Below are 144179 nucleotides of genomic sequence, written 5' to 3'. Positions count from 1 at the left end.
TGGTAGAATTGAGAGGTTCTAGGAATCTAGTTCCTGTTCAAGGATGAAGTTCTTAGTTGATGAATTCAGATTGTAATTCCTATAATCCTTGATGCTTTGTTCTGTTGAATGTATATGTAATATCCTCACTTGCTGAATTAGTTTCCAATAGGCTAAACTAGGTTTAATTACTGTTTATACTGTCATTGTGTGGACAATTACATGCAAGTTTTAAGCTTATGGAACTAAACTGAATATGTATATGCTGTATTTGATTCTATGTGAATATCAATGAAGCAAAGTTTTATCCTGAAAAAAAAAATTAGGTTTAAGGAGATAGTCAACTATGCTATTTTCTGTGTCATGGATAAATATCATCTCACCCACTTTCTATCAATCTAGTCCATTGTGGATGGCCTGCCTTTGTTGACTACCTAGTTTCAATACTTCTCCAAATAGGTTTATGGAGATTTGTTGGGTTACCTCTTAAGGAACTTCATTTAGACATTACTTGTTAGTGCTTGGTGTAGAGAAGATAGCCTATTTGCTATATCTTTGGAGGAGTCCGTATTTGGGGAACTTACCCTTTGGGTTCATTTCCAAAGGATGGAGATTATATTTTTATAGTGTTTTTGGCATTGATATTTTTGGTGGTAACTTGGGATTGATTAGAAATGTACATGTTATCTTTCTGTTTTTTGTGCCATGTTGGGAAGGTGTGAACGCTGAAGACATTATTACTATCAATATAAATACAGTTAGTTCTCTTAGGAAAGACAGGATAATGATCTATTTGTTCAATAGTATATCTGAGTCTCCCTTTAGCCATTACATTGTAATTCCTCTGAGAAAATTTAGGACGCCATATCTCATTTGGGAATGTTTTTAACGATAATTGGATGTCAGGACTCAGTATACATACTGTTGAGATGTGGTCATGTGGCATTGGTGGATTCATATATGAACTATGTCCAGGGTGATTTGGATTTTCAATTATATTACTTATATCGTGGAATGCTTAAACTTCATAGATGAAACCATTGCTGGGTTTGGGATTACTGTTCTAATATGGTCAGAGTGTGTGTTAGAAATCCACTGCCTTGACATTTTGTTACAACTAAGGGGTTGGTGGATTTGTGACAGTGGTTTTCTTTATTGACAAGATGGGGTTGCTTCCCTTTCTGGCCAAAATATATAATTGGATGGGAAGAAAATGGTATAAAAAAATTCTCATGTGGGTTCTAAACCTCTAAGTAATCATGTGGGACCTATGAATTCAAGTATGAGAAAGATTTCTATAGCCAACCATAAACGAGTTTTACCTTTACCATGGCATGATCTGTAGGCCAAGGGGTCTGCATCTACATCCTTGAGACCCCAGAAAATTTCTCAAGGATTTGTCAACTTGCTTAGGTGCCAATGTCTTCATGTTTCTTTGTTCTAACAGTTCGTAATGAGAAGAGGACAAGTATTGCAAGCGGTGTCTGTTTCATCTCATATTTTAATCTTGTTGTCTGTTTTTTCTTTTAGATGAGTCTGACATGGGATTTTTTGAGTATATTCTCTTGGAAACGTTTGTTGTAATATCACTATATTGGAAAATTGAATGTATTGTTTGCATAACTATTTGTTGTTAAATTTACGTAAAGGAAATCTTGACATGCAATAATGAGTGATTTTCTTGTGCAGACAAAGATTCAAGTGGAACAATAGATTTGGAAGAATTGAAGGAGTGCTTCCATGAACTGCAAGTTTCTTTTACAGATGACGAAATAACAGAACTGCACCAGATATGTGATATGGATGAAAGTAAAGGAATTGAGTTCAAGGAGTTTATTGTCTGTCTAAGTCTTCTATATATTCTGTGGGAGCCTACCAATCCTAATTCTTTTTTAAAATTTTGAAAATTGACCCTAAAAAAAAAATCATCGTTCCAGTATATCACTTTTTCATTTTGAAGCTATATTTTGCACAAAAATTTCATAGTAAATTTTGTAGTCACTGCCATTTTTAAAACATGTTCAAAATTGACCCCTAAAAAATAAAATCATCATTCCAGTATACACACTTTTCGTTTTTAGCACTGTTTTTGATGTTTTTTCGGGGTTTTTTGGCCAGAGTTCCCGTTTTGAGTTTATAGTTCCCGTTTCAAAGTTTACATTGTTCATGGATTGAAAACGATGTATAATCTCATATTGTCTCTATTCGCACTGATAATGGAAAAGAATACACTTCAAATGAATTTGAAAACTATCTTCGCCAACATGGGATCAAACATCAAATAATTGTGCCTTATAATCCCCAACAGAACGGAGTAGCTGAAAGAATGAATAGGACAATCTTAAATATGGTGTGCTCCATGATGTTTTTCAAAAATGTAAAATTGATGTTTTGGGTTGATGCAGTTCTATGTGTTGTATATGTAAAGAATAGATGTCCATCTAATGCTATTAGAAACAAGACTCCTTATGAAATGTGGTATGGGCACATTCCTTCAATAAAGCATCTCAGGGTCTTTGGTTCCACATGTTATGCCTTGATACCAAAGGTACATAGAAACAAACTTGGTGCAAGAAGTCATAAGTGTATCTTCCTAGGGTATTCAAACACCTCCAAAGCATACCGTCTCTATGATGAAGTCAATAAAAAGTTTTTTGTATCTATAGATGTAATCTTTCTTGAATCATCCAAAACTGACAATGTTGTTGAGCGACAACTTTATCGCTTGGATAGATTCACAAATGCAAAATCATTTCAAGAATTTGATAATCAGATTCCACATCTTGAAGGGGGGATTCCTATGCTAGATCAACCTATGGAATCTTCTTTTGAAGCACTCTCTCCCCCACATGAAACTCCAACAACGGATGATACTTTGAGTAATGTGATTGACAGAATTGGGAGACTCAATCTTGATTCAGTCCCAACTCAATCAACGGAGCAGCCTGCACCATCTCAGAAAGGTCCCCCAAAGTGGCTGACAAATACACTTGAAAGTGTTCATCCTGATGAGGTTGGAAAGACAGGAACTAGAAATTCAACTCGAAAAATTAGAGGTGATGTAGATGACTCTGATTCACCTGTTGATATGGATGTTTCTTATGATTTTGAATTGAATTTGTTTACAAATTTTGAACCAACTTCCTTCAAAGAAGCTGCTTCTCATGATGAATGGAAAGAAGCAATGCAAAAGGAGTATGATGCCTTGATAAAGAATGACACTTGGAAGCTGGTTGATCCTCCATTGGGAAACAAACCAATTGGCTTCAAGTGGGTCTACAAGAACAAGTATAAAGCTGATGGCTCACTTGACAAGCACAAAGCCAGGCTTGTGGCAAAAGGTTTTGCACAGAAGGAAGGGGTCGATTATGAGGAGACTTTTGCCCCCACAGCAAAATGGGCTACCATCCGGACACTCTTTTCCCTAGCAGCTCAGAACAGTTGGAAAGTCCATCAAATGGATGTAAGAACTGCTTTCTTGAATGGAGATCTAAAAGAGAATGTTTCTATGTCCCAGCCTGAAGGATTTGTTGTAAAAGGACATGAACATAAAGTATGAAAACTTGTGAAATCCTTGTATGGCCTCAAACAAGCATAGCGAGCCTGGTATGAAAAACTAACTGAGCATCTTCTGAAACTCAATTTCAAACATTATGATCTTGATGATGCAACTTTGTTTATCAAGAAGGTTGGAAAAATAGTTGTATATCTTGTGGCATATGTAGATGATCTTTCGATAACAGGGAACAATGAGAGCTACATTGCATCCATAAAGAAGGAATTGAGGAAAGGTTTTGAAATGACTGATTTGGGCTATGTTCATTACTATCTTGGTATTGAAGTAACTCAACATCCGAAGTCCATATTCCTTTCTCAAAAGAAGTACATTGGAGATCTGTTGAATAGATATGGCATGACTGAATGAAATCCTCTAACTACTCCAATGGAACAAAACTTAAAGTTCACATCCATTGAAGGAAAAGAATTTGAGGATGCAACAAAGTATAGACAGCTTGTAGGAAGTCTCAACTAACTAACTACTACCATACCAGACATTTTGTTTGCTGTAGGAATCCTCTCCAGGGTTATGCAAAAGCCTTGTGAGGGACATTGGTCTACTGCAAAAGGAATTCTAAAGGATTTGAAGGGAACTCAATACTTTAGAATCAAGTATACACAGATGGGCGACTTCAGCTTGATTGGATACTCTGATTCAGACGTCGATGGATACAAAGAAACTGGGGTATCTACTTCGGGTTATGCTATGAGTCTTGGATCAGGAGTTGTCTCCTGGAGATCACGCAGACAATCAGTTCCAGCAGATTCCACAACAGAGGTAGAATATGTGGCACCAGCTGAGGCAAGAAAAGAAATTGTGTGGCTCAGGAAAATTCTTGAAGATTTGCAGGTAAAACAAGTACAATCGACTCCACTCATGATTGGCAATAAAGTTGGCCAAGAACCCAAAGTTCCATGATCGAATGAAGCACATCAATACAAAATATCATCTGATTCAACATCATGTTGAGGCCAAAACAATCCATCTTCGTCATTGTTCCACTAATGAGCAAATTGCAGACATCTTCACCAAAGCGCTTGGAAGACAAAAGCTTGAAAAATTCAGAACGATGCTTGGACTCACCAACATCCCTTCAGATTAAGGGGGGGAATGTTGACACCTAATCATAGGGATTGGGTGAACAAATGTAATTAGTGTAATTAATAATAGAGGAAATGGAGAGGCATCGGGAGATGAACTGAACAGTCACTCCCTCTTGTATATAATAATAAACAACCTAAATGAATAATACGATTACATTTGAGGAGTTACCTCCTAGTCTGACAAATTTTTATTTTTACATTTTTCATTTCACGTGGTTTATATCTCACAAAACATATTACTTATTGAACAGTGAAAAAAATGGCCAAAAATAATGAAAAACAAAGAGGTAAACTTTGATGATATATATACAAATCAACTTTTATGAGATAGCATTTGAATAAAACTTATTATACAAATTTATATAGTTAAAATGATATATTTTTATGTCATAAAATATTTTCTCTCTCAAATATACTTTTATCTATTATAATTTTGTTTTAATTTTCTTATATTAGATTATAAAAGTTTTTTATAATGTTCTGATGGTGGTTCCAAAAAATGAATTTCTAGATAATAATAATAATATTATTATTAAATTATAAAAATAAAAGTTATAATGTTAAAATAAAAATTAAAGCAGTTTTATTGAATTTTTTTTCTTTTCTTTTAAGTATAGTTTTATTTGTTTTTCTTTTAAATATAGTTTTATTTGTTTTAATTTTTATTATACTAGATTATTAAATAAATTCTATGCAATTAAAATAAAAAAACAAACTAAATATGGTAGATTATATATTTTTTCCAAATATAATTTTATTGGTTTTAATTTGCTTATATTAAATTATAAAAAGTTTTAAAATCAATGAAAATTTATTGGTGTGCTTTATTGAAGCTCATTCAAATTATTACTTTTTCCACTTAAATTTAATTCTTCCATGTAACATGATAACAAAAATTTAAACTAAGTTACTAATCGATATGAATAATAAAAATGTCCATTACGAGAATTGCCATCTTGGCTTGAAAAGAAAGTCACAATGGGAAACACAGTCGAGATTATCCAAATTAATTTCGAGTTGCTTTGCAGCTGTCAAAACTGAACATCAAATTAGTACAATGAACAATTTGGTTGTCCAAATACACTGTTCCGTTCTGGCCCTTTTAAGGTAAGCCAGAACAGAACCCAACCCCAAAATCTAACCTAATGATACAATTCAAATGAGGATGGGGAAACTCAATTCGTCGAATTCTTCCAACTCGTCAGTCCTGGGAGGATTACATAATGTGCTACACTCGCCCACATTTGAAGAATTACGACACTCGTCATGGTTTGGAGAGTTACATGGTGTAGTCCTTGTATCGTGCTACTCGGAGTTTGCAGTCCTTGAATCGTGTTGTCGTGCGTTCTTCTCTGGTATTGTCTGGAGAATCACCTGCGTTGTCACATAAAAATAAACTGAGTCTAAAGATATCTGAAATGATAAAATAATTTGTTTGATGACTTTGAGTATAAGTTTACGATGTAAGTTCGATAAAAGTTAAAAGAGAGGTACCTCTACACGAATGCGAATTTTCTGGTGTCTGATTTTTCCCAAGTTATTGAATTCCTGTTCGGCGGCCAAAATGTTTGGTGACAGGTTCTCCACACTCCCATCGTTATCTGGGTGCAAACAAATCTTAAATTTAGATTTATATTCCGTCAGATTAAAGCCCAACATCGGAGACCCAAAAAAACATTTACCCAATTTATTTACGAAACTAATACTTGCACAATCTTGAAGCAGAGAATGGCGAGATTCATCAGGATTATAGCAGCCGAGGAGGACTGATATGCAGCAGCCCATAGAACGATTCTCCTCGGTGCTACAACTTTCAGAATTAGAGTTTTCTAATACTGAAAAAAATTCAAGCGAATTATGTTATAACATGAATGAATGAAGCAATGGTTGGGCCTCATGCATAACACACAAATTATATGGAACGGCTATGCCTTGCCAATCCGTTACGATAAATCAGGAGGCTACTGTCAATGAACAATCTGTCGAGTATAGAAACAAAGGCTTCCTGCATCTCTAGCCACCCTTCGGCCATTGACGACACAATGTTGCCCTGGAAGAAGGAATTGGGTGCGTAGGTCTCCTGCTCGAGGCCCAATTGTATGTGAACGTTTACCACAAATTTCAGCGACTCCAGCATCAGATCGCTCTTGCAAATGACGTATTCGGAGAGCTCTGTGTTTATTTTTCGGTCTTTCGTGGGCTTGTAGCAGCTGAAGGCCATCAGGTAAGCGCAGGAGCTCCTCTAGCTGTGAATGTGCCAAACTATTCTCACTGCTAACATAGACATCACAGCCGCAAGTTCCAGAGCCGAAGTAGGGATCGAACAAGAGTGAGCTCACCCTTCCCATGATTCGGCCGAGATATATGAACGATTCTTACAATCCATCTCTGCTTGATGAATTTTTCAATTAGCATACCACCGATATATCTGTGTTCATTTCACATCGTTTCAGAAATTTCGTGGGCAACTTGGGCGCGGAAATAACATTTGAATTTTGAAATTTTGGGCACCCAGGTTGCATTGAATGAGTATAGTACACTGTCTTATCCACCGTGTGACAGGGTGGAACTGAGCAGCCGGGAAAGCTATGGGGCATAGTTGCCGGAAAATCATGGGAGTCCATGCAGCTGTGCTTGCCATGTTCATGCCCATGCGAATGCAGAAATGTATTTCGGTTGACCAAATATACTTATAAGAGTCTTAAATACCCAATAGCATGGGATTTATTGGTTGCCCCAAATTGCTCAATGGGTTCGGATAAACTTGCTTTACAATTTTTCCTAGAGTCAATTTACCAAGTATTATGCCGCTTCATTTACTGGCACCCCACTTCATGTTCAAGGGCTATAATGAGTGTTTCTATTTTGTTTATAGTAATAATTATAATAATAATAATAATATTATTATTATTATTATGTAATAATTTACTAATAATAATTTAATTTTAACACTAACTTTATTTGTGGGAGAGTTTTTTTGATATGACTAGTTATTTGTGGGAGAAGGGTTTTTTTGTTTTGACTAGTTAATTTATGGAGTTTTGGAAGATGCAAATACCAATTTTGATTTGACTAATTAATGTATGGAGTTTTCGAAGATGTAAATACCAAGATCCTTTCGAAGGAGAAAATACAAATTCTTAACGGTTACACTTACACAAATTCTTAACTGTTACTCTTACTTGCTTTCTGCAATTTACGATATTGTTTCGTAAGCCAATAACTTTGTCTTTACAAACATCCAACCTATGCTTGCAACTCTATTCTAATGGAGTTGGTTTCCTTTGTCATCACATAGGCTGGCTTAACACATGTTCGACATGCCTAATTGGTCTAAGTAGATGTTAGTAGGGTATTTTATCCTTTTGCTACTAGTTTGTAGATGTGTTTTATGTACGCTTATTCTCCACACAATCAGTAATTTTTTTTGGGAGATAAAACGCTTTTGTTGACAATTAATATAAACAAATATTTTACTTAGGAATTTTATAAAAACAAATAGCTGCAAACACAGCGACTGCAAGCACCAGCTAAATCCAAAACTGGGCTATTTGCAAACCAAGATGCTTGGATTGGTTGAGTTTGATGCTTTTAATATTCAGCATTAAGTCCAAAAAAGGCCCTCTAAACTAAAATGGGCTCTGTGGGCATGCAGTAGTAATATGATAAGTTCATAACAAAACATAGCAGCAAGTACAATCAACTGCTCCTCATCAAAGAAAACATAATCCTATTATCATCAAACAGCAGTTCGGAGGAGCATAAGATGACAGATCACGATGGTCCTTGGAGGTTGATCCACATCCATCGGCAACAGGTTGAAGGTCAAATTGACAAAATATATATTTGGCATTTTGTCTTCTCATTTTTGAACAAGCGATTTTCATCCATATACAACTTTTATGTTCACCTAATTACTTGGGCCTTTGTCGACAACATATTTTGTTTGACTACTGTTGGTCAACCCCTATGCTTGACTAAATTTTGTATCTCTTGTCATAAATAGGAGCCTCCAAAAATTGCTTGAATTGTTGACAAGACATTATTTGCCCCATTTCATCCATATGTGACAGGTCTTGATTTGGCAGAGGTAGGTCTATAAACGTTTTCAGTAGTGTACTAAAAATGCAGGTTATTTTGCCTGCACCCCTTCAATTTTTTTTTTTTTTCTTCAGTTCTTCGATACACTAAATGGTCCTCAAGTGTACTAAAACAGTTGGTAGCCTTGCTTGGATCTCTTCCTCTTTCTTTTCCAATTAGTCCTTCTTTCTGTACAGTTGTCAAGGGAATGTTGTCTTCCTTGTGCTACATCCAATCTAGCTTGGATGATGGCCTTTGAGATATGGGAGTGTCTGCCTTTGGTGGGTTTGTTGGATTTGGAGGGAGGGATAATGCCAATACCGCAACAGTCGTCGGATGAAGATCTAACCATAGAGCGAAGGAGATAAGGATGTCTTGATCGAGAACCACCTAAAGTCTCAGAGGAAGGAAGGACATTAGGGATAACAAGGGGGGTATCGGAGAAAATGGGAGGGGAGGAACCCAGGGAGCAGGAAAGGGGGGAGTGGACAAATGCAGGTGCGGACATGCAATGTGTAATAGATGCACAGAGACGAGATACATAAATAGAGGCAATAAAAAAAGGGGGAGAAGTGGAAAGATTGCCCAAAGTGATGGTTACCACGGCCGCACGAGATTTGGTGATGTGAGGTGAGGGACAACAGGCAGGTGCCTCTCTCAGACCATGCATCTGTGCAGATGTCTTTGGAGGTGCCCCACAGTGTTTGCAGACCTCTTATTTTGTGATATTGATGGAATGTCCACTGCAATGTGATTAGGCTGAGATACAGAAGCAGAACTGGAAGCAAGTAGTGGGCAATCCTTGTATAGGTGCCCAGTTTTATGGCATCGGCGACATCTGTAGGGAACCCCTTCATAATCGAGAATTTGGATGCAACAGGTGTTCCTCCACTGAATTTGAAGGTTTTCCTCCAAACCTTCACGCATATCCAAATGTACCAAGATACGAGCCATAGCCATATTCCCTGTGACGATATAGGATTTGTCATAGTCGAGATAAGTCCCCAGAGCATTCCCAATACGTTTAAAAATGTCCTCAGACCAGAAATGTAGTGGAAGACCTGGCAGGCGAACCCATATAGGGCCAGCCCCTAGATGCTCACGTTCTGGGTCAAATAGGGGGCTCCATCTCTTAAGTAAGACTAGAGCAAGCTCTATGTGCCAGAACTTGGATAAAACCCAGGGAACATATTCAGGGCGATGGAAATGAAGAGCAAACCATCCTCGCGATAATGTAACCACCGAAGGGAGATCTTCTAGCACTTGGCCCCAAATCTCCAGGATCCATTGTCTGAGGCGAGCGACAGTGTAGGATCGTCCCCGAACCCGGCCAACCAGTACCCTATCAGCAATGTCGAATACATCACCCATTTGTAATATCATTATTTCAAAATATTTATATAATTAATATTATTATTCATTCGAACTTAATATTAGCATTTCATTTTAACTCTGTGAGTGATGATTTGTAACATGTTATGTTATCTATCTTACATAATTTATTATTAGGGGAATATCTTTATGAGGGAAATAAAAATAAGTATGGTTTCTTTTCCATAATGTGTTAGTTTTTATTCCATGATTCATTATAAGGATTGTTATTTACATGTGTTAATAAAGATTGTTTATTCTATAAACAAATCTTTAAGTAAGCTTGTTTTCATGTTCGTCTTAAGTCATTTTATTATTATTTATAGATTTTTTATTGGTATGAAATGTTTATTATTATTTATAGATTTTTTATTGGTATGAAATGAAGTTGGTTTGTAATTTTGTTTATGTATTTATTTATATATAAAGTTTTATGTTAATTATAAGTATTTTATTTTTCAAATAAAGTATTTTTTTTGGTATTTATATAGTATTTTAATTATAATTGTTATTTATTAAAATAATTTTAATTTGTATGTGTTTGTGAGATTAGCTTCTTAAATTATTATTTGAGGATATTTAAGTTGTTAAAATCATTTTAGGATAGCATCTCGCTTGGGTCACATTACCCTCTAATATAACTATATTTTATGTGTTTTTTTTGGATACTGTATAGCATGTACGTGTGTTTGTCACTTGTGGGACTTATCTTGTGAAATTGTGACCTAAGGACATTTAAGCCATCAAAATCATTAGAGGATAGTATGTGGCCTGGGTCACAACACCCCTTAACATGGCTAGATTTTAGGTATCTCCTTTTGGATATCACAAAGTTTCAAACTTGATTTACCATACAAAAAGAGATCCTTCAAAATCAATTACAATAATGAAATATAACATATATTCATATATGTTCATCATATTTATATATCTTTCTAAACATTTAAAAAATAAAATTATCTATAAAATATATACCTATATACACTCCATAGGTCATTTAATAAATAATAAAAATTCCATGCACAAAGAAAAGATTTCATAAAACTCACCATCTAATTAATTTAATAACATTTTTTTTTAAATGGAAACATTTAATAATATATCATAATCAAAACATTTATATAAATTTGATGTTGCAAACCTTTCCCAGCTATTTGTATTAGCAATCAGGAATAACCCATAGGCCCAATTAGCACCAAGACACAGAGCAGGATGTTCACCTCATCTCAATTAGATAAACTTTACATAACTTCAAAACTAATAAAATAGATCAACAATGAATTGGGCCAACTAATATACTTATTCTTTGAACATACATCAAAGGACACCCAACACAACATAAAACATAACAACAGATAAGCCAACCAAGAACATAATTCAACATCATCTTAAAACACTAAGCATTAAATAAAGATGAGCAGTGTAGAAATACTAGAGAGTTTACTCCTCCATGTGTAGACAATTACACAGCCATGCACATTGTGTAGAAATTTCCACTGTAGATCAACATATTATGCAATATACTAAAACACAATACAAGATCTACTTCTACAACACTTTGCGGAAGCTTGATCGAATTGAGCAAGATCAAGAGAACACATATAACTGAGAATGTGAAATCAATCACACATAACACAGAAGAAATAACCCGAGGAAAGCCTCAGCCTAAAACCCCAACTCTGTATTATCATATAAGTGGAAATATAGTCTGGATTACAAAAAGAATCAGCTCACAAGCTATTCTGCTCTCTCTGAAATCCCTCTGCTGCTCATAGACAGTCAAAGGCCTCTCTCAAACCTTCTCCTCTGCCCTCCAAGCCTCCTATTTCTTTTTTGCAATTTTCCTTGGGGTTTAGTGCAGCCACTTGTGTGAATTGGAATCTTCACACACTCACTAACCTCTGATGTAACTGCGCAATCCTGAAGGAGATAAATCCTCATCCATGGATGAGCTTCCTTTATAGGAAAAATTTCATCCAATTGATAGTACATTGTCCCTTCTTTGATCTCAATTGGGTCTTTGTCTGAACTGACATGCATGAGTTATTCATGAGAGAATATTCAATTATCTGAAGTGTAGCAGTTATATGCAAGCATGCATTAACTAACTGAACTCACATTAATTTAAACATACTGTTTAAATCAATCTAACTGGACTTGACTCTGTTAATTGAGCCAACTAATTACAACTCAAATTAGAACTCATACTTATCTCTTTAACTGATGGATAAATTCCTCAATTAATAGAGAAACTGTTGCATGTCCTCACATAGACTTCATGTTTGATTTTTCACAACTAATTAACTCATGGAGAATTAATTAATTTATTTTCAAACAACTGTTAAGTTCAAATTCGAATTTTACTTCTTATGTTTAGTCTAGGGACTGACTAAAATAAGAATCCATCATGAACTTTTAAAAATAACAATTCTATTTTTAGCACTTCCATTTTTCATTCCTTGTTGCTTAATCCAACACTGATACCCAAACTGTTATTTATAGCAGTGCTATTTTTAGCATTTCTTGTTGCTATTTTCAACACATTGCAACATCATCCTGAAATATCCAAAGACTAAAAACAATTGAGTAAAACATGGAAACTAAACATTATATGTTGCTACCAAAAGTAAACCATAATTCAGCCATACACAAAGCTCAAAAAAACTAGCAACACACCCAACACAACATAAAGCATAACAACATTCACGGTCATTGAGCTCCGCCATGAGAGCCTCCAAAGGCTTCTGCAGTTTCTGTAAACGTGCTTGCCATCTGCGGTCAAGCAAGACAACAAGCGCACTGCTGTCAAGCAAGACGATATTGACAAAAATCTTTCCACACGTAAGTCTCCTACTCGACGAAGGAGGGCAAAATTTATGCGATGCGATTCACTACAGTGAATAGTGTTTGTAAATCAAAATCCCATAAAGAAAATTCCTTTGGTGTAATTAAGTTATAATTTAATTAGTTTTTATGACTTTTTAGATTTGGTGATGTTGGGTTCCCATAATAATAGGGATCATAATTTTGAATTGACTATGTTAAGTCTTGTAATATTGTACATACCTTTGCTTTGTTTGCAAATGTTTTCCATATTAAAAAATGAAAAGAGGGTATGTCCTAAAAGAATAATCAAAGGACCAAAAAAAGGAAAGATCACAAAGATATAAAATATGAACCCCACAAAAAGAAACAAAAAAATAAATTTTGAAAGTGTTGCACTTTCAAATGCCACTACTCTTAGTTTACTTTTCTATCGCAAATAAAATTGTGTGCAGCTTGTCCAAAATGCCACAATTCATGATGATCATACAGTTTAATCTTGATTATTCATGCTTTTAAATTTCATGTCATGATAGTTAGTGAATAAAGATCTGACCAAACCATTTAATCTTGGCAGATCATTAGTTAGGTAGAGAATAAAAATGAGCTCATAAGTTTAATCTGAGTCATTGGAAGATATAAGGTTAGAAATAAGTTAGTTTGCTTATCAAAAGAAAATAAAAGGGTTAGCAAGCTCAAATGCATCCAATAAAGCAAATAAAAATGTTAGGATAAATAAAGGGTAGGTATGATACTTTCAAAAGTAATGGAAATCATCATTTGATTTATCTCTTGTCACTAACATCTTTCTAACATTTCCCTTCATCCTGGAAACTCTTTTCCCCTTTGAAAAACCCGTTACCATTATTAAAAAAAATCCTTTTATTTTCTCCTTAACTAACCCCACCTTGTCATAAAAGCACAAAAAAACCCACTTATCCAAAGTTTCAAAGCACGAAATATCCCCCGCTTAATACATTTCCCCACTACATTTCATTTAGCCCCTTCCCACTTGATATATTTCATAACTCATTTTTTAAACCTTCGCCTATATAATACCTAACCCCACCTCATTTGATTGATTTCGCAATACCCATCAACCCTCCAATCATCCTTGATCAGATCCAATGTCCCAAAACCCTTTTCGCACCCCCTGACGTCTGACCTTTAAAACGAAGGGAGAAGTGCGAAATGGGTGGTTTTGTCCACCCCCTCCCCTGCCACGCGGCACCACCAAATCTTATCGCACCCTCTCCTACCCAAACCACTTCGTGCCATGCGATAAACTGTTGCTCCATGTGATAAACCGTCGCGCCATGCGATAAACCACCAAGTTCAAAAATAAATTAAACGCCCCCATTTCGTTTATTTCCATACCCATGCGAAGTTGCAGAAAAGCCAATGAGAACTAGAATTGACGCTGCTGCTATCTAGACCACTTCCACAACTAATTTTCCGGTTTTCTAGGTAATTCTACTACCCGCCTCCATCAGTTAAGCCAGTTAAATAATAAATTGAATCAAAGTAATGGCTTCCCAAAGTGTCCAAACAGTAAACCCTCTGCAGCCACCCCTGTTAAATATCGACCACACTCCTCTAGCAGATAAGGATTTCAAAATCATAGACACAGTCACTAACAACAATTTTTTGGAGCTCCATTGCTGGAGCCATGAAAAATTTGTTGATAAGGCAGATGATATTCATCTGTGGGACTCTAACCTGCCCAAATATACCTTTCCATAGACCTACCAATTCCCTGAACTCATCAAACTGTGCCAAATCAGCTATTTGCCAGATGAGAGAGCCATAGTCACCCCTGCCCAAGAAATCCTATTTACTATCACTACTCAATCTATTAATCAAATGCTACAGATTCAACCACAACCAAAGGGAGTGCCTTTCTCCATTGAAACCCTTACTGAGCTTTACCTAAAGCTAGACTTTCCCAAAAGGTCTCAAATCTTTCAAACCTTCCTCCCTGAATCAGCTCAAATTCCTAATAAAAACCCACCATACTCTGCTGCCATGTTCCCAGAACAAACCAAGAAAATTGTAACCATGTTATCTTGTATTCTAGGATATTTTAATGATGAGCATGTAGATGAATCCATCCTGGGTTTCCTCTCTATCTTTAGCCCAGACTAGCCTCCAGCTATAACTTTCAACTTTGCCCAATTCCTGGCAGACACAATGCATGATCAGCTAGTCAAGCTGCTAGAAGGAGTGTTCAAATACTCCTCAGTTTTGTTCCATATGTTTTTATATTTCCAATCAGAAAGGTTTGCAGTTAGCCTCCAAAAACTGGACACAGAGGGTAATCCCCAATCTGTTGTCTTTTGGACATCCTTGATCAGAAAGGATTCCACATAATCCAACTATAAAGACTTCATTGATTCATTTGTTTATCGAGTTGTCAATATGCTAAGCAGTAACATTCAACCTAGAATCAATGAAGAGATAAAGAAGGTGTTACAGTTGTCAGATCAAAGTAAAACAGGAGACTGATATTTATAGTAGAATCATATAGAGATCAGAGTGTATGGAAGCCAGCTAGTCCCGTACAAGCTTCCCAAATACTTCCCAATGAGGATATTTGCTTTGGAATACATCAAACAAATCTTAAATTCTGACGAGATCCGTTTCCTTTCAGCTAAAAAGAAGACCCAATTCAAACCAAATAGGGACTTTAATATGCAACAATAGAAATGCTGGAAAGGAAGCAGACAATCATTTACAAGGTTTCAAGTTCAACAACAGTTTCAAATGGTCTTATGACCCTTTGGGTGTCATAAGTAAGTTAAGAGTCAAATTCAATTGACCCCTTTCATTCATGAGTAAAAACTAGAAATTGAAAAGTATTCCAACCAGTCAGAGTCGTTGGAAAACACTCTACAGGAGGTGGATAAACAGGTTAATACTAGTTCCACCCTGCATACTCTAGACCTACAGGACATAAATTCAAAAAGGGCTAGAGAAGAAGGACCCTACTCAGCAAAAACTACTTCTGATACTAAATTAAAGCTTGTAAGCAGAAAGAAAACCAAGCTAAATCCAATAATAGAGCAGGAAAAGGCAATTGAAACAGAAGAAGAGATTATTTTTAGGGATGAGGCACTCACAACACACATAGAAGAAGCACCTCTGCCATCATCTTCCAGTATACAAATCATTCAAAATCAAAATAGTGCAGAAGTTTCATCATCTAGCAAACCAATTGAGAAAGAGAAAGATATCATGGAGAAGTACAAAGAGATTAAAATCATAAATGAAGCATTAAAGGTTGCTATATGTACACAATACTAGAAGCAAACTCCCAGTGATCAGAGTAGGTTGCTTTCAGCTTTTGACCTCAAAACAAGGAAGATGCAGATGACCTTCCTACAACCAGAGGTAAAATCTCCAAGAACTTTAGAAGAGTATAAGAAAACAACCTTCGAAAATCATGCGAAGGATGTGCATCCAATCCACCAAATTGAATTTCGTAAACAGGCAGGAGAGATGTTATATTCAACCATGACACATAAAGCTCTAAGTGTCCAGAAATGGAATAATTCTCTTGAAAATATATAGTCATAGTTAAAGTTGGAAAGGGCCTCATCACAAGCAAAAGACAACATGATTAAGTCACTGGAATATTTGGTAATTGAAATTGGCTATAATCTAACTTACATCAAGGCAGTAGAAAAACTCATAAAAAAGAAAAATGAAGACATAGTTGCACTGAAGAAACAGTTAAAGCTACCAACCACTAAGCATCCACAAACCAAGGAGGTTTTGGAGAGAGTTAATCAAAAGGATGAGATGATGAACTTAATCATCCAGTTGACAACTCAACTAAGGGAAATGGAGACAGAAATGGATAAACTTGTACAGGAAAAACAAACTATCATGGAAGCAGTTCCCATTACTGCTATTCCCATAGTATCTACATCAGCACCTATACCAGCATCAGGTCCAACAACTACATCAACAACAGCCTCAACAATACTAACAGCGCATCCCACTGATGAGGCTAGCAAATTGATTCAAGCAATGGAAGATATGTCCATTCAAACAACACAAATTAATAATCTCAAGGAACAAGTAAATAGCTTAGAAGATGAAAAGAAATTAGCAGAAGTAATGCAAAAAGCTGAGAAACAAAAAGCCAATAGATTGAATGACAGAATCCACCAGCTAGAAAAAGAGTTGTCACTAAAAGAGCCTTTGGCCCAAGAAAAGCAACATTTGTGGGCCAATATCATTAACTCTATTAATGACATTTGGCCTTATATACAGGTAATATTTGAGCATAATGATTTGGTGAAGGAAGCTGGTGATGCAATTCAAAAGGTAAAAGCAGATCTTGGAAAGAAATGAGAGGAAGCCTCTAAAATAATCAAATTCCTAAATTCTAAAAACAAGTATGAATTATAAGATCTTGGTATAACTGACATAACATAGACTATTCTAGAAGTGAAGAAAGTTATTTCCCAAATAAATATGATGATACAACTTGAGGAGAAATGTCAAAACATGAAACTTGCAATAAACATGTTTTTTGACAAGTTTGATGTATTGAAACAAAATGGTCTGCCTAATCCTTCAGTAATAAATGATAAACTAATGAGGCATGAAGACTATGATAAAAAGATGAGGGAAGTAGCCAAAGAGACTTCCAACAGTTCATCCATGAAAGGTGTACCCACAGGTAAAGTGTTCCTCCAGACTTTAGAAAACTTCTTTTACCTCCAGCATGAGGTAAATCACCTTTTTGTGAATAAGCCTACATTTGCAAAATATACAGAAGCAGATGAGATTTACCAGAGGATGATGAAAATCAAACTCCTAGATGAAGAAACATGGGGAAAATGGTGTGACTTACTATAAAGGGTGAAAGAAGAAAATCAGATGAAAGACAAGCAAGTGAAAGGAGTAGACATCGTGAAAGAAAAGCAGGTGAAAGAAAATCAGATGAAAGACAAGCAGATGAAAGAAGCAGTCAAGTAACAACAATAAAAAAAATGGACAGATCTCAGTCAGTTAAACAGATGTCACTATCTTTTTGCATAAAGATATTTATTTTCCTTAAATAAATCTTAGTCAGTTAATAGGATATTTTTGTAAAGTTTTGTATAAATAATTCATCATTTGAAGTATCAAGGGTGTGGATTTCTGAATACATTTGTAGCTGACTGATCTATTACCTAAGGGTTATTGTACCAACTTCGAGTTGACAGACAAAACAAGTTATAAAGAGTCTTCTTTATAGGATTCATGTGTTGAGCTATCTCAATGAAGTATAAATTTCAATTGTTCATGTTTTCTTTCTAAGTATTCCATAAACTTTCATGTGTTCTAAAATTGAATGTTATAACATGAGTTTTACTGCAGAATTTTCTTAAACATTACATTCTGCTTTTAATTGTTATACATTTCTATGTTTTCTTCTGATATCTAGTTTAGAGAATTCTTAATTGCCCTTTGATCCCGATTGATTTTCTTCATCCTTCTTCATTATCTAGTTCAAGGAATTATTAATTGCTCCTTGATCCCGATTGAAAAAATCATTTCAACATTCAGCCTTGAGATCTGATATTGCTCACCTATCTTGCCCTGTAACACTTTCTTTATAGTTTGTCATTGTTCTGTTTTCAAATCATATTGACTCCATAGCCCAATGGAAAATGGAAAGCACCTATTCATCTAGATCATTAATTCCACCAACTAACCAAAACCAATCCAATTAAGTAGACATAACTAGCCTAAAATCCATAAAGTAAACAAAGTTAAATCATATAGAGAGAGCCCTCTCTGAGTTTAGGAAGGCTAGATCTTAAGCTCCAAAGTAGGTTTGTAGTTACCTCCGATATTTCTTTTTAATGCATTGAACAACCCCTGGAAATTTCGGAGTGCTAATAGGTGACGTGAAATTTACTATGAGATAAGTGTTTGATGTTTATTATGGATTAATGTTTATTGGTATTTACTGGCTATTTGATTTATATGACTACACTAATTTTACATATACAAAAATAAAATAAAAGACATGTAACATCGTAGTTATTCTTATTTAATAATAAAGATCCAAATGTCAACAAGTATAAATAGTAGGAAGGAATGAAATGATGGTTTTTTTGGTAGGTTTGTTTTGAGGAAACTCGATTGTAGTAATCATCTTTTCTCCATTGGTTAGTTGAGATGATGATGTAGCGTAATTGCATTTAAGTCCAAGTGAGTAAATTTTAAAATAGAAGGGTTGGTTTGTGTGGGGTTTAGTCCCCGCCAAAGGTTTGAAACTTATGGGGAGGGGTTGAGGATGAAAGCCACTTTGGTGGAAATAAACTATCCCAAGGGGTGCTCAAGCTTGAATGAGCTTTGCACAATTCTAGCAATAATATCCCACCGTGGGTTAATCATTATTCTTCCACCAATAAATGGGTTGGCCTCAGCTTAGACTTAGCCTAGTAAAAAAATAGATAAATTTAAAATCAATCATAGTATACACACACGAACACATATATATTTTAAAAGGAACATATAACATTTCATTATAATGACTAGAAATAGGCCAGGTCCCTTACAAAATCTAGTCTTGTTCTATCTACATCTTCCCTCTCCTTACATTGAGCATGGACCTCCTTGCTACCCTTATTATTTACATATATTCTATTGGGGAAACTATAGCTATATATTCTCCAAAAAACTCCTGCATATTATATACAACTGTATTGCATAAATGGAGAATAAAACAAACACAATCAACTACTGCCAGTCTCAGCATCATCACCCGCAGGGTCGCCCACAGACTTGTTCAGTTCCTTTGTTTCAATCTCTTCTTCTTCCTTAACCCTCGCAACAACAACAACATCATCCTCATCTTCTTCCAGAGCCCTCACAACAACCTCCTCGACATTATCAGCATTGATGGCCGATGAATTTCCAACCCTGAACACTTCCTTTAAAATTCCAACTGTGGTTGTCTCCATCTTGATTTCAATATTATCAACCTTCTACTGGACACTCAAAACATCCATGCGTAGGCCTTCCCCCATTTTCTGCATTAGTTCCCAATATTTACCTAGCCTAGATAATTGGGCATAAATGATTGCCATGTTATCGTTCAATTCTTTAACAATTTCCTTAACCAATTGATTGCAATAGCCCTCCACCAGGCTCTCAACTCTTACATGCCTCGCACCATGGCTAGACCCCGAGCTTCCAAGACCAAATCCTCCCCCACTGCCATTTCTTGTAGATGACATTTTTGCAGCAAGACACTTCTGCACGATGAAGTTCTTGTGGTCAACTAACTGGAGCCAACTGAGGTATATAACGACCTGATCGATCCCGACATTCTTCCTGAGCTTGTCTTTCATAAATGCGAAAAAATGCATATTTTTGTCAATTCCTATTCCTTCCATGTTTTCCATCATTCAAAACCAAAATCGAGTAGCGATGGTTCCTTCATCCCTAAGGGAATTAGTTATATTTCAAATTCTGGGGAGAAAACAATGCCTCATCACCAACATGTCCACACACATGAATTGTTGTCCGACGGCGCCACAATTGTGAATTAACTCACCACCTACTGACCTTGCATCCAAGATACAATGAAGGTACATCGGGGGACTATCCTTCTTAACTACCATCGCACTGAGACGCCTTGGAGAGTTGTCCTCCTTAACTGCTTCCTTAATGCTCTGATGACTCGTACCCCCAGTATACAACATTGTCTAGAAGCCTTTGATCAGGGGATGGGACATGATGTAATATGATGGTTTATGCAAATTCGACAGATTCCCAATTAACTCCCGCATTAGCCTAAATGTCTGCCAGATGGTTGTTGGCGCGCAACACGTGGAACAAGTGAACTTTCTCAATTTCTTTTAACATGTATGTGATGCTTACCATGATTGAGGAAGTTTCTTCTTCTAGGTGAGTGGCATTCCCGAGAAACTTAATACATTTTTGGATGATTAGCTTGGAATCTCCCACTATATTCAAAGTTTTGAAACCATTATCCAAGCATATTTTCACTCCTTGCTAAAGTGCAAGAGCCTCAGGTTGATTGTTGGTTGTAAGACCAAGTCCGCATGCGTATTTTACATCTGTATTTTCTTCAAGGTTGATTATTACCCCTCCCGCTCCAGCCTCCCCATTGTATAAATATATTATTATAAATTACAATATATTTAATTATTTTACAAATATTTAAATTAATTATTTATTAAAAAATAAATTAAAAAATATTAAACAATATACATAATAATTAATTAAAGCAATTCTGATCTTTTTTTGGTAAATCGTCACAAAAGATTCCCCATTTTAAAAATATAAAATTAGATATTTGTATTTTCTGCATGTTATCCCAATGTGTAACTTTGTTATTTATATGTAGGTATGATTCGAAATTTGCATTTGATTATTTTTTGCAAAAAAAGACACATGGCATCAATATGATCTTTGTTATAAGATTAATTGCATGAAAACTGTTTAATATAATATTAATAACCATGCCATTGAAATCAATGTTGCATTCAAATTTAACTTATTATGCAATAACGACGCAACAAAAACAAATGAACATTAATAGGTACCAATATCAAAATATCGATATTTATGGTTTTAATTAAACTAATTCTTAATTAAAACTAATTTCTATTTAAATATGAGAGAATATTTATAAATTTATAATCATCTTAGAGAAAAGATAAAATTAATTTAATCTGGAAGTCACCTATACAGAGATAATATTAATCCATTTTGAAAATATTATTCAAATTTGAAGTGACCTGTACGAAGATAATATTAATCAAATATTAATCCAATTTGACAACACATTTAATTGTTTTTATATGTTTAATATGAAATCATGAAGATAATATTAATCAAATATTAATCCAATTTGACAACACATTTAATTATTTTTATATGTTTAATATGAAATCATGCAGAGATATATAATTAATGTAATTCTTTTTTAATTGTAAAGTTATCATACATTAATAAAATTCAAATTAATTAATGCAAATTTTCAATTTTCTTAAAATTATATATATATTTTTACCATATATATTGAATAAAATGAATTTACACGAGTTTTTTAATTATCATGATAGATCTGAAATCAATACTCTAAACATTGAAAATGGCAAAAACCTTTTAAAATTCTCTGGTTGCATTGTATTATATTCATAAGCATGATGAGATTGAAAACGAAATGATACTCTAAATATTGAAAATGGAAAAAAAAAAAAAAAAACTTTTAAATTTTGTTGGTTTCATTGTGTTACATTCATAAGCATGACCAAATTGAAATTGAAACCATGAAGATTGAGAGGATGATTTTCCATTGCCAACATTCTCATATCATGGAAATACCAAATGCATTGTCAAGTATGGTTCCTTTGAATGCCATTAGGTCTTGTGGTGGGAATTTTGTATAATTGAAAAGTATGGGAGGTCTATCAAGAAAATCAGCGATGAACAAATTGGTAATATTGAAGAAATGGACTCGTGCGGCATAATGAAGCTTATGTTGTTGATTGAAACAAGGGAACCAAAGCCATTAAAAGAGGTGGGACATGATTCCAGCGTGAGAAAGAGACATTAAAGCTAACCACAGTAACTAAGGAAGTTGCATTATTTATCAACCAAGAATGCATGCATCTATAGTTGGTCGTGAGAGTCTATTTTTTACACAGAATAACAACTGGTGAAAGAGAATGACCAGATAATGAATGCTCTGCAAGGACACTGATGATGGACAATGGCTGGCGGTACACGAAATAAAGAGTGAATTTATTATCACTACCCAAAAAACATTGTAGGCATTGGGCAAGAGTCAGGAGTCAGCGAATTGTCAACAGATTTAAACACTGGTTCTTGGTTTGGGTAGGAGGCGTACAACAATTTAATTGGTTGATAACTCACTATGAGGTAATGTTCAAACTTCATACCATGTATGTACTTTAGTTATGATTACAAAATAAGAGCCCATGCAAATGAACCAATAACAATTGAAATAAATAACAATAAAAATTAAAAAATAAAAAATTATTTTTATTTTATAAAGTTAACCTTATTCATTATAATTTGATTTTTGGTCAATGGTCAATTAATTTAAATTCAACACACTTACTGAATACGTTATACCTTCGAGCGGCAGGTTAATAAAAAAGTGAGTACTATTTCGAAATAGTGTTTCCAAGATTTTAATTTAATTATCAATTCTTAATAGATGGATGATAGGGATTTAACCTTTATGGTACGTCTATGGAATAAATCTAATAGTAATTAAGATGAAGGAGTTAAATTAATTTCAAAAGTAGTTATATCCTTCTACATTTCTTTATATATATATATATATATATATATATATATATATATATATATATTTTTTTTTTTTTTTTTGTTGAATATGAAATGAGTTGTAGTTTTTTGGGTATGTGGTATTGATCACCCATGATATTGTAAGAAACCACATTTACAAGTTAAGAATATCCTTTGAATTTAATTAAAAAAATAAAAAATAAAATAAAATTAAAATTAAAAATATATAAATATGTTGAATATGAAATGAGTAATAGGTTTTTTGGATATGTGGTATTGATCACCCATGTTATTGTAAGAAACCCCATTTACAAGTTAAGAATCTCTGTGATAGAGTGGAGATAAATCTTCATAGTTAAGAATTGTGGTACATGTCTTTTTAAATGTATATATGTTTGACTCATATATTAAGTCTTTTTATAATATATATATATATATATATATATATATATATATATATATAGAGAGAGAGAGAGAGAGAGAAATTAAGTTATAATATTATCAACTTTTATGACTTTTTAGATTTGGTTATTTGAAATTTACTATGAGATAAGTGTTTGATGTTTGTTATGGATAGATGTTTATTGGTGTTTACGGCCTATTTGATTTATATGGCTACACTAGTTATACATATACAAAAATAAAATACAAGACATGTAACACCATAGTTATTCTTATTTAATAATAAAGATCCAAAAGTCAACGAGTATAAATAGTAGGAAGGAATGAAATGATGGTTTTTTTGCTTGGTTTGTTTTGAGGAAACTCGATTCTAGTAATAATATTTTCTCCATTAGTTAGTTGAGATAGCGATGTAGCGTAATTGCATTTAAGTCCAAGTGAGTAAATTTTAAAATAGATGAGTTGGTTTGTGTGGGGTTTAGTCCCCGCCAAAGGTTTAAACCTTATGGGAAGGGGTTGAGGATGAAAGTCACTTTGGTGGAAATAAACTATCCCAAGGGGTGTCCAAGCTTGAATGAGCTTTGCACAATTCCAGTGATAATATCCCACCATGGGTTAATCGTTCTTCTTCCACCAATAAACGGGTTGGCCTCGGCTTAAACTTAGTCTGGTAAAAAAAAAAAAGATAAATTTAAAATAAATCATTATATATATTTATATATATTATACAAATATTTAAATTAAATAAATATTAAACAGTATAAATAATAATTAATAAAATCAATTCTAATTTTTTTTGGTAAATCAACACAAAATTTTCATTAATAAAAAATGAGTACATGGATATAACTAGCATCATCTGATATAATTTTAAAATTATATTTTTTCCCCAGGAAAAATATTAATTTTATTAATGAAAACAAAATTACTTGTTGTAGATACTTATAAAGCATTCATAAAACAAGTCAAGGCTCGTGATCACAGAGCCAATACAAAAAAACTATTGCGAAATAGGTTACCCTTTCCTCCATTTCTTCTTTTCTACTTTTCGTCATTCTCCTTGAGATGATGTGGTTGTTACAAGAGCTAGTTGATTATCCCTGTCCATTTTCGGAATTTCCTTGTCTGAGTTTGAGCTATCTGAAACGTGTTGACGTTTGTATCCTCCTAGTTCCTTAGACTCGGGTCTCCCCTCCGATTGCGTTGTGGGAATTGGGTTTGTTGATGCTTCATGAGTTGATTCCTTCTTTTCTACATTTTCTTATGGATTTTGGACTTCTTCATTAGTAAGGGGATGCATTTCTTCTTCATCTACTTCATATCTGGCCAAGTGTTGAGGAAATTTCCATCCTTGGGATTGTTTCCCTGTTTTCTTCTTCCTTCGTGGCTCTTTTTTGACTTCTGGACATGTATTTTGAAGATGTCATGTGTCAACATATTCGACATCCGAAAGCCATGTTTTCAAAATCTAGAAATTGTGTCCAACATTGCTTGTTGTGAGTCAGGAGTATGCGATCCAGTAGTACTTTGCTAAGATCCACCTCCACAAAGATTCTGGCGAAGGTGTAGATTCATTCTTCAACTCTTTGTGTATCTATCTTTATGTATTTCCCTAAGAGATTCCCAATGCCTTCTAGTACATTATGATGTAGAAATGAAGTGGGAGATTATACAGTCTAACCCAAATCGGCATTCTTGAAACTACCATTGTATTTGTGTCAAAATCTGGGAACCATGGGGTAACAAACAGTCCCATATAACCCCAAAACCATGGACCTTCTTGCAGAATATATTCTCATTCCTTCGATGATGCAAAATTTACTATGAAAAATCCTTTGGAGCAGAGGTGGATCTCACAGTTTATTGACCAATTTGTGAAGATCCAATGAAAAAGATCCCTTGGCTTGGGCCAAAAACTATTGAATATGCATATAACGACTTCAGCTGTGGAATGTGATTCAACTGTTCCACTATATAGGGGTTGGGAATATTGTGTGACTGTTCTAGATTTGGGGAGGCAACTTGCTTCCCATTTAGAATATATTTGAAAGACGAACCTCCTTGATTCAATGATGGTCCTTTGGGAAGACTCGATCTAGTAACACCCACTGCACCCATTTTGCTTGCTCGATCCAGAAGATCCTCCACGGAGTCATAAATTTAAAAAGATGGTGGATGACAGAGTGACATTGTAATCTTGGAGTTTTAGTTCATGCTACAACGATTTCCTTCCCATATCAAGTTTTGAAGCTGAATCGGATACCTTAGGGTCTGTAGAATATTTTTCTTCAGTTTTTAACCCTTTCAGAGGCCCGCACCTAATGAAGAAAAGATTCCCCATCTAGATTTTTGATAAATATTTGAAAAGATATCTGAGATTCCAGATCCAGAATCCTTTCTTGACCATCATGTGAGTCACTAACCGAATTTGTCTCAAAATACAGATCTGAGAGATCTTGAGTAGGCTACGACATATAGATCAAAATCATAAACAATATCCACTCCTTGGGAGACCTTAGATCGGTGAAAAAGAGCATCTGATCCATCCACCTGCACCACAGATCCAAATCCAAATCTCCCTTTCGACTATTCAATGCCCACAAAGAAGAGATATTCTCCCGATACCACAGATTTGACCATGGATCTACTGCTGGGATCACTCCATAAGGATAATCCACCTCTACATTCACAGTGCATCGACTATCAGATCTGAGTAAGGCCTCACCCGTGGATAGAGAATATATGGAGAGAAAACTCTATTCAAAGTGTTCAGTTGTCCAATATAGATCCAGATCCTGCACAGATATGTGCCTCTCTCGACCTTCTTACTCCATCCTACAAAAAGCTAACCCACAGATCCAACAAAATCACAGCTCCACGACTCCCTTGTTCTTCGTTTGTTTCACTCTGTAAAGCAATCACCTTTCGAACTATAATGGCGCTCAGGGATAACACGACCATTGTTTCTCCTCATGCTCTGTCTTCCACCTGATATAATTTCAAAATTATATATGGATTTCACAAAGCTTATCTATTAAATTTCAACAAGAAAGTTATACATCTCCCACAATATGTGTTATATGAGAAAAACATTAAAGTTTGAGTTGTAAAACCAAGAAAACAATATTTATCATAATATTATAAGATAAGACCAATAAAATGAGCATACTCTAGAAGTAAGGGAAGAGATTCTATTATTATTATATGTAAATGTATTGAATGTAAATTAACAATTCATTTAAAACAATTGTTGCAGGGGTAACTTAGTGACTATCACTCAAGTTAGAAATTATGCTATACGAAAAATTACATAAAACATTATAGCTTACATTGGTCAATGTTAAATTAATAGCGGTTAATAGAAAAATGAATCCTATAGTCTTTTTTTGGCAAGAACTAATAAATTGAAATGTATACACATTTATAAGCTTTGGCAGGACTAAATCTTCATCATGTCCAATATATCACCCTGATCGGGCAAGGAATTGAATCGGTGACTTCACATCAAGTAGCGTCTTAGCAGAGCACCCGATCATCATCTATCCAAGACCCTGTGGACAACTGATGATAAATATATTATTTAACTAAGTATGAATTATATTGAAAGATTTTAATTTTGGATGTTTTTTTTGCAAAGTTTAAGAATAAAAAATCACTACAAAAATTTCTATAAATCATATACATCTATCACAACAATATCCATAAATTATGGGGAAACATCTGTTAGGCAGTAATGCACATGGCATGTCTATTTTGGAAAAAAGATTTCAAGAATTTAAATTTAATTATTAATAAATTATAGATGAATAGTAGGTATTTAACATTTACAAAATATCCACAAAATATGTATGTCGATAGATATGTCTATTTTGAAATAGGGCTTCCACACTTATCAATAATTATTAATTTTGTGGTCGAGATTTACCTTCTATAAATTTGAGAACATGCTAAAATAAGTTTATCGTTTAATTCTTTTTGGTAAGTGAAAAATTAAATTATAAATAAAAAAAATCAATTTAAATAAAAAATATTTATTTTTTATTGTAATGGTTATTTATACCATGTTATATGTTGTTATGCTTACTTTAACTTCTCTTAAGTGCTCTTCACAAATATGTTTTGGATATGAAAGAGCTCAATTTGTACACTAATGATTGGACAATGAAAATAATAGGAAAAATGACTTTCCATCTCACTCAACATTCAAATCCAATATCTAAGAAATCACTTCCAATGCAGTGAAATGGGTTTGTGTTTAAGTAGTGGGTAAAATAGCATAGATTCACACTTGGGTAGTTAATTTGTCCTCCTTTAGAAAGTTGACAAACCTGGATGATGACAATGTCTTACTCTAGCATTTGCATATTAGCATAGAAGATGTGGAAGATGGGCACAAGAGTGCAGAACATCCAAATCATGTCACACCACATTGCCCTCCCAAGTCACATATATACATGCAAAGAGCACGAGACAACAAAAAGGAAAGAGATCACTGTTGGGATGAGCGAAACTTTGAATTCGAACCAATGGTGAAAAGTTTGGGTTTCGAATTTTTAGTTTCAAAGTTATAATTAGTTTATGGTGTTAAATAATTAATACATAGATAAGTTAATTTTGTATAATTTAAATTATTGCGAGGTTAAATTGTTTTGTTCTTTAGCTTAAATCACCAATTATAATATGTTTATGATATATTTATTCAGATAGAATCAATTTTTTTTAATAAATTATGATGTATGCTAACTTGACATTGTGATGTAAAGAAATTAAAATTCAGTATGAATAACCTTTTAAAAATAAAAAGAAGTAGTCCGAGATATACAATATGATGTTTATTAATTTATATGTATCACAAAAAAAATATAGTTTTAAGGATTAGTTTAATTAGTACAATTATATGTTTATTAATTTATATGTATCACATAAAAAAGTTTTAAGGATTAGTTTAGTTAATTTAAAGCTAGACGTGAAGTTTTGTGATATTGTTGTTAGTTGTTGTTGATCATGGTTTGACTTTTTTGGATTCATTTGGGGCGAGGCCTCATAATCATGGTCGACTATTTATTTACTATCTATGAAATGTGGGAAAGTATATATACAAAATGTGAGAAAGTACTTTAGGGTTTCCCATACTTTCATATATATATAGATGATTAAAAATTTTGAGCATTGGATATTGCCAAGGGAATAAGATCAGGTTACCTCTCAGACCAAAGGCAAAAGAGAGGTTGATGGTAGTAGACCAACCCTCAGTATAGACCTTCTTAAGAGCACAACAAAGTTACTTGTTCTCTAGCGTCAACATGTTAACTTATAAGACTTGAACATAGGCGGACATGATATATATATATACACACACACACACGCTTGAGGCCATATTGAAACCACAAGTGTGAAGTCATAAATTTGTATTATAGTAAAATTGTAGTATCTCAATAAAATATAAAAGTTAAATATGTAAATTGAAAATTATTTTAATCTTTAAATTGTGTTGTTATTTATTATTTTTAAATTGTGTTGCTATTTATTATTTTTGAATATATATGCTATTTTTTTAATAAAATATAAAAATTAAATATATAAAACAAACATATAAAAATTTAAAAAAGAGTGAAATTTTTAAATTTTGTTGTTATTTATTAATATTATTTTTGAATATATATGTTAATTTTTTATTTATACCATATACATTTATAAATATAATTTGACATCATATTAAGGTAATATGTTTGTATATGTGTGTGTTAATTTTTTATTTATATCTTGAAATTTTTGTTTATTTGTTTTGTTTTGTTTACTAAGTTGTTTGAGTCTTGTGGTGATTGCACGCTTAATCTTGGCTTGAGAAACCGTGACCTAGGGGCATCTAGGTCATCAAAATCACTCGGGGATCGTACCCAGCCAGGTCACACGAACCATGAACTGTTAACAAGGTTAGATTTTTACCCATGAAGTTTCAAACTAGTGACCTTCACATCATAGAGTGCCTTAACAATACACCCCATCATCGTCTATTCTAATTCGCGTGGAATTTTATACCATACAAACTTAAAATATATAAATTTATATATTTATAAATGTATATGGTATAAATAAAAAATTAACATATATTTTCAAAAATAATAAATGACAACAAAATTTAAAAATTGAAATAATTTTTTAAATTTACATATGTTTCTTTTATATATTTAACTTTTATCTTTTATTGTAATATTACACTTCCATTATAATTGTTTATAAATATATAATTTATATAATTTAAGTGTGTATGGTATGAATAAAAAATTAATATATCAAAATGTGAAGATAAAGATAAAAAAATATAAATGAAAAATAATATTAAAAAAAGTTGTGGTCTATGTAAATTAATACCCTGATTCCTAGCATCCTCCTAAAGCTAACTTAACTTGTATTGGTCTCTCCCTCGTTGTCAAGGTTGACATTCATAAACAACATTATGTTAGTGAAAGCAACTTGGAATTTTTTTATTGAGCCGAGAGACTCATTCTATAACCTAGTATGATGTGTAAGGACGTCTATCCATCATCAAAGTTGAAATTTTGCTCATGTAAGCCAAAATAAAAATTTAAGAAAAAAAAAAAACTATACAAAACATTTAAATAATGTCTGCTCATAAAAAAGTTTGCACATGAAAAATTTGGATCCCTCTTGGCTCATGTTAGATCCGTATTTAAGATGGATCTATGCTAGTTTTAAAGCAAGTAGGTTTTAGCGTTTAGGGTTTTATTATTTTTTAATTTTTTATTACAAACCTTTTGAATTTCCTATGATTTACAAATGGACTTGAAACGCATTTCAATAGAATTTTAGATGAATTTCGTGAAATTATTCATGTTCATGTTTGGCCAGAGATCTGTGAACCTCATCGAATAAATTTGTCCAAGAATGAGATTCGACGAACTTTGAATTTAATCAATTTTGTTCACTAACCTAGTGACTTACTCCACAACCCATAAGAAATTAGGCACTTAGAGGTTCAACGATATTAAAAACCTAGGAAACTTTGTAAATAACACTTAGAAGTGAACCTTAAACCATGATCTATACCCTCATCTACTAGCATACCAAACAACTCCAAGGATTATGGGCCGAGAGATTAAAAACCTAGGAAGCTTTGTAAATAACACTAAGAACTGAAGCTTAAAATCATGATCTAAGCCCTCATCTAATAGCAAACCAAGCACCTCTGGAGATCATTGGCAAAGAGATACCACCTCAACAAAGAGGTTATAACAAAATCTATCAATGACTATTATAAACAAAAACCACTAGTGTTAACTAGCCTTCAAATTGAGAAAGATTTGGAGGAAAACACCAAAATTGCATATAGTTGTAAAGTTGCCTATCGCTAACACCTAATCCTAAGAAATAGAAAATGAGACAATCATTGCTTTACAAAAAAAAACCTTCATAACTGATGACAAATCCATGAGGTATAGACGAATTGGTTTTTGTGAGATTTAATCCCATTAAATCATAGGTTGAAATGTCATAGCGAAAAAATGAGAGTAAGAGCCAATAATAAGAATAAATACCAAGTATCAATGTTTAATTAAGCTTGCACAATCCTAATAACAATATTCTATAATTAAATAGATCATCTTTTTTATTTAATATTGAGAGAATTAATTTTATTTAAAAATAAAAAATAAAATTCACCATAAGAAATAGAGGGAAGGGAAGAGGCACAAAGATCACTAGAATGATTAGGGTCATATGGATGCATGAAGGCATGAGAATTGCGAGTACCTCCCATCCTTAAATATGCTTAATCAATTTCCTAAACATTTTTATAATTTTCATTTTATAACTTAATTTTGTATTTCAATTCGTTTTGCCAATAAAAACTCTCACCTAATAGACGGACTTAAGGAAGGTACAGAGCACACAACACTCCTTGGGAACGTATCATTTAAGAAAGCACAAAGCCAAGGATCAAGAACAGTATGTACGAGTACGATGAAAGATTTTGAAAAATCCAAATTCAATTTAAATTCAACTCATAATTGCAGGTTTCGCCAGTCTCGTACGATCGAAACCTCCCAAGTCTTTGAAGTCAAAATTCGAGCAATAAAGAAGACCTGGCGGATCGAACACGACAGAAATACGCGAGGGTGCGCATTGGGACTCATCCAATTCAGATGAAGATGAAGGGGTTTCTTCTTCTTTTATTAGCATTCAATCTCATAATCCTCTGCTACTATTTTCTTTATTTCCCTCCTTCAAACAACGATGGTAAAAGAGAAGCAACGGCGTTCCTTCCCAAAAAATCCCCAAAAGCTCAAACCAGCAAATTGTCTTCGAATGGGAAGCCATGGCCAGATCTTCCGTCCTACCTCCCTTGGCATCCCAATCCCAAGCTGGCAGCGCGGTCCTGCGAAGGCTACTTTGGAAATGGCTTTACTCGTCCTTTCCGCCTACTCCATGGCGAAGACTCCCGTAACAGAAAACTCAAGAACAGGAATTTGACCGAAGAAGCCAAGGGCGGGTCCTTGAGCTGCGCATATAGTGAAACCCTAGAGACCTCAATTTGCGAAGCCCGGAAATTGGTCATGCATCCCGATAGGATTCAAATGTCCAAAGGAGGTGAAGATATCGGTTCCGTCATTGGAAGAAACGAGGAGGCCGAGCTTCCTTCATATTCCCCTGGCGCCTTCGAGATAGAGTCGCCCCATGAAGCCATTGGAGATGGAAGGGTTGTCAATCCTGAAATGCTGGAGAACATAATGCCTCAAGGAGCCGTCCACACTCGTACCATGCGGTCTCTCCTCCTCGAGCTTCGGCTCGTTCCATCTGCCGATTCCATCTGCTCACAGGTACTCTCCATATACAGCTTTTATGTTCACTTAATTACTTGGGCCTTTGTCTACAACATATTTTGTTTGCCTACTGCTGGTCAACGCCCATGCTTGACTAAATTTTGTATCTCTTGTCATAAATAGGAGCCTCCGAAAATTGCTTGAATTGTTGACAAGACATTATTTGCCCCATTTCATCCATATGTGACAGGTCGTGATTTGGCAGAGGTAGGTCTATAAACGTTTTCTGTAGTGTACTAAAACTGCAGGTTATTTTCCCTGCACCCCTTCAAATTTTTTTTTTCTTCAGTTCTTCGATACACTAAATGGTCCTCAAGTCTACTAAAACAGTTGGTAGCCTTGCTTGGATCTCTTCCTCTTTCTTTTCCAATTAGTCCTTCTTTCTGTATTGTTGTCAAGGGAATGTTGTCTTCCTTGTGCTACATCCAATCTAGCTTGGATGATGGCCTTTGAGATATGGGAGTGTCTGCCTTTGGTGGGTTTGTTGGATTCGGAGGGAGGCATAATGCCAATACCGCAACAGTCATCGGATGAAGATCTGACCATAGAGTGAAGGATATAAGGATGTCTTGATCGAGAACCACCTAAAGTCTCAGAGGAAGGAAGGACATTAGGGATAACACGGGGGGTATCGGAGAAAATGGGAGGGGAGGAACCCAGGGAGCAGGAAAGGGGGGAGTGGACAAATGCAGGTGCGGACATGCAATGTGTAATAGATGCACAGAGACGAGATACATAAATAGAGGCAATAAAAAAAGGGGGAGAAGTGGAAAGATTACCCGAAGTGATGGTTACTGCGGCCGCACGAGATTTGGTGATGTGAGGTGAGGGACGACAGACAGGTGCCTCGCTCAGACCATGCATCTGTGCAGATGTCTTTGGAGGGTGCCCCACAGTCTTTGCAGACCTCTTATTTTGTGATCCTGATGGAATGCCCACTGCAATGTGATCAGGTTGAGATACAGAAGCAGAACTGGAAGCAAGTAGTGGGCAATCCTTGTATAGGTGCCCAATTTTATGGCATCGGCGACATCTGTAGGGAACCCCTTCATAATCAAGAATCTGGATGCAACAGGTGTTCATCCCTTGAATTTGAAGGTTTTCCTCCAAAACTTCACGCGTATCCAAATGTACCAAGATACGACCCATAGCCATATTCCCTGTGACGATATAGGATTTGTCATAGTCGAGATAAGTCGCCAGATCATTCCTAATACGTTTAAAAATGTCCTCAGACTAGAAATGTAGTGGAAGCCCTGGCACGCGAACCCATATAGGGTCGGTCCCTAGATGCTCACGTTCTGGGTCAAATAGGGGGCTCCATCTCTTAAGTAAGACTAGAGCAAGCAGTATGTGCCAAAACTTGGATAAAACCCAAGGAACATATTCAGGGCGATGGAAACGAAAAGCAAACCATCCTCGCGATAATATAACCACCAAAGGGAGATCTTCTAGCACTTGGCCCCAAATCTCCAGGATCCATTGTTTGAGACAAGCGACAGTGTAGGATTGTCCCCGAACCCAGCCAACCAATACCCTATCAGCAACATCAGGTACATCACCCATTTGTAATATCATTATTTCAAAATATTTATATAATTAATATTATTATTTCATTTTAACTTAATATTAGCATTTCATTTTAACTCTTTGAGTGATGATTTGTAACGTGTTATGTTATCTATCTTTCATAATTTATTATTAGGAGAATATATTTACGAGGGAAATACAAATAAGTATGGTTTCTTTTCCATAATGGGTTAGTTTTTATTCCATGATTCATTATAAGGATTGTTATTTACATGTGTTAATAAAGATGGTTTATTCTATAAACAAATCTTTAAGTAAGTTTGTTTTCATGTTCGTCTTAAGTCATTTTATTATCATTTATAGATTTTTTTATTGGTATGAAATGAAGTTGGTTTGTAATTTTGTTTATGTATTTATTTATATATAAAGTTTTATGTTAATTATAAGTATTTTATTTTTTAAATAAATTAATTTTTTTGGTATTTATATAGTATTTTAATTATAATAGTTATATATTAAAATAATTTTAATTTGTATGTGTTTGTGAGATTAGTTTCTTAAATTATTATTTGAGGATATTTAAATTGTTAAAATCATTTTAGGATAGCATTTCGCTTGGGTCACGCTACCTCTTAATATAACTATATTTTATGTGTTTTTTTGGATACTGCATAGTATGTACGTGTGTTTGTCACTTCTGGGACTTATCTTGCAAAATTGTGACCTAAGGACGTTTAAGCCATCAAAATCACTAGAGGATAGTATGTGGCCTGGGTCACAACACCCCTTAACATGGCTAGATTTTAGGTATCTCCTTTTAGATATCACAAAGTTTCAAACTTGATTTACCATACAAAAAGAGATCCTTCAAAATCAATTACAACAATGAAATATAACATATATTCATATATGTTCATCATATTTATATATCTTATTAAACATTTAAAAATAAAATTATTTATAAAATATATACCTATATACACTCCATAGATCATTTAATAAATAATAAAAATTCCATGCACAAAGAAAAGATTTCATAAAACTCACCATCTAATTAATTTAATAACATTTTTTTAAAAATGGAAACATTTAATAATATATCATAATCAAAACATTTATATAAATTCGATGTTGCAAACCTTTCCCAGCTATTTGTATCAGCAATCAGGAATAACCCATAGGCCCAATTAGCACCAAGACACAGAGCGGGATGTTCACCTCATCTCAATTAGATAAACTTTACATAACTTCAAAACTAATAAAATAGATCAACAATGAATTGGGCCAACTAATATACTTATTCTTTGAACATACATCAAAGGACACCCAACACAACATAAAACATAACAACAGATAAGCCCTAGATCAGTGAACCCAAGCGAACCGCACGACCAAGAACATAATTCAACATCATCTGAAAACACTAAGCATTAAATAAAGATGAGCAGTGTAGAAATACTAGAGTTTTTACTCCTCCATGTGTAGACAATTACACAGCCGTGCACATTGTGTAGAAATTCCCACTCTAGATCAACATATTATGCAATATACTAAAACACAATACAAGATCTACTTCTACAACACTTTGCGGAAACTTAATCGAATTGAGCAAGATCAAGAGAACACATATAACTGAGAATGAGAAATCAATCACACATAACATAGAAGAAATAACCCGAGGAAAGCCTTAGCCTAAAACCCCAACTCTGTATTATCATACAAGTGGAAATATAGTCTGGATTACAAAAAGAATAAGCTCACAAGCTATTCTGCTCTCTCTGAAATCCCTCTGCTGCTCATAGACAGTAAAAGGCCTCCCTCAAACCTTCTCCTCTGCCCTCCAATCCTCCTATTTCTTTGCGCAATTTTCCTTGAGGTTTAGTGCAGCCACTTGTGTGAATTGGCCTCTTCACACACTCACTAACCTCTGATCTAACTGTGCAATCCTGAAGGAGATAAATCCTCATCCATGGATGAGCTTCCTTTATAGGAAAAACTTCATCCAATTGATAGTACATTGTCCCTTCTTTGATCTCAATTGGGTCTCTGTCTGAACTGACATGCATGAGTTATTCATGAGAGAATCTTCAGTTATCTGAAGTGCAACGGTTATATGCAAGCATGCATTAACTAACTGAACTCACATTAATTTAAACAAACTGTTTAAATCAATTTAACTGGACTTGACTTTGTTAACTGAGCCAACTAATTACAGCTCAAGTTAGAACTCATGGAAACTATTGCATGTCCTCACATAGACTTCATGTTTGATTTTTCACAACTAATTAACTCATGGAGAATTAATTTATTTATTTTCAAACAACTGTTAAGTTCAAATTCGAATTTTACTTCCTATGTTTTGTCCAGGGACTAACTAAAATAAGAATCCATCCTGAACTGCTAAAAATAGCAATTCTATTTTTAGCACTTCCATTTTTCATTCCTGGTTGCTTAATCCAACACTGATACCCAAACTGCTATTTATAACAATGCTATTTTTAACACTTCTATTTTTAGCATTTCTTGTTGCTATTTTCAAGACATTGCAACATCATCTTAAAATATCCAAAGACTAAAAACAATTGAGTAAAACATGGAAACTAAACATTATACGTTGCTACCAAAAGTAAACCATAATTCAGCCATACACCAAGCTCAAAAAAACTAGCAACACACCCAACACAACATAAAGCATAACAACATTCACGGTCGTTGAGCTCCGCCATGAGAGCCTCCAAAGGCTTCTGCAGTTTCTGTAAACGTGCTTGCCATCTATGGTCAAGCAATACGACAAGCGCATTGCGGTCAAGCAAGACGATATTGAGAAAAGTCTTTCCACATGTAAGTCTCCTATTCGACGAAGGAGGACGAAATTTATGTGATGCGATTCACTACAATGAATAGTGTTTGTAAATCAAAATCCCATAGAGAGAATTCCTTTGGCGTAATTAAGTTATAATTTAATTAGTTTTTATGACTTTTTAGATTTGGTGATGTTGGGTTCCTATAATAATAGGGATCATAATTTTGAATTCACTATGTTAAGTCTTGTAATATTGTACATACCTTTGCTTTGTTTGCAAATGTTTTCCATATTAAAAAATGAAAAGAGGGTATGTCCTAAAAGAATAATCAAAGGACCAAAAGAAAGAAAGATAAAAAAGATATAAAATATGAACCCCACAAAAAGAAACAAAAAAATAAATTTTGAAAGTGTTGCACATTCAAATGCCACTACTCTTAGTTTACTTTTCTATCGCAAATAAAATTGTGTGCAGCTTGTCCAAAATGCCACAATTCATGATGATCATACAATTTAATCTTGATTATTCATGCTTTTAAATTTCATGTCATGATAGTTAGTGAATAAAGATCTGACCAAACCATTTAATCTTGGCAGATCATTAGTTAGGTAGAGAATAAAAATGAGCTCATAAGTTTAATCTGAGCCATTGGAAGATATAAGGTTAGAAATAAGTTAGTTTTCTTATCAAAAGAAAATAAAAGGGTTAGCAAGCTCAAATGCACCCAATAAAGAAAATAAAAAATGTTAGGATAAATAAAGGGTAGGTAGGATACTTTCAAAAGTAATGGAAAGCATCATTTGATTTATCTCTTGTCACTAATATCTTTCTAACATTTCCCTTCATCCTAGAAACTCTTTTCCCCTTTGAAAAACCCGTTACCATTATTAAAAAAAATCCTTTTATTTTCTCCTTAACTAACTGCACCTTGTCATAAAAGCACAAAAAACCCACTTATCCAAAGTTTCAAAGCATGAAATATCCCCTGCTTAATACATTTCCCCACTACATTTCATTTAGCCCCTTCCCGCTTGATATATTTCATAACTCATTTTCAAACCTCTGCCTATATACTACCTGACCCCACCTCATTTGACTGATTTCACAATACCTGTCAACCCTCCGATCATCCTTGATCAGATCCAATGTCCCAAAACCCTTTTCGCACCCCCTGATGTCCGACCTTGAAAATGAAGGGAGAAGTGTGAAATGGGTGGTTTTGTCCACCCCCTCCCCTACCACGCGGCGCCACCAAATATTGTCGCACCCTCTCCTACCCAAACCACTTCGTGCCATGCGATAAACTGTTGCGCCATGTGATAAACCGCCGCGCGATGCAATAAACCACCAAGTTCAAAAATAAATAAAACTTCCCCATTTCGTTTATTTCCATACCCATGTGAAGTTGCGGAAAAGCCAGCGAGAACTAGAATTGACGTCGCTGCTATTTAGACCACTTCCACAACTAATTTTCCGATTTTCTAGGTAATTCTACTACCCGCCTCCATCAGTTAAGCCAGTTAATAATAAATTGAATCAAGGTAATGGCTTCCCAAAGCGTCCAAACAGTGAACCCTCTGCAGTCACCCCTCTTAAATATCGACCACACTCCCCTAGCAGATAAGGATTTCAAAATCATAGACATAGTCACTGACAATAATATTTTGGAGCTCCATTGCTGGAGCCATGATAAATTTGTTGATAAGGCAGATGATATTCATCTGTGGGACTCTAACCTGCCCAAATATACCTTTCCACAAACCTACCAATTCCCTGAACTCATCAAACTATGCCAAATCAGCTATTTGCCAGATAAGAGAGCCATAGTCACCCCTGCCCAAGAAATCCTATTTACTATCACTTTTCAATCTATTAATCAAATGCTACAGATTCAACCACAACCAGAGGGAGTGCCTTTCTCCATTGAAACCCTTACTGAGCTTTACCTGAAGCTAGACTTTCCCAAAAGGTCTCAAATCTTTCAAACCTTCCTCCCTGAATCAACTCAAATTCCTAAAAAAAACCCACTATACTCCGCTGCCATATTCCTAGAACAAACCGAGAAAATTGTAACCATGTTATCTTGTATTCTATGATATTTTAATGATGAGCATGTAGATGAATCCATCCTGGGTTTCCTCTCTATATTTAGCCCAAACTAGCCTCCAGCTATAACTTTCAACTTTGCCCAATTCCTGGCAGACACAATGCATGATCAGCTAGTCAAGCTGCTAGAAGAAGGAGTGTTCAAATACTCCTTGGTTTTGTTCCATATGTTTTTATATTTCCAATCAGAAAGGTTTACAGTTAGCCTCCAAAAACTGGACACAGAGGGTAATCGCCAATCTGTTGTCTTTTGGACATCCTTGATCAGAAAAGATTCCACATAATCCAACTATAAAGACTTCATTGATTGATTTGTTTATGCAATTGTCAATATGCTAAGCAGTAACATTCAACCTAGAATCAATGAAGAGATAAAGAAGGTGTTACAGTTGTCAGATCAAAGTAAAACAGGAGACTGATATTTATACCAGAACCATACAGAGATTAGAGGGTATGGAAGCCATCTAGTTCCATACAAGCTTCCCAAATACCTCCCAATGAGGATATTTGCTTTGGAATACATCAAACAAATCTTAAATTCTGATGCGATCCGTTTCCTTTCAGCTAAAAAGAAGACCCAATTCAAACCAAATAGGGCCTTTAATATGCAACAATAGAAATGCTGGAAAGGAAGCATACAATCATTTACAAGGTTTCAAGTTCAGCAGCAGTTTCAAATGGTCTTATGACCCTTTGGGTGTCATAAGTAAGTTAAGAGTCAAATTCAATTGACCACTTTCATTCATGATTAAAAACTAGAAATTGAAAAGTATTCCAACCAGTCAGAGTGGTTGGAATACTAGTTCCACTCTACAAGTGGTTGGAATACTAGTTCCACTCTACAGGAGGTGGATAAACAGGTTAATACTAGTTCCACCCTGCATACTCCAGACCCACATGACAGAAATTCAAAAAGGGCTAGAGAAGAAGGACCCTACTCAGCAGAAACTACTTTTGATACTAAATTCAAGCTTGTAAGCAGAAAGAAGACCAAGCTAAATCCAATAATAGAGCAGGAAAAGACAAATTGAAACAGAAGAAGAGATTATTTTTAGGGATGAGGCACTCACAACACATATAGAAGAAGCACCTCTGCCATCATCTTCCAGTATACAAATCATTCAAAATCAAAATAGTGAAGAAGTTTCATCATCTAGAAAACCAGTTGAGAAAGAGAAAGATATCATGGAGAAGTACAAAGAGATTAAAATCATAAATGAAGAATTAAAGGCTGCTATATGTACACAATACTGGAAGCAAACTCCCAGTGATCAGAGTAGGTTGCTTTCAGCTATTGAACTCAAAACAAGGAAGATGTAGATGACCTTCCTACAACCAGAGGTAAAATCTCCAGGAACTTCATAAGAGTATAAGAAAACAACCTTCAAAAATCATGCCAAGGATGTGCATCCAATCCACCAAATTGAATTTCGTAAACAGGCAGGAGAGATGTTATATTCAACCATGACACATAAAGCTCTAAGTGTCTAGAAATGGAAGAATTCTCTTAAAAATATATAGTCACAGTTAAAGTTGGAAAGGGCCTCATCACAAGCAAAAGACAACATGATTAAGTCACTGGAATATTTGGTAATTGAAATTGGCTATAATCTAACTGACATCAAGGCAGTAGAAAAACTCATAAAAAAGAAAAATGAAGACATAGTTGCACTAAAGAAACAGTTAAAGCTACCAACCACTAAGCATCCACAAACAAGGAGGTTTTGGAGACAATTAATCAAAAGGATGAGATGATGAACTTAATCATCCAGTTGACAACTCAACTAAGGGAAATGGAGACATAAATGGATAAACTTGTACAGGAAAAACAAACTATCATGGAAGCAGTTCCCATTACTGCTATTCCCATAGTATTTACATCAACACATACACCAGCATCAGATCCAACAACTACATCAACAACAGCCTCAACAATACTAACAGCCCATCCCATTGATGAAGCTAGCAAATTGATTAAAGCAATGGAAGATATGTCCATTCAAACAACACAAATTAATAATCTCAAGGAACAAGTAAAGAGCTTAGAAGATGAAAATAAATTAGCAGAAGTAATGCATCAAGCTGAGAAACAAAAAGCCAATAGATTGAATGACAGGATCCACCAGCTAGAAAAAGAGTTGTCACTAAAAGAGCCTTTGGCCCAAGAAAAGCAACATTTGTGGGCCAATATCATTAACTCTATTAATGACATTTGGCCTTATATACAGGTAATATTTGAGCAGAATGATTTGGTGAAGGAAGCTGGTGATGCAATTCAAAAGGTAAAAGCATATCTTGGAAAGAAACGAGAGGAAGCCTCTAAAATAATCAAATTCCTAAATTCTAAAAACAAGTATGAATTATAAGATCTTGGTATAACTAACATAACATAGACTATTCTAGAAGTGAAGAAAGTTATTTCCCAAAGAAATCTGATGATACAACTTGAGGAGAAATGTCAAAACATGAAACTTGCAGTAAACATGTTTTTTGACAAGTTTGATGTATTGAGACAAAAGGGTCTGCCTAATCTTTCAGTAATAAATGATAAACTAATGAGGCATGAAGACTATGATAAAAAGATGAGGGAAGTAGCCAAAGAGACTTCCAACAGTTCATCCACGAAAGGTGTACCCACAAGTAAAGTGTTCCTCCAGACTTTAGAAAACTTCTTTTACCTCCAGCATGAGGTAAATCACCTTTTTGTGAATAAGTCTACATTCTCAAAATATACAGAAGCAGATGAGATTTACTAGAGGATAATGAAAATCAAATTCCCAGATGAAGAAACATGGGGAAAATCGTGTGACTTACTATAAAGGGTGAAAGAAGAAAATCAGATGAAAGACAAGCAAGTGAAAGGAGCTGACAACGTGAAAGAAAAGCAGGTGAAAGAAAATCAGATGAAAGACAAGCAGATGAAAGAAGCAGTCAAGTAACAACAATAAAATAAAAAGGGACAGATCTCAGTCAATTAAATAGGTGTCACTATCTTTTTGCATAAAGATATTTATTTTCCTTAAATAAATCCTAGTCAGTTGACAGGATATTTTTGTAAAGTTTTGTATAAATACTTCATCATTTGAAGTATCAAGGGTGTGGATTTCTGAATACATTTGTAGCTGACTGATCTATTACCTAAGGGTTATTGTACCAACTTCCAGTTGACAGATAGAACAAGTTATAAAGAGACTTCTTTACAGGATTCATGTGTTGAGCTATCTCAATGAAGTATAAATTTCAATTGTTCATGTTTTCTTTCTAATTATTCCATAAACTTTCATGTGTTCTAAATTGAATGTTATAACATGAGTTTTACTGCAGAATTTGCTTAAACATTACATTCTACTTTTAATTGTTATACATTTCTATGTTTTCTTCTGATATCTGGTTTAGAGAATTCTTAATTGCCCTTTGATCAAGATTGATTTTCTTCATCCTTCTTCATTATCTGGTTCAAGGAATTATTAAATGCTCCTTGATCCTGATTGAAAAAATCATTTCAACATTCAGCTTTGAGATCTGATATTGCTCACCTATCTTGCCCTGTAACACTTTCTTTATAGTTTGTCATTGTTCTGTTTTCAAATCATATTGACTCCATAGCCCAATGGAAAATGGAAAGCACATATTCATCTAGATCATTAATTCCACCAACTAACAAAAACCAATCCAATTAAGCAGACATAACTAGCCTAAAATCCATAAAGTAAACAAAGTTAAATCATATAGAGAGAGCCCTCTCTGAGTTTAGGAAGGCTAGATCTTAAGCTCCAAAGTAGGTTTGTAATTACCTTTGATATTTCTTTTTAACGCATTGAACAACCCCTGGAAATTTCGGAGTGCTAATAGGTGACGTGAAATTTACTATGAGATAAGTGTTTGATGTTTATTATGGATTGATGTTTATTGGTATTTACTGGCTATTTGATTTATATGACTAAACTAATTTTACATATACAAAAATAAAATAAAAGACATGTAACATCGTAGTTATTCTTATTTAATAATAAAGATCCAAATGTCAACAAGTATAAATAGTAGGAAGGAATGAAATGATGGTTTTTTTGGTAGGTTTGTTTTAAGGAAACTAGATTGTAGTAATCATCTTTTCTCCATTAGTTAGTTGAGATGATGATGTAGTGTAATTGCATTTAAGTCCAAGTGAGTAAATTTTAAAATAGAAGGGTTGGTTTGTGTGGGGTTTAGTCCCCGCCAAAGGTTTAAAACTTATGGGGAGGGGTTGAGGATGAAAGCCACTTTGGTGGAAATAAACTATCCGAAGGGGTGTCCAAGCTTGAATGAGCTTTGCACAATTCTAGCGATAATACCCCACTGTGGTTAATCATTCTTCTTCCACCAATAAATGGGTTGGCCTCAGCTTAGACTTAGCCTAGTAAAAAAAAATAGATAAATTTAAAATCAATCATAATATATATATATATATATATATTAAAAGGAACAGATAACATTTCATTATAATGACTAGAAATGGGCCAGGTCCCTTACAAAATTCAGACTTGTTCTATCTGCATCTTCCCTCTCCTTACATTGAGTATGGACCTTCTTGCTACCCCTATTATTTACATATATTCTATTGGGAAAACTATAGCTATATATTCTCCAAAAAACTCCTGCATATTCTATACAACGATATTGCATAAATGGAGATTAAAACAAACACAATCAACTACTGCCAGTCTCAGCATCATCACCCGCAGGCTCGCCCACAGACTTGTTCAGTTCCTCTGTTTCAATCTCTTCTTCTTCCTGAACCCTCACAACAACAGCAACATCATCCTCGTCTTCTTCCAGAGCCCTCACAACAACCTCCTCGACATTATCAGCATTGATGGCTGATGAATTTCCAACCCCGAACACTTCCTTTAAAACTCCAACCGTGGTTGTCTCCACCTTGATTTCAATATTATCAACCTTCTACTGGACACTCAAAACATCCATGCGTAGGCCTTCCATGGTTTTCTGCATTAGTTCCCAATCTTTACCTAGCCCAGATAATTGGGCATAAATGACTGCCATGTTTTCGTTCAATTCTTTGACAATTTCCTTAACCACTTGCTTGCAATAGCCCTCCACCAGGCTCTCAACTCTTACATGCCTCGCGCCATGGCTAGACCCCGAGCTTCCAAGACCAAATCCTCCCCCACTGCCATTTCTCGCAGATGACATTTTTGCAGCAAGACACTTCTGCACGATGAAGTTCTTGTGGTCAACTGACTGGAGCCAGCTGAGGTATATAACGACCTAATCCATTCCGACATTCCTCTGGAGCTTGTCTTTCATAAATGCGAAACAATGCATATTCTTGTCAATTCCTATTCCTTCCATGTTTTCCATCATTCAAAACCAAAATCGAGTAGCGATGGTTGCTTCAACCCTAAGGGAATTAGTTATATTGCAAATTCTGGCGAGAAAACAATGCCTCATCACCAACATGTCCACATACATGAATTTTTGTCCGATGGCGCCACAATTGTGAATTAACTCACCACCTACTGACCTTGAATCCAAGATACAATGAAGGTACCTCGGGGGACTATCCTTCTTAACTACCATCGCACTGAGACGCTTTGGAGAGTTGTCCTCCTTCACTGCTTCCTTAATGCTTTGATGACTCGTACCCCCTGTATACGGCATTGTCTAGAAGCCTTTGATCAGGGGATGGGACATGATGTAATATGATGGTTTATGCAAATTCGACAGATTCCCAATATAACTCCCGCATTAGCCTAAATGTCTGCCAGATGGTTGTTGGCGTGCAACACGTGGAACAAGTGAACTTTCTCAATTTCTTTTAACATGTATGTGATGCTTACCATGATTGAGGAAGTTTCTTCTTCTAGGTGAGTGGCATTCCTGAGAAACTTAATACATTTTTGGATGATTAGCTTGGAATCACCCACTATATTCAAAGTTTTGAAACCTTTATCCAAGCATATTTTCACTCCTTGCTAAAGTGCAAGAGCCTCGGGTTGATTGTTGGTTGTAAGACCAAGTCCGCATGCGTATTTTACATTTGTATTTTCTTCAAGGTTGATTATTACCCCTCCCGCTCCAGCCTCCCCATTGTATAAATATATTATTATAAATTACTACATATTTAATTATTTTACAAATATTTAAATTAATTATTTATTAAAAAATATTAAACAATATAAATAGTAATTAATTAAAGCAATTCTAATTTTTTTTTGGTAAATCGTCACAAAAGATTCCCCATTTTAAAGATATAAAATTAGAGATTTGTATTTTCTTAGTATGTCATCCCAATGTGTAACTTTGTTATTTATATGCAGGTATGATTCAAATTTTGCATTTGATTATTTTTTGCAAAAAAAGACACACGGCATCAATATGATCTTTGCTATAAGATTAATTGCATGAAAATTGTTTAATATAATATTAATAACCATGCCATTGAAATCAATGTTGCATTCAAATTTAACTTATTATGCAATAACGACGCAACAAAAACAAATGAACATTAATAGGTACCAATATCAAAATATCAATATTTATGGTTTTAATTAAACTAATTCTTAATTAAAACTAATTTCTATTTAAATATGAGAGAATATTTATAAATTTATAATCATCTTAAAGAAAAGATAAAATTAATTTACATATGAAAAGAAATTGGAATTATGGAGCACGAAACTTGCGGTTGGAGAAGCATCACATCATATCAGCTACAATTTGCTAGTGGTAATAAAGCCCCAGTACACCGAGTTGTCTTGCATTGCCTCGTCCAAGCTTTTGAGGAAAGATTTGCTTTGAAACTGGAAGTCACCTGTACAGAGATAATATTAATCCATTTTGAAAATATTATTCAAATTTGAAGCGACCTGTACGAAGATAATATTAATCCAATTTGACAACACATTTAATTGTTTTTATATGTTTAATATGAAATCATGCAGAGATATATAATTAATGCAATTCTTTTTTAATTGTAAAGTTATCATACATTAACAAAATTCAAATTAATTAATGCAAATTTTCAATTTTCTTAAAATTTATATATATATTTTTACCATATATATTGAATAAAATGAATTTACACTAGTTTTTATTATCATGATAGATCTGAAATCAATACTCTAAATACTGAAAATGGCAAAAACCTTTTAAAATTCTCTTGTTGCATTGTATTATATTCATAAGCATGACGAGATTGAAAACGAAATGATACTCTAAATACTGAAAATGGAAAAAAACTTTTAAATTTTGTTGGTTTCATTGTGTTACGTTCATAAGCATGACCAAATTGAAATTGAAACCATGAAGATTGAGAGGATGATTTTCCATTGCCAACATTCTTATATCATGGAAATACCAAATGCATTGTCAAGTATGGTTCCTTTGAATGCCATTAGGTCTTGTGGTGGGGATTTTGTATAATTGAAAAGTATGGGAGGTCTATCAAGAAAATCAGCGACGAACAAATCGGTAATGTTGAAGAAATAGACTCGTGCGGCATAATGAAGCTTATGTTGTTGATTGAAACAAGGGAACCAAAGCCATTAAAAGAGGTGGGACATGATTCCAGCATGAGAAAGAGACATGAAAGCTAAACATAGTAAACAAGGAAGTTGCATTATTTATCAACCAAGAATGCATGCATCTATAGTTGGTCGTGAGAGTCTATTTTTTACACATAATAATAATTGGTGAAAGAGAATGACCAGATAATGAATGCTCTGTAAGGACACTGATGATGGACGATGGCTGGCGGTACACGAAATAAAGAGTGAATTTATTATCGCTACCCAAAAAACATTGTAGGCATTGAGCAAGAGTCAAGAGTCAGCTAATTGTCAACAGATTTAAACACTGGTTCTTGGTTTGGGCAGGAGGCGTACAACAATTTAATTGGTTGATAACTCACTATGAGGTAATGTTCATACCATGTATGTACTTTAGTTATGATTACAAAATAAGAGCCCATGCAAATGAACCAATAACAATTGAAATAAATAACAATAAAAAATAAAAAATAAAAAATTATTTTTATTTTATAAAGTTAACCTTATTCATTATAATTTGATTTTTGGTCAATGGTCAATTAATTTAAAGTCAACACACTCACTGAATACATTATACCTTCCAGCGGCAGGATAATAAAAAAGTGAGTACTATTTTGAAATAGTGTTTCCAAGATTTTAATTTAATTATCAATTCTTAATAGATGGATGATAGGGATTTAACCTTTATGGTATGTCTATGGAATAAATCTAATAGTAATTAAGATGAAGGAGTTAAATTAATTTCAAAAGTAGTTATATCCTTCTACTTTTCTTTATATATATATATATGTTGAATATGAAATGAGTTGTAGTTTTTTGGGTATGTGGTATTGATCACCCATGATATTGTAAGAAACCACATTTACAAGTTAAGAATATCCTTTGAATTTAATTAAAAAAAAGATGTAAAATTAAATTAAAATTAAAAATATATAAATATGTTGAATATGAAATGAGTAATAGTTTTTTTGGATATGTGGTATTGATCACCCATGTTATTGTAAGAAACCCCATTTACAAGTTAAGAATCTCTGTGATAGAGTGGAGATAAATCTTCATAGTTAAGAATTGTGGTACATGTCTTTTTAAATGTATATATGTTTCACGCATATATTAAGTCTTTTTATAACATATATATATATATATATATATAAATTAAGTTATAATATTATTAACTTTTATGGCTTTTTAGATTTGGTTATTTGAAATTTACTATGAGATAAGTGTTTGATGTTTGTTATGGATTGATGTTTATTGGTGTTTACGGCCTATTTGATTTATATGGCTACACTAGTTATACATATACAAAAATAAAATACAAGACATGTAACATCATAGTTATTCTTATTTCATAATAAAGATCCAAAAGTCAACGAGTATAAATAGTAGGAAGGAATGAAATGATGGTTTTTTTACTTGGTTTGTTTTGAGGAAACTCGATTCTAGTAATAATATTTTCTCCATTAGTTAGTTGAGATAGCGATGTAGCGTAATTGCATTTACGTCCAAGTGAGTAAATTTTAAAATAGATGAGTTGGTTTGTGTGGGGTTTAGTCCCCGCCAAAGGTTTAAACATTATGGGAAGGGGTTGAGGATGAAAGTCACTTTGGTGGAAATAAACTATCCCAAGGGGTGTCCAAGCTTGAATGAGCTTTGCACAATTCCAGTGATAATATCCCATCGTGGGTTAATCGTTCTTCTTCCACCAATAAACGCGCTGGCCTCAACTTAAACTTAGTCTGGTAAAAAAAAGAAGATAAATTTAAAATAAATCATTATCTATATATATATATATATATATATATATATTTGGTTGTGGTTCACGAGCACCCTGGTCAGTGAGTGATCGCTACGTCCACGGAAAAATCTGGGCGATAGCTAGGCTAAATCTCCCCTCGGCCTACTGCAAGACCTGACCCCAAGGGCTTCGGGTGGATTCGACCCTGTGACCTCCCGATGGCGAGGCACGGCTTTGACCAACTGAGCTAACCCTTGGGGCTTCATTATATATATATATATATATATATATATATATATAATATTAAACAATATAAATAATAATTAATTAAACCAATTCTAATTTTTTTTGGTAAATCAACACAAAATTTTCATTAATAAAAAATGAGTACATGGATATAACTAGCATCATCTGATATAATTTTAAAATTATATTTTTTCCCCAGGAAAAATCTTAATTTTATTAATGAAAACAAAATTACTTGTTGTAGATACTTATAAAGCATTCATAAAACAAGTCAAGGCTCGTGATCACAGAGCCAATACAAAAAAACTATTGAGAAATAGGTTACCCTTTCCTCCATTTCTTCTTTTCTACTTTTCGTCATTCTCCTTGAGATGATGTGGTTGTTACAAGAGCTAGTTGATTCTCCCTGTCCATTTTCGGAATTTCCTTGTCTGAGTTCGAGCTATCTGAAACGTGTTGACATTTGTATCCTCCCAGTTCCTTGGACTCGAGTCTCCCCTCCAGCTGCGTTGTGGGAATTGGGTTTGTTGACACTTCATGAGTTGATTCCTTCTTTTCTACATTTTCTTATGGATTTTGGACTTCTTCATTAGTAAGGGGATGCATTTCTTCTTCGTCTACTTCATATCCGGGCAAGTGCTGAGGAAATTTCCATCCTTGGGATTGTTTCCCTGTTTTCTTCTTCTTTCATGGCTCTTTTTTGACTTCTGGACATGTATTTTGAAGATGTCATGTGTGTCGACATATTCGACATCCGAAAGCCATGTTTTCAAAATCTAGAAACTGTGTCCAACACTGCTTGTTGTGAGTCAGGAGTATGCGATCTAGTAGTCCTTTGCTAAGATCCACATCCACACATATTCTGGTGAAGGTGTAGATTCATTCTTCAACTCTTTGGGTATCTATCTTTATGTATTTCCCTAAGAGATTCCCAATGCCTTCTAGTACATTATGATGTAGAAATGAAGTGGGAGATTATGCAGTCTAACCCAAATCAGCATTCTTGAAACTACCATTGTATTTGTGTCAAAATCTGGGAACCATGGGGTAACAAACAGTCCCATAGAACCCCAAAACCATGGACCTTCTTGCAGAATATATTCTCATTCCTTTGATGATGCAAAATTTACTATGAAAAATCCTTTGGAGCAGAGGTGGATCTCACAGTTTATTGACCAATTTGTGAAGATCCAATGAAAAAGATCCCTTGGCTTGGGCCAAAAATTATTGAATCTGCATATAACGACTTCAACTGTGGAATGTGATTCAACTGTTCCACTATATAGGGGTTGGGAATATTGTGTGACTGTTCTAGATTTGGGGAGGCAACCAGTTTTCCATTTAGAATATCTTTGAAAGACGAACCTCCTTGATTCAATGTTGGTCCTTTGGGAAGACTCGATCTAGTAACACCCCCTGCACCCATTGTGCTTGCTCGATCCAGAAGATCCTCCATGGAGTCATAAATTTAAAAAGATGGTGGATGATGGAGTGACATTATAATCTTGGAGTTTTAGTTCATCCTACAACGATTTCCTTCCCATATCAGGTTTTGAAGCTGAATCAGATACCCTAGGGTCTGTAGAATATTTTTCTTCAGGTTTTTAACCCTTTCAGAGGCCCGCACCTAATGAAGAAAAGATTTCCCATCTAGAGTTTTGATAAATATTTGAAAAGATATCTGAGATTCCAGATCCAGAATCCTTTCTTGACCCTCGTGTGAGTCACTAACCGAATTTGTCTCAAAATACAGATATGAGAGACCTTGAGTAGGCTACGACATATAGATCAAAATCATAAACAAGATCCACTCCTTGGGAGACCTTAGATCGGTGAAAAAGAGCATCTCATCCGTCGACCTGCACCACAGATCCAAATCCAAACCTCCCTTTCGACTGTTCAGTGCCCACAGAGAAGAGATATTCTCCCGATACCACTGATTTGACCATGGATCTACTGCTGGGATCACTCCATAAGGATAATCCACCTCTGCATTCACCGTGCATCGACTATTAGATCTGAGTAAGGCCTCACCCGTGGATAGAGAATATATGGAGAGAAAACTCTATTCAAAGTGTTCAGTGGTCCAATATAGATCCAGATCCTGCACAGATATGTGCCTCTCTCGACCTTCTTACTCCATCCTACAAAAATCTAACCCACAGATCCAACAAAATCACAGCTCCACGACTCCCTTGTTCTTCGTTTGTTTCACTCTATAAAGCAATCACCCTCCGAACTATAATGGTGCTAAGGGATAACACGACCATTGTTTCTCCTCATGCTCTGTCTTCCACTTGATATAATTTCAAAATTATATATGGATTTCACAAAGCTTATCTATTAAATTTCAACAAGAAAGTTATACATCTCCCACAATATGTGTTATATGAGAAAAACATTAAAGTTTGAGTTGTAAAACCAAGAAAACAATATTTATCATAATATTATAAGATAAGACCAATAAAATGAGCTTACTCTAGAAGTAAGGGAAGAGATTCTATTATTATTATATGTAAATGTATTGAATGTAAATTAACAGTTCATTTAAAACAATTGTTGCAGGGGTAACTTAGTGCCTATCACTCAAGTTAGAAATTATGCTATAGGAAAAATTACATAAAACATTATAGCTTACATTGGTCAATGTTAAATTAACAGTGGTTAATAGAAAAATGAATCCTATAGTCTTTCTTTGGCAAGAACTAATAAATTGAAATGTCTACACATTTATAAGCTTGGCAGGACTAAATCTTCATCATGTCCAATATATCACCCCGATCGGGCAGGGAATTGAATCGGTGACTTCACATCAAGGAGTGTCTTGGTAGAGCACCCGATCACCGTCTATCCAAGACCTCATGGACAACTGATGGTAAATATATTATTTAACTAAGTATGAATTATATTGAAAGATTTTAATTTTGGATGTCTTTTTTGCAAAGTTTAAGAATAAAAAACCACTACACAAATTTTTATAAATCATATACATCTATCACAACAATATCCGATATGATATGGTTCCTCTGATCTAGTTTTTTTGTTCTTGAACATATCCGATATATGCTGATCTATGATCTATTGATATATCAGAGTCTATGTCTTTCTAGTTTTTGTCGAACTGTTGCTTTTTTCGAAGCAACATATGTATATCCTGTCTATTTTGTACCATGCAGACTCTTTTATATCTCTTATATAAATAATAGTACTCTTTTTCTGCCCTGAAAAACAATATCCATAAATTATGGGGAAACATATGTTAGGCAGTAATGCACATGGCATGTCTATTTTGGAAAAAGATTTCAAGAATTTAAATTTAATTATTAATAAATAATAGATGAATAGTAGGTATTTAACATTTACAAAATATCCACAAAATATGTATGTCGATAGATATGTCTATTTTGAAATAGGGCTTCTACACTTATCAATAATTATTAATTTTGTGGTGGAGATTTAACTTCTATAAATTTGAGAACATGCTAAAATAAGTTTCTTTTTGATAAGTAAAAAATTAAATTATAAATAAAAAACAATCCATTTAAATAAAAAAAAATTTACTATATATGATTTTTTTGTTGGTTATTTATACCATGTTATATGTTGTTATTAAATTATAAATAAAAAACAATCCATTTAAATAAAAAAATATTTACTATATATAATTTTTTTTTTTGGTTATTTATACCATGTTATATGTTGTTATGCTTACTTGAACTTCTCTTAAGTGCTCTTCACAAATATGTTTTGGATATGAAAGAGCTCAATTTGTACACTAATGATTGGACAATGAAAATAATAGAAAAAATGACTTTCCATCTCACTCAACATTCAAATCCAATACCTAAGAAGTCACTTCGAAGTGGGTTTGTGTTTAAGTAGGGGGTAAAATAGCATAGATTCACACCTTGGTAGTTAATTTGTCATTCCTTTTGAAAGTTGACATATCTGGATGCATGACAATGTCTGACTCTAGCATTTGCATATTAGCATAGAAGATGTGGAAGATGGGCACAAGAGCGCAGAACATCCACATCATGTCAGACCACATTGCCCTCCCAAGTCACATATATACATGCAGAGAGCACGAGACAACAAAAAGGAAAGAGATCACTGTTGGGATGAGCGAAACTTTCAATTCGAACCAATGGTGAAAAGTTTGGGTTTCGAATTTTTAGTTTCAAAGTTATAATTAGTTTATGGTGTTAAATAATTAATACATAGATAAGTTAATTTTGTATAATTTAAATTATTGCGAGGTTAAATTGTTTTGTTCTTTAGTTTAAATCCCCACTTATGGTATGTTTATGATAAATTTATTCACATAGAATCAATTTTTTTTAATAAATTATGATGTATGCTAATTTGACATTGTGATGTAAAGAAATTAAAATTTAGTATGAATAACTTTTTAAAAATAAAAAGAGGTAGAAAATGTATAAATACATTTTCCGAGATATACAATAGGGTGTTTATTAATTTATATGTATCACATTTTTTTTTAAGGATTAGCTTAATTAGTTTAGAGTTAGATATAAATTATCTGAGATATACAATTATATGTTTATTAATTTATATGTATCACATAAAAAAGTTTTAAGGATTAGTTTAATTAGTTTAAAGTTAGATGTGAAGTTTTGTGATATTGTTGTTAGTTATTGTTGATCATGGTTTGACTTGTTTGGATTCATTTGTGGGGAGGCCTCATAATCATGGTCGACCATTTATTTACTATCTATGAAATGTGGGAAAGTATATATACAAAATGTGAGAAAGTACTTTGGGGTTTCCCATACTTTCATATATATATAGAGGATTAAAAATTTTGGGCATTGGATACTGCCAAGTGAATAAGATCAAGTTACCTCTCAGACTGAAGGCAAAAGAGAGGTTGCTGGTACTAGACCAACCCTCAGTATAGACCCCCTTAAGAGCACAACAAAGTTACTTGTTCTCTAGCGTCAACATGTTAACTTATAAGACTTGAACATAGGTGGACATGATATATATATATACACACACACATACACACGTACGTTTGAGGCCATATTGAAACCACAAGTGTGAAGTCATAAATTTGTATTATAGTAAAATTATAGTATCTCAATAAAATATAAAAGTTAAATATGTAAATTGAAAATTATTTTAATCTTTAAATTGTGTTGTTATTTATTATTTTTAAATTGTGTTGCTATTTATAATTTTTGAATATATATGCTATATTTTTTAATAAAATATAAAAATAAAATATATAAAAGAAACATATATAAATTTAAAAAAGAGTGAAATTTTTAAATTTTGTTATTATTAATTAATATTATTTTTGAATATATATGTTAATTTTTTATTTATAGCATATACATTTATAAATATAAAAATTTATATAATTTAAGTTTGTACAGTATAAATAAAAATAAAAATAAAATAAAAGAAGAAATGTATATGAGTGTATAAATTTGACATCATATTAAGGTAATATGTTTGTATATGTATGTGTTAATTTTTTATTTATATCATAAAATTTTTGTTTATTTGTTTTGTTTTGTTTACTAAGTTGTGTGAGTCTTGTGGTGATTGCACGCTTAATCTTGGCTTGAGAAACCCTGACCTAGGGGTATCTAGGTCATCAAAATCACCCAGGGATCGTACCTAGCCAGGTCACACGAACCACGAACTGTTAACAAGGTTAGATTTTTACCCATGAAGTTTCAAACTAGTGACCTTCACATCATAAAGTGCCTTAACAATACACCCCATCATCCTCTATTCTACGTCAAGTGGAATTTTATACCATACAAACTTAAAATATATAAATTTATATATTTATAAATGTACATGGTATAAATAAAAAATTAACATATATTTTCAAAAATAATAAATGACAACAAAATTTAAAAATTGAAATAATTTTTTAAATTATATATGTTTCTTTTATATATTTAACTTTTATCTTTTATGGTAATATTACACTTCCATTATAATTGTTTATAAATATATAATTTATATAATTTAAATGTGTATGGTATAAATACAAAATTAATATATCAAAATGTGAAGATAAAGATAAAAAATTATAAATGAAAAATAATATTAAAAAGAGTCGTGTTCTATGTAAATTAATAACCTGACTCCTAGCATCCTCCTAAAGCTAACTTAACTTGTATTGGTCTCTCCTTCGTTGTCAAGTTTGACATTCATAAATAACATTTTGTTAGTGAAAGCAACTTGGAATTTTTCTATTCAGCCGACAGACTAATTCTATAACCCAGTATGATGTGTAAGGACGTCTATCCATCATCAAAGTTGAAATTTTGCTCATGTCAGCCAAAATAAAAATTTAAGAAAAACTAAAAAAAAACTATACAAAACATTTAAATAATGTTTGCTCATAAAAAAGTTTTCACATGAAGAATTTGGATCCCTCTTGGCTCATGTTAGATCTGTATTTAAGATGGATCTATACTGGTTTTAAAGCAAGTAGGTTTTAGCGTTTAGGGTTTTATTATTATTATTATTATATATTTTTTTTATTACGAACCTTTTGAATTTCCTATGATTTACAAATGGACTTGAAACACATTTCAATAGAATTTTAGACGAATTTCGTGAAATTATTCGTGTTCATGTTTGGCCAGAGATCTGCGAACCTCATCGAATAAATTTGTCCAAGAATGAGATTCGACGAACTTTGAATTTAATCAATTTTGTTCACTAACCTAGTGACTTACTCCACAACCCATAAGAAATTAGGCACTTCGAGGTTCAACGATATTAAAGACCTAGGAAACTTTGTAAATAACACTTAGGAGTGAACCTTAAACAATGATCTATACCCTCATCTACTAGCGTACCAAACAACTCCAAGGATTAAGGGCTGAGAGATTAAAAACCTAGGAAGCTTTGTAAATAACACTAAGAACTGAAGCTTAAAATCATGATCTAAGCCCTCATCTACTAGCAAACCAAGCACCTCTAGGGATCATTGGCAAAGAGATACCACATCAACAAAGAGGTTATAACAAAATCTATCAATGACTATTATAAACAAAAACCGCTAGTGTTAACTAGCCTTCAAATTGAGAAAGATTTGGAGGAAAACACCAAAATTGCATATAGTTGTAAAGTTGCTTGTCACTAACACTTAATCCTAAGAAATAGAAAATGAGACAATCGTTGTTTTACAAAAAAAAAACCTTCATAAATGATGACAAATCCATGAGGTGTAAAGAAATTGGTTTTTGTGGGGTTTAATCCCATTAAGTCATAAGTTGAAATGTCATGAGAAGAAATGAGAGTGAAAACCAATAATGAGGATAAATACCAAGTATCAATGTTTAATTAAACTTGCACAATCCTAATAACAATATTTTATAATTAAATAGATCATCCATTTTATTTAATATTGAGAAAATTAATTTTATTTAAAAATAATAAATAAAATTCAGGGAAGGGAAAGAGGCACAAATATCGCTAGAATGATTAGGGTCATATGGATGCATGAAGGCATGAGAATCGCGAGTACCTCCCATCCTTAAATACGCTTAATCAATTTCCTAAACCTTTTTATAATTTTCATTTTATAACTTAATTTTGTATTTCAATTCGTTTTGCCAATAAAAACTCTCACCTAATAGACTGACTTAAAAAGGAAGGCACAGAGTACACAACACTCCTTGCGAACGTATCATTTAAGAAAGCACAAAGCCAAGGATCAAGAACAGTATGTACGAGTACGCTGAAAGATTTTGAAAAATCCAAATTCAATTTAAATTCAACTCATAAATTGCAGGTTTCGCCAGTCTCGTACGATCGAAACCTCCCAAGTCTTTGAAGTCAAAATTCGAGCAATAAAGAAGACCTGGCGGATCGAACACGACAGAAATACGCGAGGGTGCGCATTGGGACTCATCCAATTCAGATGAAGATGAAGGGGTTTCTTCTTCTTTTATTAGCATTCAATCTCATAATCCTCTGCTACTATTTTCTTTATTTCCCTCCTTCAAACAACGATCGTAAAAGAGAAGCAACGGCATTCCTTCCCAAAAAAACCCCAAAAGCTCAAACCAGCAAATTGTCTTCGAATGGGAAGCCATGGCCAGATCTTCCGTCCTACCTCCCTTGGCATCCCAATCCCAAGCTGGCAGCGCGGTCCTGCGAAGGCTACTTTGGAAATGGCTTTACTCGTCCTTTCCGCCTACTCCATGGCGAAGACTCCCGTAACATAAAACTTAAGAACAGGAATTTGACCGAAGAAGCCAAGGGCGGGTCCTTGAGCTGCGCATATAGTGAAACCCTAGAGACCTCAATTTGCGAAGCCCGGAAATTGGTCATGCATCCCGATAGGATTCAAATGTCCAAAGGAGGTGAAGATATCGGTTCTGTCATTGGAAGAAACGAGGAGGCCGAGCTTCCTTCATATTCCCCTGGCGCCTTCGAGATAGAGTCGCCCCATGAAGCCATTGGAGATGGAAGGGTTGTCAATCCTGAAATGCTGGAGAACATAATGCCTCAAGGAGCCGTCCACATTCATACCATGCGGTCTCTCCTCCTCGAGCTTCGGCTTGTTCCATCTGCCGATTCCATCTGCTCACAGGTACTCTCACACCAAATTGCTCAATGGGTTCGGATAAACTTGCCTTACAATTTTTCCTAGAGTCAATTTACCAAGTATTATGCCGCTTCATTTAGTGGCACTCCATTTCATGTTCAAGGGGCTATAAGGAGTGTTTCTATTTTTGTTTGTAATGATGATAATAATAATAATATATAATAATTTAATTAGTATTAATAATAATTTAATTTTAACATTAACTTTATTTGTGGGAGAAGGTTTTTTTTGATATCACTAGTTATTTGTGGGAGAAGGGTTTTTTTGATTTGACTAGTTAATTTATGGAGTTTTCGAAGATGCAAATACCAATTTTGATTTGACTAGTTAATGTATGGAGTTTTCGAAGATGTAAATACCAAGATCCTTTGGAAGGAGAAAATACAAATTCTTAACTGTTACACTTACACAAATTCTTAACTGTTACGCTTGCTCACTTTCTGCAATTTATGATACTGTTTCGTAAGCCAATAACTTTGTCTTTACAAACATCCAACCTATGCTTGCAACTCTATTCTAATAGAGTTGGTTTCCTTTGTCATCACATAGGCTGGCTTAAGACATGTTCGACAGGCCTAATTGGTCTAGGTAGATGTTAATAGGGTATTTTATCCTTTTGCTACCAGTTTGAAGATGTGTTTTATGTACGCTTATTCTCCACACAATCAGTAATTTTTTTTGGAGATAAAACGCTTTTGTTGACAATTAACATTAACAAATATTTTACTTAGGAATTTTATAAAAACAAATAGCTGCAAACACAGCGACTGTAAGCACCAGCTAAATCCAAAACTGGGCTATTTGCAAACCAAGATGCTTGGATTGGTTGAGTTTGATGCTTTTAATATGCAGCATTAAGTCCAAAAAAGGCCCTCTAAACTAAAATGGGCTCTGTGGGCATGCAGTAGTAATATGATAAGTTCATAACAAAACATAGCAGCAAGTACAATCAACTGCTCCTCACTAAAGAAAACATAATCCTATTATCATCAAACAGCAGTTCGGAGGAGCATAAGATGACGGATCACGATGGTCCTTGGAGGTTGATCCACATCCATCGACAACAGGTTGAAGATCAAATCGACAAAATATATATTTGGCATTTTGTCTTCTCATTTTTGAACAAGCGATTTTCATCCATATACAGCTTTTATGTTCACTTAATTACTTGGGCCTTTGTCTACAACATATTTTGTTTGACTACTGCTGGTCAACCCCCATGCTTGACTAAATTTTGTATCTCTTGTCATAAATAGGAGCCTCCGAAAATTGCTTGAATGGTTGACAAGACATTATTTGCCCCATTTCATCCATATGTGACAGGTAGTGATTTGGCCGAGGTAGGTCTATAAACGTTTTCTGTAGTGTACTAAAACTGCAGGTTATTTTGTCTGCACCCCTTCAATTTTTTTTTTTCAGTTCTTCGATACACTAAATGGTCCTCAAGTGTATTAAAACAGTTGGTAGCCTTGCTTGGATCTCTTCCTCTTTCTTTTCCAATTATTTGATACACTCGTCAAAATGGGCCTCAGGTGTACTAAAACAGTTTGTTACCTTCCTTGCATCCCTTCCACTTTCTTTCCAATTCTTGGTTACACTAGTCAAAATGTGTCCACTGTCTACAGCATAGTTTTAAAAATCGGAATCGGTGACAGACCAGTCCACCTAATAAACCGGGTTTCAATGGGAACTGGTCAAACCGTGACTGGTCAGATCTCAATGAACTGGGTTTTAAAAAATACATGAAATAATTGATTTTTAATGAAAAAAATATTTTTAAGATTTAAAACCATGATTCCAAACCAATAGAGACAAAATATGCAAAGTTTGTTCATCTATATACCATGTAAAGGTCAATAATATCAAAATGGCACCAAGTGCAATACATATCATCGACAAAACACATAAAGCTCTAAATGGCCTATAAAGTCCAAAAACAATGTGTTGTAGCGGCTACGACCACCCTCCAAAATTTTGCCTTAGCTTCGTTTTGGAGCCTCCCTACCAACCTTTCACAACAGTGTGCCTTGCCTTGTCAAGTACACAAGCTTCAGTGATTTTCTTGCAGAATGACAGCCTGTCCATCAAAGCTTGTTGCATCCCCCTCACAGGTTGTTTCACTGGACTTGGTCCAGCTGCAGGCTGAGCAGCTTCCTCAAGAAATTGCACAATTCTGGAGGGGAACTAGCCTTCCCTCCAGAAATTGCTCTGTTTGGCAGCTTGCTGGGTTCCATAATTGTGCAAATCTCCCTGTCACTGTTCATTGGAAAAATTGTGCAATTCCTCCCAGCAGGACTGCTCAGCCCAGAAATTGCGCAATTCTGGGTAGCAGTCAGCTTCTCTGCCCAAAAATTGCGCAATCCCTCTGGGCAGCCAGCCTAGCTCCCTCCCAGAAATGCGCATTTTTTTCTCCCACCTAAGCAAACTGTTGCATGTGCAGTTGAGTTGACCGGTTCCCTCCGGGGCCGAGCAAACTGATTTGCATGCATGCGCTGCGTCTCCCAAGGCAACATGCAAAGCCATCCTTGATTTAGGGATCTACTTTTAGCAGCTGGAGGTTGCATGCAAGGATCATTTCAGAAACCTCCCACCAAGTGTCGCTCTTCCTAGATTTGTGGCATGCGCGTCACATCTTCAATTTTATCGAAACTCATGAAACGGACGCTGCAGAGCTCATTCCTCACATCGACCTTGCAACTCTGACATCCCACATTGCATCTAGGAGTCATCGACACATTTAACTTAACTATTTTGGGGTAAGCCCGCCTTCCATGTCTTGTGTTGCATTTCTGTCGCTTTTTGTGTTTCACTTTGTGTGATTGCTATTTGCTTGATTTCAGTGAGCGCTTGCTGTCGTTTTGATGCATGTTAGCATGTAGAGGTGCCGTTTCAGTTTTCGTTCGCATCTCACTGCTGTTGCATGCATGACATTGTTTTGCACGGACGGTCGCCATTGCCGCGACTCGCTTCACACACATGCATGCTTTCCCGTTTTCTAAATCCTGCGCTTGTTGTTTGCATGAATGATCATTCACTTTTGTCTGCACTCATCTCATCATGCATTCACACTTCTCATGTTTTCAGTGGCTCGTCGGCTGAACTGGGCTGCCTTGGCCCGGACGGTGCCTTGCCCAGCTAGCACTGCACATTTCCGGAAGCGAAGGCTCTGCTTTCTCTCCAGAAATTGTGCAAGTTTAGCTAGGCACTGAGCTCCAGGCATGCATTGTGCAATTCTTGGAGGCAATGTCTTGTTGGCCCTAGAAACTGCGCAATGCAGTTTGCTGGTTGCAAGTCACTGCTGACTGAAATTGTGCATTGCGCAGTTTTAGTCCTCAGCAGGCCAGGATGGACTGTGGATTGCGCAGTTCCAACAGTCAGTAACTGTAACATTAATAAAATGGTGATTCTCCTAAGCTAAACACGTAAGAACAAATGATGATTAATCTAATTTATATACAAATATCTAACTTAGAGATATATTGATTATAGTTCAAAGGGAATGATTTATAAGAAGTTAAAAACATAATTCCCAATTAGATCACCGTGATGAAATATATCCAATGCGACAAACCCATTAATCTAACAACAACCTAGTGCCAAAACTTTGAGTAATTGACAATAACCCTAACTAACTCAGTGATGTGCCTCTAGATGTCTCTTTAAATGTTAAATTTAAGTTTGGCCAAGACAATTAGTGTATGTTTTGTTAGAAAATCAGAAAGACATAAATATTTTCTTTATGTTGATATGTTAATTTTAGGTATGTTCTATGCTTGGAGCAATTTATTTCAATTTTCACAGTTAGCTCAATATCTTTTCCAGATTAGCAATCAAATCAGCATTAAAGTAAACTGCAGATAGAACATAAACATAAATTGCAGAAAACAAGCCAAGACAAGAGGACACAAGATGTGGCTCTAGCTAGGCACAAACCCTAATGTGGGGAAACCCTTGATCAATTCTTCTTATATGTTCTTCAATAGTTCAGCACAGAGAGAGAGAGAGAGATAGTACATTTACAACAGAAGTCAACACTTTGACTTATCTAGATAAGAGCATAGATCATCTCTAAGAAGATGATACATGAGATCAATTGAAGACATGCCGCTTCAACTGATTCTCCAAGGTGACTCCTTCACCTATCATCGTGTTGCATCTCGTCATCATGCTGCACCATGCTGCACCCATCATCACAATGCTGCATCTCATCATGCTTCACTAATCATGACTGTACCCATTACTGTACTGCATCTCCTCTTGTTGCACTATGCTGAGCTCTTCATTGCACTATGCTACACCCAAATGCATGCTGCAATACCTCATCATCTTGTTGCTGCAATACCTTCTTGCTGCTGTCATATGTTTCATCATTACCATGTTGTACTATTGCTGCTCCATACTGCACCATGTTACCTTCATCACGCTGCCACTCCTTTTATCACAGTGCTGCACTTTGTTACCAAGCACACAACATGTTGCACTACACTTCTTTATGATGTTTGTCATGCTGTACCAACGTTCCACACCATGCTGCTCCAACAGTGTCATATCTTATCATTTGCTGCATAGTTCGCTGTTAACAGGATTCTCTATATGTTGCATTGGAAGTCATTCTAATACTAGGTGGACAGCCTTCATGTTAAGATAGTCCTACCTATCCTCACATAGCAATTTCAAACTTGCTATTCAAACTTTCATATGGCTGTAGCCTTCGATTCTCCAACAGACTTCTAAACATCCTTTAAAGGACTGCGACATACCTTAATAAAACCCCTCCCTAGCTGAGTTGCTGCCTTAGGGCATATGACAACCCTTTACTGCCCTACGCAAGCCCAACTGTGGTGCTATGGCCTGCGGCCTAGCACAACAACATTCGGTCCTCAAAACATGTCACAATCATCATGCGTTTAGCCCTCAAACTCGGCCTAACAGCTAGCTAAGATGACAACGTTTTAGGTCTGTGTTAGAAGTCTCTTTTGCTGTGATGATACCTGCGGCTAGGGCACATTTTGCATCAGCTGTAACCCTTCCTTAGATCTGCGGCTAGGGCACATTTAAGGCCTCCTCATGACAACGGATTAGGGCATCCTTTAGGCAGCGTATTAGGGTAGATTAGGGCAGCGTATAGGAGCAGGTTTAGGCTGTGAAGGAGCCTCTTTACTGCGGCCAAATCTCCTCTCTTGGATTGCGGTTAGACCACCCTCTGCGGCTAGGGCATCATCCTCTAGGACTGCGTTTTTCCCCTAGAGATTCTTCTTTCCACTAAAACCCGAAACAAGTGGAGAAGAAGAAATCTCAAGAGAGTCGTGTGTACAAATGACGTGCAAGGCGCTTGTATTTATACCAAAACGTGGAGCACAAGAGGGGGCAGTTTAGTTGCTGGCCGACCTTGACGAATTGTCCCTTAACACAAATAAATTCATATCTCCATCAATACTTATCGGAATCGAATGATCTTTAGATCAATCCTACACCTCTCGATGAGAGGGATCCAAGAAAAAATATCAGTTGCCATAAATATGATGAACCACCTAGAGTTTGGCCCTAGTTGCCAATTTTAACACTCCCTCTCAACTAGGGAGAACTTCATCTGCTGATCCATCTACCAAACTATACTATCTTTGCCATCAGTGCCCTGCACTGTTCTGCTGAGCTTTGTTTTGCTCTGCTCTGCTGTGCTGAACCATGAAGAAGAAGAATTCATCGAGAATGTCTCATACCATTCTCTACTGACTCGAAGTCAGTTTTATTGATCCCAGATCAATATCACAAGAGAGTGTCTCAAACCACTTATACTGATCCTAGATTAGTTATATTGATCCCAGATCAATGGAGGTCATCCTAGCATAGGGAGTACGATAGATACAACAATGCGTCCATCGATAATACTACTATGGTCCCTAACCCCATTTCCCTGCTCATTGGCCAGATGAGAGGTACTTCCAATGAGTCTCAGACTACATGGGTAGGATGCCTCGACAGGAGAACCATTCATCCTGTCCCTAAGTCGCCTTGGGGTATCACAGGGGAAGGCTGAGCCATTCACCCTGTACACAGTGCACCATTAGGGGAGGGTGAGTCGCCCTATGGTCTCGTGTTACTCCAGTAGTACCCCAAGCCCCCCCGGAGCTCCTAGAGTTCAATGCATGCAACATGCAGGACCCTCATAAGAAGGTCTCTCAATGACTCCAAGTCGTTTGGGAAAGTCACAAATTTGACCTTTCTCCGGGGCTTTGATAGAATTTTTGCGACTTGTACATTAGTCTCAATGCGATAGAGCCTCCTTGCTCATCGACGTACCATATCCCAGATAAGGTAGTATCTGATGTCGATATACTGGAGCAATCATAGAATACGAGATTCCTCAACAATCGAATTCCCCCCTTGGTTGACATAGAAGATCACAGTGGTATCCATCATGTGTATAAACAACTCACTGAAGAGCTTCCACAACCAGGCAACTTCACACGAGATCATACTTGTAGCTATGTATTCGGTGTCAGCAGTGCTCAAAGCAATCGTCTTCTGCTTCCTGCTCATCTAAGATATCGAAGCAGAACCCAAAGAGAACCAGCACTCAGAAGTGCTCTTGCGATCCTCCACACTGCCCGCGGTCAGCATTTGAATAATCATGTAGCTTCACATTTTTGGTAGTGTATCTCAATCCATGAGAGCTTGTGCCCCGAAGATATCTCAGAAGATTCTTGGCACCAATCCAGTGAGGCTCAACCATAGATGAGCTCATCATGCTAATTGCAAAACATATGTCTGGACGGAAGTTCACCAAGAATGTCAATGCGAATGAGTTTATGAAACTCAGAGGCATTTCCAAAATCTGGTCTGGCATCACCACCATATAACTTCTGAAAGTTAAGCTCCATCGAGGTAGTCGCGGGCTTGCTGTTCACCATTTCAAATCCAGAATCCAACTCCCTCTTACTTCTGCAAATGAGAGGGTTTGCACCTGTAAGAAATAGGTCGTCCTTAGTCGGTGCCGGTATGAGAGGTCTATCATCCACAACCTCTGAGCAATGGTTTGGATCGGTTTCACTCCTAGTGAATCTCAGCTGCATCAGATAGCTATCAATCCTCTCATACTACGCTCGGGGTGTTTTGCTTCAAGCCATAGAGGGCTTTCTTCCACCTGCATACATGAGATTCCTAATCATGAATCTCAAACCCCTCGGGTTGTTCCAAACCTGTGGACCTGCTATATGAGGGGAATGGTCCCCTTGTAAGATTTTCCTTCGGTACGACTTTCTTCCACTTGCATACATGAGATTCCTAATCATGAATCTCAAACCCCTCGGGTTGTTCCAAACCTCTGGACCTGCTACATGAGGGGAATGGTCCCCTTGTAAGATTTTCCTTCGGTATATCACGACATGTACCTTCATGCTCTTCTTCAATTCAGGCATCCCTGTCACCATCTGACTCACATCGGGTAGGGTCCCATAAAGTAGACCTCCGGTGCTATAGATGAGATGTGACAACTGACATGGTCCCCAATGGACCATCTTGCAACTTGATACAAATTGCCAACCCTGAACCCATGAGTAAAAGCATCTTTGAAAATTCTATTTTCAAACACGTACCTTTCCATTGATGAATGCCACCCTGAAACCTTTGACTTCCATTGCCGAAATGGACGCTAGGTTCTTCTTGCGATCAGGTACATAAAAGAGATTCTATAAATGAATCGAGTTACCCTCATTCAATCGAGGGGTAACATTACCTACACCCTTTTCGGGATAGGTGGCATCGGCTCCAAGTATAATCCTAGGATTGTTTCCATCTCTACTAAATTAGAGAGATCACCCTTCTATCCAATGAAGTATCTTGAAGCACTACATTCAATAAGCCAGATTCTCAAAGGATTTTAAGGAGAGGGCCAATACAAGATAATGCTTCTTTATCTTATTAGAAACAACATTTGATTCTTCATACCTGGGGTTCCTTTCTTTCTTTGAAGAGTTGGCCGTTTCCTTGATGACCTGCATTACCTGTCATTCCTCCAATCATTGAAAATGTCCCTGGAATGATTGTTATCATCATCAAGTGATGTGTCCCTGCCATTCAGACACTCCTTCTCATAATGGCCGAACTTATTACAAACTAGGTATCTGCCTTTCGTTTCGCCCTTAGATCCGGACTTCCCATTGAAGTGATCTTTAGGTAGGCCTTTAGAAGCTTCCACAACGTCATTCTGATAATATTCTATGCTTCGATTTCACCCTTCGTGAATTTGAAGAGGGATGAGGAATCCATTGATCCTTTTGTCCTTTCCCAACTGTCTTCGTTGATTGCTCTTTCACTCTTGCTTGGGCTTTGTCTTCACCTTTAGCTCTAATACCATGTTAATTTTAGGTATGTTCTATGCTTAGAGCAATTTATTTCAATTTTCACAGTTAGCTCAATATCTTTTCCAGATTAGCAATCACATCAGCATTAAAGTAAACTGCAGATAGAACATAAACAGAAATCGCAGAAGACAAGCCAAGATAAGAGGGCACAAGATGTGGCACTAGCCAGGCAAAAACTCCATTGTGGGGAAACCCTTGATCAATTCTTCTTATATGTTTTTCAATAGTTTAGCAGAGAGAGAGAGATAGTACATTTACAACAGAAGTCAACACTTTGGCTTATCTAGATAAGAGCATAGATCATCTCTAAGAAAATGATACATGAGATCAGTTGAAGACATGCTGCTTCAACTGATTATCCAAGGTGACTTCTTCACCTATCATCGTGCTGCATCTCGTCATCATGCTGCACCTCATCGTGCTGCACCCATCATCACATTGCTGCATCTCATCATGCTTCACTAATCATGACTATACCCATCACTATACTGCATCTCCTCTTGCTGCACTATGCTGAGCTCTGCATTGCACTATGCTGCACCCAAATGCATGCTACAATACCTCATCATCCTGTTGCTGCAATACCTTCTTGCTGTTGCCATATGTTCTTGCTGCTGTCATATGTTTCATCATTACCATGCTGTACTATTGTTGTTCCATACTACAACATGTTGCCTTCATCACGCTGCCACTCCTTTTATCACAATGCTGCACTTTGTTACCAAGCACACAACATGTTGCACTACACTTCTTTATGATGTCTGTCATGCTATAGGCTGTAGCAACGTTCCACACCAAGCTGCTCCAACACTGTCATATCTTATCATTTTCTGCATAGTTCATTGTTAAGAGGATTCTCTATATGCGGCACTGGAAGTCATTCTAATACTAGGTGGACAACCTTCATGTTAAGACAGTCCTACCTATCCTCACATAGCAATATCAAACTTGTTGCTTAAACTTTCATATCGCTGTAGCCTTCGATCCTCCAACAGACTTCCAAACAACCTTTGAAGGACTGCGGCATACCTTAGTAGAACCCCTCCCTAGCTGTGTTGTTGCCTTAGGGCATATGATAACCCTTTGCTGCTCAATGCAAGCCTAGCTGTGGTGCTATGGCCTACGGCCTAGCACAACAACATTCGGTCCTCAAAACATGTCACAATCATCATGCGTTTAGCCCTCAAACTTGGCCTAACAGCTAGCTAAGATGACAACATTGTAGGTTTGCATTAGAAGTCTCTTTTGCTGTGATGATACTTGCGGCTAGGGCACATTTTGCATCAGCTGTAACCCTTCCTTAGATCTGCGGCTAGGGCACATTTAAGGCCTCCTCATGACAGCGGATTAGGGCATCCTTTAGGCAACATATTAGGGTAGATTAGGGCAGTGTATAGGAGTAGGTTTAGGCTGTGAAGGAGCCTCTTTACTATAGCCAAATCTCTTCTCTTGGACTGCGGTTAGACCACCCTTTGCGGCTAGGGCATCATCCTCTAGGACTGCGTTTAGGGCATCATCCTCTAGGACTGCGTTTTTCCCTTAGAGATTCTTCTTTCCACTAAAACCCAAAACAAGTGGAGAAGAAGAAATCTTAAGAGAGTTGTGTGTACAAATGACTTGCAAGGCACTTGTATTTATACCACAACGTGGAGCACAAGAGGGGCAGTTTAGTTGCTGGCCGACCTTGACGAATTGTCCCATAACATAAATAAATTCATATCTCCATGAATACTTATAAGAATCAGATGATCTTTAGATCAATCCTACACCTCTCGATGAGAGGGATCCAAGAAAAATATCAGCTGCCATAAATAAGTTGACCCACATGGAGTTTGGCCCTACTTGCCAATTTTAACATGATAGTTACTTGTGATATTCTTATGTTTTCTTATGTTCCTCTTTTATCTTTAGTTCATCAAGCAATTACCAAAACAATAGCACAAAGATCACAGACACCAAATATAGGCGGACAGCTAGGGAAAAACCCCTATCTAGGGGAAAACCCAGTCAACAACTCTTCCTTAATAACTTCCTGAGATAATCCAAGACTCTAACAAACTTCCTCCACACCAAGTCAACCTTTTCTTCCTTCTGTAGATGATAACCTTTTCAACAATAACTTTGACCTAGCAGCACCAACTTGTAGTAGCAACAAAACTTCAATCTAGCAACAATTTCGACCCAGTAGTTAGCCCAACAACAACTTTGACCCAACAGTTAGCCCAACAACAACCCAGCAGTTAGCCCAGCAACAACTTCGATCCAACAACAACACTTCGACCATCCAGTGGTAGACCAGAAAATCCACATGCGAGAGAGAGAGATGATCCAAAAACTTCGATCTTGATCTTTCCAGCACTTCTCCTTCTCTTCTTGGAATTTTGCACTTTTTCTTCCTCCTCTTGCATATCGAGCTTATGTTAGAGTGTGCTTCAAATGAATTCGAACTGCTTCAATATATAGGCTTCTGGTGAGGTCGAATTCCCTTGTTTGAGGCCGACTTGGTGTGGAGGTGACAATACCTTATTGACTCAATAATAAATCTTTTTACATGATTCAAAAGCCCAAGAAGGGTCTCTTTAAATGGACAATGACTCTAATGACTCAGAATAAATTCTAAAAGTCCTCAATGGGGACTTTGACCTAAAACATGATGACCCAAGCATGAAACCCATGCTTTAATAAGTCATAATAGTAATAATAATAATAATTTCCTTTTCATTCTTTTGATAAATACGTTTCATTGTGACTCAAATACAATTTTTGAAGACTGAACGTAGTTACATTCTTCAGCACTCCCTCTTAACTAGGGAGGTATTCATACTTATATACACAAGTACATGGAAGATCTCAAAACACATGAACCATGAAGAGTTTAGGCACTTACGGTGTCAGGGACTAGATTCCTGACTAGGGCAATCTAGCCGGGTGGGACTAAGATGGACTAAAGCTTTCAACCAGTTTAGGTACCATGAGGCTTACTTGCTAATCATCAACCCAGGGATCTAGGTGCATAATGCAAGGTCAAAGCTCTATGACCAATGCCACCCTCCCTACTACTTCGGGAACTGGACATTAACACATGCCGACCAGATGTCCTTCCTGGCATTTTACACACTCAATGCCTCAACAAATCTCTCTAACCTCAAGCATGTTATTTCAAAAACTTTGAGAGATTTACTTGAACACTCGCAACCCCAATTAGTAACAACCTTTCAAATACTCATGAGTAAACACAAACCTTCTGTGTCTTTTGACTTCTTGATGCCGCCTCACAATTCATCATAGTAGGACTTCAAGGCTTCTCAAACAAATCTTGACAAAGGTTTCCTCAATCATTCAGCTCCCTTTCCTACTTCTCATGCAACAACCAAATCCAACTTTCCTTCTTTCAGCAACACCTCAATATGTATTCTCCAATTTCTACTTCAAGGTATTCATCATGACTATAATATGCCCTCTATCTCAATTCGGGAGATATACTCTTTACTTTATCCAAGCTCCCTCTTAAGTTAGAGAGATCAACTTCTTTTCTATGACACCAGAGAATCTTTCATGGTTTCCATCATTTATTCATATAACTTCATTCATCATGCTTATTTACCAAATCAACATTACTTACGAACATCTTCATCATCTTGAAGATTATGTACCTGCACACCTTAGTCAACAAGTACAACCAAATACAAATATAGAAGCATGAAATTTAACTTTATCATAATCATACAATAATGGAAGAATTAGACTTTAGACAACAAATACCTAAACTTAGGTTCACAAACAACAAGAGACACATACTTTTATACTTCAACTACTTGCACAGGTTAGGTTATAACCCCTAGATCACATCAGTGACTCAATCAAGATATCAGTCTCACTATATCTAGGGCCTCAATATTTCTTCCAGAGATGTGGCATACTCTACTATAATATATTGCAAACCCTAGAAGCAATTCAAACAAGTCTAACAACTTTAGAATTCATATGTTAGACTTCTACTAGGATTTAATGCAAACCCTAGATTCCATACATGAGACACTAAGCCTTAGATGACAACAAACAAAAACAATCAAATCATAGTATAAGGTTTCAACTAAATGACCAACTTCAACTAGGGTTTGCTGTAAACCCTAGATTTTATCATCATAATGGAATATCTTCACATCATATCCTAGATTATCAAATTTCTACTAGGGCTTAGTTACAAACCTTGGAACTTGTCAACAAATAGCTTAGCACAAATACATATCTAGGATAATCATGCACAAGCATATCGTAAAATATATAGGACAAATCCAAGACACAAATATCAATACATTTAAAGTCAGACATATAACAATCTTGATTAGGTTAGGGTTTTAATTATATAGACAAGCATTTACCTAGGGATTCATTCCTAGGAGCTAATTCTCGATACATAAGGGTTTTACTTACAAACCCTAATTTACCAAAACTTCAAGGACTAAGAACACATTACCATCCAACACTAAAGGACTAGGGTTTCCATACTAATACTAAAAACCTTCAAACATGACATTACCTTCAAAACCCCATACATCAAAAGAATACTATTTTCTAGATTTCATTAGTAACCCCAAGTAGACTAGGTTTTTTCACATTAGCATTCCCTTAGGTTAGGGTTTTATAGAGAACCTTTTAGAATTCCACAAACATAATGATTTTAATGAGAGTAGATTCCATTGTTTTAAGAAACGACCGTTTCGATATCGAAATGGCTGGGTTGATCCGAGCCATTACCCTTTGCTGTGACCCGGCCCTTGGAACGATTCGACTGGCCGAGTCAGCCATGACTCGGCCAACTCGGCCGTTTCTGTATTGACTCGGCCGAGTCATAACCAGTGGCCTGTAACCCCATCAAAACAGCGATTTGACATTTTTTTAATGAAATTTTGAAGTGTTTGTTGATTGGTTTGAACTCCAATGTGTTTTATGAATTAGTTAATGTTATTTGGGGTCCATTTCCCCCTCCCAAACTCTATTTAACACACTCAAATGCTCTCTACTATTGATACGCTATTCAAATTTCATGGTAATGTTAAATTCTTAAAGTAAAAGTGACATTCTCCTTAATCTTCATTTTCATCCTTTTACTTAAATTTTTAACATTACCATGAAATGACTCAGGATGTTTGAGAGTGGTTTCGGCCTCATTGGATTTCATATGGAGAAAGTAGAATTTTAGATTTCATTCAAAATCCAGCAGACTTATCAGTTTTTCAGGATTTCAGGATTGGAGGATTGCAATGTTTCCATTGAATTTTGTCATGTATTAGGGTATGGAACTCGTTTTTAATCAAGAGCACCAATCCCTCTATGTACCTTGATGTTAGTGACATTGGTTGTCGAACTCCTCTGGGATTCGCTCCCAAACCAGGAGCTTCTGAAAATGTTACTCCCGCTCCCGTTTTCGCTCTCGCTCCCCACTTTCGCTCCTGCTCCCAACTTCCAAGTAACACTGAGCCAGATGATGTTGGCAACTCTAGCAGTAGCCAGTAGTACTGGTCACAGACTTTTGTTGTAGAGGCCATTTATAGCCTCCTTGGTTATGTGTTTTTGTTTTGATCTCTATATCATCATCGTGTATGTATTGGACAATGCATTGGGTGCCATTTTGATATAATGGATATATTCATGAGCCTACTTTGATCATATGTTGTCTTCTATCTATATTCTAATGCTGTGTGTTTGGAAACATGAATGAAAATCTTTAAAATTATGTGTTTTTATAAAAAATAAATATTTAATGTATTTTTTACAATGACCGAGTCATTGAAATCGAGCCGGCCGAGTTGACTCCGAGTCGGAGTCGACCCTCGGCCGAGTCGGAGTTTTAAAACATTGGTAGATTCAATTTAATGATTAATCTCCCAAATAAAAATCTCTATGATTCAAAGGCCCTAGACATAACACTTGTTAGTAACAGATTCTTTAGTATGAATGAGTATGCCTTTATAACGAATAGGAACAAAACTTATATTCTAAGACATACCTTTGAGTTTAGACAAACCTTAAAGCACATCAATTCCAATAGAACTTCTATGCTCTGTCTTGTGAGGTCTTCTTCATAGCCCTTGAGCATATCAACCATCTTTTCCTAAACAAGGAAAATATAAAAGAAATGTGATTAGCATCTAGTATAAGCACATCTAGATGGAAAAGGAAAATCAAATATGAAAGATAATACAAGGAGTAAGATATTTATCTTTGGAAAATGGTGAGGGCTCCCTCTTAAATTTTAATCCAATCTCGAGGGATACCTATAACTTTAACAAAACAATTCAACAATAGCTTTCGAAAGAATGTTAAACCTATAAGTGCTAGAAATCAAATTGCAAAACAAATCAAAACTTAGAGTAGAAGGATAGAGTCCCTAAGAGTCCCTAGCAAATAAGTCTTTGACTTCGGATTCTTCCTTCTTGTTCTTCTTTGGAGGTCCTTCATCAACAACATTTGCATGATCTCTATTTCTCTTTCTATTTCTCGGATCTTCAGGGCAATCACTTTTGTAGTGACCCATCTTGTGATAGTTGTAGCATTCGATTTTGGATATGTCAATCTTCCTTCTAGGCCCTTTAGTCTTCTTGAATGATCCTTTGTTCTTGTGATGAGCGGAGTAAGCATTTGAAACTTTTTCTTCTTCATTCTCTTTGTTGCTTACTAGAGAAATCTTGACTTCTTCCTGACTGCAAGAATTCCATAGTTGTTCAAATGTAGGAGTCTCCTTCCAGCTGTTGAAACTTGAGACTTGATGAGAAGGCACTCCATGATGTTGGTAAACCTAGAAGTGCAGTAATTACAAGTTCCTTCTGTGGTACTATCTCATCAATTGCTTGAAGTTCATCTCTTAATCTGGCTGTTCTCACAAAGAAAACTGCCATAGTGTCTTCCTTTTGTCATTTTTATAGACCTTAGTTCATTTTCAAGGCTTGCTATTTGACCAAGATTCTTGATAGTGAATAATTTTGATAAAGCTTCATACATCTCTTGACCAGAGTCTATGTTAGATATATATGGGATGAGGTTATCTTTTATTTCATCCACCATTAGAGTCATGGCCAATATTTCTGTTTCCCTGAATTTTGTCTTTTCTACATCACTTGACTCATTAGTAGGCTTCTTTACATTTCCTTTGACTAGATCCAAAACTTTATTCTTCTCGAGGATGAGGTCTATCCTCTTCTTCCATGCCTTGTAGTTAGATGCTCCTTCTAGCTTGTTTTCTCCCTTCATTGAGTTAGACATTGTCCTTGAAGATGATAGACTTGACTTCTTATATGTTCCTTTTGGTGATTCTTATTCAAAGCTTCTTAGAATTCCTTACTCTTCTTTCAATAGATCTTTGAGCTGCCTTTTTCCCTTCTTTATATTAGCTCTGATACCATGTTATAAAATCAGAAAGATAGAAATATTTTCTTTATGTTGATAGTAACTTGTGATATTCTTATGTTTTCTTATGTTCCTCTTTTATCTTTAGTTCATCAAGCAATTACCAAAACAATAGCACAAAGATCACAGGCACCAAATATAGGCCGAAAGGCAGGGCAAAACCCCTATCTAGGGGAAAACCCAGTTAGCAATTCTTCCTTAATAACTTCCTGAGATAATCCAAGGCTCTAACAGAGTTACTCCACACCATGTCAACCTTTTCTTCCTTCTGTAGATGATAACCTTTTCAACAATAACTTCGACCTAGCAGCACCAACTTGTAGCAGCAACAAAACTTCAATTTAACAACAATTTCGACCCAATAGTTAGCCCAACAACAACTTTGACCCATTAGTTAGCCAAGCAACAACTTCGACCTAGCAGTTAGCCCAACGACAACACTTCGACCCTTCAGTAGTAGACCAAAATATCCACACATGTGAGAGAGAGATGACCCAAAAACTTTGATCTTGATCTTTCCAACACTTCTCCTTCTCTTCTTGGAACTTTGCACTTTTTTTGCCTCCTCCTCTTGGATATCGAACTTATGTGAGAGTCAATGTTTTTAAAACTGGAACCGGTGACTGGACCGGTCCACCTAATGAATTGGTTTGTCAATCGGAATCGGTCTAACCGGGACTGGTTTGGTCTAAACGAACCGGTTTTAAAAAAATACATTAAATAATTATTTTTTAATGAAAAAAACTATTTTTAAGATTTAAAACCATGATTCCAAGCCAATAGAGACAAAATATGCAAAGATTGCTCATTTATATACCATGTAAAGGTGAATATATCAAAATGGCACCGAGTGCAATACATATCATCGACAAAATATATAAGCAATGAGGCTCTAATTGGCCTCTAGAGTGCAAAAACAAAGCCTACAAACTATGGGGCCAGTAGCCTACTACAAGACTTCAGTCTAGACTCTACATATATGACAATAGTAATACTATAATAGTGATCAACATTATCACTTGAAGTTGAAACTTCTCATGAGTCTCAGTCATCATGATCAAACTCAGTTGGTTGAGTGTCGACTCCCAAACTTTTCAGTCACAAACTTCTCTATTGGTTCAGTGACTTGAGTCTCAAACTTCTGAAGGTATTTTGCCCTAATATGCCCTATTATTTCATTTGGTGCTCCACATGGCTTTACATGGCCTCCTATCCCAGCCAAGTGTTGCTTGAACCCGTTAATACCCCCTGCTTGAATGGATTTTTGGCAATATTTGCAGATCATTTTGCCATCAATCATATCACAATGAGCCCATGCAGTATCTCTGGCTTTTGGAGGCATGATGACTCCCTGGATGGTAGATCATAGAAGTGAGAAGTTTATAACACATAAAAAAAATTAATTCATGGACAACAATCAATGTTATATACCTAGGGGGGATAATATGGGGTACCAAGGGAGGTACCCAAGGTAATAATGTAATAATGGGATGGGCCATAGTAATAAATAAGGTGGTTAACCCATGTCATGTAAGGGACCACAAGTAGTTAATAATAATGTAATGGGCCCATGGTATTAGTTTGATGGTATGAGAGAACCATGGTAATGATCCATGGTATTGTATGTATGAGGCCTATATAGAGGCTAGAGACTCCACATGGGAGATAGTGAAGGATTATTGTATGAACAGGCATATGGCTTGTGGAGTGTTCTCCTTCCTTAAGGAGTGAATGTATGGTGTTGCCCTACCTTAAGGATTTTGATCAATAAAGAATCAATTCATATTATTGTTGGGTTTATTTGCATTATCTTATATTTTGTTATCAGATCTATATTATTTCTGGGTCAGATCTATAACAATCAAATAAGGAATTTTCAAGTGCAAATCCTTACCTGGAAATGCAAACTAGCTTCCTTAGCCTCCTCTTGAAGATGGCCACTCCACTGACAGCTACACACTATCTCCAAAATAGCTCCAACTCCAACTCCAAGATGACTACTTCAGCAAATGCCAAAAACTCAACACTCTCCAAGCTCACAAACATTCACAAACACTCCAAAACAGTTGTGTGAGACAAATGAGAGTGAGAGGGGCCTCTTAAAGGCTTGGAGAGGGTGTTTTTGGAGGGAAAACACCCTTAGTTCCCCCCCAAAACCTCTAAAACATAGTCCGCATTACACGGTGGGCGTGCCTCTAACTGGCCGGTTTAGGACGGAACAGGCCGGTTTGATACAAAACTGGCTGGTTCCGTCCTAAACCGGCCGATTAGCACTGGTTTAGGGCAAATTTTAGCGAAATGGGCTATTGAACCAGGTTTTTTGGCCGGTTTAGACCCGCGGCCTTGCTAACCAGCCAGTTAGACCGGTAACCAGTTTTTAAAAACGGTTTTGAAAACACTGGTGAGAGTGTGCTTCAAATGAATTCGAACTGCTTCAATATATACACTTCTGGTGAGGTCGAATTCCCCTGTCTGAGGTCGACTTGGTGTGGAGGTGACAAATACCTTATTTGACTCAATAATAAATCTTTTTACATGATTCAAAAGCCCAAGAAGGGTCTCTTTAAATGGACAATGACTCTAATGACTCAGAATAAATCCTAGAAGTCCTCAATGGGGACTTTGACCTAAAACATGATGACCCAAGCATAAAACCCATGCTTTAATAAGTCATAATAATAATAATAATATAATTTCTTTTTCATTATTTTGATAAATACATTTCATTGTGACTCAAATACAATTTATGAAGACCGAACCTAGTTACATTCTTCAACATGTTTGATCATGTAACATTCCAAAAAGTTCTCAACTAATTGGCAATAAACCTAGTGTCAAAGAAACCTTGTAACCAAACAGTCTAGCCATTGGCAATAATAATAATAATGATAATCTATTTTTCAAGGTCCTGGCCTAGCTAGACACCAAATTGATGTACGAAACTCCCTTGTTTATGGGACAAGGGGCCTCCTCTGTGCAACGTTTTGACTGCTTAATTTGTGGATTTAAACGTTTTCAGCTCCCCTTTGTATTTTAACCTGTCACCTCAAAGGAGGAAACACATGTTATTAACAATTAGGCCCACTGAAGCTGTACTCTATTCAATAATTTCAATTGATCCAGTGATCCATTTCTCATTAGTTCCCTATTATGAAATATTACACCTAAGCTTTAAATTCAATCTAGATTTATCTTAAACATGTGCACTCTACTCGATATAGGATTTTAGAATATATAATTAAAAATATCATACATCAATGAAAATTGTATTCAAAGTTTGAAGGTATTACAACAGTGCAATAGCTTAATTTAATGTATCCTAAAAATAATAGTACAAATAGAGATTTGATGAACAATTTTTATTGCAATGCAATACAAATATTTCTTACTTTTTGCTTACCATTTTTCTTGGCAATACAATTGAGAATTTGTTCCCAAGCTCATCCCTTTCAGTTCTTCTGGGCCTTCAACAGGGCAAGGTTATTTTTATCTCTTTCCAAGCCCTTATGTGTTATGAATATAAATAATTAATAATTAATAGTTAATAATGATTAGCATATCGAAAAAGGCATGTCTCTAAGGACATGATTATTCGTGAAGGGGTACCTTGCTTGGTATATAAGCAGGGCCCTCATGTTGGAAACATTGAGAGGGGGTGAATCAATATTTCTTATCAATTAGTATATTTTTAATTCCACAGAGCATTAATTGTTATTAGCATTAGATAAACATCAACATCATTAACACTATTCAACAATGCATAACAAATAGTGACAATTTGTTGATTTGGGGTAGCATCGGATGTGTTCTAGCCACGAAATTTGGTGGAGAGATTGGGGCACATGAGATCTCCAATACCTAGAAAGGGTTTGGGCAGATTTTAAATAGATCAGGAGATATTAAAATAATTAATATTTTTAATGGAGTCCCTAAGTCTAAACTTAGGGAAAATAAAATATTAATGTGTATTAATATGAATATGTGTTAGAATGGTTCAAAAGACATAGATCAAGCCAGATCTAATCTTCGCCGTTGATTAGAGATTTAATTTCGGCCGTTGAGATAACAGAAAAAGTATAAGAGGAGGCTTGAGGGTCACTTGTAGAGCACACTAGATGATCAGTGATTCTATTCTCTAGAGCGGGGTTTGTTAAGAGAGATAGAATCAGTGATCGGGAGAGCAGTTGAGGGGCATTGAGTACAGAGAAACAGAGAAGGCAGAGATTGTGCCGGGAGAGTAGCGCAATAGCCAAGGAGGGTGACGCAGAGCCAGCAAGGGCTCATGCAGGGCCACGCAGAGGCAGCCAAGTGCTGCGCAGAGCACCAAAGGGGCCAGAGGAGCTGACGCAGAGGCTCCCAGAGCTAACGCAAGGCCTCCTGGGGCTGACACAGGCTAAGAAGGCTGACGCAGGGCCAACGTGAGATAGAGAGGGGCTGACGCAGTCCAGAGTGGGCAGACGTTGGGGTTGTAGGAGCAATTTTGTGTAGAGGAGCTGCTGGAAGGGTTTTCTAGGGTTTAAGCCAGGAGATCTCTCTCAAACTGTGGGGTATAGCTGCTAAGGAAATTCTCTGTTGGGTAGGCCAGTTACGACACCCAGATTGTACTTCGATATTGCTTAATAAGAAAACCCTCAGATAGCTGCACCAGTTTTCTCGCATTGGGTTTTTCCGGGGACATTGGTCCAAAAATAATGGTGTCATGTGGTGTGTTTGTTCTTGTTTTTTTTAGTTGCTGATCTGTAATATGTTGAGCATGCACTGGTGTTTATTTTCAGTATTTACTTTAAAAATAACTTGTTAAAGAAAAATAACAAGTAGGTAGGAATAAATCAGAAAAGTGCATGAAGGGTTTCTAAGTTAAGTAAACTTAGAAAGTTCAACATGGTATTAGAGCGTGATTGCAGATCACAGGAGGACTAAGAGACATAAGTCGAGCGGAGCAATAGCAGCAGAAAACAACTGCTCCGAGGTGACAAAAGCTGTTTCTAGCAGTGTTGTTAAAATCGCGATATTATCGTATAATCGCAATATTTTCAACAAAAAGATAAAATCGCGCTTAGTACTCGGAATTTTTTTTTTTGCTCGATTTTTTGGGAAAAAATCGTGGAAATATATATATATATATATATTTTTGAGGAGGAGGTGACCCAAGCTACCCTTGTCACACGTAGAGGACGTGGTCTACCTCCTGTAGCTCCTAGTTCTTCAGCTTCTAGAGCACAGCAGACTCCATAGTCTACTGCGGCCTGCCAACTCCACCGACATCTACATCTAGAGGGGCAAAGGAAATCAATAGTATTAGACTTTAGTTATTTGGTTCATTTCATTGTATATGACATTATGACTCATGATATGAAATACATTATTATATTTTTTGTTGATATTTTGAGGTTGAGTTGGGACTCGGGAGTCAGGACTTACTATTCAGGACATGATTCACTGTTATGTGTGATTTTAGCACTAGAAATGATATTAAACATCTTATATATTAGTTATTTTATCATATTTATGTGTCATTGTATTTATTTTATGTTGTAGATGGTTTAGATATTAAAAAAATTGAAAAAAAATGAATATTTTTGTACCAAACGATTTTTTTCCGAATTATTACCGATTTTTTCCCAATTATTACGATTTTTTCCTATTTTTTCCTCATGCCGATATTATCTCGATAACAATTAGTGCAACATAGGTTTCTAGTAGCATAGAAGCCGAGAAGTGTGACGCAGAGCCAGCCAAAGCCACGCAGAAGAAGCCGAGAGCTGGGCAGAGCCCCAAAGGGACAGAGGGCTGACGGAGACCCATCTGGGGTGATGCAGAGCCAGCATGAGGCAGAGAGAGGCTAGTGCAGTTCACAGGGAGGCAGTTGCTGGGGTCTAGAACGCTGCAGGAATATTGCAGAGTGGAGTTGGTGAGGTACTTTAGTTAGAACAGTATCCGACAGAGCAAGGCCAAAGGAGTTGTTACCGAGGGTTTCTAGTCGAGGAACCCAGATCAGCAGTGCAGTTGCACAAGACGATCAGAGTAGGGGGCATCTCGACAAGCGACAGAAGGACTTCTAGGAGGGAAATCAGGACTCAGAGGGAGTCTAGAAGAGAACTTCCAGACGGGAAGTAGAGACTCAGAGGAGTCGACCAGAGAACTTCCAGGAGGGAAGTAGAGGAGCATCATGGCACTACACGGGCTAAGAGACTAGGATAGACTGGACGGAGCATCGAACTTTGCAGTCTGGAAGGCCAGAATCTTATTAGTGCTTGACAGGAATCGTGTCAAGAACTTCGCCTTGGAGGTTATAGCTATCTCAGTGGACCCCAATGATAACGACAAGTATGAGGTGTTAATGGCGAGGGCCAAGTGCATCATCCTTGACGGGGTCAAGGACCATGTAGTTCCACACATTGCCGAGAAGGAAACGGCATATGAGATGTGGGAGGCCCTCAAGAAATTATACTAGCATACTTCTGTACAGAGAAGAATGCTACTAGAGAATCAGTTGAGCTCGTATCAAATGAAGAAGGGAGAACCGATTGACACCTTCCTCAGAGGACTAAATGAGATCCGAGATCAGTTGACTGCTATAGAGGCGACATTGGATCAGGTGCTGATGGTGAGGACAACTCTGAATGCTGTCTCAGAAGAATGGGAAGTATTTGTCCAGAGTATACTGGGCAGAGGGACACTTCCACCTTGGGACGAGATGTGGGCAACTCTTTGCCAGGAAGAGATCAGACAACAATCAAAGACGGGTAGTAGTAGCAAGGGGATCAATGTCAAGTAGGAGGAAGATGTGGCCCTAGCATTTGAGGGAAAGCAAGAGAAGCGGAAGAAGAAAGACCTCTCCAAGATCAAGTGCTTCCATTGTGGGGAGATGGGTCATTATGCGACCTAGTGCCCAAGGAAGAAGAATAATGGAGAGTCTTCTGAGACTAAGGCAACGCCAGCACGGGCAGAGAAGGAAGTTTTGACAGACGATGACTGTGCCATGAGTGCACACGCACCACTTGAGCGTAAGTGGGGAGACATCGAGCTGTAGTTAGAGGGATTATTGGTGATGAGGGGCAAGACCCTTGAGGTACCCAGCTTCTTGGATTAGACCTTGCTACGGGAGCCCTGACGAGGAGTAGCAGGACTGGTTGGGTGGGTAGATATGGATGCAGATGGAGCGATAGAGAGAGCTACAGTGCAGGAGTCCTGAGACAGCGCGAGGCTAGCAGGCTGCAGCAGTGCGAGAGGCACAGGAGTATTGCATCAGTGCAGGAGGGCACAGAGAGGTGTGCAACGGTGCGAGATGTAGGGAGTTGTTGCAGCAACGCAGAGGTCAAAGAGAGGGAGCACTTGTCAGTACAGAGGGAGCTTCAGCATTAGTGGGTGTTTCTAGCCCAACAGGGAGGTCAGTTGGGAGATCAGTTACTTACTTCTCAGTAATTGAGTTGCAGTGCAGCAGTGGGCAGCACGATGCAGCATGATGAGAGGAGGTGTAGTGCGGATGCAGTGCTAGGAGAAAGGACCAGCAGCAACACGGATGTAGAGGGAGTTGTACAAATGCAGCAGTAGCAGTGGTAGAACCATGGGCAGCAGTGCAGAGGATGTTGGGCAGGAAGGCCTAGCATCGGCACAGGTACCGATGTCGGATAATCAGAGTAATACTCAGTGAGGAGTATTGCTAGAGCACAGTCCTCGCTAAGAGGGAGTGTTAATTTGGGGTAGCATCAGATGTGCTCTAGCCACAAAATTTGGTGGAGAGGTTGGGGCACATGAGATCTCCAATACCCAGAAAGGGTTTGGGCAGATTATAAACAGATCAGGAGATATTAAAATAATTAATATTTTTAATGGAGTCCCTAAGTCTAAACTTAGGGAAAATAAAATATTAATGTGTATTAATATGAATTTGTGTTAGAATGGTCTTCAAGTTAAGTTGCAGGAAACGTTGGAGAAGGCACCGTTTCTGGCCGGAAACGAAACAAAAACGAGGAAACTCGTACCGTACGGCTTGGAAATGCGTTTCCGGCCGTATTGGGACGTTTCTCGAGGAGGAAACGTGGCCAGTATGGTTGGAAACACATTTCCAGGTCGTACAACAAAGTTCCCTCTTCTAAATTGACTTTTTCTTGTATTTTTATTTTTTTGTTTCTAATTTTTTATCGGGCAACTAAAATATCTTCTAGATGCCTCTCAAGTTATAAAAAAAAGGATTTTTCTGAGTGGGGCAGCCTAATGTTCAAGCCTATGGCCCTAGTGTTGATATGTAGTTCATGGTAATGTTAAATTCTTAAAGTAAAAGTGACATTCTCCTTTATTTTTTATTTTCATCCTTTTACTTAAATTTTTAACATTACCATGAAATGACTCAGGATGTTTGAGAGTGGTTTCGCTCTCATTGGATTTCATATGGAGAAAGTAGAATTTTAGATTTTACTCAAAATCCAGCAGACTTATCTGTTTTTCAGGATTTCAGGATTGGGAGGATTACAATGTTTCCATTGGATTTTGTCATGTGCTAGGGTATGAAACTTGTATTTAATCAAGAGAACCAAACCCTCTATGCAGGGGAGACTCCCAATAATCAGGAGCACATAGGATACTAGGGTATGGAACTTGTATTTAATCAAGAGCACTAAGATCGTTCGACTATGTAGGAGGAGACTCCCAATCAAGCACGAGACAAGAAATTAGAAATTTCTCGTGGCTGATTTTGGATATTGCTATTTTCATTATGTGATGTAAATTTAGAGACTTATAATTTATGCATTGACAATTTAATCATAATGTAATAAATTAGAATGTATCATATATGCTTTTATGATTGCACATATTTCTTAAATGTCCTAATATATATATATATATATATATATATATATTGCGTTTCCCCGTTTCCAAAATTGGGGGGGGGGGGGGGGGGTTTCGTACTCGTGCCCGTTTTGGAAACTCGTACCCGTTTCTCCGTTTCGTGCAACTTAGTCTTAAAGGCATGGATCAAGCCAGATCTAATCTTAGCCGTTGATTAGAGATTTAATCTTGGCCGTTGAGATGTCAATAGAAAAAGTATAAGAGGAGGCTTGAGGGTCACTTGGAGAGTACATCAGATGATTAGTCATTCTATTCTTTAGAGCGGGGTTTGCTAAGAGAAATAGAATCAGTGATCGGGAGAGCAGCTGAGGAGCATTGAGTACAGAGAAACAGAGAAGGCAGAGATTGTGCCTGGAAAGCAGCGCAACAGCCAAGGAGGGTGACTCAGAGCCAACAAGGGCTCACGCAGAGGCAACCAAGTGTTGCGCAGAGCATCGGAGGGGCCAGAGGAGTTGACGCAGAGGCTCCCAGAGCTGACGCAGGGCCTCCTGGGGCTGACACAGACCAAGAAAGGCTGACGTAGGGCCTCCTGGGGCTGACACAGGCCAAGAAAGGCTGACGCAGGGCCTCCTGGGGCTGACACAGGCCAAGAAAGGCTGACGCAGGGCTAGCCTGAGACAGAGGGGCTGACGCAGTCCAGAGTGGGCAAACGCTGGGTTTGCAGGAGCAGTTTTGTGTAGAGGAGCTGCCGGAAGGGTTTTCCGGGGTTTCAGCCAAGAGATCTCTCTCAATCTGTGAGGTGTAGCTGCTAAGGAAATTCTCTGTTGGGTAGGCCAGTTACGACACCTAGATTGTACTATGATATTGCTTAATAAGAAAACCCTTAGATAGCTGCATCGGTTTTCCCGCATTGGGTTTTTTCGGGGACATTGGTCCAAAGATAATGGTGTCATGTGGTGTGTTTGTTCTTGTTTCTTTTAGTTGCTGATCTGTAATATGTTGAGCATGCACTGGTGTTTATTTTCAGTATTTACTTTGTAATTAACTTGTTAAAGAAAAATAACAAGTATGTAGGAATTGACACAGATTTTTAGGTGGAATCCCCTTCGAGACAAAAACCACCAAATGCTTCTTAATATTTGTCTTTCAAAGATTTACATCAACTTTTCAACTCCAACTGAAGGAGGCTCCAACCCTTTGATTTACAAGCTCCAACTTGTAGGACACTCCAATGCCTTGTTTACTCAGTGCAACTGGGACGATGCTCCAATGCCCTAGTTTACAGGCTCCAACCTGAAGGTGCTCCAACAACCTGTGTACCAGCTGCAATTGGACAGATGCTCCTACGCCCTGTGCAGGCTCCAACCTGCCCTAGCACCACCCTACCGCCCTGAAGTGTTCTTAGGCTCCAATCTGAAGGAGACTCTACTCTCCTGCCTTGCACCACCTTGCCACTCTGATCAACCGACGAACCATGTTTCACAATTTTCAGACTGGATCCAACTGTGCTCTAAAAATCAATATGAAAGAAACTGCAATGATCAAACTGCCACAAGTCAATCTGCACATCAGACCCTAATATCTGTGTCTGCATCGAATCCTCAAAACACAAATCACCACACTCTTGCTGGACAACAGATTCTGCCAAGTGCCCTGTCATCAATCTGCCTCTGATCAATGCCAAATATAACCACTGCTCAATCCTGAGATCTCTGTCCACTCTGCAATTTATAACTGCTCATTGCTGCAGCCGGAGAACATCATAATCATCACTGCCAATCACAATAGGTCAATCATCCACTGTCATACACAATTCTGCCAAAGTTACTGTTACATCAAAGATACCGTTGTACTCCTGTTGCCAGTCACACAATACTGTCACAGAACATCCTGCATTCTTCCATTGAGCACAAACAAGACTTCAGCATAACCTAGATGACAACAATCTGCTTCAAGCCACAAATATCACAGATATGCAATCTCTGTCTCATGGTCTACAAATTCATACATTCCTGTAGCAACACTGTTAAGGAGATATTGGCAAAATATCACTGTCAATACTACAAACTCAAATGCAGGCCTCATTGTCATACATCATATGTATTTCATACTGCTATAGGCCACTATTTCACTGTCTTTCATCAAGATTGTTGTGCTACTGTTGCTTCAACTGCTATAAGTAAGTATCACATGTAACTTACAAAGATAGCTCTAGTATTAAGGTCAAACAGGAAACAATATTCTTATTCAAGGAAATCTTCAGCCAAGACTATTGTTGCTACAATGATCAATATTTGCCAAAAACCATACCTTGATACTGCTGCAAATCACCCTATCTGACTGTTGCAACAATGATAATGAGGCCAACGTTGCACAGAATAGTCTGCTGTAAGTGACGAAGGCCCTAATTACTGATTCATGACTTGATCCCTTTGAATGTATAGTTTTGAGGCACACTTATCAGAATAATCCTAATAATATTGTGACCATGCAACCTTGTAGGCTTAATTAGGTCAACTTCACTTGTTGAGTCTGAGCTTATGTAAGGGCCAAAAGACTTCAATTCAATACCTCTTTTACTATTAATGATACATAGTGTCATAGACTACCACCTTTTAATGGCGATCAAAGGCCATAGATGTTCAAGACTATCCGAACTACAGTTGAGGATAAATCTGCCACTTGATTCAAGCTAAACACTCTGTCTTTGTGTTGCTCACAAATTCACTGAGAATTGACAAAGAAATTTCATCGAAACACATTACAGACCTTGACTTTGGAGACCGGAAATTGTACTATGGAATGCTCGAATACACAGTTCTGTGTCCTGCTGCCTGCACCAAGACTTCAATGCGTTCAAACCGAAGACCTTGAGTTCAAGATTGATGCCCACACTGCATGCTGCTACAGGACTGCAGAGATAGACTTTTAGAGCAACCAACAAACTATCCTTAGCTTGATGCTTGAACCGTAGAGAATGAGGATCTTTAGAGCACAAAATTAATGCCAAATAGATAAATGTCAATATTTTTGTTGCCTTGAAAGATGCTTCAAAAGTTGATGCCTTAGTGAGGGCTGGAGGTCCTTTTCTTCCAATAGACAAGCAACAAATCCACATATCCTTCTTTGATCAAGAGACTGAGGTCCTGAAATGATGCTATCAATTGGTGAGCTTTTTCAGAAGCTAGTTCAGACCTGTAAAAGAGCCCCAATGTGGGTCAAATAGAAGAGCTCTTCAAACCTTGAATAGTCCAAACAATTCAGACTTCTATTTGCAAGAAAAATCTATCAAAACGAATATCAAAATAACCAAGTGCAAACAAAAATTCCCAAACCCTATCTTCTGATTTCTTCGCTGTCTCCACAGGGGTTGAATTTCAGAGCTATATCACAAATGGTTCACGTTTCAGTGCATATGTTTGATGAGATGACAAGGTCTCCTTATATAGAATTTGGAAGGGCTCCTATAGGGCAACCAAATTCATAATTTGGAGGGAGGAATATAATAAAATTTGAATTTTTTTGAAAGCTTGAAGCCCAAGGAGTCAAGTTTAAATTTTTAACTTAAACCAAAAACCCCTCATGGCTTATTGCCTCAAAAAAAATCTTTGAAACCCTTCATGAATCATTTTGTCCACAATTTGATGAAAAACCCTACTTCCTTGATTTGAATAATGAGATGACCAATGGAGTGCCACATCACCATCCATTTGGGGTGTGTACCGATAGATTGGGTCCTTTGACTTCAAACAAGCATAACTCCAAAACCATGAAGGCTCTCAAGGCGTGCCACATACCACTGGTATCAGCTTAACGAAGAAAATCGAATGACGAGGATATCCAAGGTAAATTCAATGATTTGCTTCTTAAAAAAAACTACCAACATGTTCGGGGTATGTCCATCGTCCAGGAAATCGAAAACTTGGAGCTAGGGTTTCTAGCCATCCTTCCATTGGAGCTTCTAACTTGATGCAATCTAGACAAATATAAGAGCGTTTATTAACTTATGTTGGCATCAACGACAACACCATTCAACATCTCATTTGTAACATATCATATCATATCTCTTGTACATTCAACATTCTTATATGAATATACCACTTGTCCCATAATGGATATTTACATCCGTTCCAGATATTCTGAATATTTCTTTGAGTATATGAACTCTGTTCATTATAGGTGTGAAACCCGCAGTTGTCTATAATGAGACTTTTTGGAAGCCTTTTCGGTGGGATTTTCCGGTCAAAATCCGGCAGCAATTTATTGGAATCGCAAGTTTGATAGCTAGTTTCTACACAATCAAAGCGTCCCAGGGGTTTTTCAGGGTGCTGAATCCAAATATGCAGTTAAAAAACCATTTTAACTGCAACAAATCAAGATTTAACCTCAATTTCTTCCGCCGGATTCCGTCACCGGAATCTCCAAAAAGTCGCATTATAGACAACTCCGTGTGAAACCCTATGTAATGTCCCTTTCAAGAATTTTGTGGTATTTTCTGAGAATTTTATTTATAAAATTTTATACCGACATTTTCCCCAAAAATCCACGAAATTGCACCAAAATGCACCAGTAAATAGCAACCCATAAATTATACAAGCATGACAAATACATTGCCTATTTGCAGAAGTAAACCCAAAAATTCAAATAACATCAGAAAATGCAACACAAGAAATGACCCAGCTTCATTTATTATAATATAGCATGCATAGTACAACTGGAAATAATTGAGACAAAATAGAAAATATGATAGCTGGGTGGACCTCCAAATATTCTGCTGATATATTGATCCTAATCTCTCTCAAAACTCCACAACTGCTGCACTCTCCCTCCAACAATAGCTGCCATTGAATCAACTGGAAGGCGATGAAGCACCAATTGAGGACCTAAATGATCCTCACTCCAATATCCCTGAAGCTCTATGAAACTCCTAGATGAAGTCTCCTCAAATAGAGTTGGGTTTTCGTCCAATACTCAACAACATACCTGAGGGTTTCTGTCCTGGGGCTACCAATGAAGTAGAGAACTTGGGTCTCAACCTCTCATACAAGAAGAAATATCAAATCCAAGATGTCCTCCTATGGCTTCTTCCTCCTCTTTTATAAATCTGATGGACCCCTCTAGAACCTCCTATTTTATTATTATTTTAATCATGGAGCACTTTTCCCTCTTTTTATTTCAATTAAAATAATCTTTTTAATATGGTAAAAGGGTAAATTGGCCACCATGCCTCTTAGGTCATTGAAAATCCCTTCTAACCATCCCATCATGTAGATCTTCTTGTTTTGGTTCCAACGAGCTATTACGCTAAGGTGTTCTGCCAAGTATTCCTCCCGAAATGGCACCTTAAGCGTAATTAATTGAATCAGGCCCATTAATAACTCTGTATTTTGAAAGTTGTCAGAATGCAGTGGAACAAAAAACAAACTGTGCGGATGATGGAATATACCAAGCGAATACCATCGGACCTCATAAAAACTCCTCAAAATCCCTCTAAAAGCCCCTGGACCTGTTGATGACGCCATCCTACACCTGTGACCTGTCTGTCCCCAACTCTAAAAGTCCATCCTAACCATGCCATAAGGAACACTAGAAAAAGGAACATCACACCCTAGTTGATCTTGTGAGTGGAGATTGAAGCTTTTTCAATATAGTTTCAACAATTGCAATTCCCAGTATTATGTGACAGAGTCACCTATTGGAGGGTGCCTCCAACTTTGTGCCATGGAAGTGTAGACTTTAGAACCTCTTGGAAGCAACAAAGCTTCAGTACCTTGTGAAGGAGGAAGTTATACCTCCTATAGATCTCAAGGATCTAGTAGAGTAAATTGTAATATTTTGATTGAAAGAAACGCAGTTGTTTGACTTGAATGTTACCAAATCACTTTACCTTTCAAATCTGTCTCAGCACATACAGAAATTAAAAGTACAAAAACACTGGAAAGCCAGGAGTTGGAGGAAATTGGCCCGTAATGTAATGGACAGAGTTCGTATACTCAGCGGAATTTTCAGAATATCTGGAATATGTAAATATCCATTACAGGACAAGTGGTATATTCATATAAGAATGTTGAATGTACAAGAGATATGATATGATATGTTACAAATGAAAGGCCTGCTTATATACTAGGCAAGGTGCTCCTTCACGAATAGTCATGTCCTTAGAGACATACCTCTTCAGTGTACTAATCATTATTAACTATTAATTATTTATATTCATAACAAAGAAGAAAACTTTTAAGATTTATCACACTTTCCTCAATTTAGCACACTGAAAATAAGCGTTTGTTCCTGTCCCAAATGTAAAATTTCATTGTATCTTCCATTTGCTCAATTGAGCATGGCTATTTCCCTGTTTGTCCTCAGGGTGCCTGGCGGTTGTTTTTACTCTGTAATATGAAATGATTTTCTTGGTTATTAGTCAAGGTGTTGCAACACTGCTGATAAAGCTACTGTCACTTATTGTTATTTCTTATCACTTATTTCTTGTTTTTCCAAAGTTCTTTATTTAGTTTTCTATATTCTGCTGATATTAAGAAATGTCTGTACTAGAATTTGAAAGGAGATTGCTTTGAACAGGGATTGAAATCTATTCTTTAATTATAAAATATACATTCTTTAGTTTGGCACTGTTTAAATATGCATTGCTGGTTGATTGCAGTGGATTGAGGAGCCAACACTTCTTGTAACACGTTTTGAGTATGCCAATTTGTTTCACACATTTACTGACTGGTACAGTGCATATGTCACTTCACGAGTTGCTGGCTTACCCAGACTTCCTCAGTTGATTTTTGTAGATGGTCATTGCAAGGTATGTTTAGGATACTTCCATATTATCAGTGTTTTATCTTTCCTTACATTCACTGATGCACTTTTGTTTTAGAAAAAAATCATGGGATTTCCATGTGTCTAGTTTTTTCCAATTCATTATTCAGCTGTGTTGGGGATGAGAAAAGATTCAAGAGGTATGTTTTAGTTTTAATGGCAACTAAACAACTATAATTAACTAGTTGTTGTGTTTTTCTTTTTGGGGTTTTTTCTGCAAACAGTTCTTTAACTAGTTGAGATGTTTCTTGGCACATGATTTCAGTAGTAATGCTTGTTGCTTCCAAATTCTCACTAACAATTTAAGTGCAACTTACTGAGATATTAAAAAGGAAGTGTTGAAGCCAACCACGTTGACTCATTTTAGATTGCTTTGCATAAACTTAACTCTCTTTCTTCAAATCTGTACATTGCCTGATTGCTTTCAGTTTTGGATAGACGACAGTCTATGATTTTCTTATTTCACTAATCAGTGTTGAGTATCATTGTAACTTTACGTGGCATTTTGGGCAAAAAAATGCTCTTATTTGAAGAAATGTGAGCTTCGACTAGATGTCCAGAAGCGGTGATTCAGTCATATTCTTATGATTCTGTACAAAACCATGCAGATCCCATCTTTACGTCAGAGCTTTTCTCTATCCATTTGACCTAGAAGCCCATGTATCTGAAAATTCAATTGAGTACTATTCTGAGATTGGTAGCAATTGATGGAAAGTTATACACAATGCGAATGTTTTGACAATATTCTTTCTCTTGGATTGCTAAGAAATTATGCACTAGTAATTTAATAACAGATCTTGCCTTATAGTGAAATGGTTGAGAGTTCTTATTTTCTGGTCAATTTGTATGATATTATACCTTGCCCCCTCATTCTCTATCTGAGCTTTATTTTGCATGTTGATGCTACAATCATCTATATATTGCTTATTAAAAATCTTATTCAAGAGAGTTGTCTTCTTCTCAAGTTTATTGGTAGCATTTGCATTTTCTATGAATCTACCGTTGGCTCATTAAATCGGTTATGGTAGCTGTTGTATTTTTAGAGGGAACTTGTCTGGTGAATATAAATGTAAGTATCTACCTTGCATATTTCACTAGAGCACTCCCTTCTTTTACTACGTGTATTTATTAGGAGATAATTCACCTGACCTTCTTTCTGCTAGAGATATATCTTTTGCTTTCATTGACAAGAATAGGCATAAAGGGCCGCATTTTGAATGCTTATTATGTCATATTTTAGATATTTTTCTTACTCCATCAAGATTGTATTTATAGCCACTGCATTTGTATGGGTGAGTGATTAAATGAATGATATTTTGATGCATAGCTCTGTTACTAAAATTCCGGTGTCTCCTTCAAACTTATGAAGTGATAACTGTCATCATCTTCAGCAGGAAGTGGCCTTGCCAAGTACATCCATAGACCTTTGCCTTGAAGTAGGGCAGTGATTTGATCCACCCAGGAATGATAAGAACACTCCCTTTTATTTTGCTTGCGTTTATTTAGAGAGAATTCACCTGATTTTCTCTCCGCTAGAGACATATCTTTTGCTTTCGTTGACACGAATCGGCAGAAAAGAGCTGCCTTTTGAATGCTTATTATGTTGTATTTCAGATTTTATTCTTAGTGCATTAAGATTGTATTTATAGCCACTGCATTTGTATGGGTGATTAAACAATCGGGATTTTGCTGCCTAGTTATGTTACTAAACCTTGGGTTTCTCCTTCAAACCTTCAAGGTGATAAATGACATCATCTTTAGTAGGAAGTGGCCTCATCAAGCCATCCATAGACCTTTGCTTCAATGTAGGGCAGTTGTTTGATCCAACTAAGAATAACAGTTCTCCCCATTTAGATAGGGAAACAACCACTTTGAATCCATATCCTCAATAAGAGAAGGATGAAGGCTCCAAAAAATTCCCTTTATAGATCCAAATGGTACAAAACCATAGGTAACCCTAGGAATGAAGGCATTGGCTGTAGAGAAGAGTGGAAAGTGCCAAAGAACATCCTATAGTCTATAAGGAAGGCACAATCCTAGATTAGGGTTTATATCTCTGGAACCCCTAGAAGAGACAGTCTAAGAGAGCGCAGTTACGCACTGTGACAAAGAGGCCATTAGCCAAATAGTTTTTGGATCAGCCAAAAGAATTAAGAGACTAAGGTTCACACCTGATTTAATACCATGTTGGTATTTGTAATGATTAATAGAAGAATCGATGGAACTAGAGCTTATTCAAATTTTGAAATAGCCTCATCACAAGTGTGCATGAGAGAGATAGGTCTAGTGCACTTGAGAAAGGGTGCAAAAGCCAAGCCAAGTACAAGTGCTGAAAACAGAAATACACAAGTGTGACTATTACCTCAAAATCTAGCAAGCCCTGTGAGGGGAGTTCACAAGGCAAGAGCTAGACCAAGTGACAACACTATGAGGTTGTGGCCCACTGTCACCACAACCACTACCTCATGCTCTTTAGTGTGTTTTCACCACAAGGGAGGCTTCCTTGTGTAGGTCACCTAATAGATAAATCACGTCCAAAACTTGGAGGTGACAAGGATATGCTTAGGATAGGTACTCAACTTAAGAATAGCTCAACTGACTCAAACAAAGCAATGCATACCCTCCAAAAGGGCTATCTAGGGAACAAACTGACCTAGGGTTTGTGAATAAGTAATGTTAATAAGCTTACTTAGGTGCACAAGGCCTTGAAAAGCCTTGAATAAATGGATATGATCGACTTTAGGAACAAAAGGTCTTCAACAAGCCCTGAGTTGAAGCCTAGGGGTAGATTAGGGTTGACCTAGGGCAAAAATTACTTATAAATGACGTAAACCCTAAAATGGAAGAATCAGCCATGGGAAAAAGATGATTTTGAGGCAATGACTTAGCAACCACTTGTTGAATCCTTCCACAAGCCAACACATGCAACTCTAGTTGAATTTTAACCCTAACCCTACCCTAGCAACTTTCCTTAAGAAGTAAAAAATTAGAATAGTGGAGAAAAATTTAATTTGTAGGTGATTTATGGTGTTGTGATCAACATTGTGAATAAGGCCAATGCTTGACCTTGGGTGATGGAGTCTAGAGGGAGATTTACTTAGGAGAATACTAAACCCTAGAATGGAGTAATGGAATATGAAACCCTATTTTAATACCCTAACTATCATTTTATGAGGGAACAAAGTCATTGAGGACAACTTAACATGAAGGATCAATATAGGAATTGTCACACAAACTCTTAATAGTGTAATGTAGAAAATACCATTGCCAAGATTTCATAGGAAAAATTTCAATAAAATCTAGCACATAGAAACCTTAACAATATCCATTCCATGCAATAGCCATAAAGATATTCGAATACAAAAAATACTTACAAGAAAAATGCATGAACCAATCCTTTATTGTTCTAAAATGACATCTCCAAAGTAAGAGAATAGCTCCATAAGCAAAAACTCCACAAAAGATCACATCTCCACAAGATACAAGACAAATTTCAGCTAGGCCGAAATCTCTAAGAAGGTTGAATTGATCCACAAGTGATGATCAAATGAAATGGAGGTGACCTCTATTTATATGAGGTCTACCTCAAGTAATTTTAGCATAATGAAGCCCCTAATAACAAGTTTTAAATAAGATAAAGCTTGGTTACAAGCCAATCCACTAGCTTAATGACAAGTTAGACCATAAATGCCCACATGTGTGAGTCGTAGCCTCTCATATTGTTGAAGTCATACCCTTTTATGGCTCCAAATGCCATGTTAAGGTGCTGTGAGATGTCCAAAAGTGTCAAGGTGCTTGTATCATCCACAACTTGAGGAATGACCCTCAAATCCCCCTCTGGGGTCCCAAGTCTAGTTGGGGTGCCATCATGTGGTCTCCATGGGTCTCCAACTATCCGAATAAGGCCTCCTCTCTATAGCATCAGGGCTTCTTCAGGTGCAATTAGCCCTTCGTAGTCTTTCAATGGGAGACCATCATCATCTATGCTTTGAATCAAGTCCTCCCCATCAGGTTGTGTCAAGGCCATCCTGGGGGCACATTGGGTCCAGTGGTGTCATCATGAAGAATCCTCAATGCTAGGTCAAATTATGCCAACATCCTAGGTTCCGAGGGTGCTCTAGGACTTGTAACATTTGCTCATGCTGTCAGGAGGCTCAACTCTCTCAACGCTTCATTTGCTAAGGCCATATACTTCTTTGTAACATGGTAATTGCATCAATAACTTATAGATATGGCAGCCCTGCAAAAACACTGGCAACAAATACAAAACACAACTACAACTCCAAATATATCTACCCCTACAACTACAACAATTTGCCCCTTGCATCTTCTGGATAGTTCACACACAGGTCTCCATAACGTTCATCCTGCGTCTGTACATTCATATACACTGATACACACAACAAAATGCAATGCTCTGCCACTTTAATGCTTGATGATTTCACTTCAAGCACAAGCACCACTTTGGTTTGATCATTGACGCATTCGCACAAAATTGGGACACCAAATCACACCATAGGTTGCCAGTACCTCAACACAGGTATATTCGAGAGCTCACTACATTCACAGGCCTATAATCACACTTTTCAATTACTCTGTCCACAAACGATTCATATGCACCCATACACAACTGAGTACACTATAGGGGTATGAATAAAACGCACAACTTACTCGGACCATACTTTGCACACACTGTCTAAACTATGATCGATCCATAGTACATGAAGACTCTATTCGATTCTAAATGCACATGTATATATGTGCATTTACTCCTTTCCGTACGCTGATAAATTCCTCACCAATCGTTTCACTCCACCACACTACTATGCGATTGCATTCCTTCATTACATAGTTTTTCTTTATCACACTATGCCACTTTTGACTTTTACATTCCTTGCGGGCTGCCTTTTGCTCACACATGAAAATTACACTTCAACCTCTAACCACAACGTGCACAAACAACAATTGATCCATGCCACAACAATTTAATTACATTGCTACATATGATACAGAGCTTCAAATTGCATTGGCTGTATTCTAAGTTCGATCCATTACATGATTCCACAACACATTATGCTCAGATTGTTGGAATGTAACTAGTTTCGGTCTTCATAATTGTTATTGTACTCATTTCAATATGTATCTTATGTAACAAACAAAAGAAGAAAAGAAAAAGTTATTATTTTAAAGCATGGGTTTCATGCTCATTATTGATGGTCTTCTAGGTAAAAGCATGTTCTTCATGCTTCTAGGGTTTGTTAGGTCATAGGATTTATTGTCACGAGTCAAGAGAGTCAACATCATGTTTATAAGACCCTTCCGGGCAAAATGTAACTTGTAAAAGAATTTATTTTTGAGTCTAGAAAGTCCTGGAAGCCTCCTAGTACAAGTCGACCTAGAGAGGGGCTATTCGACCTCTTGGAAAGGCTATATATAGAGGCATCTTCGAGCTCATTTGACACACACACCAAGAAGTTTGATCTGCAATAGAAACAAGAAGAAAGAAGAGCGAAGGGAAAGGAATCAAGAAGAAAACCCTAGCGAAGAAAGAACAGTTTTTTTGGGCTTTTCCCCTTACACATACGAGTTTCTGGAGTGGTTGCAAGGGCCAAAATTTCTGAAGTAACTGCAGGTTCAAAATTCTGTTGCAGGGGGTTGAAATTCTAAGTTTGGTGCAATTCTGGAAGGTTTTGTCTTTGGTTGACTTGGTTTGACTTTGACCTAATTGGAAGGTCTTTTTGGAGGGTTGACTTGGTGTTGGAGGAGGACTTGATATAAGGTTTTTGTGTCTTTCTATAAGAAGAGAAGATATTTTCTCGGTTTTCCCCTTGGAGGGGTTTTGCTGTGGCTTGGAGCCTAATTTTTGTGTTCATTGTCTTTACTATTTTTGCTCTGGATAATTGTTTGATGAAGAAAAACTAATAAAGAGAACACAAGAAGATAAATAAAGATCACAAGCAATTATTAAGGATAAGGAAAATTTGAATTAATAGTTGCCATTTTGCATTTTCCAACACAGATCACACCAACTATGAGCACATAAATTCACCGGTTAAACACACAACTATACCATTGCACTTGTGCTAGAACAAAAGAACACATGGACAAAAAATGCCATCAATCGCACTAGATCGCTTCACATATGACCTTAGATCAGGCCCTTATTGGACTTAGAAACTCTACCTTGGCCTCTACTTCAAGTTTCCAAGATAATCCACGGCCTTAGAAAAATCTAGTGATAAATGTGTGATAGATTGATGCCTTAATGCTTGTACGTCGCCTTTTTTAATAGTTAACAAGAGGGATTAAAGGGGGGCGACTTGATAAACAATTGAATTAATAAATTCAAATATTTTATGGAGCCGACTTGGACAACGATTTGTAACTGCCAAGACCCATAATATTTCCATTAAATTTTAAGACAAATTTCGGATCAAAACATTATTCATTTGGGGCACCTTGACCATGAATTTGGGGCTTCATCTTTGGGGGGGTCATATTTCCTCAACCGTAAGGAATTACGAGACATACCACATATGGATGCAAAGGGATCGACAAGAGCTATCCAACCATCATACCATTATGCACCATAACCTGATCTACAACATCCAGAATCCTCATTCAATGCTGTATATTGATGACAATCTTCACACTCTTGACATCAATGAGAACTCCCCTTTGACATCAATGACAACTAGTCCAACAAGTTTCAACCCACACATGTGGGATTCTGTGGCTTATTTTTGTAATGTTGAGCTATTGGGTTGGCTTGTAACCCATTTTCTTTGTGTATACTCAAAATTAAATTTGTCATAGGGCTTTTAGGCTAATTATTATGAGTGTTTGACCTCATATAAATAGAGGGATTAGTCGTTTATACTTTTGCATCATCACTCTTGGATTTTAGCCTCCTTTAGGGAGCTCGACTTAGTCTTGTGTAAACTCGCTACTTGTGGAGATGTGATCTTTATGGTGCTATTGCTATTGGAGATTGGTTTTTGTCTTGGAGATGTCTTTTTGGGATTGAAAGAAGGTTGTTTCATGGAAGAATTGTAAGTTTTATTGCAAATTATATTATTTTTCATGTAATTAATTTTTGCTAGGGGTATTCTTTATTCCATGTTTAAATGCATACTATTTATGGAAAATATTTGTTGATTATTGCATGTTAAATTCCTCTTCCTTGAAATCCTTAGGGGACCACCTAGAGAGCTTCCCTTAATTTCTCCCCTCACAAAAAATATAGCTAGGGTTTGTACAAGTGAAAACAAGAGGTTTTCCCCCTTACTCCAAGCATCTATCCATTATCTCTTAAATTAGCTCTAAGGACTCCATCACCCAAGTAGGAATAGGCACTGACATCCTTGGTGTTGGTAAAAAATCTTGAAAACATAAATATTTTCTCTTTCTTTATTTTACTAAGCTTTTCAAGCCAAGTCGTTTGGGCAAATTTATAGGTCCAAATTCATTTAGGGCATATTGTAGATGAACATTGGAGGTAATAAGCCTTGATTTTAACCTTGTTGATCCATTTAACTCAAAATCTAGCCTTTTGCATGGTTAAATCTACCCTAGAAGGGCTGATGTCATCATTCTCTAAGTAATTTGTGCTTTAGAAAAACCTAATCCTAGCTAGGGCTTCAACTTAAGGCTTAATTTGAGGGTTTTCCTTTCTCCTTTGTTGATTATATCTTTTGTAAACCCTTTCTTTGATGCATGTATGCCTAGAAATACCTTTGTTGCTATAAATCTTGAAACCCTACATCATACATGCCATCTCTAGGCTTGGTGCGTGATACACATTTCTTTTACAAGAAGAATTGTGCCTTCATCCACTATATAGAGTGTCTTCACCTAGCTTACGTCTATATCACCTTTAGCCATATAATATAGAATACCTTTTAGGTGATCACTGGGAAGCCTCCCTTGTGGTGCAATTCCACTAAAGAGCAGGAGGAAGATTGTTGAGGTGACAGTGGTAATCTCTCTCGTTGTTGCAAGAAGGTTTGGCTTTTGCCTTGTAAGGCATCTCACAAGATCTGCAAGGATTTGAGGCAACATGCTGACAATCCCTGCATGAAGGGACATCTCTCTTCTTGAAAGGTACACCTCACCTGTGTAGAAATACATGACTTAAGTCCTGATTTGTATTAATGCATCACATTGATTCATGATGATCCTATGTTGTGGGAAACATGGCCCCCCTTGCATATCAACCACATTTCTGCATCAAAACGTTGAAATGTGATTGAAACATGTTTCACATGTGGAAACACATTTCATACAAACTAAAACATCTTCCGTCGTTTGTACAACGTGTTCCTAAATCAAATTGTTTCCAATTCTGCCATGATTTGATTGTCAGGACCCACATAGTTGGTTTTAATGCCTAATCAAAGGTTAATTATGAATTAATGAGACTTCTAAAAGCTTCAAGATTAGAATCTTTTATTTAATAGAGGGTTTCGCTCTCAAGTTGCACCAAAATGTTGGCAATTATAGATATTGTTAAATTCTTCAAGTAAACGCATAAGTTAAATTTCTAAGATAACCATTAATTGTTTTAGGATGTTTGAGAGAGGTTGCAACGTCATTGGAATTCATATGGAGAAAGTATAATATCATATCCCATTCAAAATTCAGTAAACTTAACATCTTTTAGGATTTCAGAATTGGTAGGATTGTAACATTTTCATTAGATTCTATCATGAATGAAGGTATGGAATTAGTAGTTAATCAAGAGCACCAAGCCTTTTATGTACCTCGATCTTAGTGATATTGCTTGTTGGACTCCTTTATTATGGCTTGAACAAAAATTTAACCTTCACTCTGTTAATTTAGGTATGTTCTATGCTGGAGCAATTTATTTAATTTCTTTTCCATATTAGCAATCACATCAACATAAAGTAAACTGCAGATAGGACATAAGTATAAATCATAGAAGACAAGCCAAGACAAGAGGACACAAGATGTGGCGCAAGCCAGGGACAAACCCCACAATGTGTGGGGAAACCCTTGATCAATTCTTATTTTATGTTCTTCAAAGTTCAACAGAGAAAGAGAGAGACAGATAGTATATTTACAACAGAAGTCAACACTTGACTTATCTAGATATAGCATAGATCATTTCTTATAATGATGAGATCAATTGAAGACATTCTGCTTGAACTGATTCTCCAAGGTGACTCCTTCACCTATCATCGTTCTGCATCTCGTCCATTTGCTGCACCTGATTGTGTAGCACCATCATGCTGTATCATCATGCTGCTCATGATCATTGTGCTGCCCACACATCATGTTGTCCATGACCTCATACATCATGCTGCCCATGTGTTGTGCTGCTTCATGATGCTGCCCATTCATTATGTAGTGCTGCATCCAAGTATCACTGAGCTGTTCTTAACATCATCACATTGCACCTATATGATGTGTACTCAATGACTATTATGTTGCTCTTATTATACAACATCACATTCCTACCCCAAATCAACAAGTATGCTGAGAAAGACAGATCCGGTCTTTTCATTGTAATATATTTCTTTAGTATGGCTGTGGAGTTAGTACTGTTGTATTGATCCCATTCATGGAGGTGAATATCACCAAGGAGGTTACAGAGATGAAACCCGAGTTCTATTCCTCTCGATATAGCGTATACATGTGCCCAAATGCGAAGTTCTGTATCTCCTTTTGACAGCGAGAACAGATCTCATAGCTGTGCTTAGATGTCTCCATTTACAGTGCTGTAGGAGTTTTGTTGATGGAGTCTTCATTAACCGTGATATTAGGGCCTGCGTGCCTGCTAAGCCTGAGTGGATATACTTGCGTGGATCATCCTCATCAGCAGCGTGGATATCCTCATGACTGTGTATGACTGCGTGGTGTATTATATGAATGCCCAGCATATATATTCAATGTATATATTTCCAGCATATATACATGATGCCATGTATGGACTCCATATTGCATTAACGTGGTTCCATATTCATATGACATGAACGACATTTGATATGTGAATAGCGTCTAATATATGAACATCGTTTGTATACATATCACACCATGAACAGCCTCGTGAACATCGTTTAATATATGAACATCGTTTGATATATGAACAACGTCTAATACATATCTCACCATGAACAACATTTGATATATGAACAACGTTTAATGCATATCTCACCATGAACAGTTTAATGCATATCTCACCATGAACAGGCCGTTTAATATATGAACAACATTTGATATATGAACAGCGTTTAATGCATATCTCACCATGAACAGTTTAATGCATATCTCACCATGAATAGGCCTACGCTATCTGCGGCATTTTCATTGCGTTGACTGCTGCTTCAATCTAGACATAGCCAGGTCTGCGTTTCACCATAATGCCACAACGTTCACCATAACTGCACTTCATCATAATGCCATGGCTGCCCAGATTACGTGCTGCCTGTTGTTCTATGCTACCAGATCAGTAAGGCAACGTAGGTTTCTTCTTGAACTGCGTTATGAGTTGCTGCGTATTGAGTGACAGCTTCTAGGGTTTCTACCATAACAGAGATTAGATCTAGATCTTAATGCTACTGCGGCTAGGGCATCATAGCAAATACTCTTAGCGTTTTCTCTTTCTCCAAAACCCAGACGTGGAGAAGAGATCACATGAAGAGTGAGTGTCTAATGACTCCAAATCCTCTCTTATTTATACTAAAAGCGTAAGGTTGAATGGACATGACGTTTGGGCTTCTAGAGCCTACATAAAAGCTGGTCGGCTTGATAATAATTATATAAACAAAATAAATTCATATCTTCATAAATACTTACCGGAATCGGATGATCTTTGGATCAATCCTACACCTCTCGACAAGAGGGATCCAATAAAAAATATCATCTGCCATAAATAAGCCGACCCACATGGAGTTTGGCCCTAGTTTCCAATTTAACACACTCAAACAAAAATCATTGATTAGGCATGCTAAGCTTTTCGTACCATAGTTTAAAGCTTGGATTAGGCAGTTTCATCAGAATTTGGTGGCGTTGATTGATGTCTTTAGAGGATTGAGGTGGAGGCAAGGGGTGATACTATTGATGATAATCCCTGTTACCCACCAAAAGTGTGTATCTCCACAGGAGAAAATTTTTCTCCCATCTTCTCTTCCATTCGGCTAGCCAACAACCCCTACAGCCACCACTAGCCAAAAATGACGTGCCATTCATATCTTTGCCACCTGCATTAGTTATATGACTTACTGTTTGATTCTTTAGATATTGTTGCCAAATTGATGTATCAATGAATTCTATTGGATGCCGAACTTCATCGATCTTTTCATCCCCAATCTTATTTTCCATAGGTGGTAAAGAATTTGACAACACCACATAACTCCCAGGCTTATATGATCCACAAATTATCTCATTTTTTGGCTCCTTGGGATTTTCAACATGATATTTTCTTTCAAGCTCTTGATCTAGCTTGACAAAGGTGTTATTTGTAATTGGGATGGTGGCATATGATAAATCCATTTGAATGCTACCACTCAAGTCTGTTGCCCACTTCCTAGATAAGAGCATGCCCCATGTGTCAGGTACGTCAATGACTGCCATATCCATAGTAATTGAAATATCTGGGAAGGCTGCTAGATGAACTTGGAGATCCTTGATTAACCTACATACTTCAATCCTTTTAGAGTCCATTGCACAAATATTGTGATAGGGCCTAGATATTATTAAATTTAGCTGCTCCATGACCCTCTTTGTCATGACATTGGAAGATGCACCTAAATCAAGCATGCAATTATATAAGAGATGGTAATTCACCATCAAAGTCATGAAAAATGGTTGTTGTTGCTCATTTCCCATGCTCTAGTTATATTCTGTAAAATAACAGGAGCATGCTCTGTTATATCCTTTGGCACCCTTTCGCTACTCTATCCTTGATCGACTTCAATAGCTTTTAATAATTTTGATCTTTGAGTGGGTATCTTGAATAGTTTTTGTTGAGAAATCCTTAGGGCAACAAGTTAGGGTTTTCTTAATTTGATTTCTCTTACTTTGACACTTTCTTGTGATGTTTCTTATTAATTCTTCTTTCAATTATTGTATTTTTATCATCAAGACAAATGCCAAACAATGAAGATCACAAACACAACAAAGAACACAAGATGTAGGCACTCAGCCAGGGCAAAACCCCTCTTCTAGGGGAAAACCCAGAAATTCTTCTTCTCTTCTTTAGAATAAAATCAAATGAGACAACTAAGACCTTTTGACCAAGAAAAAACCTCTCCTCCATCCACCAAGTCAGCCTCCATGTAACCAAGCCAAACTTCTAGCCCCTTCCTTCACAAGTCAACATAAGTATGCTCCTCCAAAACGAGTCAACAAGAGTTTTGGTTTGTTCTGCACTTCTGAAGCTCGGTTTGCACCTTTGGTCCTGCAATATGTCTTAGTTTCCTTCACACGTGTGGCAGGAGAGTAGAGAATCTCGACTCCAACGTTTTCTTCCTTCTTTGCTATGTAAAAACTTCTTCCTTAAACTTCTTCGCACTTCCTTATTATTGATAAGTTTCAGATCAAATTTCCTCAATGATAAGTGTCACAATAGGTTGAATTGCTTCTCTATAAATAGTGGTTCGAATCTCCATTATGAGGCCAACTTGATAGATGTTTGAGGCTCACTCGAAGGGTGAGGAAGCCGACTTGGTGGAGGAGGGACAAGACACATAAAAATAATTTTCTTTTCTTGACATAAGCAGCCCAAGAAGGGTCTAATATATTTTGAATTTGACTCAAGACACAAACCCTAGAGCACTCAATGGGTGCTTTTGACCTAGAAATAAAATAAGCAAAACATGAAACCCATGCTTAAATAAATTTTCTTTTACAATACATTTTCTTTCTTTTGACAAATACATTATATCATGACTCAAGTACAATTATGAAGATCGATACTAGTTACATTTCTCAACACTCCCTCTTAACTAGGGAGGTATTCATAGTTGTTCAATCGGTACAAGGTTGACCTCAATTTGAAATGTTCCAAGAAGAATATAAAGAAGAATACAACAACATACACAATGCTTGGGATATCCTCATTGCAACGGTATCCTCCCAACAGGGACTATGTGTCATCTAGGCATTTGCGACTATAACTACCATCAGGCTACAAACCTGGTATCCATCCAACATGATATAGATACCATTTAGGCGCCCATGCCCCGACACCAACACTTACAGGGATCCAGGTATCAACACTAAACTAGAGCTCCGACCGATACCCTCCCTCTGGGATCTAAACATCAATTGAGATTTCAATATTAACTAGGCCACAATGTCCTCCCAAGTACCATCATACAAGCAGTTTTATGGTACTTCATCTCTCCCTCTCAACCAAATCAGAGACATTTATCAATCCAACAACTTTTCAGGAAGAGATCAACACATCCACCAATCCGAGCATGCTCCTAAAACTAACTTTGGGAAGAGATTTTGTCAACACATCAATGACTTGTTCATCTGTTAGCACGTATCGTAGCTTCACGACCCCAATTGGTATCCAAAATTCCAATGTACATGTTCTTGTATGCTAGCATAATCTTCAGGGTCTTTCAACTATTTTGATGCTGCTTAGGTCATCGCAATATCCAAACACATTTTGACGAAAGCTTCCTTCCTCAATTTATCTAGTAGCACCAAACTCAGCCTCAACACTTTCTAAAACATCCAAATCTTGTTCACAACTTTATTAATCACGAGTACAACTCATGAATAACCATCTGTAGTGCTTCAGTTATTCTTCGATCTCAAACATCCTCATGGCCTTCACATCATGTTTTCAACTATGGAGGAGTTTTGCTTTTCTTCAACCAAGCTCCCTCTCAACTAGGGAGATATGTACTTTCTTTATCCAAGCTTCTTCTCTACTAGGGGACAAATTCATCAACTTCAACCACGCAGACTCTTTATTTCGCATCATCACATCATCAGAGGACTTCAACCTTCCGGAACATCATCCTTCTATCCTCACTTGGCAACAAGGTTATTAACAATTTATACTTCAATGTTACTAATACTTTTACAACTCCCTCTTTTCATCATGCTCAACATCATCATCAAGTCATCATTAAGTATGAGGTATGTAAGCATCTTCAACATCTCGAAGACTATGTACACACAAATCTTCAACAACATGTTCAACCAAGCACAAATATGTAGTCAACTTTTTCAATATAGGGTTAGCATGTTGATACAATGGGAGCATAATAAATCAGACTTTAGATATCAAAACCTAAACTTAGTTAGATTTACAATCAACAAGGGTTACACTTTTCATGCCCTAGACTTTCACAACAATCTATGCTAGGGTTTTTTCACAAACCCTAGATCCTTTACCAAAACTAAACTTTAGATATTAACAAATAATTTAATCATAGTGAAAGCATTTTTACATCTAGGGTTTCATTATCATGTTCTAGAATCTCATATCAATCTCTACTAGGGTTTTTGTCATAAACCCTAGATACAAACATCAAAACTTGAATGTTAGATATTCAACAATTTTGATAAAGCTGGGTTTCAATCATATGGAAGCACATCCACCTAGGGTTTTATTCCTAGGATCTTTCGTTAATTATTACAAGGGTTTTGTCATAAACCCTAATTCACTAATCCCTAAAAATCTAGGGTTTCATCGTATAACCTAGACATCAACACCAAACCCTAAAAGGCTAGGGTTTCATACATGAAGAGATTAGGATTTCATTATGTGTTCATTAATGTCAACATACCCTAAGCATCAAAAGGCTAGGGTGTTAATTTTAGGTATGTTCTATGTTGAGAGCAAATTTACTTCAATTTTCCATATTAACTCAATATCAATTCCAGATTAGCAATCACATTTAGCATGATAGTAAAATGTAGATAGAACATAAACATAAATTGAAGAAAACAAGCCAAGGCAAGAGGACACAAGATGTGGCGCCAGCCAGGGACAAACCCCAATGTGGGGAAACCCTTGATCAATTCTTCTTATGTTCTTCAATAGTTCAACAGAGAGAGAGATAGTACATATACATCAAAAGTCAACATTTTGACTTGACAAAATAAGAGCAGAGATCTTCTCTAAGAAGATAACACATGAGGTAGCTGATTTGAACACAGGTGATTCCATCACCATGCTGCACCCATCACTGTGCTGCACTTCATTACACCATGCTACACCATGTTGCACTATTCATGCTGCACCATTCATGATCACTATGCTGCACCCAACAGTGTGTTGCATTAACCATGCTGCATCCAACAATGTGCTGCATTCATTGTCACCATGCTGCACCCAACAATCAGTGCATTCATTGTCCATGTTGCATCCATCCAAGCTGCACCCAACACTGAGCTGTTCTCATTACGGTGCTGCTCCCATCATTGAGCTGCACTTTGCTGTACCCTTCATTGCACTATGCTGCACCCATCATACACTCAATGCATACTGCAATACATCATGCTGCTGCTATACATCCATGCCCATCATCATGCTGCATCCATTGTGCTGCACCATACTGCACCATGTTGCTCCATGCACCTTACTGCACCATGCTACCCATGCACCTTACTGCACCATGTTGCCCATGCACCATACTACACCTATCACACCATGTCCATCATCACTACACTGCAATACTGTATCTAATTACTAGCCTTAGCTGCTTGCTATGGCTTGCAGCCTAGCAGAGCAGCTAGGCCATAGTAGCAGACTCCTTCAACAGGTCAAACGAACAACTTCTCCTTCAGTCCTCTAATGTCGAGACAACTGCTCTCAAACATACCTAATTCATGCCTTAGAACAACAATCTTTAACTACTGCTGCTAGGCTTCTTTGCACAACGAATTAGGGCTTCAGTAAGACTAAGATTAGGGCTTTTTCTAGGACTCCTTGCAGCTGTGTATAGGGCTATTAAATTGAGTCTAAAACTTCCTTTTAGACCTACGACTAGTCTTCTTAGGACAATGGATTAGTATCATTGCTGGACCTGTGATAATGGCTTTAGAACAACAACATAAAACACTTGTTAGCACTGCAATTAGGGCTTGCTAAAAGGCCTCCCCTTGTTGCATTCAAACCCTTAATGAATGTGGCATAGGACAGCGTATTAGGGATGAGGTATAGTTGTAGTTAGATCTCCTTTAGGGCTTACATAAAGGTGCCTCCTTGCCTGTGTTAAAGTAACTTCCTTTGTTGTGTATAAGTGTCCCTTCTTGCTACGTATATACCCTCATGGATTGCGGCCTAGGGCAACCTTAAGTGCTGTGGCTAGGAGACTGTGTTTAGGACAACGTTTAGACTTCTTTTGGACAATGTTGAGTGGCATGTAGAAACTCCCTCCTCGCTGCTAGGAGACCCTCATCTTGACTGCATATAAGACAATGTAGCGCCTTCTCCTTTTCACTGTAAGTAGGGCTAGGGCATCTCCTCTTAGGGCAGCGTATAGACTTTCTTTAGATAGTGTCTAGAGTTAGGGAAAACCCTCTAGGGCAACGTATTCTCTTAGCGACTCTTCCTTCCCCCAAAACCCAACGACATGTGGAGAGGAAGAGATCACAAGAAGAGTGCGTGTCCAAATGACTAGCAAGCTACCTCTTTTTATAGTAAAACATTGAGCACAAGTGGGGGCAATTTGGTTGCTGGCCGACCTTGACGAATTGTCCCATAACACAAATAAATTCATATCTCCATGAATACATGTAAGAATCAGACGATCTTTAGATAAATCCTACACCTCTCGACGAGAGGAATCCAGGAAAAATATCAGCTGCCATGAATAAGTAGACCCACATGGAGTTTGGCCCTAGTTGCCATTTTTAATACTCCCTCTCAACTAGGGAGAACTCCATCTGCTAATCCATCTGCCAGATTGTAATATCTCTGCCATCAGTGCCATGCACTGCTCTGCTCTACTGAACTATGAAGAAGAAGAAGTGATTGAGAATGTATCATACCATCTTCTACTGATCTGAAGTTAGTCCCAAATAAATGAGTGTCTTATACCACTGTCACTGACTTGAAGTCAGTTTCAATAAAGAGAGTGTGTCATACCACTCTTACTGATCCGAAATCAGTTCCAAAAGGGAGTGAGTTATATCACTCTTACTGACCTGAAGTTAGTTCCAATTAATCCCAAATCAATATCATCCTAGCATAGGGAGTATGGTAGTAACACGATGCATCCATCAGTACTACTATGGTCCATGTCCTCATTTCCATACTCATTGGCTAGATGAGAGGTACTTCCCATGAGTCCCAGACTACATGGGTAGGATGTCTCAACAGGAGAAGGATGAACCACTTATCTTGCCTACATGTCGCTAGGGTATCCCAGGGGAGGCTGAACCACTCACCCTGTACACAACAAATCACTAGGGGAAGGCTAAACCACTCACCCTATACACAACAAATCACTAGGGGAAGGCTGAACTAGTCACCCTATGACTGTGTCTCTGCAGGAGAAGGATGAACCACTCATCCTGCCTACATAGCAAACCACTAGGGGAAGGTTGAACCACTCACCCTATGGTTGCTCATCGCTCCAAGATGTACCCACAAGCCCCCAGAGCTCCCAGAGCTCAATGTCCATATCATACAGGACCCTTAGGAGAGAGTCTCTCCACGACTCCTAGTTGTTCTCGAAAAGTCAAGAGTTTGACCTTTCCCAGGGGCTTTGATAGAATGTCGGCGCCCTGCACATCAGTGCTAATACGATGGAGCCTTCTTGCTCCTCGATGTACCATATCCCAGATAAAGTGGTACCTGATGTCTATATGCTTGGAGCGATCATAGAACACCGAATTCCTCAACAATTGAATCCCCCTCTGGTTGTCACAAAATATCATGATGGTATCCAGCACGTGTCCAAACAATTCATTGAAGAGCTTCCACAACCAGACAGCTTCACAGGAGGCCATACTCACTGCTATGTATCCGGCCTCATTGGTGCTCAAAGCAATCGACTTCTGCTTCCTGCTCATCCAGGATATCGAAGCAGAACCCAAAGAGAACCAACACCTAGAAGTGCTCTTGCGATCCTCCACACTGCCTGCCTAATCAACATTAGAATAATCATGCAGCTTCACATTTCCGGCAGTGTATCTCAATCCATGAGAGATTGTGCCCTGAAGATATCTCAAATGATTCTTGGCACCAATCTAGTGAGGCTCAACCATATATGAGCTCAGCATGCTAACTGCAAAACATATATTTGGACGGGAGTTCACCAAGAACATCAATGCTAGTATGAGTTTATGAAACTCAGAGGCATTTCCCAAATCAGGTCCAACATCACTACCACATAACTTCTTAAAGTTAGGCTTCATCGAGGTAGTCATGGGCTTGCAGTTCACCATTCCAAATTCAGAATCCAACTCCCTCTTACTTTTGCAAATGAGAGGGTCTGCACCTGTCAGAAAGAGGTCATCCTCATAAGGTGCCAATATGAGAGGTCTATCATCCACAACCTCAAGTACAGGTTTGGATCAGCTTAAATCCGGAATCCAACTCCCTCTTACTTTTGCAAATGAGAGGGTTTGCACCTGTCAAAAAGAGGTAGTCCTCATAAGGTGCCAGTATGAGAGGTCTGTTGACAACTACCAACAACAGTACACCCCCTTTTCTTCGCAAAAGGGATAGCGCTTGATCGACGTGTCCGTGCCATTCGATAGTCATCGTCGACCTGATCATGTTATGTTGTAAACCCAGTCTGCATGTGTAAATTGTAAATAATCTTAGCAGATCTGAGTCATGTATGTAAATTGCCTAGGTGGACCTAATTTTCTAGTGATAATTTACCTTCCGGAAGGTTTTTTGTCTCACCGATTCATGATCAGCAGAGTTTTCCTTCAACCTAACCCCAAAGTCGGAGTGAATTTTGTCATTAGAATCTTAGGGGAATCCTAGTGCGTTAATCTGCTAGATTATATTTGGTCGCAGAACTGGGTGGTCTATGAGGGTCTATGTCAAATGGGTTTTCCCCCTTGAGATGTAAAATTGTAAAAGTCATGATGTAAAGTGTCTTGAGGGTTAGAAAATGTTTTAATCCCCTCATAAGTCCTAAGTCCTAGGTCCTAGGTGATTTTCATGAAGCATGGTAAGATGCTGCAATGGAGGCTTATCTCTCTCTTGCTAGGCCATTCAAATTGTGCTTTTTCATATTTTCTATCATTCTTTTCATCAACTGTTGTTCTCCTACCTGTATATAGAATGAATCATGCAAATGTGCAGGCACGGATGTTTAAAAGATAAAACTGCAGAGGATTACATTGACCTGGTTTAATTGAATATCTGGTTTTTCTGATTATAATTTCTGTATGGTATTTATTTAGTTGTTGCCAGTTTCTACTTTGTTGGTTGGTTACTTCTGAGAAATGCTCAATGGTCACTGATATGTTGTTTCTAAGTCAACACGTTTGTGGTTGGTCTCCTCTTATACCTGATATTCCTCTACATGTATATTGTTATTTGTCCATTTGTACGTGAAAAACAAGTACGATTTCCCAATATATTTGTTCCATTCATATATCTATCCAAGAATTACAGTTTTAAATTATGAGTTAGTTTAGTAATGCTCTGCAGACCACCTCTTACATATGTTGCTATATTTTAGTGGCAATGTATTCCTTGTTCAAGTTATGGACTGAAGTTGTCTGGTGTTCCTTTTTCATACTTGACGTAGCTTTGACAATGGATCTTTTATGTTTTCTTTCAAAAATTATCTCAACTATTTCTGGTCCATTTAGCAGTGATTAGATCTGTTTCCGTGTTTTGTTTCAAATTGTTGTGTTTATCTTGTTAGTGCATGGACCCCCTCTTTCTTTTGACATATGGATATATGACCTATCTTTGTATATTGATTATATTGATCGGGATATTAGTTTCTGGTGGCATATTCCCAGATGGATTTTTTTATTTCAATTATGTTTTACATAGTACAAAGTTCAAACTGCCCATGAATTTATCTGGGTGGGTATCAGTCTTAGTCTGTGTATGGGAGAGTGGGGGAGAGAGAGAATACTTATTCCCTTATTTTTTGCAGTCTCCAATGGATGAGGCATGGGAGGCCTTATTTACAAGTGTTGTATACGCCAAAAACTTTTCTGGGCCTGTATGTTTTCGTCACGCTCTCCTCACACCATTGGGCTACGAAACTGCATTGTTCAAGGGCCTAACTGAAAGTGTACCATGCTATGGTTGTTCTTCTAATGAACTAAAACAGAAACCCGATGACAGAAGAACTGCAAGATTGGTTGAATTTGGAGAGATGTTCAGGGCAGCTTTTGGGCTTCTATCTGATGATATCCGCATTTCCAGGCAAAGATCAAGTCTTAGTGTCCTTTTTGTGCGGCGTGAAGATTATTTAGCTCATCCTCGTCATAAAGGTAAGGTGGAATCAAGGCTGAGTAATGAAGAGGAGGTTTTACATGCATTGCAAAAATGGGCTGCAAACCATGCCAGGTGCAATGTGAATATAGTCAATGGTTTGTTTGCTCATATGTCCATGAGAGATCAAGTGGGGGCAGTGCAAGCAGCATCGGTTATTGTTGGGGCACATGGGGCTGGTCTAACACACATTATTGCTGCTAGGCCAGGCACTGTAATACTGGAGCTTATAAGTAGCTTTTTCAGGCGTCCCCATTTCTCCTTGATCTCTCAATGGACTGGGTTGAAGTATCAAGCTATTAATCTGGAAGGGTCAGTTGCAAAATGCCCTGAAGTTGTAGAGGCTCTTAGTGGCATCTTGGAGGGTCTTGGATGCTAGTTTCTTTTTATGAGATATACTTTTTATCAAGTAGTTTCTTGATCAGCTCAAGCTATAAATTGGAGTCAGCTTCCATTCCTGTTGACTGAACCTGCTACAGATCAATCACTGGATTTATAATTAATGTGGAAAATTGTTGAATCGATTACGGTGGAAGCCAGTTTTACATTTGGCACTTTGTCTCATTAAGGTATAAATTCATCTTAAAGAACAGTTACTTCCAAAAAATGCATTTATTTGTTTAAATTTTTTCTTGTTCTTTTACAAGAATATTGCATCATTAATAACATTTTTAATTGTTTTGGCTTTGCAGCAGGACCTTTTTTGATGCCATTTTCCGGCAATCTATTATTATATGCCCAACAATATACGGGTTCCATGAATGATTCCATACCATGGACCAAATCTGTTTAAGGCTCAAGAGTTTATCAAAAATTGCTTCCACTGTTTATTTAGTCATTGGTAACATTTGACTTCTTGCAGTCAGCTTTTTTTAGAACAAAGACATGCAGGGCGGTAGTGTAAATTTTTTACTTCAGGATGGTGATACTCACAAGCAGTGTGGATGGTAATATTCACATGCAATGTTTTGATGATCTAGAAGTCAGTTCCTTTTTACTCATGCGAACTCATTTTACCGTAAACCTAAAGGAAGTGATACTTAATACCTTAAAGGGTACATCCAGTGTTGGATGATGACGGGAAATCATAATAACATGGCAGTTTTGATAGTCTTGAGAAATGAGCAGATATCCATGGTGGCAGTTTTGGCTTTAATATAGCCTTTCAATACTACTTATATCGGAAAAGTATTATAAGCTCTGTAGTCTGTACTCCAATAGAAAGGCAGCCAGTTCTGTTTGATTATTTGAAACCTTTTCTTGTTTATTTTGAGAGCAAGTGATGCTTGTATAACTGGAAGGGATGCAAATGTGATCTCCAATTTTATCAGAACTGGACCGGTCATTGCACTGTTAGACCCCCCGGACCAGGGACTGGTCAGAACCAGACAAAAACTGGTAAAAAAATTGGACCAAAAACCCGGTCAACCAAAAACACATAAATATTCAAATTTTAAAGAAAACCACATATATTCATGTGTATTTAGATGAATCCAAACCATCTAAACACAAATGCGCGAAAGTTTTCATTTATAGAGCATGTTAGGATATATATAACCAAAATAACACCGAGTGCAATCCATATTTGAACCGAAAATACATCAAAAAAGAAGACCTAGATGGCCTCTAGCATCCAAAAAAAATCATGCTACAAAAAACACCTACATATCATCAAAATTTTTGCCTATATTGGGATCATTGTCATCAATATCACCTGCTAAGCATTAAAATAAGATAAAAAATGCTTAGCATGTCAATTCAAGATTTTATTTGAGTGCTGAGTACATTTTTGTAGGATCACGATAGAGGAGTTCAACAAACAAGGCCACTAACATCAAGGTACATAGAGGGATTGGTGCTCTTGATTAAATGGCAAATGCTAGTTTGATACCCTCATACATGACAAAATCCAATGGAAACATTGCAATCCCCCTAACCATGAAATCCTGAAAAACTGTTAAGTTTGCTGGATTTTGAGTGATAAAAAATTCTACTTTCTCCATATGAAATCCAATGTGGTTGGGACTTGGAACCACTCCTAAACATCCAGAGTCATTTCATGGTAATGTTAAAAATTAAGTAAAATTTCATCCTTTTACTTTAAGAATTTAACATTACCATGAATTGCATAGCAATATTAGGGCCATAGGCTTGAATATTAGGCACCTAGTGTGGGCTAGTCCCAGCGAAGACAAATTAAAAAGTAAAATAGAAAAATAGACCCCACTTGTTGCGCTACGTCATTATACTGAACCAACACTGAATCACCGGTCCAAACTGGTTTTTGCCTCAAAATGGTCGGACTCGCTAGTTCAGAGCGTTCAATGCGGTCCTAATAACACTGGTGATTGCAAATGGGATCACTTCAAATGATATATATATATATATATATATATATATATATATATATAATGGCATCATCACCTCAAATTGTCCATTTTCCTGCCTACCCAAACAAGGAGTGCACACACATTATGCTTAACACATTTTTTTTATGGAAAATATTCTTTGTGAACATTTCAGAGCTATTGAGTCCAAAATTGAGAATCTTTTCATTAAACAGTGAAAATCATGGTATATGTTCATGCCTTTGTGGATGTTGAGAATTAGTTGAAGCAGGAATATCGAGCCTTTTCGACGAGCCATTCGAGTTTGGATTAGACTTAGAAATCTGTTTGCAGTCTCATAAGTAAGAAATAAGCCAACCTGAATCTATTGATTTTTAGCTATGAAATATGAAAGTATGCTACAATCATGACTGCTTCACTGTAATAATCTGGGCTATTCCTGGGATGAATGAAATGAATATCTACTTTGCTGTTGCCTATGGCTTTCAGAGAGTCACTATTCTTTTCTGTTTACGTGACATTTCGCTTATTATCATATTCTTTAATGTTAGTGTGTCTTCTTTAATTCATCAAATAACTACCATAAAAAAGAGACAAGAACAAAAAATGTTGGCTTTTTGCCAAGGCCAAAACCTCTTCCTCTTGGAGAGGAAAACCCGCACAAAATTCTTCTTATAGAGATTCCAATTGACGAATACCAAGACCATGACCCTTGACTTACTAAGCTACTCCAAGACCAAGACACCAATCCTCTTCTTTGTCATTGATAAGATCATCATCACTGCACTGCTGAGATCTTTATCACTGCTGCCATCACTGAGAACATCACTACTGCATCTTCATTATGACAACTAGATCATTGTTGCTGCCCCATTACTGAGATCTTCACCTTATCTTCTTTAGGATCATGATTATAACTATACCGAGATCATAATTGACATTATGCAGAGATTATGACTGCATCTAGAAGTATGTCAAGACAAGGTGAGTCACTGTGAGATCTTTTCATCATGAGTATATGACTGAGATCTTAGTCATCATAGGTATGTTGCGTCTATCTGGAATGCCGAGACAGAGTATGCACGATATCCTTATCATTATAGCTGTGATTGTGAGTATGCCGAGAGGGTATAACAAATATGACGAAATTGTGCATTATTGTGGGATCATCGTGATCCTCTCCATTGAGACTGAGTGTTACTGTAGGATCTTTCGATACCATCATAGTTATACAGAGTCTGTTAGAGTGTATCTCTCCATCCACAAGTCACTGCGTCTTAGAGTGTATACCGAGACAGTGAGATTTTCTTCGTGATATGCATCGTGGATGTGATAAAGTTCTTCTCGAAACACCAATCCTGTAACTGTTTACTGTGATTACCTACGAAGCTTCAGGGGCATACGAAATAGTTGCTTCCTATAATGCGGATCTCAAACCATCCGAAAATTACAGAGAATCGAGTTCTGTGCTTGTCCCTTTTGGGGTGACCCTAGCTGGGTATATATAGTGGTTATGTCTCCATATTAAGCTGACTTGACCAAGTGATCCATTGTGTCTCCTTTTGCAAGCCGACATGACTTCTATTTAATTCATTCGCTGGCTGACGTGAAGAGGATTGTGCTTGCCATTACTGGAGGGCTATTATACACCATTTTATAGACTTGTATACATTACATATATGCTCAAGAAAAGCTCTTTACACGTCTTTGACTCTTTGAATTTCTTAGAACTACAGAATGAGCAAGAAACTCATTCTTATAATTTACAAAAATAATATTTCTTTTTCTTGACAAGTACAAAGACCAAAATTACATTTGTAAATATCGAACCTAGTTACACTTTCTTCAACACTCCCTCTTAACTAGGAAGGTAGTACTTGGCCATTCTCAATCTGAAGAATTTCTCATAAGAAGAATCAAATTGGTGACCCATCTGTATAACATCATAGAACCAACATTGTTTCCATAGCAAGGCCTTGATTGATAACTCTATTTCTCATTAGATTACAACACAATGTTGGTGAGACCAATGACTATAAACACCTTAATCATTGTCTCTCAAGGTACATACCCACCTGGGGGTTCACTGAGTATGACCTTCTAGGACTATTCTTATCTTGGGTTCCCAACCCTCAAAGAATACCGGTCCTCTTGGCCTACTCTCATCTTGGATGCCCTACACATCCTAAAAGAGCATTAGATGCTAGATGATTACCCAATCCTCCATTCTTTCTTCCCAAGTGAAGACAAGAATGTTGTGTCTCTCATGTGTCTACATTTCCATTCATGGCCTACACTAAGACTTACGACTGTTAGTCCTGGTCTAGTGCATGACACATGAAATGGAAAAAAAACATCTATCACTCCTTTTTAATCAGGGGTGACTCAATCCAGTCTCCCCTCTTAGTTAGGGATTCTCCTTTCATCAACTTCTTTTCCTTGGGTCCTTCAGTTACTTGATCAACATCTTTCCTTGATGTCATGAAATTTAGTTAATCTTCTTCCTTGTATGGAAACAACCATCAATCGCTTTTTTTCTTATTCTATCATGTCATTCCTTTCTTCATGGAAAGTGGCCTTCTTGGTACATATCTGGAACCTTCTTCATATAGCTACTTCTTTCTCTTCATGCTTCTTTCAGGAGTTTCCATCCATCACATGCATGCTGGTTGTACTTGTACTTACAAATCTTGTTCTAGTTGCCCTGCATGAACTTCACTCAGATATTATTCAAGAAATCAAAGCATAGCATTAAATCAAATCGTACCTTTCAAGATGGCTTTTTATCATGACATATTTTCAATAGGTATCAACATCCTGCATACTTGTTAACCCATTTCCCAAAGATATGCGTATCAAGGGTCTCTATCTTTTCCAGACTTTCATCAGAGTCTTCATATCTTTCCGGGAGATTTCTTAGTCAATTCTTCTTGGTCTTGTGGATGTTGATTGCCTTCATCATGGTTGCATATTTCATGATTTATTCCTTCCTCACACATTACATTCTCAGGGGTTTCTAATCAAAGTTCTGTAATTGTAGTCAACCACCTCATACTTCATATGAGGACATATTATGTTGATTTCATCTAGTGTGACTTATGCCTTTCTGCATCCTTTCAGAGGAGGAGATCCTTTTCCCTTGATCATGCTTTTCAAGATAAAATTAATGATCCATATTACCTACAACCATATGACATGCCATTATACAATTTAAACATAAGCATACATACCTCATTTTACCATTAAGTCATCTAGGCTTCTTCCAACAACTTCCTTGATTGAAGTGTCTTAAACCCCTTGATCTGCTTCTTTTCTTATGTCGTCATAACATCATCCATGAATTCCATAAGTTTTAGTTCTTGATGAAACACTTGCTTCCTCTCTAGATTAGTGAATCCTACGATATGGTTTCCATCATAGAATCTTGAGGATCTTGCATATCCCCATATGGCAAATGTTTCCTTTTTGACTTGATGTATGATGAGACCTGTCCTGGATGACTCCTTCCTTTCCTTCAATGTACAATGAGGTTCCCAAGAGTTATATCCTTCATGTTTAACTGCCATGGATTTAGTCCTTCATGATTCCCAAGGTGTTGTCACGAGCTCTTGTTTCTAATGTTTCCATGATGCCATGATGCATCTTAATATCATGGTCATATCTAGAGATTTAGGAGCTTATGATAGGACCCCTTTTGTGAGGGAGGTCATCTAATCATAGTGGAGATCTGTTTCTCCCTCTTTCCTTGGCCCTTTTCTTCAGCTTCCTCCATATTTCCAGCGATATGAGCTTTCTTTTCACAATCTTTCCATAACAATGTTTTGTCTTACTTGAGGACCACACTTTCCTTTCCTTTCGTCCTTTAACCTTCAACATTTTTCCTTAAAATTGTATTTCTCTATTTATCATAGAGATCACAGATTGTTGAATGAGGTAACCTTCTTGTTTATGAACATTTGTATTATTTCTCATCAATTAGAACAATGATGATTGTCTTCTTATCATCTTTCCCAGATCTCTCAATTGAGATCTCATGAAGATATTCCTTCATTCTTTGATACCTTCAACCAAGTCTAAGTGATATGACCTTCTTCACTGCATTTCATACATCTCTTTTATGTCTCCTTTCTTGCTACATAGGGATGAGAGGACCTTAAGAATTCCTTCCCATGAATTAAAAGGAGGCCTTTTTCTTGATATGTTCATTGACTTCTTTTATCTATGAGGATTATGACATCCTCCTAATTTCATGCAAGGAATTTTGATGACCTATCCAACCCATATATCTCCTTGCAATCATGAAGTCAATTAACCAAAATTGATTATAAAAATGAAAGATACTTACTTGAAAAGTGAAGATGAACTCTTATACTTGATCACTTTGATGCTTGTTGGAGAAGATGTATTGGAGTTTTCCTCTTGGATGATCTTCTCTTTGATGGAAGGCCTTTCTCCCAGGGAAAAGGTTGCTCCTTTTGATGAGGATGCTCTACTGCTTTCCTTCAATGATTTTATTATAGGTCAAGGAAATGATCCTTTCTTTTATAACCTTGAAGATGATGACAATGCTTTTTATTCTTCAATATTATTTGTAGATTAGGATTACTGTTAGGATTTCAACTTTCTCCAAGATGATCTAATCTTCATTTTGAAATCCTTCGAGCTATCTTATTTTGTAGACATCTTGATGAGGGTCTTGGTGGCATTTTGGTGATGACTGTGGAGACACAAGTTCTTGCTGTTGTAGACTGTATCCTTGATTGCATAGACAAAAACCCTTGTTGATGTAGACTGTTGTTGTAGATTTCTAGGGTTTGATCAAGATCAGGGTTTGTTTCTTTAATGCAAATCTTGATGTCCTTTAGCTTGCTTTGATTCCCTGCTAGAAACTTGATCCTTGAAATGTCTCTTTTTTGCCCTTCCTTTGACTGTAACCATAGCTATGATACCATGTTGAAGAATCTAGGGCATGGAGTTAATGAGATTATTCTTAGCATGATAACTATTTGTGAGATATTTAACATTAGCTTATTAGCATATTAGCATATTATTTAATGTTAGTGTGTCTTCTTTAATTAATCAAATAGCTACCATAACAAAGAGACAAGAACACAAATTGTTGGCTTTCTGCCAGGGCCAAAACCTCTCCCTATTGGAGAGGAAAACCCACACAAAATTATTCTTATAGAGATTCCCATTGACGAATACCAACACCATGACCCTTGAATTACTGAGCCACTCCAAGACCAAGACACCAATCCTATTCTTTGTCATTGTTGAGATCATCATCACTGCATTGTTGAGATCTTCATTACTGCTGCCATCACTGAGAACATCACTGCTGCATCTTCATAGAGATCTTCATTATGACAACTAGATCATTGTTGCTGCCCCATTACTGATATCTTCACCTTATCTTCTTCAGGATCATGATTATAACTATACTGAGATCATAATTGACATTATGCAGAGATTATGACTGCATCTAGAAGTATGTCGAGACAAGGTGAGTCACTGTGAGATCTTTTCATCACGAGTATATGACTGAGATATTAATCATCATAGGTATGCTGCGTCTATGTGGAATGTTGAGACAGAGTATGCACCGATATCCTTATCATTATAATTGTGACTATGAGTATGCCTAGAGGGTATAACAAATATGACGAAACTGTGCGTTACTGTGGGATCATCGTGATCCTCTCCATCGAGACTGAGTGTTACTGTAGGATCTTCGAGACCATCATAATTATGCCGAGATTGTTAGAGAGTGTATCTCTCCATCCACAAGTGACTGCGTCTTAGAGTGTATACCGAGATAGTGAGATTTTCTCCGTGATATCCATCATGGTTGTGATAAAGTTCTTCCCTGTATCGAGATCTTCCCTACACCAATCCTGTAACTGCTTACTGTGATTACCTACGAAGCTTCAGGGGCATAAAAAATAGTTGCTTCCTATAATGTGGATCTCAAACCATTCGAAAATTACAGAGAATCGAGTTCTGTGCTTATCCCCTTTAAGGTGATGCTAGTTGGGTATATATAGTGGTCATGTCTCCATATTAAGCCGACTTGACCAAGTGAACTGTTGTGTCTCCTTTTGCAAGCAGGCATGACTTCTATTTAATTCATTCACTCGCTGACATGAAGAGGATTGTGCTTGCCATTACTGGAGGGCTATTAGACACCATTTTATAGACTTGTATGCATTACATATATGCTCAAGAAAAGCTCTTTACACATGTATTTGACTCTTTGAATTTCCTAGAACTATGGAATGAGCAAGAAACTCATTCTTATAGTTTATAAAAATAATATTTCCTTTTCTTGACAAGTAAAAAGATCCAAATGACATTTGTAAATACCGAACCCAGTTACGATTTATTCAACAATAGCACCATAAGTGGGGTAATTTTTGTTGTGGTATGGAGGGAAGTGTTATAACACCATTCTTCTAGAGGTAACCACTTGACCCATTGTGTATGTTTATCAGATACAAAGCGACAAGGATATCCTTACAAACATTTGTTCACTATATTGGTTTGACCATCAGATTGAGGATGATAAGAAGAGTTATGAGCTAATTGAGTACCAAGACAAGAAAATAATCTTTGGACTTCCATGTAGCTTTTAAACTGTTTCCAAAAATGTAGTAGCAACGTTACCGATTTTGAAAGGATGAGATAGTGCACAAAAGTGTGCATACTTGGTAAGTAGACTTCCTTGTTGCCATAAATTTTCTTTCAATTTTTCTTACCACCATGAATACATTCTCCAATGACTTAGGTTCCCAAAGGCAAACCTCATGTTGGATGTTACCTTTAAATTTCCCATGAAGACATCAATTAGATGCTCCTCTACAATATCAGTTACCTTGATATTCAATCTTTGGAAGTCCTCAATGTTCTCCCTAACTAAACCCTTTTGTTTTATATTTATCAATTTGCTAACAAAGGTATTTTTATTTGTATTTTCATAATGTGCTATCAATTCCTCCATGATAATTTTCCAAGTGACAAGTGATTTACGAGAATTAAGCCATTGATTGATCCGAGTCGACTCAACTCACGGATTTAACCAAGATCTTTTGGTTTCATGATGTGATTAGAATTTCATTTAAAATAGCATAAAGGAACATAAATGCATGCTGTAAAGAAGAAGGAACATGACAAGAATCAACATCATAAGACATAAGACGTTGATAACGAAGTTCGTCCAAGAGAGACTACGTCTCCGGGTCCTAGTGTCAAGATGGTGTAGGCCACTGCATTAAGTGCTGTCAATAGTGATGATGTACATAAGAGGTGACGTCACTATCATACAAGGAAAATGCCCTCACGCAGGAGTGGCTCCAAGAGATGTTCTGCTGCGGGAACTCATTCAAAAAGGACTCCTATCAGTATGACATAAACTCATGCATGATGATAATGAGCATCCCGCCAACATGGCATAAAAGGGATCTCAATGCAAACATACATGGCGACACATGAGTATCCCATCAACATAACGACAAAGGGATCTCAAACAAAACATGATGAATCATGACAACAAGTACATCCCACAAATGATTCTGCGTCACATCAAGCAGGAATCATGAAACAAGTAAGAAACAAGATCCCACATCAAACATCAAACAGGGATCTATGCAGCACAATGCATTTCATAGCAAAAAGAAGTACATGAACACACTGTATATACCTCACATCCTGGGGCCATCTGAAGAAGAGGATGTCAAACTGCTGAAGTTGGTCATACCATCAATCTCCTGGCATTGGATCTCATGGAAATGACTGTTCGCACATGGAATACTGGCACGTGCACTCCATTTTGAAAAGTGGTTGAAAAATAGAATGATCAAATGGAAAATCTAAATGCACCATCAGATTTGTGGCGTCGAATAGGGTAAAATCGACTGTCAAATTTCTAAACTCTTAGAAAGTGGAAATCTGGGGCTACAGTAATCTTTTAGATTCCTCGTAGATTCCTCAAAGATTCCCTCCTTCGGGTCATCTGGAGATCTGCTGCTCAGATCAAAATTCTGACTGTTCATTAGGTTCGTGTTGCTGAGAGGTGTAAGATCGATATAAAATTTGTCCAATTTGGACACTGGAAAAATTTCGCCCACCTAGAGATTTGGCTCAATCATGGTTCCGCCTGCCTTTTCTTTGGGCTCATGGTTCCATTTGCAAAATTAATAAAAAAATGCTACCTCGATTTTTGTGCCGCATTCTGCCTCCTAGAACTGCATCATGGTTTCGTTCTCCATTCCACACCTCCGTTCTCAAATCTGTCGTTCGGTCCTTTCTCCCCCTCGTGCAAATAAATTTAAGGGTTCATATAAAATTTTCCTGGCGGATTTACCAACCCCAGGCCGTTGGCGGGTTGGTAAAGATAAATGAGTGGTTGAGGAGGGGTCGGGGGATCAAATCCCGCCCCTCCTTAATATGGCACATTATGTTTTTTTTGGTGCGGAGGTTGCATTGAATGTGGTTGGTACCGTTACATTTTGCGTAGTATGGAGGCGTGGGTTGGTTGGGCCGCCCATGGTGCGGGCGGCCATGTGGCCGGGCGGGTTCGATTCATGCTGACCCATGTTTTTGGGGTATTGTGGTGGGGGTGTGGGCCGGGTCCACCGGAGGTGGCCTGCCCACTCCAAATATATGTTTATATATCATGTAATATGGGAGTTGGTTGGAGAGCTTGACGAGGTAATGGTCGCCGAGCCATATTTAAATTTAAATTATGTTATGCGGTTGGTTGGGTGCTGGTGGGGGGTCCTGGCCCGTCGGCCATTTTTAAATAATTTTTGTTATTACATAGTGTTGGGTCCGATGGGGGTGGCGGGGGTCATGGCTCGCCGCCCAAATTAATATATTTTTTTTTTTTTATAATAACAAACACACTTTTCCGAATTTGTCTAATATAAGGGATATTAGACAAATTAACGATCCAACAAATTCACCCACTTTCGGGAGCTAGGTTTCATGCCCTAGGGTCGGTCAAATTGTAGGACACTTAAACCTGGCCCACAGCCCAACTTTGACCAAAACTTTGACTGGCTTTTTCTCCTTCATATGAGCTCAGATTTGAGTGTCGTTCGCACCATTGGAATCAAGGCGACGAGCACTTCGATCTGGTGCTGGTTTGGGAGTAATATGACCACTTTGAATTTTGCCCCTTTCTGAGTCCTATGGGACTTCTGCTTGTGTCTGGAGCCACCTAGATAAATCCTCCCCACTGAGGAGCTTTTGGTCCTCCAAAAGCATGAAAAATAATCTGCAACTTCTCTGTACCTTGTCTGCATCACAAGCGTCTTGAAAAGGTCTCGCTTCCATCTCCTTCACCTTTGTTCTTTGGAGCCTTAATCGATGAGCCGACACCTGCCACCTCTGCAAACCTGTAGTACCATTATGAAAATTACATGCTTGATTGACATGACAAACTAATGACCCAAGGATCCCATACTTGCCAGGAGTTTATAACACATACTCGGCGGTCAAGTTTACATCAAAGTGGAAACAATACCCTAGCTATGAAAACAAGGCCAACATATCATTATTGCTTCAACAAGTGATGAAAAACACATCATCACTACAACACATGATTTACAAAAATAAGGCCAAACACTATTGTTTCTTTGACAAGTGATGGAAACACGACATCACTTCACAGTTTATCATGCCACTCAAAATAAGACCAGACATCATTGTTGCTTAACAGGTGATGGAAAACACATCATCACTTTTACATCTTAAAATGCAACAAATGATTTACAAAAGCACGACCATGACAAGCTAACATATCTAGAAACCATTTTTCACTTATCGCTATGAATGGGTCATCCCCTTGTGGTGGTTTTGCTTGTCGAACAACCATTTCATTTGGTTCATGCACCATCACTTTGTATTTAAGGCGCTGCTCTGGATGGAGCCTCCAACATGTGGGTCTTTGATGACCACTTCTGTCGCAATGACTGCAATAGGTCTTCTTCCTCGAGATCTGCTTAACATGTTTCTTTACTTGCTGTTGAGAGGGTCTTTCACACCTCCTCCTTTTGTGTGCTGCTATTCTTTTCCAACACTTAGAAAATGTATAGTTATGTAATCCACAAAAGGTACATGTTTTTCGATTCCATGATTTACATTCATCTTTAACAACATGATTATAATCGAAATGAACATTCGAATATCGACACTGGTTATACCTTTCCTTGTCGTCTTTGGTTTAAGTATGGTGATAAGAGCTTGCCTCAGCTTTCTCCCTGCAATGGCCACTGCCATGGGATGATGGTGATGTGTTCCCATCATTCTCTTTCCTCGACGATTTCGACGATGTCTCAGAAGCGTATGACACCTTCGAGCATTCTCCTTCGGTGTATCCCAAGTCTCCAAATCGAGGTCTCCAAATGGTTGAGTTATGCCTTGGTTATTAACACCAAGTTCTTTTTCCTCCTTGTACCTCATCCTCGTAAGGAGCCTCATGTTTGTCCTTGTAATTAGTATTTCCACATCTCCAATAGAAATCATACTATGTGAAGACGAAACTGAAAGGAAATCAACATCTTTTACCTCCTCTATCGATTTTGAAAGCACTGATGAGGGCTTCTCATCATCTGTTGTTGGTGGTTTGCTAGCTGTCTCGGTGCATTCCCCAACTTCCTTTCTAACATACCCAAGCCCTACTTGACGGGGTAATTCTTCTACTTTGATGGGGTTGACAATGCCTTGGCCATTTATGCCCAAGCCTTTTCCTTCATACCCCATTCTTTTCAACAATTTGGAGCCAATTCCTGTGGTATGATTTTCAAAAACAGCGAAATAATCATCAGGACACATACATGAATTTAGAGAATTACTTTTTACCTCACATGGGTCACGCTGCAGCGTTTCCAAGGTCTCGTCCTTAGCTTGCAGCTGTCGTAGCAAACTATGTTTCTCCTCTTTCTCTTCTTGTAGATGCATCTTCAATTCAACGTTATCTGTTTGAAGATTCTGGTTGTTGTGCTTTAGTGCTAACAGGGCCTCTTCCATGGCTTGCAACTGAAGCTGCAACCGCTCCTTTTCCTCTATCTCTTTTTGTAGAGCTTCATACATTATTTCCACCCTTTTGGAAATTTTGAGCATGGTTTCTTACATCGTTTTTTCATCCTCTGCCGCTGCACATTCCATTGTTCACACTTGCAATTCACATCCACGCAAAGACCGCTTTGATACCAAACTTGATCCGAGTTGACTCAAATCCCGGATTTAACCAAGATCTTTTGCTTTCGTGATGTGATTAGGATTGCATTTAAAATAGCATAAAGGAACATAAATGCATGTTGTAAAGAAGAAGGAACATGACAAGAATCAACATCATAAGACATAAGACGTTGATAACGGAGTTCGTCCAAAAGGGACTACGTCCCCGGGCCCCAGTGTCAAGATGGTGTAGGCTGTTGCATTAAGTGCTGTCAATAGTGATGATGTATATAAGAGGTGACGTCGCTATCATACAAGGAAAATGCCCTCATGCAGGAGTGGCTCCAAGAGATGTTCCACTGCGGGAACTTTCATTTAGAAAGGACTCCTATCAGTATGACATAAACTCATGCATGATGATAATGAGCATCCTGTAACATGGCATAAAAGGGATCTCAATGCAAACATACATGGCGACACATGAGTATCCCATCAACATAATGACAAAGGGATCTCAAACAAAACATGACGAATCATGACAACAAGTACATCCCACAAATGAGTCAGTGTCATATCAAGCAGGAATCATGAAACAAGTAAGAAACAAGATCCCACATCAAACATCAAACAAGGATCTATGCAGCGCAATGCATCTCATAGAAAAAAGAAGTACATGAACGCACTGCATATACCTCACATCTGGGGGCCATCTGAAGAAGAGGATGTCAACTACTGAAGCTAGTTGTACCATCAATCTCGCAGCGTCGGATCTCATGGAAATGACTATTCGCACATGGAATACTGACACCTGCACTCCACTTTGAAAAGTGGCTGAAATATAGAATGATCAAATGGAAAATTTGAAAGCACCATCAGATTTTTGGCGTCGAATAGGGTAAAATCCACTGTCAAATTTCTGAATTCTGAGAAAGTGGAAATATGTGGCTATAAGAATCTTTTAGATTCCCTCTAGATTCCTTAAATATTCCCTCCTCTAGGTCATCTGAAGTTCTTATGCTCAGATCAAAATTCTAACTATACCATTAGGTTCATGTGGCTGAGAGGTGTAAGATCAACATAAAATTTGTCCAATTTGGACATTGGCAAAATTTCGCCCTCCTGAGGATTTGGCTCAATCATGGTTCCGCCTGCCTCTTCTCTGGGCTCATGGTTCCACCTGCAAAATTAATAAAAAAATGTTGCCTCAATTTTTGTGCCACATTCTGCCTCCTGGAATTGTGTCATGGTTTTGTTCTTCGTTCTACACCTTCGTTCTCAAATCTGCCGTTCGGTCCTTTCTCCACCCCTGTGCAAATAAATTTAAGGGTTTATATAAAATTTTCCTGGCGAATATACCTTCCTCGGGCTGTTGGCGCGTTGGTAAAGATAGATGAGTGGTTGAGGAGGGGTTGGGGGATCAAATCCCGCCCCTCCTTAATATGGAACATTATGTTTTGTTTGGTGTGGAGGTTGCATTGAATGCGGTTGGTACCGTTACATTTTGCGCGGTATGGAGGCGTGGGTTGGTTGGGCCGCCCATGGTGTGGGCCGGCCACACGGCCGGGCGGGTTTGATTCCTGCTGGCCCATGTTTTTGGTGTATTGTGGGGGGGGGATGTGGGTCGGGTCCACCGGAGGTGGCTGACCCACCCCAAATATATGTTTATATATCATGTAATATGGGAGTTGGTTGGAGGGCTCGGCGGGGTAATGGCCGCCGAGCCATATTTAAATTTAAATTATGTTATGTGGTTAGTTGGGGGCCGGCGGGGGTCATGGCCCATCGGCCATTTTTAAATAATTTTTGTTATTACATAGTGTTGGGTCCGATGGGGGTGGCGGGGGTCATGGCCCGCCACCCAAATTAATATATTTTTTTGTTTTCTATAATAACAAACACACTTTTTCGAATTTGTCTAATATAGGGGATATTAGACAAATTAACAATCCAACAAATTCACTCGCTTTCGAGAGCTAGATTTCATGCCCCGAGATCGGTCAAATTGTAGGACACTTAAACTTGGCCCATAGCCCAACTTTGAACAAAACTTTGACTGGGTCGTTCTCCTTCATACGAGCTCGGATTTGAGTGTCGTTCACACCGTTGGAATCAAGATGATGAACACTTCGATCTGGGCTGGTTTGGGAGTAATATGGCCATTTTGAATTTTCCCTTTTCTGAGTCCTGTGGGATTTCTGCCTGTGTCTGTAGCTACCTGGGTCATTGATACCACACAAACATATGGGTTCTAAATATAAAGATGCGATGTGTACCTTTTGTGTGTGTTGCACATCGTGTAGATCAAATAACTGCTCCATATATATTATCCATGTTACTAGATCCTTGCCACCAAACTTCCTCATTTCAATCTTTCTAATGTGATTTTCCTTCAACCCAAATTTGGAGTCTCTAAAATAATGATTCACATTCATTCTGTTTTCATCACGAGTTTCATGGACTACCTTGTCACCATTAGAAAGCCTTTCTTGTACCAATTTTGTCAAAACTTTCTTCAAACCTTCCATGTTTTCTTTTAAAACTTTCATGTCCCTTTTAAACCATCCATCTTAACATTCATCATTGCTTCCAATTCATCTTTTAAACCTTGGGTGTCCCCTTTTATTTTTTCTTCTAAATAATCCAGCTTAACATTCATCATTGCTTCAAATTCATTTTTTGTTGCTCTTGTGAAAGCGAAAATTGTTGCACTTGGTCCCTTAATTTTTATATATCATGTCACATTTCTTCTTCATGTGTCATAGTAGAAATTTCCGAGGGCTTAATGGGTGTAGAATTTTTTTTGTTTGGGAGGTATTTTGGAATCAATTAATGATATCTATGCTTCACTATGGCCTTTTAATAACTTCAATCTATTTTTTCAAACAAATTTATGTAAATTTAAAAATACACACCTTTTAAGAGCTTTATTTTGAGCTTGTTGATAAGGCTGCCTTGAAACTACTGTATCTCCATGATTTCAACTTCTCAAGGTATGAAATTGTGTCCTATGGTATCCCTCTATGCCTTCTTTTCAACCGCACTAGTTAGATCATGAATGAATTCTTCTAGATAAAGTTATGCCAAATATCCCATGATAACTTGATTATGGATTGTTTTAGTAAAGCGAAATTGTAAGGGATTCCATGTGTCACTGTTTTAACATTCGACACACAAAATGATACCCAAAAAACTACATTCCTTGTAATTTCAGTGAATTTTTACGAAATTCAAATCCGATTCTCTAAGAGAAAGTTAGGGTGATTTTCCTTGGGATGTTTGTTTGAGACAAAATTATGTAGCACATAGAAACCCTAACTTCCTTGAACCATATATCTGAAAATATAATGCACCAAGGTATAAAATACCATCCAAACGTCCATGAATATTTTTCCTCCACGTGGTAACAATTTCATGGTCTGAGGCTTCACAAAAAAAATTATAGCAAAAATTCCACGATGATCTGTATGAGCAGCGAAACCCTAAGATCAAGAGCTCTGCTACCAAATGTTATGTATTTAGATCCAAAACAACATAGAAACAAAAGAAAAGATAGCTCACCGACTAGATAATAAACAACTTCGGGGGGAAACCTCCATTTACATCCCATAATTGAACAAATCTTAGATGATTCAAACGGCATGACCTCCTTGCTATATATAGAAGTCTAAAGGGTCAAAATATAAGTAGGGCCTACATAACAATAATAATGTAAGGGCTCAACAATAACAATAGTGATTTTCTATGGAGCACAAAAGAACAATATGGGGGCTACACTAATATTATAGAAACCTAACATTTCGTGTCCTACTCATTCATTTTTGATCCATGAGTAGACTTCCTATGGGAAAGTGGAAGAGATTATTTCAAAGGGATTTTATCAATTTATATGTAAATTCATTTATATAGCTTCTTTTTGTGGATACAACTATTATATACATTTTTATTAACTTTAATTTGTTCTCTTTATTTATATAAAATTAATTTCATATGTAAAAGGTTATAAGAGGATAATGTACATTTTGGGAGAAATGCCATGGCGTCTAAATATGAAATGCATTGGTTAGCACCAAATATTTTTTGTGATGCCTCATCTAAGTAATATTTTAATTAATTAATTTTAATTTTATTGCATTATTGTAAGGTAAGTCACTTTTTGACATGCTTATTTCAATTGTAAACTATTTTTTATATTAGTTTCAACATTTTACTTGGGACTAATATTCAATGCAATGATAAACTAATTTAAATCATGGACAATAAATTGTTTGTTTGTTTTGTTTTGTTTTTTTGTTTTTTTGTTTTTTGTTTTTTTTTTTCATGGGAAAACATCTAATATTTTATTTATTAAAAAATACATCATCATATCTTTGAAGACATTCAAAATTTCTATGTAATTCGATGTAGAAAAAACCATTCATACACACCTTTAAACATATCATTAAGATAAATCAACAGAGAAAAAAGGTTCCTTGACTTAAAAGGACACAAATTACATATTTCAAAAGCAATATCTCAAAACCCATCACAAACTCATGAGTTGTCTCAACAAATAAAAATGTTTGTCCACGACATTAAAATACTGAAATACATCATTGCAAAGATCAGAGTCTAGAATTTATCCATTGTCTCTAGAAAATAAAACTTATGGCCAAGGTGAATTAGATAAATCAATTGTATTTCAATAATCAGTCCAAGTACCGCAAACTATACCCTATGCCTCTTTTGAAAAGCCATCAACTATCCTATTCCTATCTTATTTATATGATTCAAATAAATGTGTGAAAATATTTCCACTTTCCCTTGTTTATCATAAAAAAAAATGGTTGTTAGATATCAATTTACAAATGTTGTTTCCTTTCATAACCATTGAATAACCGATAGTGAATCCCCAAAATTTTGTAACTATCTAAGTTCATATTCTCCAACCAACAATACGGTTAATTTGAGAGCCATTGGTTTATAGTAATTGTTAGTTTTCTTTCCCTATCCCAACTTTTAAGATTACACTATGAGATATAAGATTCCTCATTAACCTAATTTTGGGGGATGAACTTGAGAGGCAACATTAAAGCATGTTGAAAGGAATACCCTTATTTATGAATTCTTATTTTGTCCTTTTTTTTTTTTTTTTTTTAATCTTTCTGCAATCTATGGATATGCATTTAGTATATTTAAAGATTATAATTCACATTTGAGGGGAAAAGTCTCATGCCCTTCAAATAGCTTTCGGTTTCTTGTGAGCCATATTCCCCAAGTTATATTGAGTGGAAGACCATTGATCTTCTTGGTACCCTTTTTTCTATACTGGGACCAAAATGATTCTTCATTAATCCTTCCTTCCCATACATTCCTTATCACGCTTCCAACATATTTCTAGACCTTTTTGAAAATGAACAAATGAAAATCAAGAGACCATTTTTTTTCCTTTGCTTGTTTGTATAGAATACACTGATAGGCCAAAAAAATATTTTTTGTAGAACATCGTAGGTAGGATCCTTTTTATTTAGGCTAACCATGTGAAAAAAATATTTTTATAGTGGCACCTTAGCTTCCATATGCTTTTCCAGCATCATATGGGTTGTCGCTCCAAGCCTTACTTAGTGTGGACCCTATATCATAGTTTAGTCACATATGTCCCCAAAGGATTGAGAGAATATAAATATTGGTCATCTTCTTCTCCTATCTTGAGTTCATTTTCTTTCAAATCATAAGTGTACGACTTCCAAAATTTATCAATATATTCTCTCAAACCACCTTCCTCACAAGTAAACCAACTTTGTTGCCAATTTGTAGACTTCTTCTAGTTCACAATTTGTCTTAGTGAGAAAATCCATTTGCTACAGAAAATCACATTTGTAGATTGTTAAAAAGATGACAACTTATTCACTAGTTTAGGAACCTTGATCTCTACCCCACAAGATATTTTCTTAACGAGGGCATGGGTATATTAAATCTAGTGTGTTTCAAATATAAAATTATTTTTCAATTATTATAATTGGTAATTATTATTTCTCCTTATATAATCACAATTTGTAATCATAAAGAGGGTTAAATCCACCCCATCACCTATGTGGTTAGTCCATGCTAATTTTTAATGAAAAGTTAGAGTTTCTTGTTCATTTACAATGTTTGGGACATTCAATTTCTTAGTCTTCTAAACATATCAGATCAAATTCAAGTGTAATCAAGAGAAACATTAGCTTTGTTTGTACTTCTAGTGTTGGCTAGAGTGAGAAGTGCCATTGATAATTGAGTTAAGGTTTGTTGAGGCTCACTTTTTACCTATGCAAAAGGAATTTGCATGGAAATTTGGTATTGTATCTAACAATATCAACATATTCTCTTTCATAGATCTTCTTTGCCACTTTTCCACTTTGTTATAACATTGTATTTCTTATATGATTTTATGTTTGTGTCTTTAAGTAATATTCTTAATGTAGACATGATAATTTAACTTCAAGCACACTATTCCACATCACCGTTGATGTTATATTATTGACATGACTTTGCAATATTTTATGAATATGATTTATTTTTGTTCTTAATAAACTTATCTTTGGGTTACCTTGTGAATTGGAATTATGTTTGAGACTTATTGTTATCAATCACATATTGTATGGGTTTTGGATTACATGCACAACTTGTGATATAGAGTAAATTGAAACAAAATTAAAGACCTTAAAATATTGAAAATAAAACATAATATATAGTATTATACATGGTGTTATGATAACAACTCATTTCTATCAATAATCAATGATGAAAAAATTGCATTGTACAAGCAATACATAATGACTAGAATGGTATAACTTATCTTCAATAAGAGATGTGATGGCTATGTTAATTCAATAAAAAACAATAACATGAAGTTGAAATTGTATTTACCATAATAATGATAAAACACCCTAATAGAAAAATAACTTGGATGCAAAAACCATTAACATGAAGTTAGGGTTGAGCATGCATGTTCAGTTGGATGAAGTTGAATTCTATGGAAAAGGAGAGTCTTGTTGAGACCAATTTTTTTTGTTGTTTCTCCATTTTAAATCTTCTTGATATACTTGGAAATAGAATTTATAGATTGGGATGAATGCCTAACTATTGTGTCAAAACCTTGAAAAATGCGTAGAAAGGTCCTAAAGAATACGAGAGAAATTTATAACCCAAAATTGCTAGTATTAAGACCATTGTTGAGATGGGAATGTAACCTAGATTATCCCTCCACCCTTGAGTAGAAAAAGGTATTCATTATGTTGTGTTGTAAGATAAGAATAAAATCATTGGATTTATTTCTTGGTGAGCCACTATCCTTGGTTAAAAAGTTTCCTTGCTTTGACGATCCAAAAGTATTTTATAGGAGTGCTCTTCAACTTGGTGTCCATGATTTGGTCCATTATCTGTCATTCAATGTAGTTAGGGTTGAAATATACAAAGTACAAGTGTTGTAGCACTTAAATATTTCCAACAAAGGAGGAATTGTGTGTAAAACAACTTCACATTAAAGACATTGTGCAAGTAGAGGAAATGTGGAAGATTCAATTCAAAAGAATTCTTAGCCAAATCCTTGGTGGTTGTATAAGGACCATAACATAGCGGCCTTAGATTCATGTGGAGGGATTATAATTTATCTTTCTTCATCTGCAATTTCACATAGTCACCAACTTGATACATGTTTGGAATCCAATGTTGATCATGTCATTTTTTGTGGTTAACATTACCACAAAATCTCAATATGCAACCTCGATCTTATGGAAACAATCAGATAAGAAACCACTATCATCTTAGTGGAATTTATCGTATTTTTAAGTGGTTGGATTTAATCCTCACAAGGGAGACTTCCTAGCAAGACATAGAGGTTAGATGGCTAGGGTTCCAAGTCAACTGGATCTCCAAGGAGCTTGCATACAAGTCACTTGGAAATATCTTTAGTAAAGAAAGGTTAAAGGTTGATAAGAGTATAATGGTTATGGGAGAAGGTACTTGAAAATCCTTACAATTCAGGATAAGAGTTACAAATGTTCAAGTACACTTTCCACCAACTCCAATAAACTAAAGGAAATCTGCTATAAGCTAGGGTGTCTATGATATGTAGATTTACAAAATGCAACATCTTATAACATTAAATAAATTTCCTATAATTGATAAGATCAATAAAAGATTGAAGGTTAGGTATTTAATAGTTAAAAAATGATAAAAATAATAATCTAAATCCTAGACCTTGTTGGAATTATAACTAGGTTCAGTCTTCATAATTGTCATTATATATGTATTTCATGTAGAAACACAAAGAAGAAAATTTATTATTATTATTTTTATTATCAAGCATGTTTTTCATGCTTTGTTTTGGTCAAAATAAAAAGTTAATAGGCATGTTCTTCATGACCCTATGAAAAGAAGAAAAATCAAATTTGTGTCAAGTGTCATTTGTCTCATCAAGTTGCCAAGTCGGCCCTCCTAGATTTCATGTAAGCCTGCCTAAAGGACGTAACCATTTGCATGAAGAAACAACTATAAATTGGCACCTATCCTGCTTCTTTTGGCATGCAATTTGGTGATGATTTGTGGTGAAGAATTCATATGTATCAGATAGAATAAAAAGGTTCTTTAGGAATACAAATTTGGCTCTATAACATATAATATTGAGGCACATATAAACCAAGCTTTTGTGGTAGATCCTGAGGTACATATATGCAAGCTTCTGTGGCAGGTCCCAAGGCATATAAACGAGATTTATGTGGCAGATGAAGAGGCATGTTCTACTATGCTAATGCAAGTTTCTATCTCTCTCCGTGATGCAAGTTATGTTCCTGTATATGATGTAGGTTTTGTTCCTGTATATGATGTGAGTTTTATCCCTCTAAATGATGCAAGTTCTGTTCCTATATATGATGTGAGTTATTATCCTGTGGATATATGATGAAAGTGTTGTTCTTATGAATATATTATGAGTTTTGTGATGATGATACATATACATATGATATGAGTTTCTCTTTATGAGGATGCTAGTTATTGTGATATATTTCCTATAATGAAGTAAGCATTTTGTGGTACCTATATCTCTATGACGTGGTAGATTGATTGATCATCTTGTGTAAAAATTATGACAAAGGTTGGAGGGCTGACTTGGAACTTGAATTTCTGGTTTGTTTGACTTAGATTTCTCTTGTTGATGAACAAGTTATAAGGAAAGGATTGTCGAGTTTTCCCCTTGTGGGTTTTACCCTAGACTCTAGACTAATTTATTATGTTTCTTATCCTTTTTGTGTATTGCATTTGTATAATTTCTTGATGACCTAATGAATGAAGCAATGACTAAATTTAATAATATATAAATATACAACCACAAGTAATTATCATGTAAGAAATTCTCCATCCACAATCCTTGTTACCAAGAAATCAATAAAAGAGAGAAAATTCTAAAGGTGATCAACTAGTGCCTCTATTCGATCGGGAAGCATAGTTAATTAGGGGAACGTCAATGATGCATGAAAACAAGTTCCTTTGATATATTATTGAACATTTTTTTTTGAATAATCCCATGGAAATAAGAGTTCATGAAATATATTGCACTTTTTAATATTGCACAAGATTTACCCTAATTTTATAAAATAACATGGAAAATGGAAGAATACAACATTAAACTTACATATTTCAAGCAAGAATCACTTCATAAATCCACAATATAGTCTCTCCATGAAAAAATATCCTCCCCAAGATTCTTTTAACCATTGTTTATCCATTTTTCCAAGAGAAAAAGAGAAAATAGCTAGTGTGCACTCACTTGAGACGAGAGATGAGTGTGTGTGTGATGATCCAATTAAAATGAATTCCATCTATTGATAAGAGGGAAACCAAGTCATTTTCATTAATTTACAATGAAAAATCCCTACAAATTTGCTTGAAATTCAGCTAGGATAATAGGTCACAAGACGACCTAGAAATGACTCTACAAATGATATTTTGTAATAAAAAGTGCCATTAATCCTCCACATATGTGGGATACAATTTCTCTCCACGTGAAATCATCCTATACAAGTGAGCATATCCATCAAGAGAGTGACAAATTGGGTCCAAGAGTGGTCCTCAATCTAAGATACACCATAAAAATGCATGGGTGCATCTCTAAGTAACTCCTCATCAAATAAGATGTCATCATCAAGACCTGCATCATCCTCCTAGGGCATGCATGTGTGACATGGAAACCCTAGGGCATCGTGTTAGCCTTAGATGGGAGGGTTCCAATCCTCTCAAATATTCTCAATTAGCTCCACCCTCACTTAGGCTCACCAATAAGGCAACACCTACCAAGTAGGAATAAGGTCAGCCTAAGGGAATCTTGGGTGTTTTGGATACATCATCAATGAATATAACATTCTAGCTTCATGGATTATCATTTAAAAATATTAATATAAAGAATGGATCCATACATCCATTTGGGGCTCCTCAAGGCCCAATGTTGACCCTTGGAAGAGTAATGTTGGCTTTGTAAGTTCTCAATTTCTCTCTCATCTCGGCTAGACATCCTCCTCAACGTGATGGAAATATGACAAGTAATCCCTCAAGGGACATCCATGGTATTTGTGTGAAACCACCTATAACATGCTCTCAAGATAAAGTTAGACAAACATAATTAGGGACAAAACCATTAAAGTATCATAGTGGACCAAGTTTTATCTTAGGGACACAAAAATTCTTCACACAAACCTTTCCTTCAAATGGTTTTCTAGCTTATGATTTGTAAGCAATTTACCACACTTACATTAGGTATTATTATACAATTAGTGATATTAGGTGCTTCCAACCCATAAGGGGAGGGACATTTTAGAGGTAGGCCTATCAATCGATAGATGCATGTGATAAATATGTACATGGAAGGGAAATGAGTTCAAGGAAGATGGACATAAATATGGTACCAACCAAAGGAGGCCCAAAATATTGAGTATAATGATGATAAGAGTGACCAATTATGGAGGCATGAGTTACCCCTTTCTTTGGCCTACTTTTTCCACCCCTCTGGTGCACCTTTAACTTTAATTATTTGTCTTTTTATCTTGCATAACTTAGGTGACCCAACTTGCTTTATGACTTTTGAATACCCCTTAAATATGTAGAAATTTGTCATTCTCTCAAGTTTGCGACATTCATAAGTTCCTTTATTTATATAGAGCATGACATGTTTAAGAAATGGGTGATGGCTAATAAATGGGGTAGATATCATGTAAGGATTTTTCCCACATGCTTAATACATTGTCCCAACCATGTTTTTCATTTTTCATTTTATTTCATGTTTGGATTTGTATGCTTTTATTATTCTTTTAGTTGCATAAAACTCTCAGGGAAAATTTTATGAGCCCTGAATCAGAGGTGTGGATATAGGGTGCTATTCCTAATGACTAATGAGAATCAACCAAAAGAACGGAATTGAATATAAGGGGGAGCTTGGAAATTGGGAAGTATTGCTTATCTTAAGAACACTATATCAGTTCCCCTCCTAAAAAATGGAAGAAAAAGGTATCAAGGGAGGTGAAACTAGACTAGGGGTAAAGGACGATCTCCCAGGTGAAGTATGGGAACAAGGGTACAATCAAGAGTGATCACTAATCTAGTTTGTTTTATGATCCATGTTAGTATTCTAGAAACATTAAATGAAAGCACGCGATTACAAAAATGGTTAGTGTACCTTATAATATATGACCCATGTTCCTCAGTATGCTAGATGGGAGAGAGCACTAACCATAACATAAGTGGATATATTGAAGTAAACTATTTGTGGATAATCATATGACCACTTGTTGGCTGACTCACCAAAGGGGAGAATTTTTTTCCCATAGGGGTTAAACACTTTTGATGGGTAATATCTAGTTCTAACTCAAGGACATTTGCTTATCATAGATCACATGATCCGTGTTATTGAATGAGGAGTGCATGAGATTTGAACAATCCTTATTGATCGTAGACCTATTACATGTAGACTCAAAGTAACTCATTGATACAAATTAAGCAGGATTGTTACCCTTTAGATAATAGGAGAATAATAATGATAAAATGTTATCTAGAATAAAGTATGAAATATACAAAGGAAATCCACATGTAGAAAATCAAAGAATGATGCGAGAGACATAATGAAAGGCACCACAATCCTACTCTAACCTAATCTAACATGCCATAAGCATGAACTAAGTATAGTCATAACCAATGGAGGACACATATTATCATATAAAAATCAAACATTTTACTCCTATGCTTAATCATTATATAAAACAAAGAAATGTCATAATCAATAATCATTGTCTCACAATATTGCGGTGGTGTAGAATTGAAGTCATAAGGGTGCATGGTGGGATATTTACAATAAGATAATAATGACTCACCCTTGATGAAAGCATGGTCCTCACGTTGCAAATTTGGCATGTTATAAGGGTGATCAATATGATCACCTTGACTTTCCTCACTATCATCCTCAATAGATTGAGAAGGTATCATCAATAGTTTGAAAGGAGACATGGGGTTTATTAAACAAAGCGAGGATGAAAAGGGAAAAATAGAAATGATAGAAAACAATTGCTCAAATTTCAAGGCTTGTTGCATCTTTCCTTTCAACTAGAAATTTATGCAACAAACTACCAATTTAAAGCACTCTTATCCAATAGTCACTTCAACACCAAACATATAAGTCTCAATTGTGTCCTTAGCGACAAGTTAAGGATGACATGAAAGAAGAAGTGGTTGGAGGAACTTATTTTGAAAAACCTATTGCACTTCACCAATATCATATTCAAAAGGGTTAACCATAGTTAGCTTATCACATTGACAATCCTTTGAATGAAAATATGGTTGAAGGTTAATATCAAGAGGTAAAGAAACATTAAAACAGATCTATAATCATTTCCTCCTCATGATGCTCAAGACCCTGATCACCACATGATAAATAAGGTTGGAAAATATTACTGTCATCACTCTCATACACCTAATCACTATCAATATCATAAATTTTATCCCCATCAAAGTGGAAATAAATCACATCCCATTTCCCATATGCATAAAATCATTAATATTATTGTCTAAAGTATTAATGGGATCATTATTTTCCAGGATTTCATTGAACTCAATAATAGTGGAAAGGATGAGATTACCTCATCTTTATGTGAAAAGGTGTCATATTTTATAGGATCCTCCTTTTCACTATTAGGATATTAAATGAGATTGTGATCTTATTGACAAATAGAATATTTAATAATAAAATCCTCATTAAGATCACGATCTTCCTTAGGAGCTTCTTCAACATTCTCGTAGTAAAATCCTTCACCAACTTCCTCTTTTACTCTTGAAGGGCATTGGACAAGTCTTGAAGGGTATCTCCATAAATTTGAAACATTATCCCCTAAGGCTTGAGAATTTTTTCAATAAGCACTCCAATAGAATGTATTATTTTTTGGTCACAATATATTTAAACCATTGTCTTTGATTTTCGTAAAGAGAGTCAATGAACAACGTCATAGGTGCATCTTCATGAACTAGATTAATCTATGAAGTGAATTAGAGGAAGCTTACCACATGATCGATGGCTGAAGAATGTTCATTGTCGAATTTTGTGACATCTCTTATAAAATCCATACCATAACGATTAGGATATCCAAGAATATCCTCAACATCTAGAGCAAGGTACATTTCATGTAAATCCAAATGAGCCATTTTCTTTAACTCTGCATAACATGCAATTGTGGAGTTGCGAGGGTGAAGTTGGCTTCACTCTACAAGCATGAAATTTTATGAAGATCAATGAAGAACTATGTATTCGTTCTTCCAATTGATTCTCTAGATGAGAAAATTTATCTTTGGACTTAAGACAAACTTATTGAAATAAATTGAGGCATATACTTTGGATTTATAGGAGAAGGACTCAGCTGCTCCCTGACAATGAAACTAAAAATGTTGCCATAAAATCTAGCATGCCTAGTGCAAAGCCTCTCTAGACAACTTAGGTCTCATGGAAACAATGAGATTATCTTCCCTTATCACCTCAATGGAATTTCTATTTTTGTTTAGTGGTTGAATGGAATCCCCACAAGGGAGGCTTCCATTGCAGGACTTGGATGTTAGGTGAATAGGGTTCCAAGTCAAATGTCTCTCTAAGGAGCTTGCAAACAAATCACATATAAATATATTCAATAAAGGAGAGTTCAAGGGTGATAAGATTCCAATGATTATTGGAGAAGGTATTGGTAAATACTTGGAGGCCATAATAAGAGTTACAAATGTTCTAGTACTCTTTCTACCAACCCCAATAAATTAAAGGAAGGGTGTTATAATCTATGGTTTTTATGATATGCATATTTAAAACATACAAGTATTATAATAGTAAACAAATAGCCTCTAAATGATAATAAAAATATTGAAGGATTTTAAAGAGGTAAGCTAGGACATGTGTAAGATACCCTCCTCGAGTCACCTTAAGTTTCCCAATAAATTTCTAAGTTTTTCTTGTGATGGTCTTTATGAAGTTTTGTCAAATAGTTTATGAGCAGATGGCTATAGATGCACTTTTAATAAAATTCAAACCATAGAAATATACACAGTGCCATGATAATACTCCCAAACTATTTCAAATGGAAAGATATTGTTTTTGTTAAATTTAGAGAGAGGAACACCATAAATATGCACTATATGACAATCAAAGAGATATATTTATCCACAAAGGACCACTCAGAAACATTCAATAGTATATATATAAATATAGATTTCTGAACTAATGAGATGGTTGTACAATACAATAGGAACAACAAACTAGGGATTTTCTTCAACAAAATTGATGCTACAAGCCTCCTCTAATAGAGTAAACAACTGCCAAAAATATTAAGCTTAGTCATATGTTCCTGGTGACCATTTCCACTATAAGATTCCTTGTCTAGAATGTCTTAGAATACTCACAAAATTTATTATTTTATATGATGTGGTTCAGTGTGACATTTTAACAAACATTTCAAATATAAGGTGTTGTAGGTGTCTTTTTGAGATTTATTTCCAAATAAACATGCACAATGAATACATATCAAAATGAAACTTCAATATAACAGAGGCAATGTTTCACTCACATGATAAAAATGTTTTGAACATCCAATACACACTTTTCATAAAAAATAAAGGCACACATACCAATTATAGTATATATTCCAACTAACAAATGAGGAACAAATTGAAGAATACTAGTGAGCGGATATGAAAGAGATGATTGTACTTGTTAGCCACTCCTCAAAGAAATTACATGAGCAATGTAAGCGCTTTCGAGGAGAGATATAAATTAGATATTTCTCCTCCAAATACCCAAATACACTTAGGAGATAGTACACAAGTACAACAACACATATTCCAACAAAGAGTAACCTAACAATGATGAAATCATGGTCTTAGGAGATACAGCTTGAGTGGGCCTAATGGTTAAGAGCATGTGTTTCCTCCTAAGAGGTCACAAGTTCAAAACCAGAGGGGGGTAGAGTATGTATGCCTTCGTAGACTTAGCAGTCAAATCGCTGCGCGGAGGTGGGTCCCTTGTCCCACAAATAAGGGGGTCTCATACACCAATTTGGTGTCTGGCTTGGCTGTGACCTTAAAATAGATATTATTATTATTATTATTATTATTATAATCTTTGTACATCTGATACTTCACTGAGCGTTGACTATGGGAACTCACACAACCAACAAGAAAGGAATTTTGGCCTCGGTTACTTGATTCTCAGCCCAGTACCCAAAACAACTCGTCCAACAAGAGAGATAAAAGAACTCAACCTTTCATTAGAAACTCATTCTTTTTCTCCACAAGGATGCTCAATTTTAGAACTTATGGCAGTCTTTGTCCATCCAACAAATGAATTTCCAACCTGAAAAGAGAGATGATAAACTTGATATTTGAAAATAAATCAGCTGATAGAAAATTTTCCCTTCATATTATTTTGTATATCTTGTTCTCCTTGATAGCACAATGGTGAAATTTGAATGATTTCATTCTCTGCACCAACTAGGGTGTCTAGTTTCAACACCGAAGCTAGCAATGGTGGCTAGGGTTTCTAGAACCCTAATTTTCTCTCCCAAAAACTCTCCAAGAGATATTTTATCCAAAATGCAAGTGAAAGAATGAGGATAGACCCCCTCATTTCCCTTTTTATAAGTCACTTACCTTTTCCCTCCAATTAAATATTTAAAAGAATTTTTCGTTTCTTTATTCAATAAAGTGACTTTTATAAACTAATTAAAATCACTTTTAATGTTGGAAAATGATTAATTCGCCTACGCGGTGAAAATGGCCACCCAAATCCCCTTTTCATCATCCTGCCCTATAGATATTCTTTCCCCGATTACAACAAGCTATTACACTAAGGTGTTTCTCCAAGTAATCGACTTGAAACAACACCTTAAGTGTAATTAATTAAAATATTCTTGTTAATAACTCCGTTTTATGGAAATTGTTGGAATGAAAAAAAATAAGAGAAAACTGTGCAGAATTGATCCTGATGATGAATACGGTAAGAAACCCTAGTCAGACCCATAAAACTCCTCTAAAAATCTCTGGGCCCACCAATGGAGTAATCCTTCTCCTATGAACTTGACGACACAAGCTCTGGAAAACTTTCCTAAACACCTCACTAGGTAATCCAAAATTTGGGGACATTACAATATCCCCTCCCAAAACTTGCTTGTACTAAAACAATGTCATTGCATGTTGCTGCCCCATAATTTGATCCAAATTAATACCAGGATCCAAAACCAGCCTGATCATCGTGAAGCATTCCTCGCTCCACTCACTCCCCAACAAGGCATAGATACAAGAGGCCCTTTGCATTCTACCAATAAGTAGAGTGTCTAAAAAATGCAAAATCCCAAACATCTCCTTGAGAAGTTTCTCTATTAGAAAACGAATCTCATGTACCACACCCTTCGTGAAAGTAATTTCCAACAGAATATATGAGTGATCTCCCATTATAAAAACCAAATCATCCATAATGGTATATGAATTGTCAAGCCCTGTAATGGTAGGATCCCATGTTGATCTCAAAATGAGATTGCCAAGCTGACGTTGCGCCACTATGGACCTGCCTAATTTCCCATTGTGCTCATACATAATCCTCCTCGTCTGGGGCCTCACACAAAAATATCTGTAAGTAATGGATCCAAAACCATGAAGCACCTCTTGCCAAGGCATCTCAACGAGGTTAGAGTTTACCTATCTACAAATGGACTTGATCCTTAGCAAAAACATGGAAAATCCACATCGCCACATGGTGAAGGCTTCAATGATCCTCCATGTGTTGACCTTAGAATCAACTAGATCACTTGATGTTATAACCCTGCTCATCGAGAGGTGGAGTGATCTATCAACCAATGAAAACTTGGGATTCCACAACCCAATCAGAAGTTCACAACTTCCCATTTTTATTGTCTTCTACTGCGTAGTACTGATAGTTGTTGGAACCCATCTATGCCTCCCCTCTAATCCTTGCATGCACTCAACAAAGGTATACCATGCGTTGATAATCAACCTGGTGCCTGTTAAGCCATCCTACTCCTGCTAGATCACACATAAATCTGTTGACTCACAATAATACTGCTTGGTGTCTAGACATCCTCCTATAAGAGAGGTTTACAACCTATTATAACTCATGCTCATAGACTGCCTCAAAATGTCTTGCCCAAAGTGTGTCATGCACCTCCCTAAGTGTGAGCTCAATGAAAGAACCTATGTTATCTCTATAATAGATAGAGCAATCCCTAAGCCTGCCTCTGCCAACTCCTATCTTGACCATATGAAAAATATGGGAAATCTCTCTCCTAATGCACTGTGTCCCATCTAACTGTCTCAAGTGAATCTCTCGCATCCCTCTACTTATGACGAGAGAATCAAAGGACAACAACCAAATCCTCTATGATTGTAACCAATATGGAGGAGATATAGGTGTGTCACTCCCTATGGGAATGATCAATAGATGCTCATTATTGCCCTCATCAATACTGGGTAAGCTAAACCCAATAGTATGCCTGGCATCCTTTCCAAGAGATCTCTATGGAGGCCACACTCCAAAATCCTGTTGTGCAGCATCATACACTACTACATAAAAACATGTATCCCGACACTCCTCTGTATAACACTGTACTTCATGGAAAATATTTTTGCACCATTGGATACCACTGCTTACTGTCGTACCACCCTATATCGTCTGGTATCTCACATGTGCTAATGCATTTACCACTCTGCTAGTGAACCTGCCTTGATGTGAGCATTATCTCCTCTTGTGGCTCTGACACCAAAACGATTTGATTAAGAATATTAGATTGCTGTGCTAAGATCCTCCTCATATTAGAAACAAAATGCTTTTAGTGTGCTTAAGGATTCATGAGTTTTGCAAGTGTAAAATGAATTTTTATGTTAACGTTATGATAAATTTTAACATAAGTAAGAGACTGAACAATAGCATAAAAATGTACAGAACATCACCAAAAACACATCACAATAGGAACATGATGAAGGGGTTCACCCCTCCTGGGCTACGTCTCCTTGGTCCAGCTTCCAATGGCTTGAGCCTCTCTATTATGCTCCAAAGTGTAAAAATATGTCCTTAAAATGCTCAAATGCTTCTGAAACCTGCTCCAATGAGTCGAAAATGTCCAAAAATGGCTACCTGGCCTCTTTCTGCATCCAATTTGGTCGAAAATTAGAGAAGTTATGACCTCTCCTAGTTTTCCCACTATTCGATCTACATTTTCCCCAAAATTCGGCATCATCCTACAATTTCACCCACCAAGCGCTCTAACTGAGCAACTTTTTTTCTAAAAATTGAGTGAAATTTTCAGAACTTTAAAACATTCTCTAATGCTTAAGTTCTAAAAACTTTGGCCACATGGGGAGGCCATGTGCCCGGGGGCTAAGGCCAACAACCTGCCCCCGCCGGCCGAGCCCCCCACTCCATCTCCCACATTACTGTTCACATGATATTGGTTACAGTGGTGGTTAAGGTTTGGGCCTGTGGTTAGCCCCTAACCATGGTCCGTGGACCAGGTTTGGGGGTTAACCACGATCCCATCCCCCAATTCGCAAACCATACAAATTTAAATTTAACTGCCTCCTCCGTATGGTTAAGTAACATTGTGCGGTGCATTTTTAATACGATTGCGTTAGTGTATGGGAGTTTGTGGGGTCGAGTCCGACTTCTGCCCTGTCCTCTATAACAAATTTTGACATGCCACGAGGAGGACACGTGTCGACCTCGGGCTTAGCCACGTGTCACCTCCCCATTGGCTCGAAACAAAAACACGTGACCAATAGAATGATGCCATCGAGCCTGAGAATATTCCAAATAATATGCCAAAGGAATATACCACAAGAATATACCAAGAATATTCCTTTTTCTGACTAGGCTGTATGGATGCCCAGTCAGCATCCCCGTTAGCACCTGCAAAAATTTTACTTGTTTAACAAAGTGAACATAATGCGTTTTTGGGAGCATACGGTGTCTGTTTCGTGTGAAACAAGTTGCGACAGATTCAAGATGACAAGGAATTCGTGGTGGTTCAGGTTCCACACCATTCTGATGACTTTGATTTTTGAGCATAATTTTGAGTACCTGATCATTACTCCCACTAGAAGCCTTTTGGACCCCAAAAGATCACTTTCAGTTGTCCAATAGGTGAGGGCACAGTTCCCTCACCTTTCTAATCTATATCCATTTGGATTTTGAAGGATTTGTTCCCTTGAGCCCCACTCGAAGATAATCGACACTTCCCCTTTTCGATGTCCTTGTTCTTCTGTCAAGTATAGTGTCTTGCTGAACCTCATCAAGGAATTCTGGAGAAAAATCTTCAATAGATGGAATTTGAACATTCTCTCCTTGATATTCAATCAAAGCAGGCTCATACAACCTTAAATTATCAACATTAACAACAACATAAATTTTCATATATGAAGGAAATTCCAACTTGAAGGCATTGTTACCAATCTTTTCTAGAATTCTGAATCGACCATATCTAATTGGTTTTAGCTTTTTACCTTCTCCTTGGAGCATCTCTTTGCTAATGTGAAGCCAAACTTCATCACCGACTTGAAACTTGTGATCTACATGATGCTTGTCGTGCCTTGCTTTGTACTTTCCTTTGCTCTTTTCAAGCTATTCTTGAAATTTTTGGTGTACCAATTGGATTTGTTCAAATAGCTTTCTTTCTTTTTATATGTCGCTATGACCATTAATAGCAACATATTTTCCAAAAATGAAATCCAAAGGAGATTTAGGCAAGTATCCCAAACATGCCTCAAATGGCGATGTTTGAGTTGAAGAATTCTTGGCCCGATTGTAAGCATGCTAAATATATTGCAATTGTTCATCCCACAACTTAGGATGTTTGCTGTAATACCCATGAAGACGATGCATCACTGTTCTATTCACCACCTCTGTTTGACAATCTGTTTGTGGATGAAAAGTTGTACTCTTTTGCAGTTTGGTGTCCATGAATCCCCACAAGCTTGACCAAAAATTCCCAACAATGTGATAATATCGATCACTAACAATGGATGTAGGTAATCCAAAATGCACCCATACATTCTGAAAGAATAAATGAGCAGTCTGTTCAGCTGTAACTTTCTTTTTACATGGCATCCAAATACACATTTTTCTAAACCTATGCACAACTACATACAAATAATCATGACCTATTTTTGACAATGGAAGACATCCTACAAAATCCATAGAAACACTCTCCCACGGTCATGAAGGAACTAGAAGTGGTGTCTACAATCCTAACTTCCTATTGCTAGGCTTACTGATTGCACATAATGAACATCCTTCGATAAAACACGACACACTTTCAAGCATACGAGGCCAATAATAATACCTCTGGAGATGTGCCACCATCTTACTTACACCGAAATGACCAACAATAAGAGAAGTATGTGCCTCTCTTATGATGTTAACTCTTTCTCCCCGTGGAATACAAAGCTTTCCAAGATGGTACAACAAGTTATCATGCAAATGATAATCCAATTCCTCTACTTGGTTACCTTGACTCAAGATTGCATAAACATCTTGAAAGTCATTGTCTAATGCATATTTCTCAATATAACTTTCATGCAAAACATAATTATGCTTGAGTAAAGTAGATGCACTAACAATAGGCCTAGAAAGCATATCAACAACTTTATTGTAGATACCTTTCTTATACCTGATTACCAAGTGGAATTGTTGAAGAAAACCCATCCATCGGAAGTGTCTTGATTGCTGCAACTTTGATTGAGATTGCAAGTATTGAAATGGTTGATGATTAGTGTGAATGATTGTTTCCTTACCCATCAAGTAGTGTTTCCACTTTTTTCACACTTTTCACCAATGCATACAATTCCTTGTCATATGTAGGATAGTTAATCACTGCGCCATTAAAAGTTTTTGAATGAAAATAGATAGGCTTACCATGTTGCATGAGGACTGCACCCATGGAGTGGTCACTAGCATCATTTTGAATCTCAAATGACTATCTCAAGTCTGGAAGTGCAAGTACTGGAGCTGAACTGATCTTTTCTTTCAATGCATCAAAGGCCTTTTTTTTTTGCGTCCCCACTGGAAAACCTTTTTCACACTTGTCAATGCATGCAAAGGAGTTTCTATAGAAGAAAAATAGCAATGAATTTTCTTCAATATTGGGATGCTCCCAAAAAATTCCTTACCTCAGTAAATGTCTTTGGCCTTGGCCAATTCAAAATGACATCAACCTTGGAGGGATCTATTTTCAACTCACCTCCTCCAACAATATGACCCAAGTAAACTAAAGAA

General features: G+C 36.7%; 2 protein-coding genes across 3 annotated transcripts; one reads left to right on the top strand and one right to left on the bottom strand.

The window, feature by feature from the left end:
- Positions 1-9378: 9378 nt before the first annotated feature.
- Positions 9379-10092, bottom strand: LOC149239967 (uncharacterized). The gene has a single exon (XM_089370019.1). It carries the CDS (start codon positions 10090-10092, stop codon positions 9379-9381), a length of 714 nt encoding a protein of 237 aa, XP_089226145.1.
- Positions 10093-31644: 21552 nt separating this feature from the next.
- XYLT (beta-1,2-xylosyltransferase) lies at positions 31645-109309 on the top strand. Of its 2 annotated transcripts, none has more exons than XM_089373593.1 (3): positions 31645-32468; positions 88269-88418; positions 108502-109309. In XM_089373593.1, exons 1-3 carry the CDS (start codon positions 31794-31796, stop codon positions 109222-109224), a joined length of 1548 nt encoding a protein of 515 aa, XP_089229719.1. In that variant the 5' UTR covers positions 31645-31793; the 3' UTR covers positions 109225-109309. The 2 variants fall into 2 exon arrangements, with proteins under 2 accessions (XP_089229719.1, XP_089229718.1); XM_089373592.1 differs by lacking the exon at positions 31645-32468 and adding an exon at positions 56110-57035.
- Positions 109310-144179: the final 34870 nt, after the last annotated feature.

This window comes from Pinus tabuliformis, chromosome 8, assembly GCF_031772625.1.
Source record: "Pinus tabuliformis cultivar Carrire ecotype Pingquan chromosome 8, CPIR1, whole genome shotgun sequence".
Classification (NCBI taxonomy): domain Eukaryota; kingdom Viridiplantae; phylum Streptophyta; class Pinopsida; order Pinales; family Pinaceae; genus Pinus; species Pinus tabuliformis.
This window is presented reverse-complemented; position numbering and strand designations above follow the sequence as displayed.

Bases quoted from the DNA above. Each gene is read 5' to 3' on its own strand.
- LOC149239967 (XM_089370019.1), bottom strand. From the start codon at position 10,092: ATGGGTGATGTATTCGACATTGCTGATAGGGTACTGGTTGGCCGGGTT.
- XYLT (XM_089373593.1), top strand. From the start codon at position 31,794: ATGAAGATGAAGGGGTTTCTTCTTCTTTTATTAGCATTCAATCTCATA. The intron at 32,469-88,268 runs GTACTCTCCATA...GGTTGATTGCAG, and splicing joins CCGATTCCATCTGCTCACAG to TGGATTGAGGAGCCAACACT. The intron at 88,419-108,501 runs GTATGTTTAGGA...TATTTTTTGCAG, and splicing joins TTGTAGATGGTCATTGCAAG to TCTCCAATGGATGAGGCATG.